Genomic DNA, 144179 nt, shown 5'->3' on the forward strand with positions numbered 1-144179 from the left:
TCCCAAGCACCTCTATGAAAGCCATGATGATTAGAACCAGAGGCCCAGAGAAAATCACAGAGCAATCACTCTAATTTCTTATAGGAGGCTTTGGAAGGAGCCCAACAAGAAGAATAATAGACATGCATTGCCGTAAGAACTTTCAAGCAAATCTAGAATTTGCCCGCAAGAGAAAGCGATTTCGTAAGTCAATAATCCAGCTTCTTAGTAATCTTGGCAAGCAATGCATTCCATAGATCCACTAGCAACACTTGAAAAGCAAAAGGAATTCCTAGAAAGTGGAAGATCTCCCCATGAGTGACCCATTTCCATTCAAACTGGTTAAGCTAAGGTGGCACTGGCAAAAAAGTTTGGCAATAACAGAGTGTTTTATGCCATTGAATAACAGAGCTAGTGTCAAGGCAATTTAAGGCATTATTGATTTTTTCTTCATCCTCCAAAAGGATGAGAAAAAAATCATTAGCAAAATGACCATTTACCAATTGGGAAGAGGATTCTTGCAAAGAAATGCCATGAACCAAACCTGAAGACATGGATTGGGCTAGAAAATCGCCAAACCCTTCAGCAACAAGAACATAAAGCGCCAAAGCTAGAGGGCAACCTTGCCTCATGGAACAAAAAAGCCCAAAGGCATCAAATTGGGAGTTATTGATGGTAATGTAAGAATTAGCATCTCCAAAGAGCATCTCCACAAACTGCAGAAAATTGGGACCAAAACTAAGAGCCCGAAGCATAGCCAAAATGAAAGGTCATTCAATTCAGTCATAGACTTTTGCAAAATCTATTTTTTTTTTAAAAGCCGACTACTTGGACTTGCGAGCCCACTCCATTCCTTCCCAAACAACAATAATGTTGTCAAGAATATATTTGGACTTGATAAAGCCAATTTGCTCGGGCCACACAATCAAAGGTAGGAGGTGGTGAATTTTGAGAGAAATTGCCTTAGCAATAATCTTATATGACACATTCAGAATAGTAATGGGCCGCCAATTGCAAATATCCTCAAGATCTCCAACTTTAGGTATGAATATGATGTTTCCTTTGTTGATAATAGCTCCTAGACTTTTAGAATGATAGGCTTCAAGATAAAATTTGTGCAGATCAGGACCAATATGCTTCCAAAGGTGTTTGTAAAATTCACAAAGAAACTCGTCACATCCGGGGAACTTATCATATGCCATGGAGAAAATTGCCTCTTTAAGGCCTTTGAGGGTAAGAAGTTGCTAATAGAAAGCATGTTGCAACTGCTAGGCGGTTTGGAGTAACAGAAATACACTTTTTGAGAGCTTCCTCCTAAGCAACCAAATTTCTTTGCGAAGCAAAAATGTTCTCATAGTGATGAACAAATGCTTGCAAGATCTCAAGGAGACTGGAGAGAACAAAAGTGCCTTGTTTGATTTTTTTAATCCCAAAATTGGTATGATGGGCTCGAAGAGCCTGAAAGAAATCCTTTGAAGCTTTATCACCAAACTCCAACCAATGGAGGCGAGCTTTGATTTGGGCTCCTCAAGTAGCATAATTATCTACAACGTGTTTGTCATGGCAAAGTTTGGCAAGTTGAATTTGCAAATCAACATCAAAAGTATTAAGGGTGAGAGCCTCAGAAGCTTTTTTGAGCGTAGAAGTAGTGGATTTATAAGACCACCTTCTAAAAACTGCCAACTGTCGTCCATAGATGTGCAAAAAGTGAGTGGTTCTGGTAATGGCATCATTCCACCACTAAATCCACCCGGTCTAGGAATACGGACATGGCTCCAGATTTTAGACACGTAGGATATGAGCAATAGTGGAAGCATGCATCAACATAGACATGTTGAGGAAGAATTGTGACTTGACAACTTTCTAGATAGCTATTTGCCATGAAATGGCAAAATAAATGGGATAATGGTCAGATAACGTCACATCTGGCAAGGGGATGACAAGTAAATCTCGATCCTTAGAAAAGGAGAAAAAAGATTGTGTAGTAATCATGGCACAATTGAGACGCTTTAAAATGCGGTCAGAGCTAGCTTGAAGTTAGACCAAGTGTGCCAAACCCCACTATGTTGGCGACAACTAGAATTGGGATAAAAAAGGCCCAATTTATTGTGCATGTAGTACCAAGCTTCCCTTTCCCCAACTATCCAGCGAAAATGCAAAATGCCATCTTTGTCAGAGGCCAACTCAACCATATTGAAGTCATCGCACATAACCCAAATAGCTAGAGGGAAGTTGTTAGCTAGCCAACTCCATAGTTGAGATCTTTCCACAACATCATTGGGAGCATAAACATTAACAACTCCAAAAGAATGATTGTTAATGGAAAGCAAAAGCCAAATTATTCTGTACATGGGGTCAGAACCGTGTGAAATAATAGCAGAATGAAGACGAGGTGACAAGAGAGTAACTACACCACCTCTGCCAACATCATGTTGAGAGGAAAACATAATGCCATCCGACCAAATGATGCAATATGCAGATGAAAGCATGAAACCAGAGATCTTAACTTCTTGCATACAGAGAAAATTTGAATTTCCAAGTCTATGATGGGTATCCTTGACATAGTACTTTTTGGAGAGGTCTGTGAGACCTCGCACATTCCATGATAAAAAAAATCATGAAAACTCTTCCATATCTTCCTCGTCCTCGAGAGAGGAGTAACTATTCTACAAAAAAGAAGAATCTGAGTTAAAGCCAAAAGGAAAATCTTCTGGATTGATGGCCCGTGGTTTCTACTCTAGTTTCTCTGCACATTCGAGAGGACTGCAAGAATGTCGCGCATTTTGAGTTGCTATGGAAGAAGTAGCAAGAGGGGTACAAATCACAATTGAGGTGTTAGCCCTGGTGGCCACCTTAATCCCTTGTAAAACACCAGGGTTTGAAACCTGTGAAACACTAGGGTTTGCTTCCAGAAAAATTGCTTGCACCCCTAAACTAGCTGGGTTTTGCGCTCTTGTTGAAATAGGAGGAACCAAAATGATTGCCACATATGACTATTTAGGAGCCAAGGGAGCCTTGCCCTTGTGCCCAACAGTAGTCCATTCTTCTTTTTTCCCTTCTGCTAGCTTGGTAGGAACCTCTTTAGACAGGGGTTTAACCCTAGGCACAGCCAAAGGGCAATCCCTAATCTTGTGTTCTGCTGCCTAGCACGTATAACAAGTGTTAGGTAGGTTCAAATAAAGCACCTTCTGAGAGAAGGTTTCAGCCCTAATATGTATTTCCATAGAATCCTTAAGATCATTGGAAAGATCAACCTCAATGCAAACACGTTTCTGAGGGCGAGCATTGAAAAATTTCTCATGTTCCTTTGTGATAACTTTGTCGAGAGTATTGGAAATGGACTCATAAAAGGCCAACATGGCAAGGGTAAACCTGGGAGCTCTACCCACACAGGAACCCTAAGCTTTTTTTCATCAGAGATAGTGAAGTCTCTTGACCATCTTTGAAAAACAAGCAGGGAGGAACGTACAGACCAAGGACCATTGCTAAAAATCGTGCTTGCTTGCGACGGGTTGCTGAAGTGAAATAAGGAAAATCCCTTGGTAAGGTTTTGCACAGTGTCAAGGTAGACTCCATGAGGAGTCCAACTCTTGTTAACCCATTCTCGGAGCATAGCTTCAAGAGGAGTCCTGCCTGCAAAATACCCTATTAAGGTATGCTTTTCTAACCAATCACAAGCAACATCAGATTCTTGCAAAGGAAGGATAATATTAGGATTACCTTGTGAAAAACCTTTGGGACGAATTTGCGAGGACGTTTGCTCAATAGAGGCACCATGGCTTTCCGAACTAGTAGCGTGAACACCAGTATCAACAAATGGGTCACCACTGGCCGGGGCCATTATAAGCTAGCCTAAAAACTCTCACAGTAAATGCGGTTTGACAAGTGGAAACAATAGAAGAAAAACTCTTACAAAGAGTCATACACAAGAAAACTGAAAGATCACATGAAACCCTAATAGAGTGATTTTTTTCACTCATACTACTTTTCATAAGATAATAGGCTTATGATCATCCAAACCCTCTTTTCAAAATCCTCTGCTACAATATTAGGTCATTGGAGTAACTATAGACCAGTAATTAAAAGCCCCAGAGTGCACTGTTCTAAGTTAGATTTCAACGATTCTAAGGGTTTCGCTGAAGAAGGAAATGCATTTGAGGGATTTGTTAATGTCATGTCTGTTGCTACATCATTGCCTGAAGATTACCCTTCAGAATTTATTTATTAGTCAGTCCCGTATCTTTGCATTTTTGGAATTCTATATTGGTTATTTTTTATAGTGGCCAAGGAGATTTGTTTTCAAATGTGTTGTTGGTTCGTTACATTGGGCCACTGATTTGTAAATTTATTGGGTTTGTGTATTATTTGCTATCTAATATTATAAAGCTTTAACTTGAAGTACAACTGGTAAGTGACGGTGAGCTTCTCCATAGTGGCCATGTAAAATACAGATTTCATGGTTTTTGTCCGTTCAATAAAATCATAGTTAAATTAGATAGAAGCTGAGTAAGGAAGATTCTAGAATGAAGAGGGCTGTAATTTCTGTAAATGAACTCCTGAACAACCCATTTGGATAAAAATTAAAGAGTTGTTAGTATATAATGTTCAACCCTTGCAATTTAAATTCTCCATGAAATTTTTGGATAAAATAACAAAATCTCAGTGAAGAGAAAGTGCAAAAGGATGGGCATGTTGTACAGATGGGCTAGAGGGTTATGGTTTTGCTGCAACTTAGTACTGTCAGGAAGTCATCCTATAAAGATTGGTGCCACAAATTGTGCTGCTCAAATGCTAAAGGGTTACAATGTTCTTAAGGGCATAATTGATTTGTTTTTGCACAATTTTTTTGTGGTTTAAGGGGTGTGCATACTATTTTCGCATAGTTTTCCTTTCAAGCCTGAATACATGGGGTGATTGTGGGAGAGATGGGGTGATTGTGGGAATCATGATTCTTGGGTTTCAAGATGCTTCCAGACAACCACTAGAAGGTTGAGGAAGGTTGTAGATGTGAGAAATATTCTGATATTTTATATTTTTATTTTGACAATTATAGAACATTCTGGAGATTGCTTTTTCCTAATTTTTGTTTAAAAAATAATTTTAACTCAAAAATTAGAAATTTTTGTTTAAAAAATAATTAAAAAATAAATTCATTTTTAAACTTTAGAAGCTGAGCAAGAACTAGTGAAATTTTTAGTACTTGCCGGTAGGCTAAGTACTATTGTGCCATTTTTTGGATTACTCACGTTAACTTGTTATTAAATGACCTCTAAAAATTCATTTCATTCCATTTTTTTCTATAAATATTATGTTTATGAAGAAATACATGTCAATTTTTTAACTTTACAGTTTATATATATTAATTTTCTAGCTTTTAATTGGATGAATGGATTAGAGTCTTATATGCGGATTTGTGAGTTTGCAAGTTTGCGAGAAGTGTTTTTGTATAGAATATTTGTTTCTCTTATCCCTAATGTTTAGCACATTTGTTATCTATTTTGTTTAAAGTGTTTTTTTAACACTTCAATTATTGCATATGGATTTTACAATAGAAAACAATATATTATAATAATATAATTAATAATTTGATATTTCTAATTTTATAGAACTATTATAAATAAATTTTTTAATTATAAATAAATTCATTGAAATATTTAAAAAAATAATATTTTAAATATTTACTTTAATTATTTATTACAACTCTTAAGTGAGTGTTATTCCCTTCAATTCTTGAACTTTGTTTGAATGATTTATTATATTAAATTTTTTAATACTATTATTAAATGTTTTATATTATATTTATTTCATTCATCCACTATTAATACTTATTAAATAGTTTTTTCAATTTTTATTATTTAAATTTTAGTATTATATTATACACTTTTTAAAAATAAAATATTATAAAACAAAATTGAATACATATTTTTTCAAATTATGTAGCATAGTACACAAAAAGTATTTTTTCAATTATTATATTTAATTATATATTGTTAAAGTATAAAATTATTATTCAACTTATTTTATATGTATTGTAATGTGTAAATCTTATGTGAATTAATGTGTTGGTTACAAAATTGATGTTTCTTTAATTTGAACAATTTGTCCACAACTATATATTGTACAAAATGAATTATATATAAAATATATTTGAAAAACATTGAATATGATTATTAAAAATTATGAAAGTACACATTAATATATTTCATACATATAATAAAATTACAACTAAATTTATATCAAATTTAAGACCAATACAAGGCAAGTAAGCCACTATGTGGCACTTGTTTTTATTATGACACCACCACTCGGAACATTAGATTGGCAGGGACTAATAATTAAGATTAGGCTGGGGTCCCATGGAAGCCAACTTCCTTAAAAATAGAGTTGCACCTGTTGAAATTATTTAAGAAATTTGTACGCTGAGCGGTCTTATGAATTTTGTAATTTGAGTTTCAACTCTCAAATTTGAAGAAATTTTTTTTAAAATTTATTTTATGATAAAAAACTTTTTAGTTTTAAAGTCTCAATTTTGGACAAATGGCTAGATTTTTTCCTAAGTTGGTAGGGCTATTTCCAACCCCACTCCATTTTCATCCGCTTTCTACTATTATGAAGGAAAAGATTCTAATTAAACCTCCCTCTAAAAAAATTCTTATGGACTACCTATACCTGTAGCCCCCTCATGGACCCAGCCTTATTCTCACTAGAGAAAAAGGCGAAAAAAGAAACGGGAATGTTCCCGAAGTTGACTTTTCGGATCATCATGCAACGGAATTTATGCGGGAGAAGAGAATCCTTGGTCACTAATGGCCTTACGAGGTCTCGCTGTTCCGATTATTTCCTCACCCCATTACTCGTGTCCGATTAGTAAGACGAGAAGTTTGCCGCCTCTGCGCCTGTTCGCCCTGCGGCTTCTAACCAGGTGGGCTTCTAATGGTCCTACTCTTTATATTTGTTTGCTTTTTTGACATTTCAATTTGTTCTAAATTTGGATTATACAGATTAGACCAGTTCGCATTTGTGATGTATTGTGGCAGCTTCTATGTATCACCAAAATAATCTTGCCAATCGAGGCTGTTTTCAGCATTGGCCCCTAAATTTTTTGCTCTTCTTCCTGAATTTTTTTCAATCGATGTTTTTACCGTGCATGAATGCGTTAATATTGCTCAGGAGGTATGTAGCAATATTAGTGAGAACATGAACAGAATGCGTCTTCGTACAATTCGGGCTGCACGGGATGGGTTGGTGTTAATAATCACGGTACTCTGCACGAAATGAATTTCTGTTGCAGGGAGGGAGAGTTTTTATCTCACAATTGAAATGTACTTTCTTTTAGGGGGCGAGTCCCACTGCATTCACAGCTTCCATGTTTCACAGGGTAGAAATATTGTGTCATTGGCGAGTGTTTAACCTGTTTGTGTGCTCTTTGAACTGGCTAATATGTTGTGGCGATCGTATGATTTTGGCACGCAAGTCTTCTTTGAGTTTAACTTATATTTCTAGGGGTTCATGCTAAGTTAAAGTCTTGTATTTCAATGGGTTGTCTTGTCGCTCAGATATTGCAGCCATCTGTTGTTATCTCAGATGTCTCCTAAACCTGCGCCATTACAGAGAGTGCAACAATTGAGAGTTCCATGAATTTGGACTTAATTAACAAAACAATTTCATGGGTTTTAAAGGCTGACTCATTGTATGATTTTTCAATGGGCTTGTGAATCTATCTAAAAGGATTAAATACTTGACACTTCTTCTAATCTCATATGGGTGATGTATGGGCTAATAATTGATGGAGATGGAGAATACATTTGCAGCGGTGTTTTAAAGGAAAGCAACGATATTTGCATGATCATCAGCATACGAAAGGTTAGCAGTTGCTCACAAGATATCAGCAAATCTCGGAGTCATAAACTAAGGTGCTTGGATGCAAATGTAAAAGTAGAGAAGATAATTTCTAGCAAAACCACGCATAAAGACAAAACAGAGTTTTTTATATATTAGAAATGACACACTGTGGAGCAAATAAAACAGTATAGAGAAGAACCACACAAGGGGGTTTGGAAATAACTTAATATCTGTCTTTAAGTTCAACTCTAAACAGATCTCCTACAGACCATGAAATTTGGCTTTTTGTGTTCTTTTGGAGGAAACAAAAGGCAAAATGGACTTTCTTGAACATTTTGAGGCTAATGGTGAACAAGTTTTGAACTAACAAGCTTCAATTTGACCTGCAATACAAAGCCACAAAATCAAAAGCACCAAAATGTACCAAGATTTGCAATCTAGATCTTTCAAATAAGAGTAACAAGAAACAATCCCAGAAGCTTTGATACCATGTTAGAGTTGGGTATAGAATACTCTACACCACACAAGATTGATTGAAGATTATAGCCATCCAAGATCTAGGCACTCCATGAAAGCACAAGGGAGATCAACAATGAAAGAATAATGCTTTTCTATCGAGTATGTGTTGATGTGAGTTTTGTTCCATTGCAACATGCATAATCAAATACACAATGTTTCAAGATGAAACACCAAACATTTAATCCTCTCTTGATATAAGGTTATCTCTCATGCTAAGCTTACAGAGTAAGATCATGAAATGACTTTAAGGTTCCTTCTTAATCAACTTGACTCAATTTTATGATGTGATATGGTAGTTATCACAAAGGGACTTACACTAGTCATTCAAGGGATATCAACTCTTGCACTTCTAAAGATTTGGCTTTACAACGTGCAATGAAAATATGGTTAAACTTTTCCACTTCAACTCCAAATTAAACTTCTAACCTCTATTTCAACTTCTACTTCTATTATGAATGCAAGGCATCATGGATGGACTCATACTCTACTAGATGTAATCTTGCATGTGATTCCGCCCACCTAGTGCAAGCTTCTAAGGAACATTTGGATGGTTTTCAAATTAATATTTTTTCTCTAATTCTATCAAATGGATGCAAATTAAAAATTCAACACCAATACAAGTTAAGTACATTCAATCATCAGCTTACCACACAAGGAACTCATACCATCAACAAGAGGCTAGTGGCTCAGATTTGTTCTAGTCAAGAAAATAAACTTTGACAACATCTTCCATTCAACTAAACTACTTCAACATGGAAAGAAATCCTAAACTAAGGAAATATGGATCACTAGGCAATAATGTAAACTTGATCAAAACAGCTCATCATGCAAGACACCAGGATGAAAAGTAGAGTGAATTTGGCATTTTATTAGCAACAATTCTCCAACCTCTCCTCTTAGAAATGAGGGGTGGGGTTTATATAGGAGCCCCAATTACAATGAACAACCAAGATTGATTTGAAATCAAGGGCCAAGATTAATCCACGTAAGCCCTAATTAGGGTTTTTATGGTTTCCATAACCATAGTTACAAATTTTAAACACCCACCCAATTATAATTAAGCACCACCATGTGGATCAAGTAGAAAATTACATTGCCTCCATTGGCCAATAAGAAAAGAGATTAGGCATAACCACTTGATAAGATGAACCAACAAATAGGCCAATGAGAAGGGAGCACTTGTAGAAGAAGCCACCGCTTAGCAAACCAATGAGAAAATCCAAGTGCAGCCAAGAACCAATAAGAAAAAAGGCCATTATGTCATCTCGTCATCTTTACCTGTAAGGCAAACCACCACTTGTAAATAATTATAAATTTTAAATGATAATTGCAATAAGACTAGGAAATTTATCACAAACTTTCCATTTTAATTTTTAATAAAAATAACTTAATTGGGTAATGCAGATTTGATTGGAAAATATTTAATTTATTACCATTTATGATTTATGTTCTATTAGTTTTAATTTTCCATTTGTTAAAATCAATGCTATTTGGATAATTTCAATGCAACAACGGATGAATTAATTAAACTGTTTAAAATCAATCCATATTTTAAAAAATTGAGGTAAATTTAAATCTCATCTCAATTTAAAACCCATTTTCATTTATTTATTTTCATTTATTTCTGATTTTCATCATTTTCTCTCTCTTTTTTTTAGTGTTTTTAAATTTTTTGTTTTGATATATTGATGCAAAATAAGTCTTACCTTAATTTGAAATTTATTTCTATTCCGATTAATGCCATTATAAATATTTAAACCTAAATTTGAATTTTAATACCCCATGCTCATACATTATTTTCCACAGTTGTTCTACCCCAAATTTTGGGCCCAATGTCATTTAAGAAAAAGGCCACACGAATTTGTAACAAACTTCTAGGCTCAACCTCCCATTTCAAGGTGTAAAGATCATTGCTCTAAGATTGGGTTGCAACTCCAAGACTTGAGATGGGATGATGCTTTTTACACTTGCCAGGTGATGAGGCACAAAATTCATAGGTAGCAGAAGGAGGCTCAACTCAAGATCAGACACAAAATTTGAGGCAAGGAAAAATGATTAGCTCTAAGATGAGAAGAATTAACATAGGTAGAAAATCAAGTCTCAACTCAAGATGAAGTAAAATTTACATGGGTAGTGAAATATGTTTGAGCTCAAGATGGGACAACATTTACACAGGTTGCGAAATATGTCTCAAACCAAGATGCCTTTCATACATAGCTGAATTTAGCTTTTCTTTTAGCACTAGTCCTAATTTTGTCTCATCACCCAAACTTAGCCAAATCCTTGTTCCAATCTAAATGCAAAATCATCCCTTCACACTATTAGCCCCTATTTTTGAACTAGGCAAAATTTAAACTCTCATATTAAATTTATTGTTGTGCTAGCAAAGAAGGCACATTTTCTAAAACTTCTTTCCAGATTGGTCATCGTATGCTTATAAATAAATGCCTCCATTGTGAATCCTACTATGAGTTGGTCAAAATATCTCCCACCTTCACAAACATTTGCATTTATCTTCAAACACCCAAGCATAGTTTGTCAAATGTAGCCTCATAACATATGAATTTCTATCTCAAGGCTCACTTTTACAAATCACCCATCTCGTAGTTTGGTTGTATCCCAAAGAATCAATTTATTGGCAAGTTCTTGAAGGTATCAAAGTTAATTAGATGCTCATCATAAAATTTGATAAGTTGGGAAAAGTTTATGTGAAGACCAAATATATTGAGTCATGAAACCTTGGCAAAGCCTCTTTGAAGAGATGACATTCCATTAATTTCAATGATTATAGGAATATGCACCAAATGTACAAAGTTAATTTGTTGGAGTGGTTGCATAAGTTCGGGAACAAGTGATTGACATTCCCTATAGCATGATGATGATCAATTTTGTTAGAATGGTGGAAGCATATGAAAAGTGCTAAGTTTTTGAAGAAGCCGATACAAATATTATATGTCAGGGATATTTCGAAGACAATTTAAATAAACTCAAACTCATATAAAAGTGAAGTTTAAGAATTTTCTTTGAAACTCAACAATATTGAAATCAATCCAAAGTCTCATTACTTATCGGCATCCATAAAGGTTACATTGATTTGTTTCTGGATTCGATTGTGTTAAGATTTTTACCATCAACGTTTCGAATCACAATCGAATCTAGAAACAAATTAATGTAATACAATGGATTGTTGAAATTTGATCTCTTTAATCCATAAAGGTTGTTGAAATTATTTTTTTAATTTTGATGACTTTGAAAGAAAATTTTCAAGTGATGGGAAGCTCATGGGTAATCATGCAAATCTTTAGAAAGGGCTTTGGGAACATTGGCACAGATTATTTCCATAGGTTATTTGTTGAACTTTTTAAAATTCATGCGAAGGTCAACACACTTGATTGCAAAGGAAGAAAATGTTGCAATCTTTCCATTGGTGATTTTGCAAAGGGATGCAAGATTATTGAAATAAAGATGAAGAGGTCTAAAGATGATAAAATCTCTCCAAAATGAGAAAAGCATATTAGAGAAGTTTAGTTGATTGGAAACTTAGCCAAGTTGGAAAGCAAGCTGATTATCATTTTCATCGGTGATTGAAAGTTGTGCAAAATCCGTAGAGAAGAGTTCGTCAATTTAACTTATTTGTGGGCAAGTCAACCTCATTTTCTATGCTTATCAAAATGCCTACAGTGAAGATACAAAGATAGAATCGACCAGTTCACCAAGTTATTATAGACAATGAAATGCGTAGAGGCTATCAACAAGTCTTTAAGAAAAATTGGTTTCTTTTCTAAAGGGACCAATGCAATCTCATCATCAGTGATATGCGGAAGTTGTTATAAATTGTGATGAATGTATTGTGGGCGATATCAATAAATTTAAAAGTTGGCCAACTTTCATAAATTGCCGATAAATGGAGCAACTTGTTCATTTACAAAAAAACCAATAATGGGTAGGTACCATACCTACCTCATTATCAATAAGTTTGTACGAAATGGACAAGAGGCCATGAGCATATCATTTCATCAAATGCAGCAGATAATATCTGAAAATAGGTAATAAACTTCCATCAAAGCATGTTAAAGAACATGGTATCAGAGCATCACCATTGTTGTTGGGAATACATGACAGGGGTTTGACAAGAAGACATTCAAAGATTTAAAAACAAATGCAATTTGTGGATTCCTTGTCTCTCTAAAGTGAGATATTTTAATAAAATGATGCCACCCTTTTTGCCTATGTCAAATGTAGAGTATAGCCAACGTGAACTATTTGTCAAAATGCTCCAGAGAAATGCCATTTTGTGGAATGGAATAATTATACAGTTTGCAGAAAAAAATACGTGTTGAAAAGAATTTAGAAGCTTCCAAGAAAATGCAATGAGTGGTGTAGAACTGAACCCACATTGCACTTTATTAGAGATGATCTGCGCACAATATGCAGAGGCATAGACAAGGTCAACATGCGTACAAAATGTCAAGCATTGACAACTAACATAAAATCTGCAAGTAGACGCCTCAAAGAGAAATGTTTTTCCATAAAAGGCTGGTTGTGAATCTATTGAAATGAATATTCTTGCTGAAAGAGGCTTCAAAAGAAAATTATTCAATTAAATGTAGATCATCAATCAGGCACCACAAAGAGCCCGTGCTGGGTATCTTTGGAATCCCACAAGCATCCATTAAAGGTCAAAGTGTAAATAAATTATGTGGGAGGTTTCGGTTTTTATCGGTCCAATAATCATGCACATGAACCACTTTGCAAGATGCTTATGTGAAATGGGTCTCCTGTGCCACGTGACTTCATTTATAAAAATTTAGAAGCATTTAAGCAAATCCATATGCCTTAAGCATATCCACATGCAAAGCTGGGAGTATTGTTTGACATGCATGCAAAATTGGGAATGGAAGAAAAGATATGCAGCCAACTTGATGAAGTACGTTAAAAGATGCCATCTTAAGAAAATGAATAGAACAATTACAGGTTTCACTGAAAATGAGTTTGTTGAAAAGACTTTTGAAAACTTCTTTCAAGCAAAGGTGATGTTATAATAAATGCCAAAGCCACTACCTATATCAGCATTCCCTATGTTTGTAGAATGGATAGACCATTTGACAGTGTGCCTGATTGTTAGATGGGGGGTTTCGAAAGGATGATATCTCATTGATTTTAATAATCAAAAGCTATAAAGTGTCTTCAGTAATTTGATACTAAGTATATCGGTGTTGAACTTATGGATGTAGAAGTACATTTCATTATTTGTGAACATAACTTTCAAAGATAGCAATTGCATTGGAAGTCTATTAGTGACATTAAACAAGCCAATGTGAAACAGAGGCTTGCATACACCACAACAATGAGATGACTTTCATTAGCAGCAGTATTATATGCTAGATATTGAGTTGGTGCCACCCTCATCTCAATGATTTGATTAAAATCTAGATTTGTGGAAAAGGATTCAAAATCTTCCTTGAAATGTAATGAGACACCAAATCATTTTCTAGTATTCACAGTTCTTTTCAAAGAGGAGCATTGTCTCTAATGTATTGTTTGAAAGTAAAGAATGGATTTTTTACAAAGTGTTTCACAAGCTGTAGATCACATGTAAATGATATGATTGGGTAATTTGTGTCATTACAGTAAAGAAGATGGAATGTAGAAGAATTGATTGTCAGTAATGCATGGATTAAAAGAAATGGAAGCCTTTGTCTTCAATAGATGCAAAGAAAATGATGTTGAACAAATTTAATTGGAAAATGTTTTCTTTTAGGTTAAGGTTGCTTGCGAACAAATGGTTTATGGATCGAGAGGACATATAGAGGGCACATTGACGATATCGATATCTTGGTGTCGTTTGATGTAATGAGCTTCAAATAGCTTCTTTGTAAAAGTGACTTATGTCACCTATTTGTATTGAAAGTTAGACTTTGGGTCTTATTTTTTGTAAAAGTTGGGTAAATCCTAACTTGCTTGTAAACGGGTGGTTCCTATAAGTAATCACTTGGATAGTTATCCTAAGTGGTTACTTTAGGTAGTTATTCTAAGTAGTTGTCTCAAGTAATCACCTTAGGTAGTTGTCATAAGTAGTTATGTGGTTATTCTAAGTGGTTACTAGGTACATATCCAAGGGGAGTCTATAAATACGTTCTCATTTGCAATGTGAAGGATGAGGAACTATTTGACAAAGGGCTATGGAGAATTTTTTTTGGATCTACACCATGTATAGAAATGCTTTTGAACTTGTATATTTTCAAAAGAATATAGATGAATGCATTTAGTCGTATGTCTCAAATGTGTCATCAATTATTATTGCTTACTTCTTGTATGTGAAGCTTGTATTCTCCTCTGTAATGGTGAAATTCCATAGTCTTTCTATTATATGTAATTGATTTGATAAAATACATTCATCTCTTGGTAGCTTGATGTGGATGTATCAGAATAACCTATCTTTCCGTATGTCAAGGTTTGATATTCTTATTTTGTCATCATTATATTGTATGCAAAATCCCCCTTTTAAATCATTCTACATCATGACTCTCAACTAGAATTTGCATGTTTTCTTTTGGCCTTCATGTTAACCATTTTCTTTAGTTATGTTCTGTCTTGTTTATGTAGTTTCAGGTGAAAAGTACCCAGGAATACAAATTCCCCTCTCATATGAGAGAGCTGCTCCTCTCAAACGTAGAAGAAGGTTAAAGTTTTATAGTGATCTGTTGCCCAAGTTTCAGTTCATATCTTTTTTCTTTAGGGTTTTCTGTTAAAGTCAAGTGTCAATATCTTGAGTCTGAGTCTAGATTGCCCATAGAGTGGCTTTTCTTCTCATCATTCCTTTGACCTAACTTGATGCAAGAAATCATATGAGCTATGAACTAGTCCAATGGCTACGGGATTAGGTTTTGGAGGGTTTGTTATGCATTTCCCAGATGAGAAGAAAGTTGTTTTGAAACCCTAATGCTTTGATCAAGTGGTCATGGTGAAGACAGGATGCATCCAAGAAGAAGATCGTAGACATATTCAAAACAAATGGCAACAAAGAATATGAGGATCAAGGCTAAAGACAATATGCAGATCGTGAGAATAAGCTACAAGAAGAATCAATTGAATTCGAATGCAAGAGAAGCAAATAAATTATTAGAAATGATGCAAGCACCAAGTCAAAGGTGGTATGACTCTTGTTACAATCCAATTGACGACTTATATTTAATTTGCATACTTACATAGCTAAATTGACCAGTCAAATGGCTCAGGGATTAAATTTGGATTGTCAAATGAAGATTAGATTGACGGATGATATTATAAGATGAAATTATAAGTACTCAACGACACATCTCCTCAACTGTCATATCTCACAAAGATCTACGGTTGTTGTTATGTCGCTATAAAATGTTGTTCGATCGTTATTCAAAGCGACATAACGATGATGTGACATGTGGAATAGATGGACCCACACTGTAAAGGAAAATCAGTGAGTTAATATTTTTAAATTATAGCCGTTAGATCAAAAGAACATTTGTGGTCGTTGCTATATCATTATAAAAAGTTGTTTTTTCGATAATCATGGTGACAATGACGAGTAGACATCTGTCTGCGGGACCCAACTGAGGGTAAGATTGCTAGAAGAATCATCACTGTAGATTAGGCTTGAAATCAATGCTTGTAATGTCGCCATGAAAAGTTGCTCGATTATTAATCATAGCGACATAACGACAGAACAACACGTCCTGTGGGCCATCAAATTTCACGAGATATAGTCAGAGCCTAGTCACGAAGTGCCATGAAGCAAAGAAGGTCAACGTCAGGTTCTCCAAGAAATGGAATAGTGCCACCTGTCTACCACAACATGCATAGCTGGAAAATGGACTTGCATCGCAAAGTAAAAGGGTTAACATCTTTTATTGCCACTGTCAGATCTTAAAAGATCAACGCTTGTCATTATGTCGCTATGGAAAGTTGCGCGAAAGATAATTATAGCAACGTAACGACTGTTTGACACATGTACCTAAGTGGACCCGTGGAGAAAGTTATAAAGGGGAATGACGAAGTTTAATTGTGATCGTTGGTTTAAGATTGACGGCCAAAATTCAAAATCGTTGTGACCATTGAGATGCAAATTATATAGATTTGGTGCCAACAACAGAATACGAAGGAAACAAAGAGTTTAATAGGGTTTTTTGAAGCCCCATGAAGATGAATAGTTTCTAGGTGTTCTTAGAGGTGCCATGAGATCAGGACATTGTCGGAAATGATGTCACGCATATATACCATGTTGAAGATTAGATATTTTTCAAGGATTATTCATATTTTCTTTCTATTTTGTGATTGTTGCTCTACCAGAACTGAGGGATGACGGAAAAACTATAAATGTAATCTCATTTAACAATACAAAGGTTGGCAAACTTGATGGTGAATTGGTTTGTAATTCCATTTACCCTATTTGCTTGTCATGTGTTGTGACCCATGCATAGAGTAGTTTTGCATTAAGAGTTGAAAGACAATCATGTACGATTCTGTGAATAATCAGATGAATTCCATTTCATTTTGATGTTTGCAGTATAGTGATTTCATTTACTTTCTTCATATATGGTTCTATTTCTTCTCTTGTTAGTTTCATAACATGTTAGATAGTTTTGTTGGGAAATGAAAGATGAATGTGTATGAATCTATTAGTTATTCGTTAAATTCCATTTTATGCAAGGTTGATAGTGAAAGCAATTCCATTTGTCCTCATATGCATATCTTCTTCATTCCTTTTCTGCATTTAGATGGTTAATCTGCATTTAAAATAGAAGTAAGGGTCAGAAATATCAAGATAATCTACTACAGTCATTCCATTGGGTGTGATAGGTTATTCAAATTCATCTTGCATGAATTGTTTGTGCCTACAAAAAATTTGGTTATCCTTTACTGTTCTCAAGTTAAGAGCTTATAATGTCAAAAGTTATGATCTTATAAAAACATATTCATTGCATATCATTGCAAATCATAGGGAGCTATACCTAGTAATTTAGAGGGCAGTGATAGAATACATACACTAACCCATTTGTTGGTAAACATCCTTTTGTCTCTCCAAAACATTAAGAATCAAAGAGTCAGGTTATAAAATCTAATAGGAGGACAAATTGTTAACCAACATGATCGAGCTCCAATCTATCGAATTGTTGGTGAGATTGTCATTGCTCTTAGGGTGAACAGGATCATTTTTGAAGAAGTATTTGCAGTGACAAATTTGCTTACCAACAAATTTTTGGCTACTTTGCTGAGGAAATTAGAAACAAAGATCAGTGTTTGTTTGGTTCCTTAGTTTTATCTTTGTGTGTAGGAGATTGACGACTCTATTGCATAATCATGCCGGACATAAAGGTCATAAGAAAGATAAGGTCAAATTGCACCATCTTGGAGGTTCTCCAAATCGATGACAAAGTGCTGCATGCTTTTTGGGAATGCTACAGAGAAAGTTTCTCTTATGCCGTAAAAACCAACTAGAACATTGAGGATGATCATACATCTGCCTTGTTGTGGAGAAGCCTTTGTGATAGATTCCATAAGCTAAAGGATCTGCAAGGATATAAAGAAAGGGTGTGGCAGTTCGTGAAAGAATTGGATGTTGATGATGAAGAAGCTTTAGTTATCTCATCTAACTTCATCTCTTGCAATTACTCAGTTTTGGACGAGAAAGAAGTTCAACAATAAATGACACAGGCTCATGAAGACTTTGTTAGCATGAATTTTGATGATATTCCTATGGGGGAGTATCCTAGCATTGCTGGAGCACTTGAGAGATTATTACAGTCGTTACATATTGCCTAATGACTGTTTTTGTCATTGATATCAACATATTGCTTATTTTGTGAAGAGTAACAAAGCAGAAGACAAAGATAGAGACCATATGATTCGAGGATTGAAGTAGAGGTCAAGCGAAGTTGAGGAAATGTTCTACACAGTGTCTTGATGACATGGCTAAGTGCGCATGCATAAAGTCGAAGACTGGTAACAATTATTTGAGATTTACAAAAGACAGTTTACAGACAGAGTTCTTGAGAAGTGGTTTCTGGTAGTCGGATTATATCTTCTAATAGGGATAGAATTTGATTGAGCGTAGTTAGATAGAAGTAGAAGACATCTTGATGATGATGTCAGTGAGTGCACAAAGTCCGAGGTTGCACATGTGAAAGATTTGTAAAGACTGTGAGCCGACAATGTTATATAATTATGAAAAGATGAATTGTAGTGTGTATTGTTTTATCTTAATGAGGTCCTATTGTAATTGTAAATTGGGAAAAGCCTTAAGCAATTATATTTGGCAGACAATGCTAGTAGATAGTTGATCTTGAAAGGAATAATACAGAGGCCAGTTGAACAGTGAGTTCGGTGGTCTTGCCCTTGAAGCTGTTTGGACAGTGGGTCCTTTTGCCTTCTACAACTCCTAACAGGGTTGGAATCTCCTCACAGGGATTCAAAGTCTCCTAACAGGGACTGATATGTACCAAATGCATTTCATTGGCTCCTAATAGAGTCCATCGTCTTACAAGGAACTTATATATTAGTACATCATTTTGTGGGTACCATCCCCATTGAGGTTTTCCCTCTAATCAAGGGTTTCCCTAGTTAACATATCTGATGTTATTGTGTATGATTATCTTCTTATGGTTGTTTATATTGATCACATGTTTTATATTTAATAAGGTTAATAAAAGTTGTATTGATCAGATAACTGATTCACCACCCCACTCTCAGTTATCTTGGTGGACTTTACTTTCTAACAAACTTAGCATTGGTAAGAAAACATAACGTGAGGAAAGTTCTCCTATCTCATTACCTTTTCTGAGTTTGGAGGTGCTGAAAGTTATTCTCTTCCTAGAACATTAAAAAATGAAGACTTGCAGCTTGACATACAACCAAAATATGAAGCTTTTGATTTCACGTGGGGTGGGGATGAATGTGGTTTATCAAGTCAGAATATTGTAGAATCTTTTTACTTTGAAAGTAAGCCTCTACCATCTCAATTTTCTTCACATGAAAGCCCTTACACTGAAAATGAGACTAATTTGTGCCTGGCTGAAAGCTTTTTGGATTTTGCAAATCTAGTGGGGAAAGGACAATCTGAGATAGATCTAGAGCTGCTGCTGATGAGATTGTTAAAACTATAACTTCGATCCTCATATTGGTCTGACTGTGCAGATCGCACATACCTCATCTTTGATATAATATTGTGTTAAAGGCTATTTATACATTACTCCTCAGTTAGGCATGATCGGCGATTCTTGATGGTGACTATATGATTACCATTAATATCAACTAGGTTAGTTATGTTTATTGTTAAACTACATCTCCTTGAGGTGCTGATTATGAGAAGGTATTGTGGGCCAACCTAGGTAGGGTCATGTCCTTTTAAGGGACATGCTCTTTGATTATGGTATATAAGGATGGTGTGATTGTAGTTAAAGGACACACAACAATATATCAAGTCTGCTCCTTTAAGCAACTCTGCCACAAATCGAATACTTGCTGAGATAATAATTATTTTAGAATAACAATTAATGTTGTCATCTCATTTCAAAGGTTAGGAATTAAGGAAGATCAAAACAACAAGTTATAAAGGTATTATCTCAGATCTGATTAGTATAGAATTTGCAGAAACTTTACATGGTATCAGAGTTTTGGTTATCGAGCCTAGGCTCTACAAATTAAATAATTAGACTTGATATATATCTAGCATCATTCTCCTATCTTCAATGGCATACACAATCAGACCCAAAGACATGTTTGATAGGAAAGAACACTTTGATGCTTGGAAATTCAGAATCATGATGATTCTTGAAGAAAATGATGTAAAACAATTTGTTGATTCAGCATCTAGATAACCTGCTGTTGAACTTCATAAAACTATCTGGAGTAAAGGAAACAGGAAAGCCATACAGATCATATTAGATGGAGTGAAAAATGAAATAGTACCCATGCTAACGAAACATCAAGCAACATTTGATATGATGAATGCATTATTAAATGCATGTGAGGTTAACAATGCAACTAGAGTTCTCGCACTAAAAAAGCAACTAAATCATATACAAATAAAGAAGGAACAATCGATTAATTCTTACTTCCTAAGGGTTGCCAGTCTAAGAGATGAACTTGCAAGTATAGGAACCATCATTAATGACACAGAACTAACACTGATGGCTATAGATGGATTATCAGATTCATGAGAAACATTCGCACAAGGAGTAAGTGCCAGAGACAATCTTCCCAACTTCAATAGACTTAAGGGAGATTGTCTTTAGGAAGAATCCAAAAAACTTAAAAAAGGGGGAAAGTTGAAAACTGAAGATGAAGAGCTTCATGTTCTAATTAAAACAAATTCCTATAAAAGCAAGAAGAAGCACTTCAAGAAGAAAAAGGGTAATCAAAAGAATGACAAACCTAAGAAAGATCTATCCAAAATAAAATGCTTTAGATACGAAAAGATTGGACATTACAGATCTAATTGCCTTGAGAATTCTAAACAGCAAGTAAACTGTACAAACATTATGTAACAAACGGATTTTCATAACAAAATAAAGGACTAGAAAGAATTTTCCTCAACTAATTATTGAATAATTATAATAATGAATTCCTTTTCATGAGACATTAACTACTCTTAACTACCAATGATTAATTGAAATAACAAGGCTCAACTGAAATAACTATAACAATGATCAACTGTAATAACTATAATAACGATTAACTAAAATAATCATGATAATGTTCAACTGAAATAATTGTAACATTGATCAACTGTAATAACTAAAATAACGATTAACTGAAATAATCATGATAATGTTCAACTGAAATAACGATTTACATACGTATATGTTAAGTAAATGCATAACATGGAAAAGATAGAAGAACATACAAGAAATATTTGGTTGTGCAAGCCTTGACTTTCGGTATGAGGAGAAGCATTGACTTAGGCTTAACCTCCCAACCTCAGACCATATTTATCCCCACTCAATCTATTGAATATAAAGGCCCTCCCTACCCCGGGATCAGGCTTGGGTACTTTTATTCCAGCCACCTGAGCATTCCGGTGTTTAGAATGTCCGCATAGTTATGGACGGACATGTCCGAATAACTGGCTCTACTGACATCAAGTGATTATAGATGGCAAACATGCCTTAAATCGACCTTGGCCAAGGTTTTCTGATGGGTTCAATGACCTGATCACCACCACTCGACTTGAAACAGGGGAACAATAATATGAACGATCACAAGCTATTAAATGAAATTAATTTAGATTTATTTTGTTATTTCTGAATTTTATTTCCATGTCATTGCAGATTCCATCTCATCTCTTCACCTTTTCCATGGCTATACAGTCGGTGAGTCCTAGGTGTTCGAATTTCAGAGCAATTGGCTTTGTCCTGTTGATCCTTATAAGAATATTATATGTTTCCAGCTTATCACATTCTGTGATCTGAGAAAAGTAGCTATAAGCATTGCAGAATAATATCATTTAATTCTGACCTTCAATGACATAAATAAAATATGAAATCATGTCATGGATACTTGGCTTTCATTCATTTTAACCGATGATATTATAAACAAGGATGATTTGCTTCATAATCTAGATTTGTATCTAATTGCTATAATAATCAGATTGCAGTAATAATTGTTATAAAACATATTGCAATACTTGGGATTTGGACATCCACATAACCTGGTAGAAATCTGGAATAAGATGGAGTCTTGTTGGGCGCTAATAATCAGCTTCTCCATGGAATGAATCTTCAGCCGTGATTTTCAATGTAAATCACAACCACGTCTTCAGCGAAAATCAATGAAAAAGGCATTTGTTGCAAGGAAAATGCATTAGAAATCGGGCGTTATATAGCAAGGATATCGTTCAAAAAAATGTAGAAATATTCGGTTGATATGTGAAGAAGGAATCAGGTGATATATTGTGTGTTCATGGTCTCTCTCGACTTCATAATATAAGAAGTATTCAAAGTCTCTTTGGCTTCCAAGAAGCTGTAACATAAAAAGAACAGACTTGGCTCTTGGACGCCAAATAAATATGCCAAGTGTTAATTCGATTTTTAGCAAGAAAAAAGAATAAATATGGAAAAAGATTTGAAGGTGATAAATCGAGAATAATTATAGTTTATATCTATCTACTTGCACGTAGATATACTTATGAGGTGGCATCATATTATTTATAAAAATAATATTATGGTGTCACTTTATTCTTATATGTATGTGTACGTACATAGGTATACATTATAATGATGTGGTGGAAAGAGCAATCAAAAACCTTTTGAGGTACGTATTATTTTTAATTAAGTTAATTTATGTTTTAAAATGTTTATTTAATAGCTCATGCGAGTCCATCAATTGTATCCTGAAGTTCAAGTTGCTAGGTCCTTACCAAAACAATTTAAGGTCATAACCGTCAACCTGATAATTGGACTAAGCTAGTATCCCATTCCGTTGATCTCGTTTAGCAATGCTTCCCCCCTTCATCTTCTCCTGCAATCACCCGTGCAATATTTCCACGATAATAACAAGTTCTATAATAATTTCATAATAACATTTAATATAGGTAAAGAATTTAATTATTAGCCATAATTCCAAAATCAAGCAATTGCTAAACATCACATGACAAATAATGGATCATGACCATCTTCATCAAACAGTTAACGTAATGAATACAACAGATATATTTAACTACCTTCTTCACATGATTATGAAAGAAAATTCGTTTAATCTAATAGTTATAAATAAATTTAAAATTAGGTCAAAATTTGGGATGTAGCACATTACTAGGGAAGAAGATAACTATGATCTTGAGAATTGTGTATTACATTCGGCACTATCAAATGAAGTCTCAAGTAAGGCATGGGTGATTGATAGCGGATGATCTTGATATATTACAGGATACAAAGAAGCACTAGATTCTATATCAGAAAAAAAATAATGACGAAGTCACTATCGGTGATAATTCAACACATTCTATCAAAGGGATTGGAAATTGCACATTGAAACTAAAGTCAGGTAGTTCTCTTCTTCTTAAAGGAGTACTCTATGTACCAGGAATAAAAAGGAATTTGATCTCGGTTACAACACTTGAAGATGGACATAATGTGCATTCATGGACGGTAAAGTAATAACTTGGGCTAAGAACTCCTCTTTTAAGAAAGCAAAATTGATTGGTCAAAGAGAGGGGTACTTGTATGAATTAAATTTTGGAATCGAGTCGATCCATTTAAGCCTTAATTCGTGAAGTTACTGATATAAACGAAATATGGCACAAAAGATTAGGACATCTAAATTTCAAAACCTTATCTACTATGGAGAAGATGGTTACTGGTTTACCTAAAATAAAGATCATTCAAGCTTATGCAAAGGATGCACTCTGGGTAAGAACACCAAAAGTCCATTTCATGATAGCACTAGAAAAACTAACAATGTTTTGGAATTAATCCACTCAGATTTATGTGGACCTACGTCTGTTCCTTCTCTTGGAGTATTCTGGTATTATATACTTTTTATAGATGACTTCTCTAGGAAAACTTGGATTTACTTCTTAAAATGTAAAGAATCTAAAGAAATCCTTAAGAGATTTAAAGAATTTAAAACCTTAATTGAAAACTTATCAGGACATAAAATTAAAACTCTTAGGACTGATAATGGAGGGGACTATACCTTCGATTTGTTTAAAGAGTTTTGTAAAGAAACAAGAATTAAGAGGGAGTATACCGTTCCTCATAACCCCCAAAAAAACGGGGTAGCAGAAAGGAAGAATAGGACAATTATAGATGCTGCAAGAGCTATGATATTTGATCAAAATCTAGAATATTATCTTTGGGCAGAAGCCTCTTGTACTACTGTCTATATACAAAATAGAAGTCCTCACTCCTATTTTAGAGATAAAACTCCTGAAGAAGTCTTTACAAAGGTTAAACCTAATATAAGTCATTTTAGGATTTTTGGGTGTCCAGTATATATACATGTTCCAAAAGAAAAGAGAACTAAGTTAGAACCCTCTGGGAGGAAAGGTATTTTTGTTGGGTATGGTGAAACATCTAAAGCATATAGGATTTTCATACCTGGTCAGAAAAATATTGAACTTAGTAGGGATGTAATTTTTGAAGAAGATTTAGCATTCAAAAGAGCTCTAAGTTCTGAAGAACCCTCTCCCTTACCTAGTTCTGAAGGAAATACTGAATCTGAGTCTCAGAGGGAGAACATTGAAGAAATTGAAGATGAAATTCAAAACCTCAATCTTGAAGAAACCAAAAATTCTAAGAAAAGACCACTTTGGGCTATTAAGATAGTAGAGGAAGCACAAGACTTCGCTGCACCATTTGGAACATTCAGAGAAAGCAAAAGACCCAAAAGATTTTCTAGTTATGCAACAAACATGAATGATTTATCTAAATCAAAACCAATCAATGTTTCAGATGCTATTAAACATACAGCTTGGAAGGATGCCATGACAAAAGAATACCAATCCATTATGAAGAATGATGTTTGAGAAATTGTTCCAAGACTTGATGGAAAATCTGTTGTTTCTTCCAAGTGGATATTTAAAATCAAGCATGTGCTGACGGTAGCATTAAAAAATATAAAGCCGGATTTGTAGCCAGGGGATTCTCTTAGAAAGAGGGGATTGATCATGAAGAAACCTTTGCTCTCGTTGCCAGATACACCTTTGTAAGAGCAGTCCTAGCTATTGTAGCATCAAAAGGATGGAAAGTACGTTAGATAGATGTAAAAACAACATATCTGAATGGAAAGATTACAAAAGATACATATGGAGCAATCTGAAGGATTTGAAACTCATAACTCTAAAATTTTTGTTTGTAAGCTCAAGAAAGCTCTCTATGGGCTTAAACAGGCTCCAAGGGCATGGTATGAATAAATTGATAAGTATCTCACCGGCTTAGGATTCTCTATGAATGAAGCTGATCCAAATCTATATTATAAAAGGGATAAAGAGGATATGGTAATTTTGATACTGTATATTGATGATTTACTAATAACTGGTGATGATCATCTCATAGATCAATGCAAGAAAGATCTAATCAAAGAATTTGAGATGAATGATTTAGGACTCCTTCATTACATCCTAGGACTGGAAGTATGGCAGAATTCTGACAGCATCATACTCAATCAAGGAAAGTATACATTAGACATCTTGAAGAGATCTGGAATGTGGAACTGCAAGCCTATGTCTTCTCTCATAGAGACTAAATTACATAAACTTAAGGAAGCAGCAACAGAATCACCTTCCGTAGGTTTTACTCTCTATAGATAGATGATTGGGTCCCTTATGTACTTGGTAAATACAAGTCTTGACATTTGCTATGTTGTTAATGCATTAAGTCAGTTTATGTGTGAGCCAAAGGAGATTCACCTAGTTGCAATCAAACACATAATGAGATACTTACGAGGCACTCTTAACCTTGGGCTAAAATATGAGAAAGTTGAATTAGACCTACATGGATACATAGACTCAGATTGGGCTGGAAGTGTTACTGATAGGAAAAACACTTCAGGATGTTGTTTCAGTTTAGGCTTAGCGATGATATCATGGATATGCAGAAAACAATCTTTAGTAGCACAAAGTTCCACAGAAGCCAAATACATTGCAGCAGTGATGGCCTTTCGGGAAGCAGTTTGGCTTAGAAATTTACTTGTGGGATTATTTGGTTAGCCCATGAATCCTACGATTATTCATTGTGATAATCAGAGTTCAATCAAGCTTTTTGTGAATCTAGTTGTCCATGACAGGTCCAAACATATCAAAATTCCTTACCATTATGTAAGAGATATGGTAGACATGAGTACTGTAAAATTAGAATACATTTGCACTGCAGATCAGATAGTAGATATTGTCACCAAACCTCTCTCTTGAGTGAAGATGGATCACTCAGAAAAAGACCCGGTATGGTTGAATTGTAATTCATTTTGTACTCTTTAAATTATTAATAAAATAATTTTATTGTTAGGCTATTGATTGTTATGGGCTCCACCATTTGTATTCATTATTTTAGAGGTGATGATCTCTGAGATAATGAACACTTGTATGAAAGACATTATGAGAGATGACGATCTCTTAGATAATGTGCGAAACAGTAGAGATCTATTGTTAGATCTAGATGAATTCAAGATCAGATTGTGATGTCTATGAGTCAAAATTTGGATAAAGGAAGAATTTTGTTATTCTTCGGAGTTTATCCCACGTTTTGGTAGATCTTAACTAAGGATCATGTTGTGATATAGGAATGCCAGTACCTATGAGTCACAACTTAGATAAATGAAGAATTTAATTGTTCTCCGGATGTCATTTTATATATTGTATTCATTGCAATACTGTTATCACTAGTATAAGTGATATGTCATATCACAAATATAGTAATATGACATAGTATCATGTGTTCAATAATACCACATGCTAAGAGGAAGATTCAGATAGATATAGAGTATCATTCTATGCTTATTCATCGTAATTGATGATGCTAGATATGTTATCTCTCATTATGATTATCAAGTTAAGAGGGAGTGTTAAAACTATAACTTCGATCCTCATACTGGTCTGACTGTGCAGATCTCACAGACCTCATCTTTGATATAATACCGTGTTAAAGGCTATTTATACATTACTCCTCAATTAGGCATGATTGGCGATCCTTGATGGTGACTATATGATTAGCATTAATATCAACTAAGTTAGTTATGTTTATTGTTAAACTACATCTGCTTGAGGCGCCGATTATGAGAAGGTATTGTGGGCCGACCTAGGTAGGGTCATGTCCCTTTAAGGGATATGCCCTTTGGTTATGGTATATAAGGATGGTGTGATTGTAGTTAAAGGACACAACAATATATCAAGTCTGCTCCTTTAAGCGACTGCCACAAATCGAATACTTGCTGAGATAAATAATTATTTCAGAATAACAATTAATATTGTCATCTCATTTCAAAGGTCAGGAATTAAGGAAGATCAGAACAGCAAGTTATAAAGGTATTATCTCAGATCTGATTAGTACAGAATTTGCAGAAACTTTACAGAGATTGTCAAAGTATTGCAGCCCTAGGAATCATTGGCCTTCTCGGACGGTACTTCTTTGTGCAAGGTGGAGATCAATGAAAGATTCTTGCTAGCCATCAATCAAGAGGATTCCAAGAAGAAAAACTCAGGTATTAATCTGCCTAATACGTTAATCTCAGATAAGGAATTCACAGATTTAGTCGCAGCAAAGCAAGATGAGGTTGTTCCAGTTAATATGGACACTATACTAGATGAAGTTTATTTATGTTTCAAGGGTGTGTTAAATGCTGAAAATTCGTTTAAAGATAGGGGTCTCCTGAATGTTGATCATGGGAATGATGTTACCTCTTTTGTGCAAATGTCTGAGCATTACTCTTTCCAGCTAGAGGCTGGAAATTATTTCTGAAAGTTTTTACTAATAACTCAGGGAAAATCAGAAATCTATGATGAGATGTGGCTCTTTGGGCATGATGGTTGGTTCACAAGGTTCTTGCACATAATCAGTTTGGTTTGCAGCAATGAAGAGTTTTTTACTTGGAGGTTGTATCAGGTTATCTCATCCTCATGCAATCCATTGTCTAGAAAGGGTTCCTACTTTTCCGAGCCAGTAAATGGATTTGTATGATCATTGCAATGTATGTAATAATTTTTGTTGTGTGGCTCATTTTTGGTTCGTGTCATTGTTTCTCTAGTTAGTCTCTTTTGTTGTCTCTCATTTGTGTGACTCTACTGCCCGTGTTGGATAATACACTGGTCCTTGATTGAAAATTTGGGTTCATTCTACGTCCATTATGGTCCTTGTCCCTAGATAGAGCCAGCTGTTAGCCCCTATTTTTGAACTAGCCAACTATTGGCCCCTATTTTTGAACTAGTCAAAATTTAAACTTTCACATTAAATTTATTATTGGGGTAGCAAAGAAGACACATTTTCTAAAAATTCTTTCAAGACTGGTCATCGTGTGCTTACAACCAAATGCCTTCACTGTGATTCCTACTACAAGTTGGTCAACATATCTACCATGTTCACAAACCATTGCATTTATCATGAGCACCCAAACATAGTTTGTCAAATGTAGCCTCATGACATTGAATTTCTATCTCAAGGCACACTTTTTCAAATCACCCATGTCCTAGTTTGATTGTATCCCAAAGCATCAACTTATTGGCAAGTTCTCGAAGGCATCAAAGTTAATGATATGCTCATCATAAAATTTAATAAGTTGGAAAAGTTTATGTGAAGACCAAATATACTCAGTCATGAAAACTTGGTTTGGCTAGCCTCTTTGAGGAGATGCCATCCCATGAATTGCAATGATTACAGGAATACACACCAAATGTACAAAGTTAATTTGTTAAAGTGGTTGCATAAGTTTTGGAACAGCTAATTAATATTCCCTATAGCATGATGATGGTCAATTTTTGTCAGAGTGGTGGAAGCATATGAAAAGTGCTAAGTTTTTGAAATTAGTACAAACATTATAGGTCAGAGATTTTTGAAAAGTTAATGAAGTTGTTTGAAACTTCGAAGAAAATTTAAATAAACTCAAACTCATATGAAAGTGAAGTTTAAGAATTTTCGTTGAAACCAAACAATGATGAAATCAATCCAAAGTCACATTACTAATCGACCTTCCTAAAAGTTGTTGAAGTTATTTTTAATTTCGATGACTCTAAAGTAGAGTTACCGGAAACTCCTCTATGCTTCCTTTGGCATACATATCCCGTATCGAATTTGGAAACGTATTCGATACTGCCCGGATACACGCTGAATATTGTACCCATGTTTGCCTAATAAAAATTGATTTTCCAAGTGTGCCAAATACTATGCAATTTGATTTTTTAAGATGCATAAATCTTCCCAAATTGAATTTAAAAAACTTTATTAATACAATTGTTTTAAAAATATGGTATAAACAAAACCCTCACCAAATGAGAAAGACAAATAAAATTATTTCCTATTTAGTAACCCATTTTGTTTGGTTATCTTCTAATGCAACTCTACAATTTTTGCATATTGTAAAGTGTTAAATTAAATTAAGTTATAAATATTTATGTAGCATTTATGTGTCAATATTGTTTTTGAAGTATTGAAAAACTCCTCTAATAACTTAATAAATTGTGTTAAATACATGTGTATGTGATATTTATTAATGTCGTATCCAACCATATCCATATTGAGGATCTTAAAAAATGGTTGTATCCGTACCCAATACTGTATTTGTATTTCTATCTGTATCCGTATCCATGCAACTTTTCTCTAAGGGCAAATTTTTAAGTGATGGGAAGCTTACGAGTAATCATGCAAGTCTTTAGAAAGTGCTTTGGAAATGTTGGCAAAGATTATCTCCATAGGTAATGTGGTGAACTTTTCCAAATTCATGTGAAGGCCGACATAGTTGATTGCAAAGGACTAAAAAGTTGCAATCAATCCATCGATGATATTACAAAGTTATACAAGATTATTGAAACATCGATGAAGAAGTGTAAAGATGATAAAATCTCTTCAAAATGAGAAACGAATATCAGAGAAGTTTAGTTGATCGGAAACTTAGCCAAGTTGGAAAACAAGCTGATTGTCATTTCATCGGTAATTGAAAGAAGTTGTGCAAATTTATCAAAACACTGACACCATTTGCAGAGAAGAGCTGGTTATTATAACTTATTTGTGGGCAAGTCAACCTCGTTTTATATGCTTATCAAAATGTTGACGATGAAGATACAAAGACATTATCAACTAGTTCGCCAAGTTGTTATGGACTCCAATGAAATGTGCGGAGGCTATCAACAAGTCTTTAAAAGAAGTTGGCTTCTTTTCTAAAGGGACGAATGCAATCTCATCATCGGTGATATGTGGAAGTTGTTATAAATTGTGATGAATGTATTGTGGGCAATATCAATAAATTTAAAAGTTGGCCGACTTTCATAAATTGCCGATAAAGGGAGCAACTTGTTTGTTTCTAAAAGCCAATAATGGGTAGTTATCATAGCTACCTCAATATCAGTAAGTTTGTATGTAATGGACAAGAGTCCATGAGCATATCAGTTCATCAAATGCAGCAAAGAATATCTGAAAGTAGGTAATAAACTTCCATCAAAGCATGTTAAACAACATGGTATCAGAGCATCACCATTGCTTTTGGGAATGCATGACAGGGATTTACCAAGAAGACATTTGAAGCTTTAAAAGAAAATGCAATTTGTGGATTCCTCGTCTCTCTAAAGTGAGATATTTTAATTATATGATGCCACCATCTTTGCCTATGTCAAATGTATAGCTGACACATGAACTATTTGTTAGCATGAATGCTGATGGTATTCCTTTGGGGGAGTATCCTAAGCATTGCTAGAGCATGTGGAGATTGTTAGCATGTTTGACATGTTGCATTCATAACTGTGTTTGTCATTGATGACAGTATAGTATGGTTTTTGTAAAGACTGACAGAGTAGTAGACAAAGATTGAGGTCATATGGATAGAGGATTGATGATCAGGTCAAGCACGGTTAAGGACGTGTTCTACACTGTGTCTTGATGGCGAGGTTAAGTGCACATCAAGAGAGTCAAAGAAATGTAGAAGATATGCTTGATTTACAGAGATCAGTATACAGATAGAGTATCTGAGAAATAGTTTCCGATGAATGGATTGTATCTCCTAACAGAGATGGAATCATGATATGTGAGGTCAAACAGTGATAGAACACAGTCTAATGGTGATGTCAGCGAGTGCGCAAGGTCTAGAGTCGCACATGTGAGAAATTGTAAAGATTGTGAGCCAATAGTGTTGTGTAATTGTAATATAATTAGTTATCTTAATGTGGTCCTATTATAATTAATTGGGAAGCCTCAAGGTCGACTCAAGGAATTATTTTGAGGTCATGGTATAAAGGAAGTACATTTTCCTTGTTTGAAAGTAAGGATCAAGTGCGAAGTGTGTGAACAAGAGCAGAGTATTTGGTAAATGCAAGTAAGCGATCCAAGGGATTATTGGATGCAAAGTTTGTGATCTGGTATTGAGATTAGAAGAAGCAGAGAAGTCTAGTTGACATGACAGAGGAAGAGGAAGTACAAGTACAGTTCATCTCTATTATTCTGCAAGGAATAATATAAAGATTATTTGGATAGTGGGTTCATTGGTCTTGCCCTTGAAGATGTTTGGACAATGGGTTCATCTGCCTTCTACAACTCCTAATAGGGTTTACACAACTCCTAACAGGGATTCAAAGTCTCCTAACAGGGACTGATATGCACTGAATGTTTTTATTGACTCCTAATAGGGTCCATCCTCTAACAAGGAACATTTATATTAGTACATCATTTTGAGGGTACCATCCCCACCGGAGTTTTCCCTCTGATCAAGGTTTTCCCTAGTTAACATATCTGGTGTTATTGTGTATGAGTATCTTGTTATGGCTGTTGATTATATTGCTCATATGGTTAAGGATTAACAAGGTTGATAATTATTATAATAGTTGGATAACTGATTCACCCCTCCTCTTAGTTATATTGGTGGACATTACTTTCTAACAATTGGTATTAGAGCTTCAGGTCTTTGAAGAGAAAGATTAACAACTTAGGGAGATCAATGGCGAGTCACTTCAAAAAAGAAAGTCCTAAGTCAGATGGATGTAATTTTGATATTCAGAAGATGGAGCTTCTTGGTGAGATATCAAAATTGTGTATAGAACAGAGCATTGAGTTTCCAGATCCAAAATCTTTTTGTTGCATACAAAAAAATAGAAGCACAAGTGAAGAAAAATCTTGATCTGAGGAAGACAATAAGATGAAAGAAGGTGTTGATCTGCTTATGAAAAGAGAGCCAGGAGGTATGAAAATTTTCGTTTGTTGGACATGTAAAGAATTTTGTGATTTTTTGTCCAAATGTTCTAAGAGTGTAAGAAAAACTAGAAATAATATGGGTTTGATGATGATGAAGAATTTAAAGCAAGTATGGAAAGATTCTTGAATGACAATGATGATAAAGATAATGAGGTTGAAGTGGTTAAGAATGAGGAAGTAAAAGAAGAGATAGCTTTAGTGACTATTGTTGATCTAAAGGCTAACCATGAAGATGCTGAAGTTTTTTTTGAGACTAACAATGACTTGCAAAATGATGTACAAATTGTTGAGCCAAGAGGAGAATAGAGAACAAAACCAAGAGAAGAGGTAAGAGTGGAGATAGCAACTCCTACACCTAATAGGAACTTGACAAATAATCACCCCGCAAAGTAGATAATTGGAAGTAAAGACAAAGGAGTAATGACAAGAAACAAAGTACGTGAGGAACTATGTTTGATTTCTCAAGTTGAACCTAAAAGTGCAGATAAGGCATGCAAGGATGATCATTGGATTCAAGCAATGAAGGAACAACTAGATCAGATTGTGAAGAATGAAACATGGGAATTGGTTCCTAGGCCTAAAGACGAGAATGTTATATGAACTAAATGGGTATTCCGAAACAAGATGAATGAACAAGGTGAAGTTGTGAGAAATTAAGCTAGATTGGTATGCAAAGGTTATTCACAGCAAGAAGAATAGATTTTGAAGAAACATATGCCATTGTAGGCAGAATGGAAGCAGTGAGAATGTTTTTGGCTTATGCAAAAAGTGAGAAGTTCAAGGTGTATCAGATGGATGCCAAGTCACCCTTTCTGAATGGAGAACTTGAAGAAGTGTACATTGAGAAGCCTGAAGGATTACCTTTGACAAAAGAAAAAGACATGGTATACAGACTGAAGAAAGCACTATATGGTCTGAAGCAAGCACCTAGAACTTGGTATGCAAGGTTGGATAAATATTTGGCAAAATTAGGATTTGTTAAAGGTACAACAGATGCTAACTTATATTTGAAAAAAATTGAGAATGGTTTGCTGGTAATTGTGATATTTGTTGATGACATAATCTTTGGAGGTAATGATGAAGCAAGTGATAAGTTTGCTGAAGAGATGAAGAATGAGTTTGAGATGAGTATGATTGGTGAGATGAAGTTTTTCTTAGGTCTATAGATTGTACAAAGCAGTGATGGTATTTTCATTTCACAAGCTAAGTATTTGAAAGACTTGTTGAAAAGATTTGGCTTGGAAAGTTGTAAGCTTGTTGGTACACCAATGGTAACTGGTCACAAGTTATCTAGCAAAGATGAGACACCTATAGTTGAGCAGAAGAAGTATAGATCAATGATTGGAGGTTTGCAATATCTCACACCAGACCAGATATATCAAATGTAGTTGGGATTGTTGCTAGATTTCAAGTTGACCTTAAAGAGTATCATAATGCAGCAGTAAAAAGGATATTCAGATATTTGAATGGTACACTTGATTATGGTTTATGGTATGATAGATCAAGTGATCTCACTTTGTGTGCTTATACTGATGTGGATTGGGCAAGCAGTATGGATGATAGAAAAAACACTAGTGGTGGAGCATATTTCCTTGGAGGAAGATTGATTTCTTGGCTAAGCAAGAAACAAGATTGCATTTCACAAAGTATAGTAGAAGCAGAGTATGTAGCAACAACAAATAATTATAATTAGATCATGTAGATGAAGCAGATGCTGAATGACATTGGTATAGAATTTTCAGTTTATTTTATCATATATTGTGATACACGAGTACAGTGAGTATGTCTAAGAATCCTATATTGCATTCTAAGAGTAAGCATATATCTATTAAGTATCATGTTTTGAGAGAGAAAGTTGCAGAGAAAGAAATCAGATTGGAGTATGTAAGTACGAAAGATCAGATTGCAGATATCTTTACAAAGCCTTTTCCTAAAGATACATTTGAGTACTTGAGAGGTATGCTTGGGGTTATGCCCCTGCCTACTTCTGAGTAGATGATGCAGAGATTGCATCAGTCTAGTGGTATGGAGCACTATTGTTTGACTGGACTGAACGCTGATGTTTCCTGCATGGGGAAGTATTTGTGATGAGTAGAGTCATCTAGGACTCTTGGTAGTTGGTTTAGAACAATGTCTTTGGACACTTGAGCTGATTGAAGACTTGGAGCAGATGATTGACATAATGAAACCTTTTTCATTGATGTCATTGGGGGAGAGAATGCATGAAAAAAACCTCCTATGTATGAATGGGGGAGAGTACAGAGAGATTAATTAATGGGAGAGATTGATTGATGTCTATAGAGAGTTACATTGTATGGGGGAGAAGTTGAGAGTTGTTTAGTGTGTGAACAACTGATGCGAGTTGGTTAGTGTGTGAACAACTAATGCTGATCCTAAAGAAAGAAATGCAGAAAAGAGTAGTGTTCCAAATAATTTCAGATTTGATTGATGAAGAGGATTTGAAAAGATGACAACAACACTAGATGTAGCAGAGTGATGGTTTGGTATTCTTGGAACTTAGATGTTTTTTATTTATGTTGCCATCAATGCCAAAGGGGGAGATTGTTAGCATGAATATTGATGGTATTCCTTAAGAGGAGTATTGTAAGCATTGCCAGAGCATGTGGAGATTGTTAGCATGTTTGACATGTTGCATTCATGACTGCGTTTGTCATTGATGACAACATAGTATGGTTCTCGTGAAGACTGATAGAGTAGCAGACAGAGGTTGAGTTCATACGGACAAAGGATTGATGATCAGGTCAAGCGCGGTTAAGGACGTGTTCTACACTGTGTCCTGATGGCGAGGTTATGTTACATCCCAATTTTTGACCTAGTTTGAAATATAGGCGTTGAAGTTCGCATGAAGTCAGTTGGCAGTTTAATTTGATATAATCTGGCGAAATGGTAAGTTGGTTGTTATGATTTTAAGTGCAAATGACATGTTAGTTGATTGTTAATCGCAAATTCATCAAATTAGGATGAAAAGCTAACTGTTATGGTTATTTATGATCATATAATTTATAATTTAATTACAGAGAAAATTCTTGCAGGGAGCATACCGAAGGGGGTGGAAGCATTGTTAGAAAAGAATTGGGCGGAGCATCACCATCACTGGGCAGACGGGTAAACGACCTAGTGATTTGAAATAGATTACATCTGTGGAACGGCATGAGTTATTTAAATAAATAATTTAATTAAAATATTTGAGTTAAAATATAAAACGTATTTCAAGGATTTTAATTTATCTTTCATTCACATCATTTTAATAAATATTTATAAACATACATATAAATATAAAATGATTTGGCACTATTATCATTTAATAATTTGTATGAGTGATGTTAAATTGTATATTATAATAATGTTCGAATTATAATTGAATTATTATTATAATCTTCCAATTCTTTCCAACTTTTTATTTATTTATTTTTTTTCTATTCTTTTCTTTCTTTATAGTCGATTTAATAGTTGGTATCCCAATGGTCATCTTGGGTAGTCGAATGCTTTTCTTTATTACTGTAGGTAGCCATAGAGACAAGCTTACTCTATATTATGGATTTCTTGGGTTGTCGGCATCCATTCTTCTTCTTCCTCTTTCAAAAAAAATTCAATTCTCTTGGCAATCAAACCCTTGTATTTTCATAAATTTTTGAGTGAACCCGAATTCATATTATGCCATCGATTAGAATCTACCAAGCCGCAGATCTCTGAGCTGATAGGCGGATTCATACCAAACGTCAAGGTTATCTTCTAATTAGAATTTGGGCCGAGTCACCAGGGTTGGCGGATTTAAACTAGCGCATGTCGTTCTCAGTTTAGGTCACATTTTGCATTCGATCTGGCAACCTGTAAGAACATTGTAGCTCAGTCATGGCTGCCTTGAATCTTTATTCTCTTTCTCTGCCTTTACATTTATTTAATACAAACGTCAATAAGTTTTGCAAGGCATTTTCACAGTTCTCTTATCGTGTAGAAAAGTCATCATGCTTCGTCAATAGAAATAACTCGATTAGGTGTATTGCTGTCGAACCTATGGAGAAGACTGGTATATTTTTTGATGTCTTATAAACCCAGTGATTCACTAGCAGTCATTCTATCTTCATTTGATAAGCTTGTTACTTAATGAATATCTACAAATTACAGAGGCACATCCTTATCTTTTAGACAGTAATTCCTATCTTTTATGATATAAATTATAGTGTCCGTGTGAAGTGAGTAGACAGGTAGCAATATAAATTCAACACTTAATGCTTTTATTAATCAAGGCCATACCTGCCAATCAACAAAGTTTGTGCTAATTGTCTTCTAACTTCTTGGATCTGTTTAGGCTTTTCCGTGGGGAACTAGGTTATGTAAATAGTATTATATGAGTGCTTGTTTTCATTATTTCCAATATGGAAACATAAATTTAAATGCCTTGGAATTTTTTATCAAAACCATCTGATGGTATTGGCATATCCTAGAAATTGCTCGATTTCGTATATGTTATTTCATTTTGTATGAACATAGTTTGTGAGATGTTTGGATAAACGTATAATTGACAGAACTGGTTAATCTGAGAATTCCTAATACCTGGAACTCACCTAGCTGTGTAGCCAACAAAAAGGGTGGTGAGGTGGAAAAGAGGAATCTATGATAATTGAATCCGTAATAGCTGTGACATTTCAAAATTTATCAGTTAATATGAATCAATTAATAGCTCATGCATATTCTTGTTATTGTGATCTTCTACTGTCAAGTTGTAGGGTGAGTTATTTACCAAAAAGCCCGGTGGATGGTAAGATGTTTCCTGTCAATTCCGGGTAGGGAGGGCCTTTCTCATTGGAGATCGTGTGGGGATTTGTTGTGGTCCGAGGTTGGGTGGTTAAAGCCCTTGACAATGTTTCACCTCTATCAAGATGTCAGATATGCGTCAGAGAGAGATAAACCGTGCATTCAATTGTTTATCAGAAACAGTTATTATCATTTTTGTTTATGAGAAGATAAGCAATCGAAGGAAAAGAAATTCGAGGCTCTAATTGATTGTGTGACAGTTGGAATCTTAATTGACACAGTGGTATTGGATGCCCCAATTGAATCCGTGGTATTGAAAGCCCTAGTTGAATCCATGGTCGTGGAAGCCCTCAATTGAATCCGTCGTCACAGAAACCCTAGATAGAAATCCGTCGTTGCGGATGCCCTAATTGAATTCTGTGGTCGCGGAAGCCCTAAGTGGTAAAGTGGTATCAAAAGCCCTAAATAAACCGATGGTAATTGATGCCCTAATTGGTAAGATGATATGTGATGCTGTAATTTAAATTATAGTTGTAATCATCAAATGAATTTTGAGATAGTAGTCGATTTGAGAAATTTTTATAGTTTATTTGTGGACTAACCCGAATGGTTGCAGAAGCATACTTAGATGATTTTTTCAGTCTCAGTTTTCCGATGTATGTGATTTCAATTTCTAAAGTAATTTCATTAAAAGGTTTTTCAAGTATTTAGTTAAGAAATTTTGTTTAACTGATTTTTAATGGTAATCTTCTTCACATGAACATGAATGATGTAACTGCCTTCTAATGAAATCGAAGTTATAACTGTATTCTATGCTTATGTTAGATGTTAATTTAGACCCGGAAGAGCTGGATGTTACAGGTTAAGTGTACATCAAGAGAGTCGAAGAAATGCAGACAATCTGCTTGATTTATAGAGAGCAGTATACAGAAAGAGTATCTGAGAAACAATTTCTGATGAATGGATTGTATCTCCTAATGGAGATGGAATCGTGATATGCGAGGTCAGGCAGTGACAAAAGACAACCTAATGGTGACGTTAGCGAGTGTGGAAGGTCTAGAGTTGCATGTGTGAGAAATTGTGAAGAGTGTGAGCCGACAGTGTTGTGTATTTGTAATATAATTAATTATCTTAATGTGGTCCTATTATAATTAATTGGGAAAGCCTCAAGGCTGATTTAAGGAATTTTTTTGAGGACATGGTATAAAGGAAGGATATCTTCCTTGTTTGAAAATAAGGATCAAGTGCGAAGTGTGCGAACAAGAGCAGAGTATTTGGTAAATGCGAGTAAGCGATCCGAGGGATTATTGGATGCGGAGTTTGTAATCTGGTATCGAGACTAGAAGAAGCAGAGAAGTCCGATTGACAGGACAGAGGAAGAGGAAGTACAAGTATAGTTCATCTCTATTATTCTACAAGGAATAATACAAAGATCATTTGGACAGTGGGTTCTTTGGTCTTGCCCCTGAAGCTGTTTGGACAGTGGGTCCATTTGCCTTCTACAACTCTTAACAGGGTTGGCACAACTACTAACAGGGATTTAAAGTGTTGTAACAGGGACTCATATGCATTGAATGTTTTTATTGACTCCTAACAGGGTCCATCTTCTAACAAGGAACATTTATATTAGTACATCATTTTGTGGGTACCATCTCCACCGGGGTTTCCCCTTGATCAAGGGTTTCCCTAGTTAACATATCTAGTGTTATTGTGTATGACTATCTTATTATTGTTGCTGATTATATTGCTGATATGGTTAACGATTAACAAGGTTGATAATTGTTATAATAGTTGGATAACTGATTCAATCCCCCCTCTCAGTTATATTGGTGGACTTTACTTTCTAACACTATTTGTCAAAATGCTCTAGAGAAATGCCATTTTGTGGAATGGAATGATTGTATAGTTTGTAGAAAAATACATGTGTTGAAAAGAATTTAGAAACTTTCAAGAAAATGCAATGAGCTAGTGTAGAACGCAATCCACATCGCACTTAATGAGAGGCAACTTGTGAGCAATATGCAAAGCCTAGACAATGTCAACATGTGTACAAAATGTCAAAGCATTGACAAAGAACATAAAATTTGTAAGTGGATGCCTCAAAGAGAAATGTTTTTGTTAGAGTAATTAAATATTTCTTAATTAACTCTAGTTTGCTTAAGCTAAACTTTAGGCATCTAATAATTAATTCTTTTATTAATTATTACGATGCAACCTAGGTTAGACCTTTTAGGGTTTCAATCTCCTTTATAAGAACGATCTCTCATTGTAACATTAATTCACTTTTGATAATAAAAATTTCTCTTTTTGCTCATCAAGAATGTCTCATCTATGGATCTGGGAATTTTAGTCTCCATAGCTTTTGCTTCTTGCTTTCTCTGATAGGTGTTTGCATGCAAGTGATTCTTGGGAGCTGTGAGGTTGATCTTTCATCAACTTCAACATGGTATTAAAGCTCCAAATCTTCATGCCCCTGTTCTGTTTTTGAGAGATTTGGCATTGATTTTTTAGATATGTGGCTTGTAGAGGATTTTGTATTGGATATGGGGGGACCTATTTTTCGGAGCACTTTGAGCCAAACGAACATCACTGTTGAGCTCAAAGCGCTCAAAAACCTCCATTTCCATATAAAATACGTCCAATTTGGATGTTGTTGAAATTTGAAGGATTTTTTTTTTGCACCCAACCCATATTGACTTGGAAAGTAAAATCAAGGCAGTGATTTTTTTGATCTTTTGATAAATTTTATTGCAAATTTATTTTTGCAAAAATGCATGCCGAGTATTGGAATGCGATTTCTTTTTGGTGAGGTGTTTAGTTTCTTTGGCGGGCTTGTATGCACGCATGTGTTTGGGCGCTTTGTGTAGATGTGTTCGGAGAGCGCTGCGCGTACTTTGGAGCCCACACGTTTATTTGGTCTCCACTCACTTTTTTGTTCCTAGCGTTGGTGCATGTCAGTTCTAATACTAAGGAGCCTCTTTATTGGTGCCTACACATTTACATGCGTAGCGACTCCCATGGCTTCTTAGCCTCACGTGGATTCCCATGTTTATGGCGATTGGTGGTTTCTACCAACTCCTCCTTCACTTGTGGCTTTTTGTGGGTACAAGTGACATTGTGCACAAGACTAGGCCCCATACCATCTGCGCTGTCTAATTGTGACCTCTGCCTTGTTTGTGGTGTGAGATTTTCATATTGCGCATGCCATTTGGGGTTCAAGCTTTACTAAATGTTGGAAAGTGCTGACATGGACAAAAAGGACGTGAATGTGTCCTGCATGGGAGATGGAGTTTTATGAGCCATGGTAAATGCAATTACCCAGCCTATGTGGACTAGTCCTTGGCCAGTGCATGGACTTGCAATCAACTCTAGTTAGCCACATTTTTTATTGGCCTCTCCATGATTTTTGCATGCACCAAAGTTGTGAAGGGAAATTTATAGGGCAATATTGTTTTTAGTCTATGCTTCTTGTGTGAGAGTTTTGATGCACTATGTTGCCTTGGGATCATGCAATTTTTTGGTGAGTTCAGACTTTGCATGGTATGTGTTTTTCTTTTCTTCGTTTGGAGCTCTTTTTCCATTCGATGGCGATGAGTGAATTCACTACGAAGAAGAGATGTGATCCGCGTGTGAAATGACAACGGAGGAATGAGCTTGTGCTTGGGCTTAGGGAAGATGGTGAGTACTATCAATGCAATGCTATTGTGATCATTGTGAAAGTTGTGAGTGGTCTTCCCTATGAGCACTGACGTTCGTGCCTAAAACCTAGGTCTTTCATAAGCCCGTGGACCAGTCAGCATCTTGTAACTGCGCCCACGGGAGTTTGGGAATGTGGGCCATTGTAGTGGCGCGCTTGTTAATTGATGTTTCCACGCGATCTCCAAAGTTTGGAGTTTGGCGGATTTTATGCTGACTTCATGTTTTAGAATGAAAGTTTAAATTAGAGTATGTGTTTGTTCTTGGTCACGTTTGCCTTCAGTGCTATTGATTCTTGCACCTCCTAGTCAACAGCTCACACCATTTTTTTTTTGTTGTGGCATGTACTCTTCGTCAGTGACCCTCGATCTTGAGTCTCACCTCCAAATGAGGGTCGTGCCATGTGGAAATTTAGTCACCTTTTCAGTTGTTTCCAATCCTACCATGATTATTTACAATGTCTTCTAATGGTTTTGTCATTGATGAAAGTTTGAAAGGTGCTCTGTGGTGCCTTAGTGAGTGGTTTTTCATCCATGTTCTCATGGCGTTTTTGGTGTGGATTTTGATTTGGCAGTTTCCATCTTCGTATGGTGGTCTCATTTTTTAAGGCTATTTTGACTGTGATTTTGACCAAGGTTTGCCATGCACACTTGGCCACCAGATTTTTCTTCTGGTGCTGACCCTTCACCTGGCACGTATTTCTAGCAATCGATTTTTCTTTTTTGGTAGGGGTAATTTTTCAGGCATTCTTTTTCCTCGACGGTTGTTTGATCGTCAAATTTATGCTCGTCACATGCCGACGTTAGCATTCTTGTCACTCCTTTATGCTCTGTTTGGACCTACCTTCGCGTTTTTGTTCATATCTCTAGCATATGGACTCTGTTTTCCGCAAACTAGATATCACTAAAAAGTTGGTTTTGAGCTCATTACAGTGGTACATGTATTTTTCAATTTTGATGCTTTTTTGATTGCTTTTTCTGCTATCAAAGTCAGGGTTATTGTTTTGTACTTCGGGAGACATATTTGGAGCATCCGTTCTTTGATTTGGGAATTCTTTATATCGTTGGAAAGGTCTTTCCGAGCTCTTTCCAATGATGTAGGTTGTTTTTCTAGATTTTGCTCCAGGCACATTTTATTTAGTCTTTTGCATTTTTGCACTCTGGTGGATATCTTGGTTGTTTTAGCTTCGGGATTGATTTTGTTGCTTTAGATGATTCATCATGGGTTGTACTATCTATTATAATAGCCTTATGTCTCTTCTAGTCTATTTAGACATTATTTGTATGCATTCTTGCAAATGCACTGAGATAAAGTGCCATATTGCATCTGTATTTTCGTTTAGTAGTTTTGCCTTGTTTTGCCTTCTGATTCGAGCAGTGTCATCTGAGTATTTGAGGACTCTCGTACAGATTATTGTATTCTTGGGATTCACCATATCTTGTGCCTTATTGTACATGCACTATGTTGATTAAAGTGCCATCGGGGGTTGATGTTTTGCCTTGGTTTGCCATCTTCCTTTGTCTAGTGAGTTTCCCTTCTGTGACATTAGCCACATGACGTGTCTGAGATTGATCACCTCAGTACACACATATGTACTATTTTGTGCATCTTGATCGTGGTTTCTTGACATGCACTTCTATTGGCCCACTTTTCTAGTTGCTTATCACCTCATCCTTATCTCCATTAGGGGGCTTCTTCTGTTGTTTCTCATGCTTACTTGGTTTGATGGAGTGAGCTATGTATTTAGTATTTGTTCCTATGTACTAGGCGAATGCAGTGGCTGGGTATCTATGCATTTTGGTGAGATGGATCATTTACCATATAGACACTCTTCTTTTCATTCCTACTTTGGTTGCATCCTTCCATGTTCAATTGATCAACTCTTCAAGCTTTGGTGTTTCATGCCATCTGTATCTTCGAGTTTAGTTGTTTGCCTTTGTGTGCCTCTTGGTTTGATGCAAATTATAGTCTTCTCTACCCGGTCAGGTTCTATTTCAGTGGAGGTTCTTCAGATCAATAGTTACTTTTGACACGACTTTGCAGCGTCTACATGCTTCAATGGTGTTCTTCATGATCATCTTTCGTTCCTATTTTCTGGGACATTCCCCTGTTTGGAGGCTCTTCAGTCTTTCACTAGTTTTTTTCAGCATTATTTCCATCTCTTTTTGGAGTAGGGTTTTTCCCATGTGGTTTTCTCTATTTCTCCTCTTTTTAGAGATTTGGTTGTGCTTGGGTACCTCATCAGGCCTTTGTTGCTTGGACCCAAATTTACTTTTAATAGTTGTTTCTAGGTTTTTAGCTACTCCCTAAGTTTATCTTAAGGGAGGGTGTTAGAGTAATTAGATATTTCCTAATTAACTCTAGTTTGCTTAAGCTAAACTTTAGGCATCTAATAATTAATTCTTTTATTAATTATTATTATGCAACCTAGGTTAGACCTTTTTAGGGTTTTGATCTCTTTTATAAGGACGATCTCTCATTGTAACATTAATTCACTTTTGATAATAGCAATTTCTTTTTTTGTTCATTAAGAATGTCTCATCTATGGATCTGGGAATTCCAGCCTCCATAGCTTTTGCTTCTCTCTCTGTGACAAGTGTTTGCATGCAGGTGATTTTTGGGAGTTGTGGGGTTGATCTTTCATCAACTTCAATAGCTTTTCCATAAAAAACTAGTTGTGAATCTATTGAAATGAATTTTCTCGCTGAAAGAGGCTTAAAAAGAAAAGTATTCAATCAAATGTAGATTATTAATTAGGCAACACAAAGACCCCATGTTGGGTGTCTTTGGAATCCCACAAGCATCCATTGAATGTCTCATCTATGGATCTGAGAATTCTAGCCTCCATAGCTTTTGCTTCTCTCTTTTAGTGATAGGTGTTTCCATGTAGGTGATTCTTGGGAGCTGTGGGGTTGATCTTTCATCAACTTCAACAGTTTTTCTATAAAAAATTGGTTGTGAATCTATTGAAATGATTTTTTTTGCTGAAAGAGGTTTAAAAAGAAAAATATTCAATCAAATGTAGATTATTAATCAAGCAACACAAAGAACCTGTGTTGGGGGTAACATCCCGATTTCCCGGGTCGTAATTAATAAGTAACATACTCAAAGAAATACAGTTATTAATTCATCTTCAAAGGAAGTCGGTTAAATCAGTTTTCGTTCATATGAAAAGGGATTGACAATTAAATCAGTTAAACACAATTTCTTAACTAATATCTGAAAAACACCATCAATGAAAGTTACTGTAGAAGTTAAAAACCACATACCATGAAATTTGAGATTGAAATCAAAACTAGGGATGCTTTTGCAACCACTCTGGCTAGTCCACAAATACCACTATAACAATATCACATGACGATTACCATCTAAAAACCGCTATCTCAAAATCAGATGATGATTACGATTAAATACCACTGTATTTAAAATTAGGGCATCACATACCATTGTATCAATTAGGGCATCGATTACCATTGGGCCATTTAGGGCTTTCAGTTACCACGGTATCACTCAGGGCTTCTGATACCATTGATTCAATAGGGCTTCCGATACCACTGATTCAATTAGGGCTTCTAATACGAGTGTATCATTTAGGGTTCCATATTACCACTGAATCAATTAGGGCTTCAGATTCCTTTCCTTCCGATTACTTAACTGTGGCAGTAACTCAAAATTAGTAAATATGCTCATTTTCGATATTCATATAAATGAAAAACAATCCATAAATCTATCTCTTGCCTCTTACATCTAGGTGTAACGAAGAAATAACTCTATTATTCTTACCTTCTTGCATATTAATCATTAAAGTGATAATACCTATTTCTGGCAACCAATTGAATGTATGACTTATCTTTGTTCGATTCACCTTCGACAACTTATGGAGAGTGAAACATTGTTAGGGGCTTAACCACCCGACCTCGGACCAAATCTTATCCCCACACGTCTCTAACAAGAAAGGCCCTCCCTACCCAAAATAGACAGGGGTCATCTTGCCATCCACTGGGCATCCTGGTATTTTAACATACAACTTGGCAGCAGGAGATCATAATTCATGCATGAGCTATTGATTAATTCATATTAAAAATGATAAACGTTGTTATGTCATAACTGATACTGATTCATATTATTGAAGATTCCTTTTTCTGACCCCATCACCCATCTCCTTGGCTACACAGCTGGGTGAGTCCCAGGTGTTCGGAATTCTCAGACCAATCGGTTCTGTCAATTATTCAAGAAGATTACATGCATCCAGCATTTCACACACTCTGTGATTACATAATTATGTTCTTTAAAGATTTCAAAATTGAATGTTTAATTAATTAATTTAATCATAACTGATTCCTCTTCCGCGTTCTTGCAGAGAAACTCCACCTCTTCACCATTTCATGGCTTCTCTGTCGGTGAATTCCTCGGTGTTGCAAATACTTTGAATATGTTTGGAAAATCTATAAAAGCATGTTCATTGATGTGGATTTATATACTCAATCAAGTTTGATGCAACTGCCAAATGAATTCATAAATGATATATACTCAGGGATACTTGGTGAATGTTCTTATATACATTTCAGAATACAAATAGCTAGTATTATAAATGGAAGTTATGCATCCAAAAAACACTTCCTATCCAGTTCACTATTTATATTATACAGCAGCAACAAAATATTTAATGGTAAACGCATCAAACAAAGCACTGATTTCTTGGTATAATATTTAGAAAAAGAAAGTAATGGAAGTCGACTACAATCAGTTTGGACTTAGTAAGGAAGACACATGACCTGCAAACAGATTCAGATTCTTCCTTCCGCGGACAGAATTCTTGATCACCCGCTGTATATCTCTTTTCTCTAAATTCCTATAGTTGATGGAATTAAAGGGAGAAAGGAATGAATCATATTTTAGAACTTTTGAATGGTTATATTTCTGAGAACGTTCTCACTTGGCTTGATAAGAAGACGTAGCAGATGGAAAGAGAGAGAGAAAAATGCAGAAGGAAAAGAAAGAAGTTTATCCCCAAATCGATTCATGATACTCTTTTTTTTAATGGTTAGCCGTGACCCTTTGGCTACCATTGGTTTTCAAGAAGACTCTTCGAATTTGAATTGAAAAAGGAGAGAAATAAAGAGGGGAAAGAAAATAAAAGGTTGGAAAAGAAGTTGGAAAGATTAAGACAATTCGAATTGCCAAATATAAAATCAATTAATCAAGCCAAGTGTTAATCGATTAAAAGAAAAGAATATTAAATAAAAAGAATAGAGTAGGAAGATTGTAATTCAAAAATTATAATAATTCAAATGTTTTTATAATTTTCGAATAATCTTATAAGTACATATAAACATCACCTTATTAAATTATTAAATTATAATAGTGCCAAAATCATTTTTATTTTTTTATATGCACATGTATAAATATTTATTAAAAATAATATGATGAAAGATAAATTAAAATCTTTTGAGATATGTTTTATATTTTAACTCAATTATTTTAATTAAATTAATTATTTAAATAACTCATGCGGTTCTACAGATGTATCCCGTTTCAAGTCACTAGATCCTCTACCCATCTACCTAGTGATGGTGATGCTCTTGCCTAATTCTTTTTTGACAATGCTTTCATCCCCTTCGACATGTGCAAGGAAATTCCCCGCAATTATATTTTATTATCATAATGAATTATTTAATCATAATTAATCATAACGGTTAACCTTCATCTCAATTCCATGAATTCGTGATTAACGATCAACTAGCATGTTATCTTCACTTGAAATTATAACGACTAACTATCTTACCATTTTGCCAGATTATAACAAATTAAACTGCTGATTGACTTAATGTGAACCTCAACGGCTATATTTCAAATTAGGTCAAAATTTGGGATGCAACATTGGGTATTTTTGGAATCCCACAAGCATCCATTGAATGCCAAAGTGTGAATAAATTATGTGGGAGGTTCTGGTTTTTATCACTCCAATAATAATGCACATGAACCACTTTGCAAGATGCTTATGTGAAATGGGTCTTCCGTGGCTTGCAACTTCATTTATAAAAATTTAGAAGCATTTAAACAAATTCATATGCCTTAAGCATATCCCCACGCAATGTTGGGAGTATTGTTCAATATGCATGCAAAACTTGGAGTGGAAGAAAAGGTATGCAACCAACTTGACGAAGTACCTCAAAAGATGTCATCTTAAGCAAATGAATAGAACAATTATAGGTTTCGCTGAAAATGAGTGTTGAAAAAACTTTTGAAAACTTCTTTCAAGCAAAGGTGATGTTAGAAAAATGCCAAAGTCACTACCTATGTCAGCATTCCCTAGGTTTGTAGAATGTATAGACCATTTGATAGTGTGCCTGATTGTTAGATGGGAGATTTCGAAAGGATGATATCTCACTGATTTTAATAATTAAAAGCTATAAAGTGTCTTCAGTGATTTGGCCAGGTTGATACTAAGTATATCAATGTTGAACTTATGGATGTAGAAGTACATATCATTATTTGTGATCATACCTTTCAAAGATAGTAATTGTATTGGAAGCCTATTAGTGACATTAAACAAATCAATGTGAAACAAAGGCTTGGATACACTGCACCAATGAGGTGACTTTCATTAGTAGAGGAATTATATGCTAGATTTTGGGTTGGTGCCACTCTTGTCTCAATAGTTTGCATAAAATCTAGATTTGCAGAAAAGGATTCAAAATCTTCCTTGAAAATGCAATGAGATCCCAAATCATTTTCCAATATTCACAATTGTTTTCAAAGAGGAGCATTATCTCTAATGTATTGTGCAAAAATAAAGAATGGATTTTTTGCAAAATGCTTTGCAAACTCTAGATCACAAGTAAATGGTATGATTAGGGAATCTGTGTCATTACAGTGAAGAAGATGGAATGTAGAAGAAAGGATTGTTAATAATGCATAAAGCTAAAGAAATGGACAAGAGACCCTTTTACAAACACTTGGGAAGCCTTTGCCTTCAATGGATGAAAAGAAAACAATGTTGAACAAATTCAATTGGAATGTGTTTTCTTTGAGGTTAAGATTGCTCACGAACAAATGGTTTTTGGATTGAGAAAAGGACATATAGAGGGCACATTGACGATACCAATTTCATGGTATCGTTTTTATGTTATGAGCTTCAAATTACTTCTTTGTAAAAGTGACTTATGTCACTTATTTGTATTGAGCATTAGACTTTGGATCTTAATTTTTGTAAAAGTTGGGTAAATCCTAATTTGCTTGTAAACGGGTAGTTACTCTAAGTAATTGCTCGGGCTGTTATCCTAAGTGGTTGCTTTAGGTAGTTATTCTAAGTAGTTATCTCAAGTAATCACCTTAGGTAGTTGTCTGTTGCCCTGGTATTTATCATACCCAAATTTCAAAATTTTCAATCAAATTATTCAAGAGGACATAAAAATTCAATCTTTAAAGTGTTCGAAGACTTATCCAATTCTTGGTAGTCTCATGATTTCAAATCCTCTGGCTAATCACCAGCTCCGCCTTGCACTTCAAATTTCCCAATTCCATCATCTGAGTCTCAAATTATGGTAGGTTAATGAAGAGCACCAAAATAAGTGTTTTTCACTCAATCATTAACCATTAACCTCTTAAAAGGTTAAGGTTCGGGGTCTAAAACATGTATTCTGAACCATTAACCTTAACTTCTCATCCATTAACCTTAACTTCTCATCCAAAAAGGTTAAGGTCCGGGGTCCGAAACACGTATTCCGAACCATTAACCTTAACCTCTCATCCAAAAAGGTTAAGGTTCGGGGTCCAAAACACGTATTCCAAACCATTAACCTTAACCTCATCCAAAAAGGTTAGGTTTGGGGTCCAAAACACGTATTCCGAACCATTAACCTTAACCTCTCATCCAAAAAGGTTAAGGTTCGGGGTTCAAAACATGTATTCCGAACCATTAACCTTAGCTATTAACCTCTAAAAAGGTTAAGGTTCGGGGTCCAAAATACGTGTTTCTGAGACAATTATTAACCTCTTTGTTTGGCTGATAAAGGTCAAGAACTGGAAGGAAGATCATCTTAGAGGCGGGTGTAAGATAGAAAATTACAAGACAAACATGAAAACATCAACTGCATACTGTTTGTCATAATACCCCATGAGTAAATCACTTCTTAGAAGCGCAATGATTTGGTCGCAGAATCATTCAAATCCTTCATGCCAAAGCCATGAACATGCAAAGTGAAATACAAATAAGAGCAGCTGATGTCTGGTTAGAGGTGTTTGAGATGTTGGGAAGACTACCAAATCAAATCACAACGAGGATAATTGTGAAGACCATAGTCATTAACATCTCCAACCTATTCGTATAAGAGCAGGATTGGAAATCGAAGGCAGATATGACCTCTTTGCGCAATAGTAACCTTGTGAAATAGGATTGAATATATCCACATGTGGTAGAAGTGAGCCTCAAACAAGTGCCCATGACTTCTTTTCTGCTTGCGCATTGATGTAGTAAATGAAGTGAGTCATTAATTTTGTGATGATGATTATCTCCAAACCGGGTACGTGATCTGTTTCGACATGAAAGGCATGGGAACATGTTTGATGCGAGTTTTCATCCTCAATTGGACCATGGCCAAGCATGTGAACTGTTTGGTGGGATAACTATGTTCTCAGCCCGCGGCTTTCCGTCATCTATCAACCCATAACACTTGATGGGTCTGGCCATAATTGGTGGGTGCAATCTTGTAAGGTTAATAAATCAAATCCATGCCGATCTGCTCCAACGGAAATGGCAATTGATTCAGACTTAGATGTGAGAATAATAAATGTGAGGTTTCAGAACAACCAACAAATGTACATTGTTATCGCTCATTCTACTGGAGCTGAAGCGTCTAATTTGCAGGTTGTTGCTCCACAAAATAGTCCAAATATTGATGGAATTCATATCACAAGATCCTAGAATGTGTTACTTGAAGGCTGTTCTATTGCTACAGGAGATGACTGCATTTCAATCGTCTCAGGAAGTGGCAAAATCAAAATCAAAGAAGTTTTGTGTGGACCATGGCATTAGCATAGGAAGCATTGGAAAGGATAACAGTACAGGATATGTATCAGGAGTATTGGTGGAGGATACAACACTTACAGGCACCACCAATGGCCTCTGAATTAAGACATAGCAGGGTGGTTTAGGATTCGTACATGGAATTCGTTTCTGAAATATTCTGGTGAACAATGTTGCCAATCCCATTATCATCAATCAATTTTACTGCGACTCATCAACCCCATGTAAAAATCAGACATCTGCTGTACGAATGAGTGAAGTGATCTACGAGAACATGCAAGGCATAACTCTCTGACCTCATTTCCAGTCTGTGGCATTCACGTAGCAGAAATGATGAGGCACACCAACTCATAAAATGTTGCAAATCTTAGTTTGATGGAAGACAACCAAAGAATAAATGTGTTTGGTCTGAAGTAGTGATAATACCCAAACAATCAAACAAGCTTCTTCTATATTGCAGAGTCCTTGAAGAAAATGGATGCTCCGCCAAACATCATCCAATATTGGTTATCGACATACTGAGGCTTTTTAAGGATTCTTTGAAACTGTTTAACAAAATGCCTTGGCGAGATATCTTCTCCCGAGCAACCTTGATTGGAGAGTATGTAGGAATAAGCTTGTGTTTGATGCTTTGAAAATCTTCAAGAAGATGCCTCATAGAAATATTGTGCTTTTCATAATGTGAATGCTAGAAGCATATGGAGGATGTCCTCATATGTCAAGTAATCCATTGTCATAGGGGACGTAATGATTGTTGGATATGCACATAATAGAATGTTTAAATAAGGCGTTCAGATCAACACATGTTTGACAGAATTCTTCAAAAACCCATCACGACATTAGGCTTCTTGGTATTCCTAAGAAACCATAATGAGCCTTGATCTCATCAGCTGGAAGCGCCGGAAAATACAATGTCTCCGAATGTGCAAGAACCGCAGATGGTAGATATTGTAAATCATGACTTTTGTCATTTTGTGGTTAATATTGTAGAGGTTAATTAACCTCTCCAAAATTACGTATTTCGGAGGTAGATATTAACCACGGAAAAGTAGTTCTTAACCTCCATGTCTATATAAGGAGTCATCTTTGGCTTTGTAGGGGACTTTTTGGACTTTAGAAAAAGGGAGCACTATGCTAAAATTTTGATTAGAAGATAATATTTGGAAAGTGTATACAAATTTTGTCTTTGTAATAAAAAATTCCTCTCAGGTTCTCAGTACAAGAAAGTAAAGGAACGTGCAATTTGAGTTCTCTTCTTTCGAATCCAAATTGTTAGAAATATTGATTCTCTTTGCAATGAGCATTCGAATGGTATCGTGGAGATGTTAATGAATCTTTGGATCAACATTGTGCTAGTGATAATTCTCAAGCGTAGATCTTGATTGTTGTTCTTAGCGGTTTAAGTTAGTCTAGGAAAGCTTTGAAGTCGTGTGGGTCATTTCTCATCAATGGCTTTTTATTGATCTTTTAAAGTTTGATTTCATCTTTATTTGGAAAACTTCAAAATTATATCATATGAGGGAGCTGCCCCTCTAAATGCAGAGGAAGGCCGCATATCAAGGGCCTATCCAACTGTTGTGAATAGTTTGCCACATACACTCCATTGGGCCATTTTCAAGTGACAAATCTGTTTACCAACATTGTCATAAGTAGTTAGGTGGTTACTTTAAGTGGTTACTAGGTACTTATCCAAGGGGAGTCTACAAATACAATCTCCTTTGCAATGTAAAGGAGGAACTTTTTGACAAAGGGGAAACTATGGAGAATTTTTTTTGGATCTACACCATGTATAGAAATGCCTTTCAACTTGTATATTTTCAAAAGAATATGTTAAATTGTAGCTTTTGTCGGATTGAACTGTCTTAGAGTTAGTCCTTTCTATGGTTATTTTTAATCATTAATTATACATACTCTAATATATATATTGTATGCTATATATATTATATATAATATATTGTATGCTATATATTATATATTATATATTTCTATATAATATAGATATGTTATAATTAATAATGTTTTAATTAATGATTAATTAATATATATAACCATAGAGACATGTCTCTTCACAAGACATGCCTCTTGAAGATATATTTATATATCTTGGAAATCTGCAATTGAAACACATAGAATTACAACAATGTTACTACATTTGCAGAGATCCTAAATCTTACATGATATCAGAGCAGAGACTGCAAATGTTAGCAAGTGTTTGAGGGAAGTGGTGGAGTGAAGGAATTACAGAAAGTCAGAAGTCAGTATTTAATATTTTATTTCTAAGGCTTCATAACTTCACCATAGCGTTGGAGCTGCATATATTTTTGCCATGATAGGATATTTCATCGTGTGTCAGAAAATATATTCTAAATGACATTTAGTCAAACCCTGCCTATTTTCAATGGGCTTGATAACTTTATTATATTGCAGTAGATAGAATTGAGCCACATAAAATTAAAGATTTATTCATCTATGGTTTATGTGGAAGTACTTTGGGAATATATTAAGCATAAAATTTCTCTGCATATAATATCATTTTTGGGAGCAATATTAAGTTGATCATCAGGACATTCATCTCCAGTAGCAATTAAATTTCTGTTAACAGCTTCAAACATCGCTTGAAGATTGACCAATGTCTTTAAGATTTAGTTTTGTCTAAATCTGCCTTCTAGCAGTGTTTTTTTGTGCTTGGAAGTTGGATTCAAGACATGTACTCCTGCTGACCATTTTGGAACATAACTATGGAGAACTGGCGGAAATATTCAAATGGGTACCAAGGCATGAATGTTACCATTAAACTTAAACTGCTTAAGACAGAATAGATAAGAAGCAATAAAGTACTAACATTTGCCACTTCCAAGCTCATGAGAATTTGGTTGACTCGAATCAGCAAATGAGAATAATACAGAGGAAAAGAGACAGTGTTATCACCAATCACTGTCAAGGTAGAGATATGGGGGCATTGGAGTTGACTAATAATAAGAGGACACTTACTCAGAAAACCAGTACTGGTGACTAATAATAGTTGTAAAACATCCACGATATTTATGTAGGAAGATTATTAATTAGGGTTTAGAAGAAAACAAAAGAATCAATGTATAGTACTAGAATCAATAACATAACCTGTGTACAATCAATGTGCAGCGATCAAACCTCAGTGACTACTGGAGCCATGATATGAAAGACATGTTTATTATGCCATCAGATTTTAGAAATTCATGATTGGTGACCATTCTTGGGAGAGGTTCAAACGGCAATGGGGAAAACTATAGATATTGAGAGCTTTCAGAATAAGACACAAAATCAGACAGCAATGGGAAGATGCAATAATGAAGAAATATATTACCATGGAAAGATAAAGAGAAGTGAGAAGCGATGACTATGGAGAGATTGAACTAGCAAAGGCTTGTACGGTATCACCTGTCACGTCTTAACTGTGCAATCAAATACATCGATCTTGACAAAACTATAATATATAGTTAAGGCTGTTGATAATATTTTAATAGTCTAAAAATAGTTGATAGGAGGGACGAGAAGGGTCCCATATATGTGAGGATACAATGAGATTGTGGGGTCGTGGTGAGGAGACAGATGACTCATAAGAAGAGTGTGCCCTCGTTGATATTAAAGCATCACATCCCGCATATCTAAGGTATGACTATGCATCCATTTTTTGTTTAAAAGGTAAGCATATTATTATTATTAGTGATGTTCCCTCAAATTATGTCAATATGTTAAACACATGCATGAATAAGTATTACTCTAAATTGATATGGTAGACAACTATTGAATGAAGAAAATATATCTATAAAAGGATGGTATTACAATCATGTTAAATGAAATGATTAGATATTGAGTTGTAATTAAATTGGGTGGTGATAAGATAAGCATGCCTCTATTGCCTTAAATTAAGAATTGAGCTTAATAGATGAAGTCATCTAAAGAGCGTTATCCTTGCTTACATGAGATAAGTATTTTCTAGTCCAATTTTCTAATATTGTATTTCTAATATAGTAAATCCTCCTTATTTTCCTATACTATAAGTTAGTTGCCTTGATCTTCCTTCAAGAATTTCATTGCAGGAAGAGGAAGATTGAGACTCATATGGACCCTGAAATTTCATTAGAGGCAACCTTGAAAGAGAGGACCATACAGAGGATATAATTTCATCAACTGCCAGTGATATTGATCATATTGATTCAAAGGGGGGAATAATAGTCATTGTTCTATTCTCACTTGAACCGTATTCCATTCTCAAATAATCTAAGAAGAAGTACAAGAACAATAGATTCACACTATGGTGCATAGGTATTGTTGTGCGACTAGGAATGTATCAGTTTTTGGCACTGCTCTATGTAACATTGGGAGTCAAAATTCAAACCTATCATTTTGATTGATGAATATAGAGAAAGACATAAATATTAGGAAGTTGGTACTAACAACAGTTATAATGTGAAATAAATTGGAAATAAGAAAGGAAAAGTTATTAATACTAATTGAAATGTTGCTATAAACATTGTCAAATCTGAAGTATCCATGACAATGGGTGACATCACAAATTAATAAAATTGATAATCAAGGCACTTTGAGGAGCTTCATTTATGTGGAGTTTTAACTAGTACAGAGTTGTCACAACAAATATATTTAAAAGTATTGACATGGAAATGATTCTAGTGCCTTTCCAAAGTTTTGAGGAGAGAGATGTAAAATTGTCTATCAAAATGACACATATTGACCCTACTACTATGGAAAGCTAGGGCAATTTCATGTGGATGACATAAATTTTAAGGAGTAAACTCTCTCTTTGGTGTTGCTAAAATTGTGTGTCAAATTCAGAAGTATATATAAGAGTGGGAATTTTACATTGTGGGGGTGAATGATTACCTCGACCAATGTTTCATTCCCATTGACGGCATTTTCTGGTGAATGGTTACCTTAACCAATGTTTCATTTCTCATTGGTGGCATTTTCTTTTTTAATGTATATGGACCTTAAATTGGAGCAACTTGTATCAAGAACGAGATAAGTATTTGTTGTCCTTGAGTATTAAATTTAATCACTTATTGTAATCTCTCTCTTATTTGAAATTATACACATACTATAAGAGTTAATCGCTTTGATTTTTTTCCTTTGTGTGTAAAGTTGATCTTGCAGGAAAAGATAGGTAGCTTATGACAGTAGCTCAAAAGAAGTTGTGATCAAGCTAGATAAAGTGAGGCTCTTGAAGCAAATGTCCTTGATGATTGAGATTATGACTATCTTTCTACATTAAGAGGGAGCATGACACTTCTTTGAAGGCAACACATGAGCTTAGAAGATCAAATACCCAGAGGGAGTCTAGAAATACATGTGTATGACTTCATGATTTTGATGAGCCTATTTTTATGTACATCATGAGGAAGTATTGACTTATCACCTGAAGGTTGAAAAGATTAAGATATTCAAAGGAAGTTTAAAAGTTTTATGAGTAACAAAATGATTTTAATGGGCCACACCTTGTGAACATCACAAGAAAATGAAAAGATCCTTAAATAACTTGCATGATCATACACTAGGTACCGAGCAGGGAAAATTGTTCGATGATATAAAAGTTGGAATTTCACATTGTGGGGGGTAGATTTAATAAACAATGTTCAAATTCCCACTTGAAACCATCTTTAGAGAGGAGATTTAATCATTTGACAATTATGGATTGTCGTAGAAAGATAAGTATTTCATACTCTTGAGTATTATAGTTATCTACTTACTATAGTCTCTCTCTTTCTAGGTTATAAACTTATATGTACTATACGAGTTAAATTGCATTGATCTTTTCCTTTATATCTACAGATGTTCTTGTAGAAAAGGAAAGTTGGTACGTTTACTACTAGGATTATTGTGCAGGCTCTGGAAGAGAACATCTTTTATGATTAAGATTATGAAGAGGAAATTTCACATTGCTTCAGATTAAGAGGGAGCAAATAAGAACATGATTCTGTCAAATTTTTTATTTAGAGGGAGTAGATCATATCACTTCAGAGGTAAACTTGACATTATTAATGATTATTGTTTCTTATGCACTTATTGACTAACATCATATGGTTGATGATTATATGCTACAGTGATAAATCTACTCTTGTAGAAAATGCTCCATGGCTTAATGTCATGTGACCTTGTGATACTGGTGCATTTATCACAAGGATGAGTTATATTAGTACAGATGAGCAAAGTGCTGATATTTTTACCAAGCCTCTTGCAAAGTTGAAATTGTGTACTTCAGAGGTAAAATTGATATGACCTTGTTGCAAATGCATTTATTAAACTAGATATTCATGAATATAAAATTACTTTTTGCTTGCAAGCTTGTATTGTGAAAAGTGACGACTTTTCTTGTGAAAGGTGATGACCTTTCGTGTGTTCTGATCTTATTATAAAGTGACGACTTTATTTTAGTTGATCTGTCTTCAAAAAATGGTTGAATTTGGTGTTATCTTTGTTCTTTGGGCCGGATTTTGCTGAACACATTGATAACCTTCCTGGGTCTTGAGGGTGATAGCCGGACACCATGAAAACCCATTGTTTTGAAAATTTGGGTTGTCTTTGTTCTTTGGGCCAGATTTTTTTCGGACACATTGATAACCTTCATGGGTCTTTTGGGCGATAGCCGGACACCATGAAAATCCATTATGGTTTCTTTCTCTCTCTTAGTTTAAAACATAATGATGATTACACCTTATTGTGTAAGTTAAGCTTATTTCAATTTCCCTTTGCTTAAGAGGGAGTATTGAGGTTTCTAGCCTCTTAGTGTGTTGAAGTAAATTCCATATGTTAATTTACATATGTGTGTTGATGAATTCATATTGATATGCCATTTTATGGATATCATAGTGAGATGATATCTCCTTATACTCAAGAACATAGTATGTTATATATCAATCTTTCCAAATGAAGAGGGAGTGTTGAGATAGCTTTGATTGTATCTAAGTCATAGCTATGGTAGAAAACAATTGATATACATATCATTGTTAGAATTAGATATTGTTGGCATGTTTGTTCTGACACATTTCGTGAAGCGATGCCTACTATAAAAAGATCTCACCTATGATATAGACTTCTTGTTGAGACTTATATTATCAAAGGATAATGTATCTATGTGATATATATATTAAGGTCTTTAATATGACATTCTAAGATTATTGTGATAATGTATTCTATTACAATCCTCTTGAGCTAAGAGGGAGTGTTAAATTGTAGCTTCTGTCGGATTGAACTGTCTTAGAGTTAATCCTTTCTATGGTTATTTTTAATTGTTAATTATACATACTCTAATATATATATTGTATGCTATATATATTATATATAATATATTGTATGCTATATATTATATATTATATATTTCTATATAATATAGATATGTTATAATTAATAATGTTTTAATTAATGATTAATTAATATATATAACCATAGAGACATGTCTCTTCACAAGACATGCCTCTTGAAGATATATTTATATATCTTGGATATCTGCAATTGAAACACATAGAATTACAACAATGTTACTACATTTGTAGAGATCCTAAATCTAACAGAATAAAGATGAATGCATTTAGTCGTATGTCTTGAAGGCATCATCGATTATTATTGTTTACTTCTCGTATGTGAAGTTTGTATTCTCCTCTATAATGGTGAAATTCCATAGTCTTTCCATTCTATGTAATTGATTTGATAAAACACATTCATCTCTTTGTAGCTTGATGCTAATTTATTAGAATATCCTGTCTTTTTGTATGTCAAGGTTTGATATTCTTATCTTGTCATCTTTATATTGTATGCAAAATCCCCCTTTGTAATCATTCTAGATCATGAATACCAACTAGAATTCGTATGTCTGCTTTTGGCATTCATGTTAATATGTACTTTCAGGTGAAAAGTACATAGAAATACAAATACCCTTATCATATGAGGCAGTTGCCCCTCTCAAATGCGAAGGTTGAAGTTTGATAGTAATCGAGCTCCAATCTATCTAATTGTTGTTGCGATTGTCATTGCTGTTAGGGTGAACAGGGTCATTTTTGAAGAAATATTTGCATTGACAAATCTGTTTACCAACATATTTTTGGTGGCTCTGCTGTGGAAATCAGAAACAAAGATCAATGTCTGTTTGGTTCCTCAGTTTTATACCTGTGTACAGTACAGTGGAATCTCTATTGCATTATCATGCAGAACAGAAAGGTCACAAGGAAGATGAGGTCAAATCCCACCATCTTGGAGAGTCTCCAAATGGATGACAAAGTGCTGTATGATTGCTGGGAATGCTACAAGGAAAGCATCTCTCATGGTGTAAAAACCAACCTGAGCATTGAGGATGATCATACATTTACCTTGTGGAGAAGCCTGTGTGTTAGATTTCATAAGTTAAAGAGTCTGCAACGGATATAAAGAAAGGGTGTGGCAGCTCGAGAAAAAAGTAGAGGTTGATGATGAAGAAGCTCCAGTAATCTCATCTAACTTCATCTCTTGCAATTACTCAGTCTGGATAAGGTTCAACAAGAAATGACACAGCCTCATGAAGACCATTAATCGGTAAGAAAACATAATGTAAGTGAGAAAAGATCTAATCTCATTCCCTTTCCTGAGTTTGGAAGTGTTGAAAGTTATTTTCTTCCTGGCACATTTAAAAATGATGACTTTCAGCTTCACATACAACTAGAATATGAAGCTTTTGATTTCACATGTGGTGGAAGTGTTGAAAGTTATTTTCTTCCTGGCACATTTAAAAATGATGACTTTCAGCTTCACATACAACTAGAATATGAAGCTTTTGATTTCACATGTGGTGGGGTTGAATGTGTTTTTTCAAGACAGACTATTGTAGAATCTTTTACTTCAAAAATAAGCCTCGACCTTCTCAAATTTCTTCACAGGAAAGCCCTTGCGCTGAAAATGAGACAATAGAAATTGATATCTATTCAAGGGTTGTACATTTTTTTGGTCTATTATATGTATTAAACTCAAGTTTTGATTATTTTGATGGAAATTTGTGGTACATTCTACAAATTTAGTAATTTATGTGTCTCTAAGGAATTTTTAAAAAATTATGCATTTTTCAAATGTTTGATAAAATTGCCAAGTAATTGCTGCATTTTCCCTGATTTTTCATCAGGTCCTAAGTTTTAAATGTTTTTGGTGTACAGTTATTTGAGTCCAAGTTTTTCAACTATTACTTGACCATCATTCACAGATTAATGTAAACCACACTGTTATATTTCTGCATCATTTTCCTTTATGCTCTGATCACACTTGCCAATGATGATTGGAACAATATACTGATTTTCTCCTCCACTCCAAATTTAGTGAAATTAAAAATTCAAATCCTTCCCTAGTTGGAGCTTGGAAAATTCACCAAAATATCTGATAATCCTCAATCATGCTTTGACAACAAAGATGACATTACTTGCAGAAGACATTGTAGCACCACTTTGGCAAGTTGAAAATATCTCGAATACCTTCACGATGGCATAATTGTGTTTCTTAGATGGAACCACCTAAGATTGGAAGAAAGTGTTTTGTTCTTAACCCCAGACGTGAATCCAAGAGGGATTTCAACCTATTGAAAGCTTAACAAACTTTCCATCCTTGGATGCCCTAAATTAAGCAACTCATTCAAATTTGAGAATTGGATGCAGAAAGGATAAGTTATCTCCAAATAAAGAACCAACTACTCCTATAGTCACCTTTTCTATTCCCCCCATTTATTTTCTTTTACTGTTCAATTTTATGTTCCCCCTTTAAGTATTTTAAAATTGTTGTTACATTTAAATGTTTAAAGAACACTTTTAATTTATTAAAATAATAGCTAAGTTAACAGATTCGCTCTTAGATGGTGGAATTCAAAATTTGGTTCACTGCAAAGTCAGATTCGGTTCGAATTCGCTCAAAAATTCTGCCATGGTCAGGTAAGTTTGCTGAAAATTCTCTTAGGACCCTGTAAGATTTTTGGATGAATTTGGAAAACTTTTGATTTGGACAGAGGAACCCAAAATGAATTTGGGGCGAATTTGACTGGAAACATCATTTTTATTGACTTTTTCATAAAGATATTTTGCCAACTTATGTCTATTCGACTCTCCAACCCTAGAAGTGACCACTAAAAAGGCTAGAAGGGTTGTTTTATATGTCATTTGTGCATTTGTGAATGAGAAGAAACAGTTCTTGCCTCCTTCTGTGTATGAACTTATTTGCTGCTGCTGCATATATATATATAAACATCTTGTATGAACGAACCCAAAATGAGTCCGAACGATTTCAAACCCGAACCTCAAACCTGCATCTGTACCGGCAACTTAGAATAATAGTATTAAGTTTCCCCAAAATAAAGTGAGTGATTGGACTCGACTTGAATAATTTTAATTCATCTCACTTGCACAATCCTTTAGTTAATGGGAAATGGGGATAAGGTAGAGGGCTTCTCCATGATGCTAATCTGAAAATGGGGACGTGACAGAATGCTAAGATTGCACACCTTTGGAAGTGGTTTCATACGGCCTTTTTTACTTTTAGGCACTAGACCTTTCTGGTGTTCTTCAGATTGCTTTTGATATATTTATTACCGTTTGGGGATAATAATTATTTTTCTCAGCTATGTGCAGACATGTGGAATGGGATGACCATAACAGGTTTACTGTTTATGGTCCAATCCCTTAGTTGCATGACCTACACTATATATAAGTATAGCTTTTAATTTCCATAGAAAAGATTGTTGATTTTGAGTTAAATGTTGTTGAACTCTTGTTTGTTTTAATTCTCAACTGGCATCAAATGGATATGACTGACAGTTGCTGTATGAAACATGTCCAAATTGAAGTTTCACTCTATATTTTTGTGTGTTCTCTATGCATGAAAATAAAGAAAAAGCTTCATCACTTCTCCATGTTCCTGAAAATGTGGGATTTATATTCTAATTATTAAATGTTGATGTAGAGTTTACATCAATATTCATTTTGTATGTTTTGAAATTGACCAGCTAAATTGAACGGGCATTGGACAGGTCAAACTCCACCTGCTCATCAAACATAAAAGACATTCGCTCTCAAGCGATGGCTGACACTTCTAGTACCGTGCCTAGTGTTGCCGTTTTTGTAACTGTACCAGACAAAGAACAAGGTACGTATGAGCCAACAAAATATGTAATACATTTACTTCTACATTATTATTTTGAATGTTCAACGATCTTGCTGTTGTGTTAAGGGACATCATTGTAGCCTGAATGCCACCCATGTTTGGAATGTGCAATTGCCATACCTCAATCAAGTTCATAAAGAGGGTCTGTGATGTAGTGAGAAGATAATCTATTGCAATTGCCATACCTCAATCAAGTTCATAAAGAGGCTCTGTGATGTAGTGAGAAGATAATCTATAGCCTGTTGATTTCTTTTCAGATTGTACGTGATAGGATATTGTATATATTTTTGTTGTATAATCAGAGAGGAAGAATTATTCTTCCTTTATATTTATCGGTGGTGCCCCTTTACCAAGGGTCAGCATGCTTCCCTTAATATAATATAATAAATACTATACTATTATATAATATAATAATTTAATTAGAATAATTGTATCACAATAAATTATACTATCAATGTAGTTGTATTATTGTGATAATATAACTATATTATCACAACCTTTTTTTTATTATGTCAGCCTGAAGGAATCCAATCATGACTACAATAACATTAACATTCCCTCTTAGGGAGGGATCCAATGTCCACCATGGCTACTCCCCAAGGGTGGGTCCATTACGATTAGTCCCATCACAGAATCACTCAATGTGATGTCGTCATCTCATTATGACATTCACCATGGCTACTCCTAGAGGGTGGGTCCATAACGGCTACTCCCATGAATGGAAATGCAAATGAGCACAAGTGCCCATCACATACTCAACGTAATGTTGTCATTTCATCATGACATTCATGATAGCTACTCCTAGAGGGTGAATAGGCACAAGTGCTAAGTTATGGAGTCTCTCACATGACATCCCCCATAGCTACTCCCAGAGGGTGGAAACAAGAAGCCCATCACATGATCACTCAATGTGATGTTGCCATCTCATCATGATGTTCACCATAGCTACTGCCAAATAGTCATGGAATCTCTCTCATGACATCCAGCATGGCTACCCCCAAAGGGTGGATCCACCATGGCTACTCCTAGAAGGTGGAACAATGGCTTTCACCTCAAACATCTCCCTCACAGAGAAGAAGGCATTAACAAGGGTTAACACCTCAAATTTCTCTGTCTTTGAGAAAAATTCATTATAGTACATCTGAAGAAATCATTGATGTTAATACTCCCTCTCAAAAAGAACTTCATTTTCCACAATTCCAAGCTTATCTCGAATATGCACAAACTTCTCTCTAGCAAGGGGCTTAGTGAGAATATCGGCTAAACTTGTCTTGTCAACTAAACTTGTTAACTTCAACTACTTCTACTTCTAATTATGAATGCAAGGAATCGTGGATGACTTGGACTCTACTAGATGCAACTTGATTGGCAACTAGGCCCACCTAGTGCAAACTTCTAAGAACACTTAAATGGTTTTCAAATCAATATCTCCTCTCCAATCCCATTAAATTTATAACTAAAAATTGAATATCAATTGAAGTTAAGTGCTTTCAATCATCGGCTTAACACAAAAGGCACACTTACAATCATCAAGAGGCTAGTGGCTCGGATTTGTTCAAGTCAAGCATGTAAACATCAACAATTGCTTCCATTCAACTGAACTACTCAACATGAAATAAAATCTACTCCAAGTGAAAGATTGAGGAAACCATGCAACACTTTAGAGAAATATTAAGTAATTCAGCATGAAGAATCAATAATTAACTATCAATTACTTCAAAAGCTTCATAACAATGATTTGATCAAGTCTCTCCCTTAGCTAGCCTAATCTAATTTAGTCTTCTACTAGTGCCAACCTTCTAAGTCTTCTACTATTAACTTTTCTAACTCTCTAATCCCTTACAAATGAGAAGGCCTTGGCCTTTTATACATATCCAATTATAACGAAGGGCCAAGATTGATTGAAGACCAAGGGCGGAGATTAATCCCCACAAGTAGCCAATTATATGAGGGAACCAAATCATGGGCCAATAAGAAAATTACCATGCATTTGATAGCGAATAAGAAAATAGGACACTTGCCATGATGTGATTGAATGTACTTGAAATAGGAATTTGTTGTCGGTAGAAACTGTGTAGCCAACGGGTTCATGTTGTCGGTATAGATTTTGTAGCCGACGGGTAGATGGTATTGTTATGTAGCCGACGGACCCCTTTGGGAAGGTTCGGCCGGAAGTATTTATACCCCGTCTGGGATCATTGTAAATGATCTGATCATCTGTATGTAATCTCTTGGCATATGCGAATAATAAAAGGAGATTTGCTGTTCTTGTTCATTGTCTGTGTGCATTAATCCATTAATCTATTTATCCCATGCGGTAAACAGAATTTCCTGATTGGATTAGATAGTCAATTGCCACCTCATCAACCCTATCCTGTGTATTTATTTAAGAACATGTGCCTTGAATCCTGGCTTGTGGAATATCTGTTAAAACTGCAAATATTTCTTGCTGGATTGTGAGAAAGTAACTCTGATTAATTCTTCAATTCCTTAAGGAAGATTGTGGTAGCTCGAATTCCATTTTTTTCCATCTTTAAAGTCTTCCCCATCTTCCTGAATCTTCTCACGGCCTGACTTGATTTGGCATCCGTATCTCAAATTGGATTGCACTTGTGAACTTGGTAACGTTGTCTTAACGTGGTTGATCCCAATTGGAAATTTCTTGGATGATTCCTGATGTTGAATTCATCTTCTCATTTGGTGCCTCATCCTTGAGTTTGTCCCTTGATGACTTGTTCCGAATCTATCATCCCATTTCGATGTCTTGAGCTTGAGTACGAAGACAGCCCTCTTGCAGCATGCTTGGAGTTTTGAGCTCCTGAGCTCAGAGTATCATCCTGCAATATTGGAGTCTTGAGCACCATTCAACTTTTCCCTCCAGCGGCTTGCCTTGCAAAACAAGAGAGGAGAGGGCATCGAGTTGTGAAATTAATAAGCAAGAGAAAGGAAATCTGAGAGCTATCTTGCATTAACATTGAAGAGGCAGCCCTTGAGCTAGGAGTATCATCCCGCAATATTGGAGTCTTGAGCATCATTTAACTTTTTCCCTCCAGCGGCTTGCCTTGCAAAACAAGAGAGGAGCAGGCATCAAGTTGTGAAATTAATAAGCAAGAGAAAGGAAATCTGAGAGCTATCTTGCATTAACATTGAAGAGGCAAGATGAACTTTCATAACCGCAAGATGACCTATTAAATTTGTTTTGAAGTGCATCTCATTAAATGCCTTCACGAAGATCCAAATCCTTGAAGTTAGTTTCCCCCCTTATAATACTCTATTGCTTTGAGGAGAGCCGAAGATTTAAAATGAGGCCGATCACTTTGAATTAAAACTGAATCACTTGACCTCCTCTGTTAGACCAGCATTCAAAATAGATCTGCTGTACCCTCATGAATTTCCATTGTAATTCCAATTTACTCTCTTGATATAGTGAGTATTTTCCAGTGACGAGGATCTGCAGTTAATTATTATTGAAAGTCATTTAATGGAACATCTCTAAAACATGAAATTATAAGGGATTTCGCTCTATGACAATTCACTGCCTTTTGATTTGCAGAGGTATTTTGCTTTGTTTTTTTTGCTAAAATGAATTGTCTTACCTCTTTATATAGACATTGGGGTTTGAGGAGGCTCACTCCCCACTGCAGGCTGACTTGGCCTTAAAATATTTGAATGAATTTAATGACAGCTCACTGAGCTGACCTGCCCAAGGGAGGTGAATTGAAATATTTTACAAATAAAGGATCTACTTGGTCTTCTTGGCGAGATTTTCATGTATTTGAAACATTGCAATGTCCTTTCAACCCCAAACCCTCTCAATGATCCATTAATTAACAAAAATTGTGATATGAGCAGGGAGGGGACAGTTTTGAGAGTCAGGATTATATGGGGTGGAAATCATCTGATAGAGGAATTCCGCCACCCTTTGACTTCTCCTTAGTGCTGTTATTACCCAACAACTTGTTCCTACACAATTTAATAACTTTCCTCCTAATTTGCGCTCTACAGCCCCTTGTCACCCATTTTTGGTCCAGTTTTGATCCTGATATAGAGGTCGGAAATTTTAGACTTTGAGGAATTTTTGGGCGGAAATACTGAGATTTCAGAAATTCTGCTATCATCTCTTGTGCCCTTTCTTGACTTAATTTATTCCATTCTCAACTTTCAGCCCTCAAACTGCCTTCCAAACCCTCCAAGTTCATTTGGTTTGGCAAAGATATACATTTAGAAGGGGGTGGGATTTTGAAAAGTAGAGGAATTAGGGAGCAGAATTACTCTAATCAGAGGATTTCTGCCACCTATAACTTTACCATAATGACATTTCTTTAACTCCAAGGTCTCTTCTTTTAACACCACTTGACTATTTGCTTGCTCAATTTCCGTCCTATAGACCTTGCTCATCCCCTCTGGCACAATGCTGATCTTGCAATTTAATGGCCGAATTTTGAAGATTGGAGGATTCCAAGGTCAGAAGTCCCGCAATCTCAGGAAATACGCCTGCCTCATGTGGCTGGAGCCCTAGACTTGCCTCAGAAATTGCTACACATCTGATCTTTAAAGTCCCTCCTCTTTCTGCCAAGGATTTCTTGCCCTCAAAACCCAAATAATCAAGTCACTCAAACTTGGGCTTCCAGTTTGATTCCCTAACATCATCAAATCTTTGCTAAGGCTACAAGACTTGAAAAAAGAGTTAATATCTAAGACCTAAAAGACCACTATAACTTATAGCTGAGGCAAAAAGAGGGTCCCCATTCGCAATGGAGCAATGGTGTACAAACATCACAACACTACCCAGAAATTCTGGCATCTGTTATTTTCCCTGTGATTTTTGTAACAGCTGGTGGTGTTTTGCTCTAATGTGTCATGGCTCGACTCACATCTGTGCTTCTTATCTTGTTAATTATAAGATCGTTTCTTGAATGAGTGGACTGGCATTTCACATATCATGGAATGCATTTTAGTGGAATTCACAATCCTAAGGTTTTCCATCTTGTACTTATTACACTGGACTTTCGTCTTTTCATTCTTGCAATTTAAGCAAATCAAAAGTTAGATTTCAGTTTGATTTCCAGACCATTGCACTTGCTCGAAAATTAAAATCTAGATATGCACAGCTGGAGATAAAATTTGCATCTCTTCTTGAATTGAAGGGATCTTATGATGGGATTGTGATCTCTGTCAATTCCCTTTGTGCAAGGGGCAGTTTTTATCTTTATATAAGATGCTCTGTCAGGTTCCAGAAATATCCAAGCTATTATACAGAACTGAGACACTTATTATATTCATGTTCTAATTTTTTTTTACGGATAATCAATATCATAAGTATAATGATTGTTCTAGGAAGCTGCGTGAAATGTATCTGCTTGCATATATGCAGGTAGGAAGCTGGCTCGAAGCATAATTGAGGCAAAGCTTGCTGGTTGCGTCAATCAAGTCCCTGGTATAAATACAAAAACTTATTTTTTCAAAAATATGTTGTTAAGAGTAGTATTGTGGTTTTGGTTAGTATCTTCTTTGCTGAAATGTCTCTTTTTATTTTCATTTATAGTCATGATAAACTCTGATTTTGAGTGCTGTTGTTTCTGGATTAGACTGTGTGATAGTTTTTCTTAATTTTACATTCAACATCTCAGATCAGATGTCATGATCTATCATCAGGATGATAAACTCAGATAGAGTACAGGAGACAAAAGTTTGAATTCATCTTGCATAATATTCTATTAAGGGAGTCTACTAAAGGATCAGGGAATTTTTATGTTGGGAAGGAATTGCATCTTTGGCTTATCTTATGCTATTGAATATCATAAACATCATCTTAGATTTGCCTATCAAGATTGCACTCCCAAGTTTGATTAATTCAGGACTGTCTTTGATATAATGTTCACATATTGACATATTGTAAGTTTACTTCAAGTTGGAACTTAAGGGCGCTCTAATATTTCTGGCTTAACAGGATAAATTTGAGATTGTGAAACCATCTTACATTTCATATATTTTGCTGAGTAGATACATATTAATGCCAGTTTGCCTTTAATATTTTTCTGTTTTTGTCTATCTGTAAGGCTGCTGGTGGATATGATATATTGAGACTACTTTTCCATGTTGCTTGCAACAAACACCATCAGACATAATTTCTTTTTTGGGGAATTCACATCACAGTATTTTTATTGTGAGTAATGAAATTGAATGATAATATGAAGCTATAACATTTACAAAAATTTCCTTTATTCTTGTGTGCAGGTATTGAGTCAACTTACTGGTGGCAAGATAAGGTACTGAGGCACATTTGATGCAAGAATTGGCTAACATTACTAAGCAACATGTCACAACAAGAATTGGGAGTCAATGCAAGGGGATTTCCTTTTTAGAGTTTATTCTTATGCCCACAGTCATATGATACTTCCAACTTTAAAATATGAAAAGAAAAAGTTCTAGACTGTCTCTGTCATCCTAGATTGTTAGTAATTTCAATTCCCTACCTTTTGTATTTCCTTGGATAACTTCAAACCCCCATGGTAAGTACCCTCCATTTTTCCGTTAATGTGGTTGCTAGGTTGTCTTAAGCAGCCTTTACTTCTATCTTTGTTGAGACTCATGAATTGTTTCAATGGTGCAGTTTGAACCCTCTTGTATAGTCTTTGATTTACTAGTTCAAACTGAATTAATATATTAAATGAGAGCTAGAGTTGGATGTAAGGGTTATCCTATACAATATGTTATGATCTATGCTCCACGACATTTTGGGGACAGGGATGGGACCAGGTGACACGTTTCTGGGACATTTTTTAAACATCCAAAAATAGGGGGTGAGAGAATACAATTTTTTTAATAAGTTGCATGTGTGTGTGGGTGAATTTTTCAAAATATATTAAGTTACTATAAATAGAGAGAAGGAAAGAAAGGGACATGTCAATAATTGATAACAAGACAATATGCAAATAAATCACCGATTCACAACAGTAGTATAACAACAGAAATGATAAAATAAGAAATGATAAAATAAGCAGTGTAAATCAGTATAATAGTATTATAAAATTAGTGTCAAACATGAAAATCATGGTTTATAAATATAAATATCGAAACCAAAATGTCTCAAATAAAACAGGCCACAGGCACAACATATGAAACTAAGCTCATTCTAGCTATCGATATCCAAAGGCTCAGAATCATCTGAGCCACTATCTCCCTCTAGCAGAAGTGGATCATCCGATGGTAGCCTGACCAATCCTGGTTGCACCTTCATTTAAATTTTATTGTTTGTGGACACAAATTTGAACCTTGTGGTCCCCCCACATTTCCACTTTGACAAAAAAAAAATTAACTGTTTTTGTTTTGTTTTGTTTTTATATGCCAAAAATCATTCAAATGTGTAGGGTACACTTTTTTGTTTTGGGACCAATTGAGGATGTTTCAGGTATCCCCTAGGCACTTTGAGGACGACTAGCTGTCCCCAAATGTCAGGGGACATTTCTTGCCATTTCCTGCAGTTTTTTGAAATCAGGGATGGCTGAGGGATGTCCTCCATTTGTACCACTGTCCCCAAAACATTTCAGGGGCGAAAATGAGCCCCCTAGGGACAAATAACGAGCACCTATGTAAAATAGGTTATCATAATTTTGATTCGATATTTTTTGTAAATTTAATGCATGGCTTGTCTTCTATTATGTCATTGTTTTTTACATGGTTGAAAATCTCTGTTATATACCGCTAGTATCATGATATATCACACCAAAATATGCTGGGTGATTTTATTGCTATTAAACTCAGTGCTGGTTTAATGAAAATTATGCAGCATGATTAGAGTCCAATACTCTCCAAAACACTTGAGATTTATGCATTAACATCAGCTTATAAAAAGTAAAGTGAATAAATTATAAAAAGCACTGCCTTAAACATTAAAGTTTCCTTTGTCCATTTTATTTCCTTTGTTTGATGATGCCCTAAGGTTTCATGAGGCAACAGTGAGAGCGTGAAGAAGAGCTCGACGACATTACATCTTGTTCATCGACATCACTTCCTAGTTGATGCCTGATGACATTACTTACTGGGATCATATTCAACTATATTACTTCCTGTTCATTAGTGATAGTGGACTGAGTTTAGAGGTATTATAAAACTCTTATATTATATTACTTGCTTTCATAGACTTGTATGGTATAATACACTACAAGCAAACTTGTAATATATGTATATAGTTTGAATATATAAAGTTTAGACATATATATTGTTATATATTGAAACTATAGACATATATTGAAATAATAGTATAAAATAAAATTGCCGATTACATATTCATAATGTAGAAAATATATTATTAATACACTTATATACTTTAGCATAATATTTAATATTTTATTATTTAATGTTTTTAATATATATATATATGAATTACTGATCTCTCTCTCTCTCTCTCTCTCTCTCTCTCTCTCTCCCTCTCTCTCTCTCTCTATATATATATATATATATGAATAACCGATCAATATATATATTTATATGAATTACTGATCTCTCTCTCTCTATCTACACACACACACGCGCGCGCGCACACACACACACACACGCACACGCACGCACACGCACACACACACGCACGCGCACACACATGCACACACACGCGCACACACACGCGCACACACACACACACGCACGCACACGCACACACACGCACACACACGCACACACAATATATGAATAACCGATCAATATATATATATTTATATGAATTACTGGTCTCTCTCTCTCTCTAGCCACACACACACACACACACACACACTCTATCTACACACACGCGCGCGCGCGCACACACGCACATGCACACGCACGCACACACACACACAATATGAATAACCGATCAATATATATTTATATGAATTACTGATCTCTCTCTCTATCTACACACACACGCGCACACACACACACACACGCACGCACACACACGCACACATATATGAATAACCGATCAATATATATTATATATATACACATGTTTATAAAGAATGTTTTAAGATATTACATATTTTCAAATGTTTGGGAAAATGTCAATTTATTGTTGATTTTTTTGTCAAGTTTTTCAATATTTTCCAGTTGACCGTTTCTAAGTCCAAGTTTTCAAACCATGGTTTTTATGCACATTATAATTGAGGCATAAGACCATTGTATGGACAATGGAAAACTAGAAGGATTGAGCATCAAACTTGTGCCTAATTTGGCATGGCTATGCTTGATTTGGTGTATACATTATCTTTAATCTTTATCCCCATGGCAATCTATGACTTGGCATAAAGGGGTGTTGATAGCAAATGATACGAGTTACATCCCAATAGAATCATGCAAAAGGGATGATGCCATGTCCACCTAATGAGATTAAGCTGGAAGCAAAACTATTGGATGTGATTGTTGGATTTTAGCCCAGAAATCAGATAAACAACAATAATGAATAACCAGAAAAGATGCAAGGGAGACACAGAAGTATCCTGATAAAATCCTAGGCACACAACAAAAGATTACTCTATTGATCATAAAGGGTCAAGTGTACAATACATATTGCTTGATGCGATATATATCAAGGTTGCATGGGTACTCATACCCACACCTGTGGTACACATATCCACATACCCATATACCGGGTAACCCAAGTACCAGGTACTTAGTGGAGATCATCATGTCTAAGGACCTTGATTAAGATTTCTGATTTTTTTTTTTGTTCGGTTTTTCGTTTGTGTATCAGCTTGTTATTTGTCATGCTTAATTCAATACCTAATCAGTTTGAAACTTTGATACAATATTGATTAACAATAAACTTAATCACTGTTCAAGTCCGAATTTTATCATTTGCAATATGTCATTGTTATATGATTTATGATCTTCTTGTTCATGTTTAAAGTCTACCTTCTCTGTTATGCATCTAAACATTTATCATATATTATTATAAGAAACATATAGCAAATCTGAAACTGAAAACAATACATTACATTTGCAAACTTTATCACTGTTCTTGTTATAAAAAACCATTGTCATGATTCATAATTTCAGATTTTCTATAAATATAAAAGTATAATTAGAAATAAAGTTTGACATAACCAAGTACCCCTATCCCTATTTTGAAAAATAGCCATACCCATACATATACCCTAAGTACCCCAAGTATCCCCATCCCCGTGCAACCTTGATATATATACCACTTTAGGAGAGACTTCACATTCCAACCAAAGCTCTCACCAATTCCCCAAAATGTGACTCTTTATTACAACTCTTCATATTTCCACGCCTTAACGCATGTTGTATGACACACCATTATACTTAATATTACAATTTAATCATCAACATCTTTTTCAGCTGAAGGTGGACTATAACGGAATTAACGTCCAAAGATAAAGATTTCTATCGCAGCTACAAACTCCAACACTCCCTCTTAGCAAGAAATCATTAGCTGAGCAGTCACACAAGGCAGCAACCAAAATGTCAAAGATAAAATCTAATTACATAGATCCTATAAAGTTTCATGGAACCACACAAACATGAAAATCCTGCAAGAAGCACAATGAGGCACTAAGAGAAGAATTTAGACATGGAATCACTTAACTTGATAGCCCTGAAACAATTACTCATAGTCACGGAATCACTCAACATGATAGATTTGTAAGAATCCCAGCTAAGCCTTTAATCATAGATTCTCTCCACATGAACTGTCATGGAGTTACTCAACATGACATCCAACTCCCATCACGGATTCTCTCCACATGATGATCATTTGTAATGTCCCTTCTCTTGGTTTGAATATTTGATACTTAAAACCACTGGGTGTTATCTCCTTTCCTTTGTAAATATGCAATTTTTATATCTCAAAAATCCCAAACTTATACCCTTGAGGTTTCACAAGTTACTTCCTTTCTATATCGCTATCTTTCTAACCTTGGATCGACTTGCTAATCACCATTCTCTTATTGCTTTAATCAAATAATATCATACCTCTTTCATGATGTTATAACTAGCATACAACTGGTATGTCAATGATGTTGTTATCAATCGTGATTAGTAAATTATTCTCAACTTCTCTCTATTTCAATGTGTTCAAGGTAAGTATAATTTTGTATGTGGTCTATTGGTATTCACGATCGATGATTCCTTATTTTGGTGTATTTCTGTGTGATGATGCTTTATGACTTTGTCGAATCCACAGTTGATAATTCGTAACTATTCTTTAGAAATGGCCTCTGCTTTTTATTACAAACTCCAATACTGATTTTTCATTGGATATTCTTCATCCAGATATTGTTGCCGTTTCTAAACAGATACCAATTCTTGTTCAAACTCTGACATGGTGCAAACTCTTGACTGCTGCAGTGTGGTATAACATTTTTGATGTTGGCTACCCTATTGGTGATGATTATTCTCCCTTCACACTCTATTTGATTATTTTATTCCACTTGTATTAAATGTATGGTGTTTCCAAATATGCTAGGTCTGATTCTTCTTCTTAACATCTGTATGTTCCCGTGTTGACTTAACTGTATCATTTCTTATTCCAAGTATATGGTGATTGCATTCCTTATAATTTTTAACCTCTCGTTTAACAATGAAATTCATATATTATTTTTGACATCTCTTCCACGATATATAAAACCTCTCTTAGGATTACGGTTGGTAAACTGCACTCCCCATATTAAGCACTGCATCTTCTCCGATGACTATGATTGTTGGTTGTGTGTGGCTTGTGTCAAACTCTTCTTGTCAGATATCTCTCGTCTATGCCGTGTATCTAGTTGCATATATTCCCCTCCTGTAGTGGTCTTGGTCTGCAATAATTCCCCTTCATTGTAGAGTATTACTGTAAGGACTTTGTCTGATTATTAGATCATCAATGAAGGCGATCGGGTTTCTTTTTGTGTTCACGCTGACTTTTGATAAGTGTTGCTTCTCTGTTTCCCTTTTCTCATTTGATGTTCAATAGTTTTATCTGCATCCTCAATCAAGTTATAATCCTCTCTCATGGACTCCATCTCAAGTAATCGCTCTTGTTGAATATCTGCCTGAACTCCTTATCTCTGTAATGCTGGTCTAATAATAAGAATTCGTAATGGATAAAATAGCCATAAAAATAATATCCAATGATTATTTTATAACTCTGCTTGGTCGATAATCCTTATATAAAAATATCCACATGTTCTCTATATCCCTTTTTAAACTGCAATCTTTTATTATAACCTTTATATCATATGAGATGTGACTTTTCAGTTACAACCTTGTCTTAGCTAATTAGTTGATTATATCAATATGACTTCTTATCAAATTTAAGACTTAGTTTAATCTCTTAGTTATTAAATCATATCTTATAAATATATTTTAAATAATTTAATAAATATCAAATGGTTATTATTTATTATTTAGTACATATCTATATTATAATCATTAAATGAATAATAAATTATATTATAATTTATTTATTTATTATTTTATTATCTTTTATTACTAAACTCTGTTGGAGAAATATAGGGGACATGACATCACTCCTAGAGTGAAAGAGTTATCATAGCCAATTCTTACAATCTTATTTATTCACACAAGAATAGAAATAGGCATAACAAAAGCAAGACCGAGATCCATTCAAGTCTCAAATTTTACAAATACCATAAGCACTGCAAGCATATACGAGAACAAAGAGGATTCCATAAGCGTTCCCTCTTTATTATGAAGCTTCCCTCTGAAGCTAAAACATCTTCATATTAATCATTGCTTTCCTTGTTGCATCCTGCAACAAAAAGAGATTAGTAAACCAATTTATCATATAAGGAAATGAATACTGAAAAGAAAACATTCTTACCAATTATATAAAAACTTATAAAAAACTTATGTAGTCTAGTCTTCTTGTATTTGCATATTCACAGCATGCAAGGCAATACCCATCTCGCAAGAATCCTCACAATTAGAGTTGAGAGACCCGTAAGCATGCAAATAATGGGACATGTCTACCCTTGCTTTTTGATATATAGCTTCTGGAAGAAACCCAATGTATCTTTCACCAATAAAATTCTTTATACAAAGCTTCACGAGCTTATTTTGATACCCAACAAATCACAGATATAGCTAAAATCTTCTGATGGATCACACAAAATAGAGTTGGATACGATAATAATGTGACTCTATACGAAAATTTATCCACCTCTCAATAACTGTTACATAAATATCATCCCTCACGACACACATATGTGCAGCCCGTTACATATGCGTTGTCCATGGCAGTAAAATCTTTGCACTCTATGCAGGTGTTACAGAGCTTGAGTCATTTGCTAGGTTGCCCGTAGCTTGATTCTCTTCCTCAAATGAGCTCCTAAACATTCTCAATGACACACGATATCAAAGAGAGACCTCGTGGATATAAATGGGCGGGAGAAAATACACCATAGTGACAGTAGAGACAAAGAACCGATACTCATAAATGTGAAATTGCCATCGAGCCATTGAAATACTTGAACACAAGAAATCGACTGAAGATATCAAACCCACGGCACTTTACAATACCATGACATGCAAGAATGAACGACTCCAAGAAAAGACAAAACGCCAAAGAGAAGAAGATTAAATCTCCCAAAGCCAGAACTAATTTAGCACAATACTTCGCCACACATCGGAAGACTCTAACAACGTTGACGCAATTTAGTGAAAACATATTTCCAAGCAATACCTCCATAGCCAACTTGCCATTTCCATTTGCTGGAGAACTAGTGGAAGCATCATCCACTGAATTCTCCTCGTGATTAGAAATGCCGAATTGCGGTCACCATTCTCTTGTCTTTGTTAAATGAAGTAATTGATGTAGCGAGTCTCTCTGACAATAAACAAGGTCACATCTTGATCCAAGGCAACAACGAAAGATTCCTAGATGCACATTTGCAACTCTCCAATAAAAATAATAATTTCAAAACCTTTATCGAATTCCAATTAGAGATGCAATGTTATTCCCTCCTGTCCACAAATGTGATCTTGCCTATGGATTAGCAATGATCACATTCCATCGCATGTTAATGATCGTCTTGGCATCCTTCTTCAACAATCACTTTGCCTTTAAATCTCTACCAGAAATCGTAGTAGTCTTTGTTTAAAGAGCCCTAATGCAAACATCAAAATTGCATAGGACTTCATGGCCGCTAGAAGATGGAGTCCAAATAATGACTCGGCTAAAGGAAGATGCAAACATAATAAGTTGTGCTAAAGGAAGATAGCTAAAGATAGCTAAAGGAAGATGCAAGCATAATGACTCGGCTAAAGGAAGATAGCTAAAGAAAAATTGTGCCTAGAGCACCCATAATTATCACATTCTGAAGATATAATTTTTTGCTGTTATCAACTTGGCTTTGATACCATGTTGGCTTTTAGCCCAGAAATCAGATAAACAACAATAATGAATAACTATAAAAGATGCAAGAGACACAAAAGTATCCTAGGAAAACCCTTCTAGAATGAAGGGAAAAACTCAGCCACGCAACAAAAGATTACTTTATTGATCATAAAAGTTCAAGTGTACAATGCCTATCGCTTGATACGATATATATAACTTAAGGAGAGACTCTTCACATTCCAACCGAAGGTCTTACCAATTTCCCAAAATGTGACTCGTTATTACAACTCTTCGTATTTCCATGCCTTAACGCATGTTGTATGACACGTCATTATACTTAATATTACAATTTCATTATCAACGTCTTTTTCAGCTGAAGGTGACTATGATGGAACTAATGTCCAGAGATAAAGATTTTTATGGCAGCTACAAACTCCAACAGTGATTATGATGGCTTCTGATACATGGCTATCAATGTGCAAGTCAAAGAAAATTTTAATGTGAAAGTGTGTGTTGGGAATGCACGTTTGGCTATTTGACTCTACTAGCTAGGAATAAAAACTTGATACAACTGAAAATAAATGAGATATTCACGAATGTAGGACACAGCTGCAAGATCTACTTGATGCAAATGTAGTGGCAATAGAGAAGGTTGTAACCTGACATATAGCCTTACCCAGGCTATAAAGAGCGATCCATAAATCCTCTGTGAACTGGGAGGTTGGGTTGCCTAAGGAAGACCTATAGGAGGGATGTATGTGTCCAAACTAATATAAGGAAAGATACAATTCAAAATAGTAAAGCGTATTGGCATGTTACTATGTTTTTTGTGTGTGATTGTGAGCAATAAAATTCAGAAGAACGTGCACATAATAGTCTTTTTTGGTTTGTAATGGCTATACAAATAAGATGTGATGTGAAAGAAGAATCAAAATATCAGAGCAATAATCAGGCATTTGTAATTCATTTTAGAGGATCAACAAGTTTGCTTCCTTGGACTCACAATAATCAGAGACCTAAAATAGAGATGGATCCTTGGATCTTTAAGACTAGTTATATCATTCAAAACGTTTCAGAATAAAATGTGTTTTTGCATTGTGAATCATGATTGAAGAAATAAGTCTTAACAAAACTGGGATGTTGTTAAAGTAGCATTTAAGTTGGTGCTTAAATATAGATCAGAACAATGGAATATCAAAATTTGATTCTGCCAAAGAACTCTTAAACATACATCAGATTGAAACAGTAATCAAATGTTCAAGGACCTCTGCATCAGATTATACATAATGATCTATTATAGAATCACCAAAGATAAAATGCAAATGAAAGAAAGTAAAAAACCATTAAGATTGTAATCGATCACTAATAATCTACTGTCACATGTGATAGATGACAGAGATGAAGCTATTACAGTTGTTAAACTTGTTTTTGCAATTGTGGATAGAGCTGAAGATAGCCAGACTTAAATCTTTTTTGTGTTCGTAACATGTATGCTAAAACATAGTGTAAAATGCCCAAAGCTGTGAATTAGAGATGCGAATATAGTCTGATCTACCTAATTACAACAATAAATCAGATGTTTAAACTGATAGAGCCAAGCAAGAAAGTGGTTTATGTCCCAAATGAAGTTTTCTAAATTTCATACCACTTGTGATGTACCTGATTTTCTTGCAAATGTGGCCAAATCTTTTTCAAATCTATATGCATGGTTTCTGTTGACACCCAATTCCTTTGACTCTAATGAAAATTTAATGGCTAGAAGGTAGCCCATAGCCCTAACAAGACCAGGTTCTTTCTTGATTTCTACAAACAATAGGGCATGACTAGTTTCCTGTTGACAGTCTCAGTTACCATCTGTTTGTGTACCAAAATCACATCTACCTCTGCAGTTTGCTATGATGTCACATTAACATCTTCAGAGCTTATTGCAAAACTTTATCAACTTACGTTTGATTCCTTCACTTTCTTGGTTCAATTTGCAGTTGACTTGTTCTTTGATAGTTATATATGCTACTGCATTTTATTTTACAACAGGGAGGCATTTCTGTTGGCTGAGGTTTTGAACTCCAATCTTGACTGATGATCCAACTAAATTTTCCTCTTAGATCGATAGCTGTGGATGATCCCCATGTCCTAAAGATTGATTACTCTTTGATCAGCCAATCGACCACAATCAACTAGAATAGATTGCATGTATGCTTGCCATTCCTGCGAGCATATCCTTAGCTCTTACTCTAACTTCTGAACACCCATAGGAATCAATGGTTGAAATCTAGTATCCTTGGTAGATTAGGGATTTCCAAAATGAATGACAGTCAACTAGATTGAGCTACACAACATTAAATATATTGCCCAAAGTAATGCTTCAAGTCTTGCCAAGGAACTTTGCTGAGTAGATAGAATGGACCCACCATCACTTGCCAATAGAATTAATGCAGAAGCACTTCAATCGCTGCCACAGAGATGAACCGTTGCAGAGATTTCACAAATTAGTGCTTGACCAATAGAAATTGAACCCACATGTTCTTATATCCTCTTTCATTACCACTCTAACTTGTTAAACAATGTTCAAGATCAATAGTCGATACGTATCTGCCCCAAAGAATGATGGCTTCAATTGATTAGCAAACAGCCAAAGTGCCTAGTGGGGCAATTCGCTGAAGACCATACTTCGATTGGGATTTCCTAGATCATACCACATGATTTAGTTGGAGCCACCCAATTCAGTTATTGAAGATATGAAACTTTACTCAACATGCCTTGATCCCTAATAATGTAAGCTCCTAGTCTAAGACTTGGCAAGGTTGACCTGACCAAGGTTTCAAGACTCGGTAAAAAAACTCAGCAAAACTCAGACCCAAGAAACATAGAGATTTCTAAGAATCTAAGACTTGTTCCATGCGCCCTATACTGAATAAAGTTTAAAGACACAATAATGTGACCACATACACAAGTATACACCAATCACATAAGAAGTATAAATGCGAATTGTAGTTGATGGGAATAACAAACATAGATATATAAAATTTTAATAATGTCAAATGTATATAGAACTCATTGAATATGAAAACCATGACATCAATGTTCAAACATATATCAATAAAACAAGTCTACGGCTCAACCTCAGCATCAGAGGAGCTTGTATCCCTCCTACAAAGATGCCTAAGGTATGTCTTAGATGAATAAACAGCCATAGTCTGTGCCTGTGAGATGCAGCTGTAATCAACATCAGTTGTGCCTGTGTCTGATTGTGTTCTATCCTCCTCTGCCATGGCCATAGCCTCAGTCTCTTTATTCACCTAGTCAATCCACTCAAGGTCTTTGTCAATAAAGATAGGATTGATAGACTTAATGATCCACTCGAGATCTGGATCGACCTTCTCTAGTGTGTTCAAGTTGGATTCACTATCCATAATCTGTCTCGTTCTAAGTCGAAGGCTTTAATGAACAAATACTAGATCATTCAACCTTTCCACGGACAATTTGTTACGTCTTTTTGAGTGAATGTGCTCGAACATGCTGTACTTGTAGTCACAACTCAGAGCATTGCTGGGTTGACCCAATATGCAGATTGAAATTTTCTAAAGGTTTGGTATTTTAGGCTCAAACATCTATCTCTATCTCTTTGAGATAAAGAAAAAAAGAGCGTCACATTTCCATCTTTTAGACTAAATTATAAAATCAAATTATGCACTTAAACACATATTTTGGCCTTGCTGTAGTTCTATCCAAGCAAATATACACATTTGACCTAAGTTGCCAATTCGGATTCACGGATGGATTCGGGTTCGAGGTTTGTGTTCGTGGGTTCGAGCAATTATTGTTTCCCCATTTGGGTTTGTGGGTGGGTTTGTGAGTATATATATGTATGTATGTATGTACGTATATGTGTATACACACACACACACACAAGAGAAACATGTATAATTGCAAAACAAAGTCATTTCATAGTATGAAGAATTGTTGCTTGATCATTGATCAATGCCAAATGTCAACGATAAACATTAAATACTCGCTCATTAACCTATCTTCACGATTGTAAAGAAAACCATACTTGAGCTACTAAATTGCAAAACATAGACTACATCAAATAATAAAGTTTGAAACATATTGATAGATGAAGTGTTTAATAGTTTATCAGTGATCATAGTATCAAATGCCCTTCAGGGGTCAAATGGATCATCATAAAATGAGGGATCAATGACTTCATCCCCAATTGCAACTATATCCAGATCCTCGTCATTGGAACCCAAACTAGTCCATTTGCTGCTATATCATCTTCCTCCTCAACATAAGAGATTAGATGAGTGAAATGTTTTTTATTGGGTTCCTTTTAGAGTTGCATAAAATAAAATAAAAATAAAAACTCTTTAGAGTTGTTTTATTTCACATTTTGAACCATACAACCCTGGGTCCTCCCGGGTTCGCCATGGGTTCATTCGGGTTCGCTCCAACAAGGACCCGAGCGAACCCACAGTCCAAACTAAAGACCTTGCCCGGACCCGCAACGAATTCGAACGCAAATCCGGACTCGGACCCGGACACGAATTCGGGCAACAGGGGACGATTCCAACTTCTTAGCATTTCACTACTGAACAACTCCCCTTGTGCATTATCCAATGCCTCTATCTCCCAAAGTGTAGTTTTCATATCATTATCACTAGTAGATGTCCGCTTTCCCAGCTAATAGAGCCCAATAAGAATCTCCTCTTCTGCCTTCAGATTGGGGTAGAAATGGTATGTTGGATTTAGGTAATAAGCAACTACATGGATGGGCTTGAGAAGTTGGAGATGCCATCTTCTATCGACTATCACCCAAATGGAGCGATATTCTCATCTTCATATACAAAACTAATCCCTTCCTTGGCACTATCTATGCCCTCATATATATGGCCCATAGTGGGCTTCTCCCCATAAACAACTGGTAGGAGAACCACAAAGGGCTCAATGACCTATGAATATTGTGAAACAATAACAATTAAGTGTGAATGAAAATAAGCAAAATTGCAAAGTTGCAAATAAATGAAAAATATGCATATAAATTGAAAGTAAATACCAAAAACATAATGAAGACTCAATAAAAAATTTACTTGCACAACCTTTCCACAAGGAGTCCAAAAGTCTGCCTTGTAAAAAATGCAATCCTCTACATCAATCCCTGCAGTGGTCCAAGCATTTGTTGAGAAAATCCACTCCTCACCGAAAAACATGCACCTCAAAGTTGTCTTTGGCTACATCAAGGATTCAAATGTTATAAAATTTGAGGCAAATCATGTAAGACCAAGACGAGCCAACTCCTTTTGCCCCCTACATTGCCTCTGTAATGTCTCCTCTTCTAGCTTAAGGAATAAATGCTGAAACCTGCAACAAAATGTTACTACACAATAGAAGTTATATATCAAAATCCTAAAACATATTAGAAAATGACGAGTTCATAATATCAATCTAAATACTACCCTTTTCTAACCCCTCCTAATACTTCGGAAAGAACTCTTCTCAAATCACCTAACCCTCTAAGATAATTACTTCTCGATTAGGCAACCGTCATATGAAGAGCACCCCTCCTTAGGCCTCTTGGGATCTCTAATTATGTTTTTGCAACACTACTTGGTAGAGATCCCACCTCTGACCAAGTCTCTTATCTCTAACACACGCATATGTTTGACCACTACAATATATATATTGTCTCTAAGAGATTCTTTAAAAATCTCTCTCTGGGTTCCACTTTGGAATCCCAACATTCAATCAAGAATCCCCTCTAGTCTCTGAGTTATCTTAAGAGAAACTTGACATTTTTAATGAATGCCCTCTATCAAGAACTTATTTGGTCTCTATAAGAACTGTATGGTTCTCATCTCAAATAGGGTTATCAAACTTGGTTGATAATCTTCCATATTGCATAATTCACATTTGTCGCTGAAGTATAAATAAATTAAACATGACTCTAGCTCTTTGATCTGGTATTCCCCCTCAATCGTATCACTCTATTTGTGGCCTCAACTTATTAAGAATTTGTAAGTCTGCACTATATCTCTGTGATAATCTTCATTGATTTAGTATTCCGTTTTTTAATCTTTGTTATAATATATTTTCCGCTGCATATGTTATTTGAGACAGCTATTTCTTTTAGAGATCACTGACTTATAACTCAGATCTCTTATGCTGTTAGGTAACTTGTTATTGCCTCAGACCAATCATCTGCTATCGTACTATTGTCTCAGCACTGAATTTTTATGGATGTCCTACAAATGTCTTCTTTTTCTCTGCTCCCTCATTATTGCTATCTATGTTCTCTATCGCTGCTGGCGTGGCTATTGTGTTCTTATTCTTATCACTGTGCTATGGTGTTCTTAATTCTTATTGCTGTGCTCTTACTTCTTATCACTGTCGATGTCATTAATCTTTCTGGGCACTACTTCCCTCCAGTTTGGTTATTATCCTCTTCTTATTCATTCATTTATTCGCTCCCAACTTATCATCTAACAAGAGTGTGGGGGTGTCTTCTTAACAATTGGCATTTCGCTCTTTATTCTCTTACATTACATGTATAACTGGCACCTACCTATATGATCTGCAAAGTATGTGTATCGTTATTCACGTGATTGTCAGATGGAATAACCGATAGCCTCAACTCCCTTTGGTGCATGTGATATTTATTATGTCCATCCCTCTTCGTTGACTTCTTGGTGCAGTTGTGTGTGTAAAACAATTTATCTTATTCATGCCATGCATGTCACAAAATCCACAGTTTACTTTTTGGGTGCTGATAATATGTGTTGTTAGGATAATGCTCTTTGATGATGTGGGATCTCCCGCTGTATTATAACATATTGATCTTTGTTTGACCTCCGCTGACTTCATTCTCCCTTTGATGCCTATCGTCTTGGTGGTTTTGTTCACTATTGATATCTTGGTGTATTTTATCTGAATCCTTTTCTTTTCTTTTGACATATATTACTGTTTGAAAATGAATTTAACTCTCCTTATCAAATGCTACAACTCCCAAACAGTGGGTCTATCCTCTACTTCAAAGCCATATTTGATCGTGTCCACTTTCTTGCATTAACAGGTCTTCACCGTGGCAGAGCCAGAATCTTGTCCATGACCTTATTACTCTTTCCAATGTCCTTTGTGGGCTACGCTTTACTCGTTCTTCCCTCCTCACAAGGTCAGATGACCCTTATTCTCCTGTCACGTCTATGTTCAAGGGAGTGTCCATGCTGGCTGTCTTGGCTGTGTATGCAATGCTCGGTAGAGTTCTCATACTTCTGTTGTTCGGGCTCCCAAAGCTCTTTTTTAGAATTTTTTGTTGTCTTTATCTGATATTAAATTCTTTGTTCTGTTCCTATTATCCACGCTGCTATTTCCCTAGCATGTTGCACTTTCCCTGCTGCCCCTCTTCCCCAATATCAGTAATTCTTCTCTTATATGATGAATCAAGAACGGTGAGTTTCTCTGAAGAGACACGTTCCATGCTCCTTAACTCGTCTGATTATCATAATAATTATTGGTTCCTTACTAAATAATAGCTATCACAATTCACTCGTGTCTATATATGCCCGATGGTTATACTTGCAGTTAGTATACTTACTGATTGTTTCCCAATTGTCATCATATAGTTATTGCCATATCCTTTACTTAATATTATGTATGTTGATCAAGGACTCTGATACGCCTTGATATCTAATTTGTCTTGATAATGATGATGACAGATATTAGTCCCAACTTCACTGTCTTATCTCTCTATGAGATGATATAAATCAATGATCACAACTTCACCATATTGTATGATTCTAAAATGGATTGATTGTCCATCAATCATATCTACAATTTCTATTTTATAATTAAGAATTGATTTTATTTTATTTTTACTGATCATTAAAATGTATCATCTTATTATTATTAAATACTATAGTTAGGGTTTCATATAGAGGATATGACAGCCTCATCATGCTAAGGACCAATGCATGATAGTAGATAAACTTGGAAATGTTTTGGCGTGGTCAATGCATGTTTGACCTATTCTAGGTTGCTAGTATCCTCCAATATGAGGTCAAAGCAATGGGCTGCACATGGAGATCAAAAAATGCTCGGGTGTTTGTCTGCCTGCAAACACATAAATTGTTGCATTGTCTGTCACCACTTGAACTATATTTTTTTCTCCCACATTTTGTATGACTTCCTCAATAGCCTTACATAAGTATGTGTCATTTTTGACACGTGAGGAAGCATCAATAGACTTGAGAAACATGGTGGATCCTGAGAATAAAACAAAATCAGTAATGAATCATAAATTACAAAGTTCAAATATTAATCACTAAATCAAATATAAATTATCAATGCATTTAGGGAAGTAGAATGATCAATCACCTCCGCAAGAATCAAGAAAATTTAAGATTGATCTATTCCTCCTTGTTGTCGGTAAAGTTATTAAGACAGTCGACAGGTAGATTAGCATGTTGTCGGTAATTGTTATGTAGCCGACGGGCCCCTTCGGGAAGGTATATGTACACCATCCGAGATGGTTGTAATCATCATTGGAAGCACTATGTAATCTCTTTGGCATATATGCGAATAATGAAAGGAGTACTGCTGTGTTACATGTTCTTGTCTATTGTCTATATGCATTAAACTATTCACCCCATACGGTAAACACTCCTATCCATCCAACCATCTATCATGATGGTGCAACCCTTTTTGTTCCAAAGCACTTGCTGGTCGTCTAGTTCAACTTTTATATTATCAACTATTTCTAACAAAAGTAGGCCACATAACTCAATATCAGTAGGGGTATTGAACTCCGCACCGCGAATGGTTTTGACATCTATTATGCCTTTCTAGTAAGGAGACCAGTCACAAGTAGATTAAACAAGTCCATGTAATAAAATTATAAAAATTCATTAGACAAAGCAAAGTTCAAACTATAATTTTTAAATTTAAAGTAATCAAATAAAATATAATTACTTGTCTACAATAGATGTAATGTTGCAAAAGTACCAAAATTGACAAATTGCTATTTTTGTAGGATCAAGGACCTCCTTTTTCCAAGGCATGCTCTCAAGTGAGGGTTGTGAATCGAGAGTAGTGTGTGGGACAAATTTTTTGTCGAACCTAGATTTTCAAACTTTAGGACCAAAGCTAATAGTGCCACTCTAAGCAGAAGTAAAAGCACTAGCAGTAGCAGAAGAACTAGGATGAAACATAGGTATTGAAGATCCCTCTCCAACACAACCTACGATGCGGCTGAACAAGAACCAATACTCGCCAACTCCTCCCTTTTCCTCTTCTTCGTTTCCTTTGATTGTTCGTATGTTTCTAGTGCCACAATATGCACAAACAACCTTAGGAGGCACTTCTTTACATGGCTTAATATCATTTTCACGTTTTTGGCAATATGGTATTTAAATCTATTGATGCCACCACAATTCTTTTTTATAATATGTACATTTAACTTGTCCCTTTTTGTACCTGGAAATTCTTTGGTGCATTTCCAAGCCTTATCCTTTTGACCTTATTTCTCAGCCTTGGGTTGAGGTGGAGCTATGGATGTGAAAAATATGGTTTTCAAAACTTCAAGACTGCTGCAATAAGATAATTTTACAACAAAAATAACATTTGCTTATTGTGTTTTATTAACTAAAGTCTAATACAAAAAATAGGGTCTGTCCAAAAAAATTGTAGGGTCTTAAAACTTTTTAACTCTTCAATCTTGATTATTTTCATTTCAAATTCAAACTTCAAAGGATTTTTTTTATTGAACCTTACTTTTTTCTAGAGAAGTTTGTAAATACATATTTACAATGTTTTCTATTTTTTTTTTTAAATGAAGGGTTTTCTATTGTTTTTTCATTGAAGTTTGAAATTCAAATTAAAAAAGAAAAGATTCAACTTCAAGAATAGGAATTTTAAAAAAGAAAAGAAGATTGTTCAAAAAATACAAACGAAAAAGAAAAGGACAAAAAAATCCATAAAATTTCTGTCTTGCCTCTTTCAACAAACTTGAAATAAGATGAGCGCTCTTTGCAGTTTCTGGTATGGACTCTTTGATACTCCAAATTCAAGTAGTACGCTGTCCCAATGTGATTTGTTGAAGATTTTTAGCTCTTCCTCCTTGCTGTTTGCACTTCTATGGACTCTTGTTTTTCTTCGCTACTCACTCTTCTCTTTTATTGCCAATAGAATGAAACGGAGTCCTTTTTACAGTTACAAGGAACAAATAGCAGATAAAACAACTTAAGACTTTATGTTCTTATGTTTTCTTTGAAAACGAGAGCTGCATCAGTGGCTGAGTCTCGTCATTGAGACTTGCCAGGTCATTTGCAAACTCGCGTGACTTGCAAGTTAGGTGAGTCCTGACCTAGATTTGGTGAGTCGGAATTCAGACCCTTGGGACTCGTCCAGGATCACCCGGCCAAGTCTGAGAACTCTTCTATTTTACTTTGACCAATGGCACAGCTCCTCAGTGCTTTCTTCCTAAAAGCTATTTGAAGCTCACGTCTACGTGCTGAGCTGTCTTATCATGCGTCTGAAATTCATGCTGACAAATCTCACAAGAAAGTAACACTTCTTTCCAGCTTACCTTTTTATGGACACATGCTTTATTGACTAGACCTTGATAAAAAGCCCTTACAGCTTATATTTTGTGTGTGAAACTGTCAGCAAATGGAACAAGGTATAAACATAGATTTACAGTCGATTGTTTGCCAGAATGCTGATTATAGGCACTTCTTGATATGTCAAGAGATGATCATCACACCTGCCAAACTGGTCCACCAATTCACAAATAGCCAGTACCTGTACACCAAACATGTAGGATCAGATCACTTAAATGTGACTACCAATAACTAGTCATAATATGATATAAGGGTGTGGACTGAGGGAATTTTATTTGTCCTCATTGAACAGATATCTGAACTAATCCACCATTAATGAAAACCATAAACTCAGACAATACAACAATGGATAAAGTTTTAATAGGCAAGATTGGTTTGTCGCTAGATTGTCCTGTCATGAGCAAATTAGATCTTATCGATTCATTATTGGCAAAGCCATCTTGAAATGCAATAAGCATAGAGATTTTTGTAGCACAGGGAGCAAATTGGAAGGACATATGACATGGATGTTAATATTGGCACAACACAAAGCCATAATAAGAGGAGTGCAAATCGGGTGTCAACATTAGCCACAGAGATAGACGGAGAATTTAGATCTGAAGGAATCAAACTTCCCTTATCTGGTAAGGACTTTTTGTCTGTGTTTAGAGATGCTCTGTTTAAACTAAATAGGGTGTATGGGTCTCCAACATTAAACATATCAATAAGGAGTGGTTGTTATGGGATATTTTGTTGAATGGTCATATAATTTTGAAATCTCTGATGGGTGAAATAATTGCATTTAATTTGGTAAATAATTCAATGCTGCTTAAAGGGGTGAAATTTTTAATGTGTTCCTACGTCATCGATGCTCTTTGCAGTCCCTACTTCATTGACGCTCTTTGCAGTCCACTGACCTTTGAAACTAAATTCTTAAACCACTAGAATGCTGTTATTAAGGCTGTCCATGTAATTTATAATTTATCGTGCTCTAAGGCACATGATATGTCAAATTTCATGGATGAATTTGAATATCAGCGAATTTTTCTCCTTTCCGAATGTGATGCAGGAGCATCCCGGGTGTAAGGGCAATCTTCCATCACCCAAAAATATTTATGTTTCCAATTTTCCAGTTTTTGTGTTTTTAATAAGGGCTATTCCTGTAGAGAGTTGCTATTTGAGGGAGCTCGCTAATTTTATAAGTTGGTATTATGTGCTCAGATTGCTCTAATATCATATATGGAAGTTCATCTTTGACATATCAGCCCGCTGGATAAGTTTTATTGTCATATCATATGTATTGGTGCAGTCATTGCAGATTTTTGGTATGAATTTTGGCTATTTAAACTTCAGGTCCAGCGATGAAGGCCTAAATGGCTCCGAAACCTTGACTGATGGACACTTTTGCAAACAACTACTGTAGAATGCTAGCTGAGGATTCTGGAATGGGGTTATAATAGCCCATTGGGTCAACGGTTTGCTAGTTATGGTTTCCAGAAGTGGATCCATCCAAAAATGTAATTTGTAAATTGTCTTGAGTCGATCATTTGTAATAAAGTGTAATGGAATAATATAATATGATGTCGGTTGGCCTCAAGGGTTAGGGCTTAGTGTCTAAAACCTTCCCGGGCGGTTAAAAGTGCCTATATAAGGAAGGCCCATAGGTTGTCTAGGGCAGTTCTGGGTGATAGTCGCATCCCTATCTTGTAGATTGTTGTGAGGAAGGCACCCATGTGGGTTTGCATATAGTAATTCTGTAATTCCACATTTGCGGCGATAATAAGCCCATATTTTGTTCTCTCTATTTGTGTTGTTCTCTGTTTCAGTTGTTTGTTGTGGTATTAAGGGCAGCACGCTTCATCAGAATGTCATCTAATATTATTTAATATGATATTTAATATAATACTGTTATTTAATATAATATTATTTAATTTGAAAATGATCTTGAGTTATTTAGTTAAATTATTTGGCAATGTTAAAATATTTTGTCAAGTTTGTGGATGTATTACTAATATTAAAAATTACATAAATATATAAAACTTAAATTTAATGTCAGTATTTTTTCCAAATTTTTATCCTTGCCAAATTTCATTCAAATGTTATGATCAACCAATTCGAATTTAAATTTGAACATTGTGACTTAGATTGCGCTTCACTATCTGGTCAAAAGTATTCTCCTTATGTAACTCTCATCATTCATGTGTAATTCATTTTTTTCCCTTTGTTACACAGCCATCTTCTGGCTTCAGTGGAGAGCTTTTACTGACCGTGCCTTGTCACCTTTATCAGTCATGGAATTAATTTATCAGTATGCTCATGGAATAAATGGAGTTCGTTGGGCCAAGTCTTTAAGAGTGTATCCAACACTTCCCATCATCTTAGTGCTGTGTGAATTCCACAGATGGGCAGCTGTAGAGGCCACGGTTTAGGAAATTTTCGCTTCCGATCCAGAGAATCAGGCCATAGATCTTGAGACCTGCATGGCAATATTCAGAGGCACCTGTATTCTTGAACTGCTCAGAGTAGTATGATGCTTGCAAAGGTGGTGCATGTAATGTAAATATTACCATCAAAGTTGTTTGGCAGTGATAACTTTGGTTATTGTCTAGTGGGTTCATAATTCATTTATTCACATGTAGAACTAGTTTACAAGAATCAGAAAAGAGTGATTTTGGGAAGCTTCAAATTATTTTATTTATTAGCTGAGTTTTTCATCACATGATGAAACCCGAGGAGGGTGGCTGAGTAACTTGTTTTATTCTTAGCTACAATGTCAGATAAAATGAAGGGCTGATGCAAGTTATTTTTCGATCTTTTGATCTTTGTTTAGGTGGAGTATTTTGACAGGTTAAATTCTTAAGCTGTGTGAATTTCCCTGTAAAAATATTGTATGGGGCACTCTTAGCTCCTTGAATTGATCTGCATCTTATATGTTTGGAAATTTGCTCTAATTATTAATTTAATACTATATGATGGGACTTTGGAGCTTGAGCAGTTTCCATATAAAAGTAATATATATATAATTAAAATTTATTTATTTACGAAGGAATGAAGTTTAAATATATAAATATTAAATATAGATATGCTATTTATTTATCTAGGAAAGGTTACTGGTTAAAAAATTTAAATATTGACATTTTGAGAATTGGGATTGAGTGAAGGTGGAGTTTGTGGTGGTGGGGACAAACCCAAAATGAACACAGTCCAGTTTTCCTCTTTATTGAATCCATGACCTGAATTTGAATCTGAACTACTATTAATAAATAAACTTATAAGCAATTAAATTAAGAATAGATTCATTATAACCTGGTCTGACATATTCACCTATTAGGCTACCTGCAGATTATATCCTGTTATTTATGATTCCAGATATTTATGTTGGATTGTTTTTTTTCTGTTCTTTCAGAAACTCCCATTGCCAGCCAATTGAATATCGTTTTAGGATTTCCACAAATTCTGTTTTGAATCATCTACTTGATGTTTTTACTGATGCATTGAGTCCAGTCCTATTTTCAATTTCATTCTTTTATTTGATCAAAGTTCAAACTTCTAGATGCAATTTTTGTATATGGCATTTGAGAGTGAGTTATTAGGTTGTCAGTTCTGAAATTTTGGTGACTTAATTGTCGAACTGGTCCATGCATACAACTATTGTCACAAGAGTTTTATGTTCTACTATTGTTATTTTCTGTATTGGCTTCTAGACACAGTTTTTGGATATGGTATTTGAAAATGAGTTATACGGATGCCAATTTGAAAACCTTGTTATTTGAATGTTGGAATTATCCAATGATTCACTGTTAGCATTTTCCTTCTCTGTATTGTGAGGCAAGGTTTATGCAATGATATTACTAAGACATGCTGTTTTTGTTATTTATCAGATAGAGACAGATTCAGAAGAGATGCTTATAATTAAGACACGCCAGTCTCTTGTAGAAGCTTTGACAGCACATGTGAAAGCTAATCATCCATATGAGTGAGTAATAATTCATTTTATGGTATTTTGAATTTTCCACTTGGGTAGAAAAGTATGAAAGTTAAAGTTAAAGCTGCAGTTGACATCATTTGTTTAATTTATTTTTTCTGAATTGAAAGAAAAAAAGATATAATATCCAAAGTGAGCTTGTGGCCAAGGGTGTAAGTATAATTACTTTACAATGTACTAGTTTTGTACCCATGATAGTATTGATTAAAACTCCCTGGGTATTTCAAGATATATGACTAACAAACTCTCAGAGTACTCTTTGGTTCGATTTGAAGATATTAGTCCTTATTGTCTCAAGTGACAAGCATATCATTCATGGAGAACTTACCTTTTCTTTTCGTCCACTTAAACTGTGTGATCGCTTTGAAGTTGAGAAACATAGATTTCATGTCAAAAAAATTGTCTGATAGCAATCTTGGTTTATGATTGCCAGGGTGTGTGAAGTCATTGCTTTACCTATTGTGGGAGGAAACAATGATTATCTGAAGTGGGTGAAGGAAAGCACTAGAGAATGACGGATATATTTTGTGCATACAAACTATATGGTTTTATGATTTGTCCTGGACATCAATGGATCACTTGTTTTATATATAATGTCTCCGGAACAAGTATCACACGTGATTAGTTTTCATTTTCATTTTCAGATATGAATCTTTGTTAGTATACCTAGCTAAGTAGTTCAAGATATTGGCTTGAGATGTTGCCGATAAAGTTAATAAATAAAATGGTTTATTAATGCGCTGTTTCTGGATTCAACTGCAGGAGATTATTTTTGCATCGTATAAATGTTGATAAGGACATCAATATAAATATAGGGTTATGTTTGTATTTTGTTTAATGCTTTCCTCAGATAACATTGGAAACAACTAAGATTCTTATCAAATGAACTTTTTGAATCAAATTTGAATTTCTTTGAAATATATCATGGTGCTGATGTGAGATATTTTTTCATATATTTTCCTTGGACATTTTCTTTCATAACTTCCATATTGGTCATTGTTTCTTCTCCTCATCAGATATTTTCTGCGTTTCATTTTATCTCCCTCCTTTTTGCTCGTACCTTTTGTAATTTAATGTGTTGTTTGTTTTATGTTTCTTCTCCTCATCAGACATTTTCTTGCTTTCATTTTATCTCCCTCCCTTTTACTCATACTTTTTTGCACTTTAATGTGTTGTTATATGTTCAAGCAGTTATCTTAAATGCACCTACCCAAGAGATACTAAGATATATCAACTTTAAATTATTTTATTTACTGGAGCTATTTTATTTTACTTAAATTTAGAAATATTTAAATTTATTTTATCTTATTTATATTGCTTAGTTTAGCTGTATTGGAAGGTTTAATTTATTTTACCTAATTTACTTTCTTTGAAAAATAGTATTAGTTATATTATTTAATTTACTAGAGTCATTTTATAGTTTTTGTTTGTCATTTACTAGAGAATTATTTTCTTTTCTTTGGAATCAAGACATACGCCTTCCTTTTTATCTCTTCCATCTGTTCTATATCCATACATTCCTCTATCCACTATTTCACAATTCACTTATCCTTTCCTAAATCAAGATCAACAAAGATAAACATCTTGGATAACCATACACCTAAAAGAATTTTCATATCATTCCTATCCATCATCCCACTTCTTTTTCAAGCAATTTGGGTGCCAAACATAAATTCACAAGTCCAAAATTCGACATGCATACATGGGTCAACATTTATAGTCTAATCAACATGTAAAAACAAATCAAAATATAATTAAAAATGAAAAAGAAATATTCAAAAGGCCACAAAGGCCATTGAAGCAAAAAGAAAACCTATATGGGTTCCCAAATCTATCTACAAGCAATGCATTCCAAGGGATTGCAAGAAAATGAAAAATGAAAAAACAAGGTGGATTTCTAAGTAGCTCCTTGAAGCATAGTATTGTAATGAAAAATAAATGCAGAGTTTGTATCCAAAATTGCTCTCTCCATCTAAATGCCCTTAATCTTAGAAATCCATTTTGGGTCTTGATGTCTTAAAATCCACATCCACTTCATTATAATTTTAAAATTCAAAATTTGTTTGTACTCTATTGCTCTAACACCCATTAAGGTGTGTGCCAAGCTTGATTCACACACATTCTGTCCACTCAAAATAGAGTCTTCTTGCACTACTGTATTATACATCATCTATTTTCTAACCTTTCATCCATCCTATCCAATCTTTGGCATAATTCCTTATCACATTTTATGCAATCATCCTCGTTTCCCAATACTTTACCCTACCAATGTCTTTGACCACACCATCAATAACTATGGTCCATTATTACATGTTTTCAAGTGCACCATCGACAAAAAATGAAAAGACGTGTGAGTCCCTTGTCCATTTCTTATCATGCATTCATGATCTTTCTAAAATGTTAAAAAAAAAAATGAAAATTATTGCCTTAATGAAAACCTAACAAACAAGCATCTTGTTGACATTTAAAAAATAAAAATAAAATGAAGTAAATAATGTGTCCACTAGTGAAAACTTTTACAACTAGGTGCTTTGAGCAAGTACCATGACTAAAACTTGACCAATGTCGTGTAATCCATGAATTTCTTGCATTTTATACATTAGACAAGTTTCGTCGATGTTATCCTATCATATCACCCTTGTTATACTCTCCAATGTTCCTTTGTCTCTCATATCCATTATCCTATAGGAATTCATATTCCCTTTTTCCATCTTTTGATCTTGACGAGGTCAAAGGTCTCCATGAACATTTGAATCCAATATGCTTTACATTGTCCATATCTCTTTACTTTATATACCTTACCTTATTCACATCCTTTTATTCCATATCACCTATCTTATTGTACCTTTAGTCCATATTCCTTATCTCGTCCATTCTTGAACTTGCTTGTCCTACATGTATTCTATTGTTGTCCTATACAAATATATCCCTTGATCTTGGTATAAAATTACATAATTTGCAAAACACGTTTTAAAAAACCTCTTGATATGTCCATTCTCGTACATCACCTGCTAATAAGTGCATCATGTCATTACCATATCTTGTCATGTCTAATCCCTTAGCTTGACAAAAACATGTTATCTCATTGCTTGGACAATCCTTGGCAACTCAAAAAACTAGTGAAAGCTTGACATATAAGAGCTTTGAGCAAGTACTGCGATTAAAACTTCACAAACATTAGGTGTAATCCATGAACTTCTTGCATTTCATATTTTAGGGGCAAGTTTCATTGATGTTATCCTATCATACCATACCATTGCTATATTCTCCAGTATTTATTTGTCTCTCATATCCATTATCCTATTGAAATCTATATTCCCCTTTCCATCTTTTGATCTTGATAAGGCCAAAAGTCTCCATAAACATTTGCATCCAATCTGCTTCACATTGTCCATATCTCTTTTGTCTATATTCCTTATCTTATTCATATCCATTGTTTTGGCTATCCAACATGAGGTAGAGACTCTTATGGTAGACATCCCTTTTATGTGGATCTTTTGGATCATTGGAACAAAACCAACAAGCCAAAAAGAAGAAGAAAAGATCATGCCCCTAGTTCTTTCTTCTCTAGTTGAGATAGACATCTTGGAGTTGTTCGAAGGGGGATGACAAAGTAAAAGAAAAAGAAAAAAACAAAATCTCAACATAACTCAATAGTTTCAGTTTTTAATTTCAATTTTAGTGTTGAAGGATTGATGTCAAGTGTTGAAGTTTAGAATGTTTGTGAGAAATCTCTTCAGTAGATAGATGATAGTAGGAAGACTCAGTTAAGATTATTGGTGACTCATGCATGATAGACTCTTTAAGACCATAGGACATTTCCCCTTAGACTAGGTAAGTTTCCCTTAGACTATGACCCATTTCAATCCATGTAGGTACGAGAAGGGTTTCAAAGATAACCAAGAGCTATGTACAAGTGAGAGCAGCAAACTAAACTTGGAAAATTTAGAAAGCAAAGAACTCAAAGAAGGAAAGTGACTATACAAAATCCAAAAGATGTGCCACTAGATGGAGCATTGTGGGCAAGAGACACATTTTTACCAGGTTTTCACCTTCTTGGTAGAGATTCTTTTTTTGGCTAACATGATGTATGTTGTTGATGAGTATTTTATGACCCACCAAACAATAGAACAAAAATTCGAAATATCTTATCCTCTCTTGAATAAAGTCTCATGTATTCTAAGATTGCTAGAAGATAATATGATGACTTCAAGGTTCCTTTAATGTCAGGTCTTGACTATAGATAAGTTAGTGGTTGATGTGATCTGCTAATGATCACAAGGGGCCTTATGTGCTTGCTTAGATTCATTTCAAGCCATACTGGATGTGAGAGCTATCTTAAGTATTTGCAATGAAGTACTTTTTGGGGTTTTCACAAAATATGTAGAAATGAAATAGGATAGGGTTAAGGAATTCTATTCTAATCCTAAGGGTAGTGATGACAATAAATGGTACTCTGGTGGACAAAGTCCTCTATTTACCGAGCTCTGCTTCGCCAAGTTATACTACAACTACGTATGAACTGTCAACGAGGCAATGTTCATGATGCTTTTGAAGTCAAGAGAGACCAATAATTTTTTATGACCAATCTTAGGGTTTTTGAGTGGTCTTGTTGAGCTGGAATTAATATATTTACAAACACTTAGGTTGTCGCAGAGTAAATGTGTTTTGATCCAATATATGATTCTTCTCCCCTTTTGATCTTGTTTTCTCTCTTTCTAATGGCATAGGATTAAGTAACCACAGTTTTTGAGTTTGGATTGAGTTTTATCCTTGAAATGTTTGTAGCATTTCACTCGTGGAGTCGCCAAATGTTGTGATTTCTTTTACACCTCACCCATTCAATGGGACCCTTGTTTGTTTTTGCGGGCATGGCTGTTATATGTAGAAATCAAACCGTTCAGTTACCTTCCATGTGATTTGAATTTTGATTGCAACAGAGCTATCCACCATAGATTCCCCCTTGTGCATTGTGGAGAGTGGTTCAACCCATCCTAGGGATTGGTCAAAGAAAACAAATCCCTAACGTAGTGAAAACCTTGCTCTCCAATCTTTCAGGAGTGCACTTTCACTCCCAACAAGGATTTCTTTTGGCATGTAAAAATTTCTTTGAAACCGCACTCTCCCACACCTTCAGAGCACAATTTTGACCATCTTGAGGAAAGTGTGTTGTGGATGAAAAATCCATGAGTATTGAAACCCCGCTCTCCACATCTCCAACGATGCAATTCAACACATGCAAAGGATTGGTAAAAACAAAAAACAATCTCCCTCAAAATCCCACTCACCGCAAATAATGGAGCACATTTTTTTTAATGTACCAAGTATCCAAAGGATTTAATTCCTCTCCCTGGCTAGATGAAGTGCACATTCCTCTATATTGTGGATTCCACCCATGATAAACAAATTCTTCACGTCCTCAAAATTATGCTTTACCTGATTCATTTGGTGCACTTCCAATATGCCTCAATTTTGTTTTACTTCTATTTTTCTTGTGGAAAAAATCCTTGATCCTCACCAAATTTCATTCTCTTCACATATTGGGAGCAAATTTGTGGAATTTTTATGAATTTTACTTGCGATTGTGTAATTGATGAAGACAGAAAATTCCCACCTGATAAGATAAGATAAATTTATTAATGTCTAACAAGAGACTAATGAGGGTCTAAGGGACTGGAAACAATACAAAGGGTAAACGCAAACAGAGGGAGTACCAAATGGTGTCTGCAGAAAGAACGTGAAAGCAAAACAACAAAATAACCAAGAAAAGGGAATAACAATAGCTAAGAACTCTTTAGAGGCAAGAAGTAGTCAAGAATAGTGCAGAGAGGCCGCTTCGATCCTCGGGCAGGAATTGTAAGACTGAAGAAGGAGGTGATGAGTTGCATAGGGGTCGATGTCGAGAAAATTTGGAGCTGTATAGTGTGCTCGTGAAGCTGCATGGTCTCCTGAAGATAGAGTGCAAGACAATGCTGGTCAATATATCTGAAGAATGAGGGAAGAGACTGACACTCTTTGAACAAATAGTAGAATCTCCCTTGGATCTCATAGTAAATAAGACAACGAAAAATAAAGCAAGACGCAGTCTCGACCTCCTCGAGGTGACAAAGCTGATAGATCCTGTCCTCCCTACCAATCTGGTGATTAGTCTGAATACATATCTAGTGAGAACCCACCCTAAAAGATCCCAAGGAGATGGGAAGAGCGTGAGTCCAGTGATGAGTGAGGTACCAGGGATGTAAGATGATACCGTCTTGAATCTTAAGAAAGTGCTCAGCATAGAAAGCCGTGTGTGGACAGAGGCCACCTGGGGGATTCCTCTAGGTCGTGATAACATATTGTTTGTAGATGTCAAGTCTAACATGCTCATTCAACTCCTGCTGAGGTGGAAGAAGATGGGCTAGAGTGTCTAGAGAAAATTGGAAGAGGCGAAGACGATCCAAACTAATACCAATCGAGCCCAAGAGAGTAGATACTTGGGTGTACCAACAACAAGACCTGTGACCAGAGTCTTAACTCACAACCTCCATAGAGGAACAATAAGCCAAGTAGGAATATCTGTGACGATCGTCGGAGGAATCAATGAAGCTTCAGAGCCAGTGAAGAAGCCAAACTAAATCAAAGATGGTACCCAATCTAAAAGGGTGAGCACCAAACTCAGCCAGAACAATGTTGTGTGGTGTGAACTAGTGACATCTGATAATGCACCGAAGGAAAAGAGTTTGGACTCTCTCAACAGAGGCCCAATCAAACTCTAAGAGGAAGGGGCCCCAAACAGTAGAGCTATAGAGGACAGTCGGCTTGACCAAGAAGTCAAGAAGAGACATCTTAGTTGTGTCGAAAGTATTATCGCTCAAGAATAGCAAGGGAGCTGAGCCCCTTGTTGACTCTGGGCTGCATGGCTAGTCTCAAGCTGAATCGAGGTCCAAAAAACTTAACCCCCAAGTAAGTATATGAAGATGCAATCTCGATGTTGGTACCCTAGAAGTAAAAATGGAGATAAGATGTCCTCAAACAATTGAAGACCATAACACGAGGCTTGCCCAGATTTACAACTAGCTCATGTGAGTCTTAGAAAGAGGCCAAGCCATCAAGGAGTCGCTGAAGACCATCGAGAGAAGATGCTCGAAGAATCACATCATTAGCAAATAAGAGAATAGAGATCAATACCTGATGTAAATAACAACCATCGCCAAGGAGCGAGCAATCACGGAGAAAAGCCTCAAGCTCGTTGATGTAGATGCCAAAGAGAGTGGGGGAGAGAGGACAACCTTGTTTCACCCTGATAGTGTTTCGGATAGGATTAGAGAAACCCTATGGAGTCCTAAATTCACCCTCAATGCGCTTATATAACCTCATAATAGTTGTAAGAAGAATCTCTGAGATCCCGATGTCCCTAAGATGCTAAAAGAGAGCTGCTTGAGGAATAAATTTGAAAGCTTTGCTGAAGTCTACAAAACAACTATAAACTTTCGCCGAGCAGTGGTGAGCCTCCTCAATGATGGCTCGTAAAGTCAAAATGTGATCAGTGGTTTGAAAATATGAATGAAACCTAGCCTGACCTCTAGCCTGACAATGTCGCTAATCAACCTCATTGGACAGGATACCGTTCAACACAATTGCATAGAGTTTGGTGAAGGTATGCCCAACCATGATGGTCTTATACTTTTTAGGGTCAGAGGTTGGCCCACATTTATGGATCAGATAGATAATATCTTGTGACTAAGAGTCGGGTAAGCCGACACAAACCACTTGCTTAAAAAGCACTATAAGAAAGGGATCCAGGAAAGAGATACCCAACTTGAAGAATTCAGCTTGAAATCCTTCCTCATCTAGAGTTATGCTATTGTTCATAACTCTAACTGCCTCACTAATATGGGAGAAGGAGAAGAGGTGACAACGGGTGGGGAGGAGGATGAGATGGAGAGGGGGCTGACTAGGAATATCATAGAGTGTGGAGGTGTGCGGGGCAAGGGAGTGAAGGTCTAGAGTAGAGGGAGGCTTTTTTGAGACCTCTCCTTTTTTGGTGTCATTGAGGTTCTTCAAGAATCTCTACCCAGATCCCGCGGTTAGGAGGCATTATTTTGAGTTGCAAAATTTTTCAAAAAAATTTGGGAAAATTCAAAAGGTTGGAAAAAAATAATATTTTTTAATGAATAGTCATTTTCTATTAATAAATAATATGCTAGTTATAATTCACAAAAAAGGGCCAGGGGATACATGATCACCCTTCGAGAGTTCACACGACCTAAGTCAGAATCAACAACTATTCTAAAAAAAAAACATTAAGCAACCACTTATGTTGCCAAAGCAGTGCCAGCTAAGGGGGGTGGTTCATCATGATCATGGAAACCCCAATCATCCCTAGGATTGGTAGGTGGGCAAGGAATAGCCAACTCTAGGCAAAAAGGCCATTTGCCAGAAACAACAGGAGGAGCACTAGGAGGGGAAGCCACCAGACCTAGGGACCAATCTAAGCCATGACGAGGTGGAGAAGCTGAGCACCGTCTCCAACCACTACCACCACCACTATGAGAGTGGTGGTGGGAAGCCTGCGAGTGTGACACGTGAGAGCGACGGGCAGAAGAGTTGCGGCCTCGGCGACAGCCCTTGGGCGGAGTATGATCAGCTGAGGCATCAAGAGGCACTTTGGAAACTATATAGGGAGCATTACCCTAATGATTGAGTAGCTCCTGAAGGTGGGCCACGTCTAGAGCCACCTTATTGGCTTGGACTTGAATCTGCATCATTACATTGTTACAAATGCATGCTTTAGTGTACATAACAACATTTATGTCAAGACAACCATGAGTGAATATAACAACATTCCTATCTTTCCATAAAGTAAACAAAATCCCCATCCTAAAGGTATTCTAGATCTAGGTAAATTGGCTAGGGAACTTGGGGGAGTCACCCAATAGAACCATATGCCAGGAAAAAGGTTCTAGCCAAAAAGGCCTAAAGAAATCATGAATCCAGTGCCAATAGTTTTGGGCACATCTACAAAACCAAAAAAATGCAAAAAAGACTCTGGCTATCCACAGAATGGACACTGAGGATCTGAAACCCCAATATTCTTGAGTTGAGGCCCAAGGGGAAGACCTTGAAACACCAGGCACCAAGTAAAATGGACAATCTTAGGGTTAGTAATGGCACTCCAAGTAGTGTCAAAACACTTTCTCCATTGAGAAAGGGAAGACTGCAGATGCTGGTGCTGGTTGAGGGTATCCACCATCGACAGATGGGGAGAAAGCCATCGATACCCCAAACTTGGTTTGTAGCTAGTGAAGGGAGTGGCAGGTACCACTTCTAGTCTGTCCACCAAGGTCGAACATATTGAATACCCACCTTGTGAATTAAGTGATCTAGAATTGTAGAAAGCAACAAATCAAAAGTTTGCCAATTTGAATGGGCAAGACAAAACTGGGCTTGCATATCTTTCCAAGATTTGAGACTCATAGAGACCTTGGAAAAGAGGTCCTTAGGTGTCTTGGTGCCATGTTTGAAAAAAAGTAGAGCACAAGCACCTTGAGTCTTGGCCAGAGGAACACCTTGGATGACAAACAATGGAGATCACCAAATGTTCTGCTAATTCAAAGAGAGCCCATCACAGAACCCATCACTAGACCAACAACGCTAAGGTTTGATAGCTTCCCAAGCTTTCCATATGCTCTTGATAACAAAAGAGCCTTGAATGTGCACAGGTTCCCGCATGATGAGAAGGGTTTGAAATCTAATCCCTTTCCATGCAGGCCTATTAACAAGAAACCCAGAAGCAATGTAGTGCCAAACCAAAACTTTCCAAGCTTCAGCTCTAGTAATGGCGTGTATAATCTACTTAGCACAAAGTGTGAGGCCTTACTTCCATGACAAAAGAAGGCCAAGGCCTCCAAACTCTTTGGGGAGAGAATAGAAATCCCAAGCCACTCTATGAAAGCCATGATGGTCAAAACCAGAAGCCCAAAGCAAGTCACAGAGAAATCACTCTAATTTCAGATATAAAGCTTTGGAAGGAGCCCAATAGGAAGAATAATAAACATGCGTAGCTGCCAGGTCCTTTGAACAAATCTAGAATTTTCCTGCAAGAGAAAGGGGTTTAGTAAGCCAATAGTCAAGCTTCTTTTTAATTTTTATAAGTACAACATTCCTCAAATCCACTGGCGAAGCTTGAAAGGCAAAGGGAATGCCTAGAAAGAAAAAAATCTCCTTGTGTGTGACACATTTTCATTCGAACTGGTCAAGCCATGGCATAGCTTGAAGAAAAGATTGCCTGTAACAGAGTGTTTTTGTGCCATTGAATAGCAGAACTAGAGGCTTGACAAAAGGTGTCCAAGCATTGCAAGGTATTAGTGATGTTCTCATTCTCCAAAAGAGGGAGGAAGAAATCATTAGCAAAGTGCCCATTGACCAACTAAGATGAGGAATCTGGCAAGGAGATGCCATGAACCAAACCAAAAGAAACAAAGTGGGCTAGCAAGTAACCAAACCCTTCAGCAACAAGAACATACAAAATCAAAGCTAGAGGGTAACCCTGCCAGATAGAGCGAAAGAGCCCAAAGGCTTTAGATTGAGTGCTATTGATAGTAATACAAGAATTAGTATCTCCATAGACTGAAGAAAATTGGGATTGAAACCTAATGCTTGAAGCATAGCCAAGATGAAAGGCCATCCAATTCGATCATAAGCTTTAGCAAAATTGACTTTCAAAAACATAGATGGCTAATTGGATTTGCGAGCCCATTCCATGCCTTCCCAAACAACAATGGTGTCATCAAGAATATACCTGGACTTAATAAAGCCAGTTTTCTCTGGCTGCACGATGAAAGGCAGGAGATGGCGAATTTAAGAGATATTTCCTTAGTAATAATCTTATAAGACACATTAAGCAAGGTGATGGGCCACTAGTTACAAATATCCTCAGGATCGCTAGCTTTAGGTATGAATTTGATGTTTTCTTTGTTGATAATAGCTCTTAGACTCTTAGAATAATAGGCTTCAAGATAGACTTTGTGCAGGTTTGGACCAATAGACTCCTAGAGGTGTTTGTAAAATTCACAGGGAAATCCATCACACCCGAGGGATTTGTCATCAGCCATGGAAAAGGCCACCTCCTTGAAGTCTCGAATGGTGAGAAGCTACTCACAGAAAGTATGTTTCTCAACCGCTACCGAGTTTAAAGTAACAAAAATACACTTTTTGAGGGCTTCCTCCCGAGCAACCAAATTTTCCTGCGAAGTAAAAATATTTTCATAGTGGTGAACAAAAGCTTGTAGGATGTTAGGGAGACTAGAGAGAATAGAATTGCCCTATTTGATCTTCTTAATCCCAAAATTGGTATGACAGGCTCTAAGAGCATGGAAGAACTCTTTATGAGCATTATCGCCAACCTCCAACCCATGGAGCCAAGTTTTAATTTGGGTCCCTCGAGCAGCATAATTATCCAAATCTATTTGTCATGACGAAGCTTGGCAAGATGGATTTTCAAATCAACATCGAAAGCGTGAGAGCTTTAGAAGATTTCTTGAGAATTGTGGTAGTGGATTCATAAGATTGTCGCCTAAAAACTGCCAACTGCCGCCCATAGATGCGCAAAATCTAGCAGTTCTAGTAACAACATCATTCCACCATTGAATCCAACCTGTTTAAGAAAGTGGACATGGCTCCAAATTATAGACATGTAGGATATGAACAATAGTGGAAGCATGCAACAAAAATGATGTATTAAGGAAAAATTGCATCCTGATAGCTCGCTGGACAGTTGTGTGCCAAGAAATGGTAAAATAAATGGGCTAGTGATTGGATAACATCACATCTAACAGATGAATGACATGTATGTTGACAATTGGCTATATGTAGTGATGTAATTGTTGTCATTAATGGAAACACATGATGTACATACTTGTAGAAAACCTTGGAAATAAAGATACTTAGCTTTTGTTACCCAAAAAATTGTCTAAGTATGAAATTAGTTTACAACAATATATTGTTTTATATGTAAAATATTTCTAACGTCATATTATGACTAGAAAAGATAGATGGAGATAGTATACATGTTGAAGATGATGTGTATATCCTCAAACATCAATATAGATAGTACAAAAAAGAGATATTCATGATTTACCAGTGAAATAGAACAACAAAATTATAGGTAAAAGAATTATTTTGTTTACAAAATAATTACTTGACCAATTAGGACCAACATCCTAGATGTTTACTTTAAGTTGGAAAAGTATATTGTGGTCTAAGCCGATGTAGCATCAATTTGTGAAAAGGCATGGTATTTATGCAAAGACATCATGCAAAGTCATTTGAGAATTGATGTGCATTGTGATATGAGAAGTGACATGTGAACTTTTTGTGAAGTGATATATGCAAAGTTTTTGAGAACTTGATTTTGTGGTCTGAGATTGAGTTGAGGTTAGAGATCAGCCTAGAAGAAGTTATAGCATCTATACATCTGTATTTGAGGAACTTAAAGTTTAGTTACTTGTTTGGGTAGTGAGCTCTTCTTATAATTGGAAGTGCATGTTTGGGCAGTAAGATCTTGTATCCATTGTACTACAATTCCTAATAGGGTTGGAATCTCCTAATAGGGATTCAAAGTCTCCTAACAGGGACTCTATTTACTAAATTTTCTCATTGACTCCTAACAGGGTCCATCCTCTAACAAGGAACATACAAATCAATATATCATCTAGTGGGTATCATCCCCACCGGGATTTTTCTTGGCTAGGGTTTCCCTAGTCAACAAAATATGGTGTTATGAGTTTTCTTTATGCATGGTTATTATTACTGTTCAGCATTACTTGTTTACTTTCTTAAGCATGGTTGAAAGTAATTTATAATATCCAGTTGGTGACACAAGGTTATAGAATACTGATTTTCCCACCCCCAACCACCCCCTCCCTTAGTATTCCCTATTTCTAACAATTGGTATCAGAGCACAATTACTTAGAAGAGGCTTAATAGCCTGAGTAAGATCCCTATGGATATGGAACAATTGATGAAGAACCTTGAAGAGGCACTTGAACAAATTGATCTCCTTACTAAAGAAAGAGATAAGCTGAAAGAGATACAAAGACTCCAAAGTATACATTGGACAATTGAAGGACAAGATTGCACATCTCAAATCCAAGCTTGAATCTACTGAATCTAAAACTAGTGATGATGGATATTCAAAACTAAAAATAGAGTACAAGATCTTGAGGCTTGAATTGAAGATTACCAATCTGAAGTTGAGTTTGAGGAATGATTCTAGCAAAGTTGAATCGCAAGTCTAGCAAAGTTGAATCGCGAGTCTAGCAAAGAAGACATATGAATTTGAAACATTAAAAGAAGACCATAAAGAACTTCATAAGTACAACACTATTGTGAAAGGTGAACTAACTCAGTGCAAGAAGCAACTTGAAAAGCTTTATACTAGTAGAGAAAAACTTGATGAATCAATGTCAATACAAAGACCGACCTATAATAAGATTGGTTTGAGTTATCTATTTAACATGTCGACAAAGAAACTTAAAAGTAAATCAGATCCAAAAAAGAACGATAAATTTGATGATAAGATTGAATCTAGTCAATCTTCTAATAAATCCAATGAAGTTGGACAAGAGAAGGAAATTGAGAAATTGGATGAACCTAAGCAAGTGGAATCTACTAAGGAAACTAGGCATGAATTTAGAGGTAAATGTTTTTCAGGTAATGAAATAGGTTATATGAAAAGAGATTGTACAAATAAATCATTTAATCATGTTACAAAATTTTACTGTCATAATTGACATGGTATTGGTCAAAATACAATTGATTGTAGGAAACCTAAATATAAAAATGATATAAGAAATTGTAGAATGTCTGGAAACACTAACCTTGCAGATAAAAGAAGATCTAATGAAAGGACATCAAGAGAGAGTAGACCTTATGAAGAAAGAAAGCAGATCATGTGTTATAAGTGTAACAACTTTGGACAGATAGCACAGAATTGTCAAGCACCTATTGATCAACAAAATCCTAGAAGCAGAACCCCAGTATGTTAGTTATGCAACAAATTTGGATATACAACAAAGTACTGCAGAATGGACAAAAGCAATTTTGGAAGGAATCATGGAAGAAACTTCGAAAACAAAAGAAACAATGGAAGAAACTTCAGAAATGACAGAAGGAATCATGAAAGTAACTTCAAAACTAAGAAAGACAATGAAGAAAAAACAAATGTAGTCAGTGAACTTTGAGAAGAACTTAATGTGAAATTTTTAAAGGGATTAGATATTTTAGAGGAAAAGTTAGATGATGCTGAGAGAAGAAAATCAAAGTTAGCAATCGAGTTTGATTCAACCAAGTTGAATTAAGCTTGTTCACTACACTAGAATCTGTAACTTCATTTGGAGATTGAGCTATGAGTAGTGAGGTTGGGAGAAGATGTATTATAATTAGTTTGGGTTTTAGCTAAGCTTGCTTGCATTTTGGAGCTTATTGAAACAAGTTACAAAGGAAATAAGAGCTATTGTTATAAAAAAGAAAGTTTACTTTGTTGCAAAAGATGAATCTATGTTTCTACAACAAAATTTTTGAAGCAAATTTTTGAGGAGTATTGTCAGGATGAAAGGAAGCTATGGTGAACCTTAGATAGCATCAGACATAAGATCTTGAGTAGATATTTGATTTCAGAACGAAATTAACAACTTTTTTGATTTAGCAAAGTACATAATTAATGCAAGTTCTAGCTGAATAAATATAGTATGAACTTGATTATTTCTACATTACGATCATCTCAAAAGCTTAGAGCACCCAGAAGCAATTTGGCAAAAGTGCTTTCGAGAAAAACCCTACTATAAAAAAGGCATTTTATCATTTTCAGCACAAAAATTCTTCAATAAATTGTTATTCGGTGTAATCATGGATATGTCAGTTATTTAGAATGTTGAAAATGTTGAGAGACCCAAATTAAAGGTTGTTCCATTGAAAGCCCTAGAGGAAAACCCTAATTTGGCTTTATCAAATACTCTAGACAACATAGTTTTCTTGGAAGATGTAGGAAGCTACCTGTGTAGTAAGTTTGAAACCATTGGAAGTGAGTTTATGAATAAAGATATGAAAATTGTTCTCAATCATGATATGACTATTAAGCCTGGATATGAGCATTTGAAAGACTTAGACTTAGTCAGGTATCATTTTTACCATGAACTTGATACTAAAGAATGGACTCAAATCATATTGAGAAAAATTCATAATGGAAATATTTGGATGGGAGACAATCTAGTTGACATCTCTATCGACCTTATTCATGAGGTCACTAGTCTTAGCAACCAAGGTAGTGTACCTATTGGTGAGAAACTAGTTAAGAAAAAGTTTTAAAGTTATACTAAGGTAGTTTACAATGGTAAAACAATGGTGATCAACACCATCAGACAACATGATGTAAGATTCTTAAGCAGAATTATTACATATTCTATTTGTGCAAGTTCTAAGAGTGATGAGTTGTCAGCAGGTTTCATTTATGCAACTTATATGATGTGTGTTGAGAAAGAACAAGTGAATTTAAGAGAGATTCTGAGAGTAGAACTTCTTGAGAATTTGAAGAAAATTAAGAGAACTAAGAATGGTTGATTCAGATTCCAGTCTCTAATTAATCAAATTTTCTTTCATGTACTTAAGAGATTTCCATTTTTATTAGTTACTGATATTATGAGCAGTGAAAGATGCACTATGGACAAGATAATAGATGTGTGAAGAAGGCATCTTGCAAAGAAAATCTTGGACAATAGAAATTTGATTATGATGACATTTCAGAATGAGATGAAACAAAGATATAGAATTGCCCCTGCAATTGTTGATAGATTTAAGAATGATATATGTTTTATGGTGGATATTGACCTAACCTATATTGAAACAATAGAACCTCGAGAAACATTTCTTGAGCCCCTAGGTTATGAATTGAGTGATGATGTAGCTATTAGTTATATTGATTTAATGTTGAAATCTGAAATAGATCAAGCATCATACAGATTTGGAACATATGAGGAGATAATGTAGACAACCAACCAGGCATCATTAGAAAAGGGCATCTCATAAGAAGATTGCAAATGTAATGAAGAAAGCACTATTTGAGGCCGGTATGTTAGAAGAAGAATCTCAAGTAGTTAGACAATCAATCTTCGAACTAAAACAAATTGGTGAACAAGGTGTAATGTATGTGACACCTTTGTCAGTTGGCCAAGCATTCAGTGTATCTATTGCAAAAACTCTTACAAAATAGAGCATTCCATATGCTGTTGTATCAGCCAAGCAACCAAGTGAACCTAAGAGGAAGTCTAAAAGGTTAGTAGAGACTCACAAGTCTAAAAGAGTTAGGTAGAAAGCTACTAAACTAGAGAAAAGAAAGAAGACATTGTTGAAAATTAAAGACTCTGGTGATGAAGAAGACGAGGAGGAACAAGAAGACAAACAACTAGAGAAAGTCATTGTTTCCAAGTAGCCAACAGGTAAAACAAGCCAACCCTAGAAACCAAAGATAGAGAAGATTAACAAAACCATTGTCAATGAAGGAAACTTTGTGTAGATGAACAAGTTCTATGATTTATACAATGACATTGAGAAGGAACACATATATATCTACTATGAGATATATGATTCTTAATAACTTGAAACTTGAGAGTATTAAAGGCATGATGAATCAAAATGCCTATGATAGACTTGTAGCTAAGAAGGTACCAGTTCATGAAGAAGACATGGAACTTTGGAAGTCAATGCTAAGAACTATGTGCATGATAGATGATGAAGATGAAACCAATAAATTGATGAAGAAACTAGCACCTTACTTGCGAAGTAAGATGAGGCCATTTTTGTTCACAAGAGGAGAAAATAATGTTATTAAAAGTGAAACTACAATAACCATCAATCGAATGATAAGTGAGTTAAAGGAAAAACCTACAATTGCAGAGAAAACTTTGGAAGTATCAGTAAGTGGTGATACTATGCAGATTGATCAGATGAATTTTATTGTTAACATTGATGAATATTTGTTCAATTAGCCTGAGCCCCTTTCTGGAGATATGCAGGATTAGTTGAGACTGATTGAAGAAGAGAAAAGACAGCTAGAAGAAGAAAAGAAGAAGATTGAAGAAGCTAAGCTAAAATTTCTTGAAGAGGAAAAGAAGAAGGAAGAAGATGAAAAGAGGAGAGAAGAAGAAAAAAGAGAAAAAGTTGGAAGGAGAAAAGAAAGAAAAAGAAAAGGAAGAGAGAGAAAAGAAAGAAAAAGAAGAGAAGGAAGAAGAAGAGAGAAAACCAAAGAAGGCAGCAGAGAAGAAACAAAAGGAAGATGAAGGTGAAAGCATCTAGCTCATCCTCTCCTATATCTCTTGCTAACCTTACAGGTGATGATGATGATCAATCTAACTTGATCTCATCGTTGAAAAAATTATTTGAGAAGAACAAAAAAGTCAAAAGTATACAGAGAACATTAATGGAGGTGACTGACAGATTGCACAACACCCTTACAACCAAACACACTGAAGTAGACCCCAAACAGAGACCTCAAGTAGTTATAAAATCATTTGATGATGAATTTATGAATTTTTTGAATGTTGTTGAGTCTAAGGCTCAAATTTCACATGATGCTAATCTTTTAGAACCACTTGTCAAAATATTCAGAGTGATTTGCTGAGTCTTGATACTTGTATTAAGGAACTCCAAAGATGTCAACAAGTTGGCAAGGTACTGTACATTGAATCTACTTTATCTCATAAGTTGACTAAAGATTTGGATAGAAAGATTCAAGGGAAGTTGAGTGAGCTGGAAGCTCTAACTAGTCAAATACAACAACCCTCTTGCATAGTTGATGAATTGGAAGGACAAGTTGTGGTATTCACATAGAAATTAGGAAACTAAAACTTGAAAAAGAACTAATTTTGAGAAGACTATCAGAATTTAGAGAATCTATTTCTCTAAAGATATCAACCGTTGAGAGATAGTTGAAAGAATGTGTCAAAGAAAAAGATACTTATGTAAATTTCACCTACTTCGACCTTAATGTAGTTGAGATTGCATCATATGCCTTATGTACAATGCTCACCACTACCAAAGTAGTCAAGGACACTTGGGAGAAAGGTATGAATAGTTTGAAGGAAAATTTTGATGATTGTATGAAGATATTAGCAGCTTGAGACAACAAGACAATGGTTGACAACAGACAGACAACTTTTTGACATTTTTTTGGACTTTACAATCTTTGTCATTGATGTCAAAGGGGGAGAAGTTGTAGAAGAAAAATGTGTAGTAAGTTATGTATGTAGCAATCATATCCAAAGGGGGAACAATTGAGAAATTGAGCATTTTTAATATGAAGTATATGTAATGTAATAGATGATAAGTATTGTAAGTTTTTGTTAAAGTTTTGTTAATTAGCCAATTTTCCTTACTTTGTTGCCATCAATGACAAAGGGGGAGATTGTTGACAATTGGCTATATGTAGTGATGTAATTGTTGTCATTAATGGCAACACATGATGTACATACTTACAGAAAACTTCAGAAATAAAGATACTTAGCTTTTGGTACCCAGGTTGTCTAAGATGAAGTTTGTTTATAGTAGTATACTATTTTATATGTAAAATGTTTCTGACTTCATATTATGACTAGCGAAGATAGATAAAGATAGTATACGGGTTGATGATGATGTGTATAACCTCAGACATCAGTACAGATAGTATGGAAAAGAGATATTCACAATTTACCAGTGAAACAAAACAACATAATTATAGGTAAAGGAATTATTTTGTTTAGAAAATAGTTACTTGACCAATTAGGGCTGACATCCTAGATGTTTACTCTAAGTTGGAAAATTATATTGTGGTCTTAGCTGACCTAGCAAAAATTTGTGAAAAGACATGGTATTTATGCAAAGATATTTTGCGAAGTCATTTGAAAATTGATGTGCACTGTGATATGAGAAGTGATATGCAAACTTTTTGTCAAGTAATATATGTAAAGTTTTTGAGAACTTGATTTTTTGAGCCGAGATGGAGTTGAGGTCAGAGATCAGCCTAGAAGAAGTTATAGCATCTATAAATCTATATTTGAGGAACTTAAAGTTCAGTTACTTTTTTTGGCAGTGAGCTCTTCTTGTAATTGGAAGTACATGTTAGGTAGTGAGCTCTTCTTGCATCCATTGTACTACAACTCCTAACAGGGTTGAAATTTCCTAACATGGATTCAAAATCTCCTAACAAGGACTCTATATACTAAATTTTCTCATTGACTCCTAACAGGATCCATCCTCTAAAAAGGAACATATATATTAGTATATCATCTAGTGGGTATCATCCCCACAGGGGTTTTCCCTTGGCTTGGGTTTCCCTAGTTAACAAAATATGGTGTTATGAGTTCTCTTTATGTATGGTTATTATTACTATTCAACATTACTTGTTTACTTTCTTATGCATGGTTCAAAGTAATTAATAATATCCAATTGGGGACAAAATTTTATAGAATATTGATTCACCCCCTTGATCTCAGTATTCCTTATTTCTAACAAGGTAAATCTTGATCCTCAAAAAAGGAGTAAAAAGATTGTGCAGTAATCATGGCATGATCAAGATGTTTTAAAATGTGGTCAGAGCCAACTCAAATATTTGACCAAATGTGCCAGACCCCACTATCCTAGTGGCTTTTAGTATTGGGATCATAAAGACCCAATTTATTACGCATGTGGTATTAGGCTTCCCTTTCCTCAGCTATCCAGCAAAAAGGAAAAAATTCATCTTTGTCAGAGGCCAACTCAACCATATTAAAATCACCACACATAACCCAAGTAGCTGGAGGCAAGTTGTCAACCATACAACACCACAATTGAGATCTTTACACAACATCATTGCAAGCATAAACATTAACTACTCCAAAGGAATGATTGTTGATAGAAAGAAAAAGTCAAATTATTTTATGCATGGGGTCAAAACCATGCACAATAATAGTAGAATGAAGATGAGGTGAGAAGAGTAACTACACCACATCTACTAGTTTTGCTAAGAGGAAAATATAATGCCATTTGACCAAATGACGTGATATGCAGAAGAAAGCATGAAACCTAAAATTTTAACCTCCTACATGCAAAGGAAATCTAAATTACCAAGTCTATGACAGGTGTCCCTAACGCAATACTTTTTGGAGAGGTCTGTAAGACCTCACACATTCCATGATAAAAATTTCATGTAAACTCTTCCATATCTTATTTGTCCTCGAGAGAGGAGTAACTATTTTGCAAAAAAGTTAAAACTTGGTTAAAGACAAAAGGATACTCTTCTGGACTAATAGCCCATCGTTCCTCTTCTAATTTCTCAACATGTTTGGTAGGACTGTGAGAACGTCACATATTTTGAGTTGCAATGGATGATGCATAAAGAAAAGTGTGAAACACAACAATAGTGGTAGCCCTTGTGGCTACCTTGATCCCTTGTGAACTACTAGGGTTTGAAACTTGAGAAATAATAGGATTCAACTTCATAAAAACTTCTATCGACCCTACAATGGGTGGGTTTGCACTCCTGTTGGAATAGGAGGAACTAAAATGACAAAAACATATGATTGTTTAGGATTTGAGGAAGCCTTTCCCTTGCACCCAATAGTAGTCCATTCATCCTTTTGTTTTTCTTCTACTGGTTTGGCAAGGGCCTCCTTAGGTAGGGATTTAACCCTGGGCACTACCAAAGGGCAATCCCTAATCTTGTGTTTCGTTGACTAGCACCTATAACAGGTGTTGGGTAGGTTAATAGAGCACCTTCTAAGAGAAGGTTTGAGAACCAATCTATATCTCCATAGAATCCTTGAGATCCGTGGAGAGATCAACCTCAACGCAAATGCATTTCTGAGGATGAGCATTAAATTTTTTTTTTTTGTGTTCCTTAGTAACATTTTTGCCAAGAATATTGGCAGCGGACTCAATAAAAGGCCAACAAAGCAAGGGTAAACCAGGGAACTTAACCCACATAGGAACCCTAAGCTTTTTGTCATCAAAGATAGTGAAGTCTCGCGACCATCTTTGAGAAAAAAGTAGGGAGGAATGCACTGACCAAGGGCCATTGTTAAAAACCATATCTTCCCGAGACAGGTTGGCAAAATGAAATAAAAAACCTTTGGTAAGGTTTTGCACAGCATCAAGGCAGACTCCATGAGAAGTCCAACTCTTGTTAACCCATTCTCGGAGTATAGCTTTGGGAGGAGTCCTACCCACAAAATACCCTATCAAGGTATGTTGTTCTAACCAATCACAAGTAGCATAAAATTCTTGCAAAGGAAGGATAATATCGAGATTACCTTGTGAAAGATCTTCAGGATGAATTTGCAAGGACATTTGTTCAATGGAGGCACCATAGCTTTTCGAAGCAGCAGTGTGAACACCAGTATCATCAATTGGGTCACCGTTGGCCAGGGTCATTATAAAATAGCCTTAAAACTCTTGCACTAAATGTAGTTTGAACTAAATTTGAAAAATATGATTTAATTTTTTTTCTTTTTTGGAAATTTGGGGGCAATCTTAGATGATAAATGGGTAAAACATTAAAAAATCCAAACTGTAGTGAAAATTGAAAATCTGTGGGAATTTGGAAGATTTGAAAATCTAGAAGAATTTGGAAATTTTGAAAAACCTATGAAAATTGGAATTTTTTTGTAAAGTTTGAAAAAATTAAAAATTTCCAAAAGTTGTGAAAATCGCAGAGTCCAAATGACAAATTTTCTAGAAAAGTTCAAAAACTCGGAAAGATCGAAAAAATTTGAAAAATTTGAAAATCCATGATAGCAAGGATTGTGAAATCCAAAATAGGCAAAAAAAATCTCAAGTTTGGAGATTGTGCAAAAGAAATCCATTAAAATCAGAAAAAGCAAAAAAGTTGGAAAATTCCTCAAGGATGAAAAATTGGAATTTAAAAATGTATTTTTTCTAAAGGGGATTTTTGTGCAAATATTTTTGGATTTACATAAGATAAATTATATATTAATTTTATTGATATTTAATTTAATTATTTTTGAAAAAATAATCTAGAAAATAAACTATTGAAAGGAATTTTTTTTGTATTAAAATGTGGAAATTAATTAAATATTGATTTTAATTGATAATTAATTAATTAATTCTCAAAAAATCAAAGATACTAGATAAATAAGGACTTAGCTTCATCTTGAAGTTAAAAACATGAAAATGGTAACTTTTTGAAAAACATAGAAAAAATGACAAGTGGCACAAAAATTGGGAATCTTGGCAAGAAACTGCGTAATTTTAGCCTACAACTTTAATAGCATTTTTTCAGAAGGATGACTTATATAATCAACCCATTCATTCATTCCTTCTTACCTAGAAATTTGAAGAGAGAATTGAGAAAATGAGCAAAATCTTGAGAGTTCAGAAAGGAAGAATTTTGGAGAAATTTTTGATATTGTTGAGGGGTTTTCTAGGAATCTGTGACATAGGATCTTAAATTTTATCAAAAAGGAATCTTTTCAGTGAGTTGTGGAAAATTGCATGTTTCTTGAGAAAATCTTGAAAAGTGAATCCTAAGGACAGGAATATGGAAATTTTGACAAAGATCCAAAATATTTTTCTTTTGGACAAATTGTATCTTCTTTTTATGCTTTCTACATATTCTTACATATGGACATTTTCTATTCTGTAGGATGGAAGAATGGTAGAACCTAAAGGAATGGGAGAAACATGACGACAATTGATAAAGAATGAAAGGAGAGAATTTTATCTTGAATCCAAAATCATGTCAAAGTAGGCAAAAATCAGAGATACAAGCTTCAATGGCCTTGATTTGAAAGATTTCAATCGAAGAATTCTTGGATACAATGACCATCATCCAACCCACCTAGCTACAAGAATTTTGAGAAGCTAAATTGTTGTTGTTGCTGGTTTACCTCCTTTTCAACATCTAGAGTTGATCGTAGCATACACCAAACACTATAGTCCTAGGGACATAACCATTAGGGATTCTAAACAAAATATGTAAGGAAACTTGCAAGAAAGAATATATCTATTTCCACATAACCCATAATAGATTTGAAATAAATATGGAATTGAAATCCACATATAAGAGAATAAACAATATACCCACAAAAATGTAACACAAGATATACCCTAGGAAACCCTCATTTAGGGAAAAACCCATCCTTCAAAAGCATCCATCACTGTGTATTATTCAACAAAAATATCATTGCAATACAACCATGGAAGCATTCAAAGCCATAGTCACAACTAAGCAATCCATGTAAACAAGCATGAATCCACACATCCCATGCCATGCTTCCAATCTTCACAAATACTCCCTTGGCTAATTTGTTAAATCTTGTCCCGCTTGACTCTTGCCTTTTTGCTTTCTTCTTTTGCATTACCAACAACTACCCGTGTGGCTTCTTATATAATAGAAAGTCTCACAAAATCACCAAGTGGTATTACATAAACCGTGTGTTACCTAACCCATTTACCCCAAATTTAATATTGGAAATTTAATCTTTTTTCCCTAATATTAAATAATTACATGAAATATTATCACAATGTTACAATACAACTCATCAAGTATATCCCATGGGAATATTTACATGTTTCACATCCATCTAGGTGCAACATTACATAATAAAATAAAATAATACAATATAACAATATTATGAAATGTGTGCAACACTAATTATCTCAACAATCTCCCACTTGTTGTATATATTGCATAGGGTCAATCTGTAGCCACATAAATGAACAAGGGAACAATCCCTCCTAGCACATCCACCATCATGAATCAAAGTACACTAAGTGCTCAATCCTAGTACCCGCAACAAAATCAAAGTATCTAAAATCTCAAACATGAATGACCTCACCTCCTATTATGCCACTGCTACCAAACATATATAGAAGCCATCCAAAGAGAAAACCACCCAACCTGTCGCATTAGAAGATCATAAAATCTTATACCAATTGAAATTCCAAGCAAAAAAAATTGATCCAAAGGTAATCACATGTATCTATAGTTGTCAAAATATCCATAGCTAAAATAGCACCCAAAACAAGTGCCAAACCCATCCAACTATCCATACCTCCAAAGGTATACCAAGTGAATCTCACATCATCAACATATCCAATCTGTAACCTGTAATCACAAGCTTCAAGAGCAATACCTACCACATATGTACCAAGAAGCTCCAATTTCAAAAGATAATATCAAATCTATAACCAATCCACTCTCAACATCTCAAAAAAATGAATCCATGTAGTCTCAAGGAAATCCACAACACATAAACCAATAACCTACAAGAATAAATCTCATAACAAGTCTTCAATGTTCTCTCAAGTTCACCACAACCAACAGAGGAAAGAGATAGAGAAATAACCATGTCATCTCTCACATGACATACATGAGCAGAAACCAATGATCAAAATCTCTAACCAATCTCAAATAAAATGTAAGAAAAATCAAACATCCAAAAAGATAACCAAGACCAAATAAAAACCATGCAAATCACAAACTATATCATGTCCTTTTATACACACCTCTAGATGTAATTTGTGCAAGTATGATCTCCTCCATAAAACCCCAACAAGAAGCCATAAAAACACCCAAACTATACTATATAACTAATCATGGATGTAAGCCTTTCACAAGAAGATCAAACTAATAAACCATTCCTAATCCAAGGAATATGCCCAATATAAAATCATCTCCTAAATGAAACCAACATAATAACATATGCAAATTGAGATAATCAATACTAAACCATCTCTCAATTGAACCCTCCAGAACTAGCTCATGTACCATAGCTCAAGATCCATATCCATGAAAGAAAAGTATAAACACAATGCACTTGAGAGAAACAATGGGCTATACCTCTCAAGTAGAAAATTATCGAGTTGACCAAGAGTAGAGAATGAGAATTCTTATCAAGATATCCAAGTCTTCAACCAAGACTCATCTAAGAAAAATATCCTCTCAAGTACATATTAGGTGAATGCCCCTTAGATTCTCCTACTGAAACTGTGAACTGTCCTAACAAATAATTATCTAATCCAAGAGAAATCAACATCACCACCATCTCTAAGTATCCATGAGCACCTATAACCAATCAATCGATGCCAACTCCAAATTCAACATAGCAATATCATGAAGTATCTAGCTTATGATCAATGTACTCAATAAAAAGGAACTAAACCAAAATCAATGTCAAAATTCTAACCATGGCCTCGGGAACATAAACATGACAATATGATCTTACTATCTCAGCCAAAGAGATAACATGCTCCATATGAACATACTATAACATGTCAAAACTCTAAACACGTATCAAGAGTATACCATGACATAATAATGAAACCATCCTAACACCAAAGATAACATGTCAAATGAAAGTTTAAACCACACCTTTACCAAGAACCCCATTAGTCCTCAAGATCCAACTATCTCCACACACCATAAATAAAACCATCTCCACATACCATGAAGAACTATCTCCACACACCATGAAGATAAAAAGTGCACCATGCAAATGTCAAAGATGCTTCTGCAGCAATAGGATCTAACACAAACCTCCAACATCTACAACAGTCAATAAATATATCAATGCCAAAAAATCCCACTTAACAGTGGTACCAAGTCACCTATGGCATCATAAAATCCATCTCCTACATGAAGATCCTCTAGATCTACACTCACAACTGAAGTGTCAATACCAAGTGAAACTAAGATCTCCAAACCAAGAAGATACAAACCAAACTAGGAACTAATCTTGCACTACCACCTCATTACTATCACAAGCTCCCACTAAACTATATATCCAAGCTATCCATGACATCATGATGAAAAACTATCTTCAAACCATGAGAATCAACCAAGGCATCAAACCATCAAAGAACTCAAAGGGAACATCATGAGCTCCTTAAAAGAAACCAAATAACCATGATCCTCAACCAAAAAGATATACCACAATAACAAAATCAAGAATCCAAGCCTATGAACATCAAGGATGTACCTATATATTCAATCATGTCATGCCAAAATCCATGGCACCATAATCACATCCATGAACCAGGCATTTGACTCTCAAAGTGTTCAACTTGTTAGCATAAAATAGTCAACCACAATCCTCCACCATGACTATACCTAGTCACAAAATCTCATCCCTTCTATAAGAAGAAAAATTAGCAAATCATGTGTCTTATAAACAACCCAAATATAAGCCACCAATCTAAATATGCTCCAATAATGAAAGATCCATGCCCAAAGATAACCTATAACCAAGCTATAAATGCAATAACACTACACAAATTGTAGACCCAAAAAGTCATCATACATATCCAAACCAAACACTGATAACCATATCATCATGAGATAATATGAAATATGAACTGAGTATACAATGACATCAAATTTAAATCTCAAAAATATACAATGTCATAAACTCACAATGTTACCATAGTCAATCTATACCATAAACTGTTCAGATAAATATATCACCAAATAAATCATACCAAACCTACACCAAGTCTAAACCAATGTGTATAGCTCTCCAAGATCTTTCCATTGATTACTTGAAGTTCAAAATTTGACTCCATATGCCCAAGTTATGCCTTAATTTGTGCTTAAAATAAATAATATCTAACTTTTGGGCTTTTAAAACTTGGAAAAATATCAAAATCATAGAACCAAACTTATAGGAAGTTGTAGTGCTCTGAATTAGCTTTCGAGTGCCTATCGAAAGTTTAAAATCCAATATCCTGAGAGAAAGTTATGGTCATTTTACTAAGATAGTCTTTTAACCATTTTCACTGCAATTTTTTTTTGTGATGAAAATTCTAATAGGATTATATTTGACTGCCATCATGGGCTGAAACTAAAAAACTCTTTCATTTCCTCTAAACATGGCCAAACTAGGGCATATTATATATCAAAATTTATGGAAACATAGATCCAGATCCAATGGTGAGGTATGTTTTTACCTAGTAGGTCATTTTTGCAAGCTCCCCCTAGAACCCTCATTTAAATGAAACATCCAAAAAATCCTTTTGTCCAACAATTTCACATGCCCAAAATCTACCAATATCCCATTATAACAACAAATCCAAAACCCTCAGATCTACAATAAACAACTCATATATCTTTCCCTTTCTTTTAACCTCTCATGCATTCCCATGGATTCAATCTAGCGTTACGACAATAAAACAATAGCCCTGATACCACTTGTAAGAAAACTTGCAAGAAAGAATATAACTATTTCCACATATCCCATAATAGATCTAAAATAAAAATGGAATTAAAATCTACATGCAAAAGAATGTTAGGATTTATCCACAGACATAAATAAAAATTACTTGCAAATATAATGAATAATAAAAAATAATAGATCACATTGAAAATAATAGAAGACACCAATATTTAATGTAGTTCACCCAATCCCTTGGCTATTTCCACCAAACAACAAGTCCAATATTATTATGATCTAGTAATTACAATCTGATTATAATTCGTAATCCCTTACAACTCAATACCGCCGCAAGAACCAATTTTTGCATCACTTTTTTTGGAACAATCCTTAACCCTAAGCCCATTTATACAAGTATTTTTTCCACTTTAGGGTTAAAATTAGTTACAACATGTTAGCCATACATTAGAAAATATAAAAAATAGCCAATTGGTGAATTGTAGCCCAAAATTTTGTGCCATTGGCGAATAGCAACCCAAAAAGTTTTTTTGAGGTGATGCCTTGACCCCAAAGAATTTATGAAGTATGTACAATACTTTCATAATCAATCACCACAAACTAATAAAAAATAGACAACATACGCACAAAAATGTGACACAAGATATACCCTGGGAAACCTTCATTGAAGGAAAAACTCAACTTCCAAAAGCATCTATCACCATGTATTATTCAACAAAAATACCATTGCAATACAACCATAGAAGCCTTCAAAGCCATATCCACAACTAAGAAATCCATGTGAAGAAGCATAAATCTACACATCCCATGCCATGCTTCCAACCTTCACAAATGCTCACTTGGCTAACCTATCAAGACTTGTCCTACTTGACTCTTGCCTTTCTTCCTTCTTCTTTCTCATCACCAATAACTACCCTTGTGGCTACTTACATAGTAGAAAGTCCCACAAAACCACCAAGTGGTATTACATAAACCATGTGCTACCTAACCCATTGACCCCACATTTAATATTGAAAATTTAATTCTTTTTCCCTAATATTAAATAATTACATAAAATATTATCACAATGTTATAATACAACTCATCAAGTATATCCCATGGAAATCTTTACATGTTGCACGTCCATCTTGGTGCAAAATTACATAATAAAATAAAATAATACAATATAACAATATTATGCAATGTGTGCAAAACCCATTATCTCAACAAAATATTCTTGCCATAGTCTAGAATCTTATAGATTGCAAGTCCTATGGTCGACAAGTGTAAAAATTAGATTGCTCTAGATAAATACCATGTTACAAAAATAAATCTTTGGCATGCCTCCTGGGAGCAAATATTTGAAGAATTTGATGAATCTACATAGGCTTTGAAGGATAGAATAAAGAAGCTAGAAGATGGATACCAAAAATAGAAAAGAGAAATCAAAGTCTTGTACTAGTACATCAACAACTTGCCTCATCTAGTAAGAGAGGAAGGTCCATCCTTTGTCCCTCTCACAAATGTTTTGGCCGAAGTAGCAGATGATAATGACAAGATCAAGCAAACTGCTCAAAGTGCAAAGTTTTGGGTCAAAGGAATTTAGGAGGAAGCCTTAAAACATGCAGAAGAATTAGTGCAAGTACATGATAGGGCATTAGCTTCACTCTCTAGGATCCAATGCATGGGGAATCGTGGGAGGATGAGCATATTTACCAAAATGAAATGATTTCTGACATACAAAATTTGATTGAGACTCCAAAACAAGAATTGATTGATGTTCTAGTTATCAACAAGGGGGATGTCTCTGATTTTCTTTGATGGTACACTATAGTGATCACAACTAAGAAAATGTTTGAGAGCTTCACCAAGGAGTCTTCTCAATGGAAAAAGATGATTGAAAACATCAAACAAGGGGTATCCAGTACAATCGCATCCTTGTTGTCAAAAAGATTGGTGGAAGATGAGATGATAACTGGTAATTTGAAAGTCAAGTTAGAGGAATTCTTTTGACTTAATGCCTATGAAAGAGATGATTTTGAGAAATTTTCCATATTTTAAAATACAATGCACACCACTTAGGACTTACTACTCGATTGGGAGGAAAGCTTGGGAAAAGAAAAAAGAGAAATTAAAGTTCTAGAATTCAAGCAAGAATCTGCACCAAGCATCAGTATAGAGGAGTTGGTAATAATGTTGGATTGATTCCATGCCTTCAAGTAGGGGAATCAAGGATAGATGCATTTAATGCATAGTGGGTGTTCTTAAGTGATCATTTATTATACCCTAGTCCCTTCCCAAATGAACATGTATAGTGGGAATTTATTACTATAGTAATGGATTCCTTATTACATTATTGTAGATTCCTTTTCTTTTCCCTAACTCTAATGAGGGCTGATGTGGCTCAATCTTGGCCATCAATTATAGTGATCATTTGGGCCACCCATTATCTTTGAGGACTTATATAAAGGCCTCACTTCTCATTTTTAAAGGAGGATTTTGTGAGATTGTTTCTATGAGCTAATGACATAATAAAATTTTCATTGAAGCTTTATGTGTCTTAGTGCTTGCTTGTTCTCTTAAATTCCCTCATATAGATTAAGTTTAGTTTAGTTTAAGTGTTCTAAATGCAATGTAGAATGCGATGGCATTTTGATGAATTCCTTTGGTTCATACTTTTGACATTTTAGTGATTCAAAATCGTTGTGTAAAGTTAGCATTAACCTCTTTCATGTATATATTTCACTTCTATCATTCATATACATTGTTCTTTATGATGGTGTATGTGGTGGTGTGAATTTTTTTTGCATAATCCTTGAAGATTGCACCAAGTCATGTGTAGTTGTAATATAACTTGGTGAAGTGGAGCTTGGTAAATTAAGGAATTCATCCACTAGAGTACCATTTATTGTCATCATTTCTCTTAAGAATAAATTAGATTCTCTAAAGCCTATCCCATTTCATTTTTTCATATTTCATGAAAATCCAAAAGAGTACTTCATTGTAAAACCTTTAGATAAATCCCACATCCAATATGGCTTGAAATGAATTAGAGTAAAAACATGTAAGCCCCCTTGTTGATAATCAACAAATCACATCAAACACTAAGCTTATCCATATTCAAGACCTAACATTGAAGGAAACGTGGAGTCATTGTATGATCTTCTAGCAATCTTAGCATACATGAGACTTTGTTCAAGAGAGGATAAGATATTTTGGTATTTTGTTCTACTATTTAGTGGGTCATAAAACACACATCAACACTTGTTTGTCGAGTTTTACTTGATGATAATTTTTCTTATTTTTCATTTTTTTCGTATTGTCAAAGTGCCTATTACTAAGTTTTCACCATGGTAATAGATTTTTCTAATACTTATTCCAATTTTTAGGATTTTTTTTAATGATATTTAGAAATGTAAAAAGAGATTTTAGAGAATATTAGTTGTAGAACCTTTTCAGGTGAAGGTTTTTGATTGGCTCCTTGAGAATTTATCCTTCAGTAGTTGAGAGTTGATAAGCACCTGATCCAAACATAACAATGATGATATATGGACCTGGCCAATTCAGTTCAAACTTTCCCCTTTATACTTGATGTTTCCAATTCTTGGGATTCTCTCTCAAGATGAGATCACCCACTTGGAAGTCCTATGGTTAGCTCTTATATGATCAAATGCCACTTGCTGACATTCACCTTGTAGTTCTAGCTCTTGTAGCCGAGATATTCAATTGTCATCATCAGTGATGAGGCCTCTTAGAGAGACTTGTAGAGTAGGATTCTCAACCTCAATTGGAAGCACAAAATCTACTCCATCTACCAAAGTAAAGGGCATTCCCCCTGTAGGCATACTGATACTTGGTTCTGTAAGCCCATAGAGCTAGATTGATTTGAAGGTGTCAGTCCCTTCTAGACTTGTTGATTGTATGATGTAGGATCTTAAGGATCACCTTGTTGGATGCTTCTACTTGTTTGTTTCCCTAGGGGTAGTAGATGTAAGCATAACATTGCATGATTTTGAACCTTGAACACTACTCTTTTAGATCCTTGCTTTTGAATTACCCCTATTGGTAGTGATAATTGAGGAGGGTACACCATACCTACAGATGGTGTAATTTAGAATGAAAATAGCTACAAATTTTCTAGTGGTTTTAGTAATAGTACTACCTCTACCCACATTGTAAATTATTTCATAGTGGTGATCATGGACTTGTGTCCATTCAAGGAAGAAGGATGAATCAGACCCACCAGATCAAAGGCCCATTGTTGGAATGGCCGAAGTGTGATAGGTGGAATTAGCTCTCTAGCTAGAGCATGGATCCAATTCCCATAGAGTTGGCACTACTTGCAAGAGTTAGCTTACTAGATTTCCCTTTTCTCTATTTCTGTTCAATAGTAACTAGCTCTAATGAGTCTATGAGCCAGTGTTAGGCAATTTGAATGGAATCCACAAATGTCTTCATGTACCTTAGCTAATGCTCATTTTGAATTTTTAAGTTCTAGGCACCTATAGAGTGTACCATCCACACCTCTTCTAAATACATCATTAACTATCATGAAATATTGTGAAGCATTTTGGATAAGGTGACATTTGTCATTTCGGGTTAGAGTGTCAAGAACAATCTAGTCTTGCAAGTAGGAGTATATGTGATGGTAGTAGGATGAGTCATGTCCTATGACATAATTGATCATCTAGGATTCAAGAGAGTCTTAAAAAGGATAGGGTAATGTTTCCACTAGGAACTCATGTTTGAAGTCATTTTCTACCATTTGGAGCATGGAAGCCAGAGTGGTCATGGCATCAGTTGCCTTGTTATCTGCTCAAGGAATCTATTGTAAAGTGGCATGTGCAAAATACTTCTTCAGATCTTAAACCATTCTTTGTAGGGCATAAGTTTTTCATTCCTTGTCTCATAAATGTCATTAAATTGGTTGATTACTAATTATGAATCTCCAAAGATATTCATTTCATCTACCCTCCATTCAATGGCGATCTTCATTCCATTGATTAAGGATTTGTATTTGATGTGTTATCTGTATAAGGGAAAATAATCTTGTGGTGGGATGAAAAATATTCTAACACCTAATCCTTGTTGATTGAATAATCCATCAAAGAACATAGTCCATTTTTGGCGAGTCAAAAGCATGATCTATTCGTTAGGGAGTTCAATGTTCATTGGTTGGCGACTTTGCAATGTTGCTTCTACCAAATGATCAATGATTTCTTTCCCTTTGATGGAATTCTTTTCCACATACTTGATGTCAAACTCACTTAGTATCATAACCCATTTTTCTAGTATCCTTGTCAAAGTAGCTTCACTTAGTAGATGTTTTAATGAATCGGTCTTTACAATTAGTCTTGTAGTGTGAGAAAGCATGTGATGTCTAATTTTTTGGGAAGCAAAAATAACAGCTAGATATGCCTTCTCAATGATATTGTAATTCATTTAATATGAGACTAGTTTACAACTGATATAGTAGATATCTTGTTTCTTATTGTTGTGATCTAATCAAGCCAACATGATGCCCAAGGATGCATCATATGTAGAGGTATACAAAATAAGAAACTTCCTATGAATGAGAGGCATCAATATAGTTAGGTTTGCAAGATATCACTTGATTTGTGTTAATCTCATCACATTCTTCATTCCAATTGTATTTCAAACCCTTATGAAAAGTCTTAGTGAAGGGTTGTGATTTATTTGCTAATTATGAGATGAACCGGCGAATGGGTTGAAGTCTTCCCTATAGTCCTCTCATTTGAATGATATTCCAAGGTGGATGCATTTCTATTATAGCTTGGATCTTTTTAAAATATACCTCTACATTTTGCAGAAACAATATAGCCTAGCAGTTTTCCTAATGTAACCCTGAATGCACATTTCTTAAGATTTAGTTTGAGACTAAACTTTTCCATGTGGTCCTATATAGGTCCCAAGTCTTTGAGATGAGTAGTTCTCTGCATGCTATTAGCCAAAGTATCATCAACATAATCTTCCATTATTCTGTGCATCATATCGTGGAAGATTGTTGTGACAACTCATTGGTATGTAGCTCCAACATTATTCAAGCCAAATGGCATCACATTTCAATAGAATTCCCTCCATGCATAGGTGAAGACAATCTTTTCTTGATCTTTTGGTGCAATCTTGATTTGGTTATAGCCAGAGAAACTGCCCATTACAGAATACAATTCATACCTAGTTGTCATATCCACTATCACATCAATGTTAGGTAGTGGAAAGTCATCCTTCGGGAATTCTTTGTTGAGATCCTAGAAATTAGTATAGACTTTGATAATTTATCATGTTTAGAAACTGGGACCATGCTAGATATCCATTCAGCATAGTTGATGGCTCAAACGAATCCAACTTTCAATAGTTTTTCTAGTTCATCTTTGATCAAAATTGCCACATTAGGGTTTGATGGGATTCAAAATTGTATTCCTGATTTGAGTACCATTCGGAGCTTTTGAGTCAATTTGAGCCCCTATGAGTGCCTTTAATGCATGTGTACCTGACTATCCTTTTGAGGCCTAAGAGGTGTTTTATGTTTCTAACACCTTGCATTCAATATATGCATGTGTCTTGTATTGATAAATTTTGATTTCGAGTCATTCCGTGAAGCCTCATTTTGAGCAATGTTCAGATCTGTATTTTTACCTAAGTGTCAAACAATGATAGGAAGCCTAGTTTGTAGTTAAATATATTGCACTTGGTTATGTTTCATGAATCACCACTTTGGGAGTGTTTAGTACGCATATCATAGAGCCTATATTTCTATTTTCAAGTCATTTTGATATGTTTTGATTAGGTATTAAATCTCTCAAAGTTGGTTGTTTACTATTGTCATGCTGATGCTAATTGTTCAGAATTCTAGGAGGCCTTGTTTGACCACTTATAACTTTGACCTAGTTGACCAAAATGAGAAATTTCCTTTTGTATTGCTAACTAGAGGTCAGAGACTTGTTATGTTTCAAATTTGAGCTTATGAAAAATCTATTTGATTAGCTTTAAAACATGATTCCAAATGAAATTTGTAAAGTTTAATTGGTGTTAAGAAGTGCAAATTGATTAGTACCCTTGTTAGTGATGTCATAACTCCAAATCCATGATTGTCTAAACTAAATGAATTGTACCACCATGTTCTACTTTAAAAATTATTCAAGTGTGCCAATTTGTAAGTCTTAACGAATCCATCTACACACTTTCCCAAGTCCATTTTGTTTGCAAAAATCACAATTTTGCTAGTGTTCCCAGTTCTGCAAATTTGAACACCCCACTTTGAACGCTTTCCAAATGAGCCCAGTTATTCATCATGAACCCAAATCATAGATTCATAATCTCTTCATGATAGTGAACTAATGCCCCAGGTTTCAAGCCCTCAAGTGTTAGTTTGACCTACTTTCAAAGCCAAAATCGAATGTGACATTATTTTTTGACATGTTTACTTGCAAGTAGTTTCACGAAGGCAACTTCAATCATCAATATTTTTTGACTGAGTGATTGTTATGACACAAGATTTGACAAGGCAAGAAAATGTAGAACAGAGAAGTAATGTGTCAGATCTTAGAGCTTAGTCATGTGTTTTTGTCAATTTTTAAGGCCAGTTAGAAGACCCCTTGGCATGAAAATAATAGTTTGCAGAAAGTGGTAAAATGAGTTTTAAAGTTTTAGAGGATAAACAGTACTAGATGATTGATGGATCAAAATATTCGTTTAGGTGTTTTGGTTTGATTTTTTTTAGTTAAACCCACTTTGGGGTCCAACTGATTGCTGTAGACTGATAAGATGTTAGGGATCAAAATTGTTTAAAAGATGTTATAATGATTATAATAATTGGAAGAAAATATTGTAAATGTTGATTTTGCCAAAAATGGTTCCCTGAGATTGGTAACTAGGTCTTTGCATCTCTCCCATGAGGGAAATGATGGTACAACTAATGACTAAAACTAGGGACACTACTTTTGGGGCATTGAGAAGGTTTCAAATGTAAGTGGATGGAAATCTTTGGTTTTTAGAGCCTGCTATCAAAAGTCCATTTTTGCAAATGAGATGGAAGTTGAACCTAATGAAACTGTAATGTTGAGTCATAATGGTTGAAGCATGGTGGAAAAAAAATTCTAATACATCAGTAGATCATATTTGGTATCAGGGTATAGATCTTGTACTGGAAAAAGTTAAAGCAAACTACTTGTCAAGCATTGCAAATAGTCATCATGGACAAGAGTGAAGGTGACTTGGATTGTAGTGTAAGGGAACTTGATTGGTTGGCTACTTTGGTCAATACAAATGCTCATGGAATGGGTGCTTAAGGACTTCAAAACACTGATGTTGCTCTTGGTATTTTCCCATTTATGTCCATGCTAAACCATTCATGCAACTTTGTGTCTCCTATATTAATTTGTACAATCCCAAGAGCACTAGAAAGCATGAACTTTAAATGACAATTTTTTTTTATTGCAATTGTCAATGCTACCTAGAACCATTGGAATCATCTCTTGATCACTTCTTAGAGGGTCACATGTGCAATTTCAAAGGTTGTGATGGTGTTTTAATGAAAAAAACTTCCCTCAATGGTCATCTGTCAGGGGATGGAAAGTTAACACCATGGATATGTGATACATGTTCACAAGTTTTGGATCCAATGTCATTTGATGCTAAAGGAAAAAAAATTCTTGAAACACCTTGGATTCTGGTAAGTAAAGCTAAAGAGCAGATGGTGATTGTTATGTTTGCATATAGGGAGAGATGCTTAAAGGATGCATTTACAATACTTGAGAGTTTTGATATGAATTTCCTTGTGAAATGAAGATGTCTTGTGTTGAGTTGGAACCTATAGATGACATGAAAAACATGGTAGAAGTTTCAAAGAGGAACACATGGATACAAGAGGGGGATGCTATAATCAATTGTATGTGCATCTAGTGTTGGAGCTAGTTACAATACCATACCGCATAAATATTTTGTAGATGATGGATCTTCCTGCTAGGCATCATTATACACTTGACATGTATATAAGTAGGCTATTGATTCACCTTTTTTTCAATTGACATCCACCCGATGAAGGCCACCAATTATGGAGGATCAACTCAAATGATTGGGAGAAGTCAATCATTAATCCTTGCCCCTATGCAAGCTATGATGGAGTCATGCACTACATTGACCTCCTTCAATGAGATGGAAAGGCTGCTAGATGAAAAGGGCATTGTGTTTACCATGATGCATAGAAGAAAATGCATCTTCTACTGAGCATTGGAAAAGTTTAGAGACACTTTGTTTCTGCACAACAAATTCTTCTCTAGCAAAAATAGCTTGTTGTAGGTTTCATCTGCAATGCATGCCTCCTCATAGGAATGTAATGATTTGTGCATGGATCAATAGGGAAAGGGTAGTAGAGAATATTCCTTACGTATTCCTCATCCTTCATTCTAATTTAGCCATGGTATTTAAGTACCTTGTGAAAGAAAGTAGGAAAATAGTAAAAATCTTTAGTCCCATATTTACCGTACTGGAGAGGTTCTACGTATTTATATACTAAGCCACTCCCTAAATAAGTTGTCTTTAAGATAAGCACCTTTTGAAGGTAGAGCTCATGTATGTGTAGGGCCCATTGTCAGTGGATGATAGCTGGTGATGACATCACCCAAATTTTGACTAGCCATGCAGTTGAGAGAATGCAGGAGTGATGCCATCATCAAGTGAACATGTGGCACAAAATCATGATATTTTAGTGGAAACTATGTAGTTAGGTAGTAACCGTGTGATGATGCAAAAAGGTTAGAGATCACCACCATGTGACTTCACAAGCATAATATGTTAGATCGAAGAAGTGTGCCAACATTGTGAAAAGCTCTATTTCATGGTTTCACATGGCTTAACTATGATCAAGGCTAGAGGGTTATGAAACCATGAAACATAGTTGATTTCCTGATCACACGAGTTAAAGTGGAGTTAAAGTGGAGACCTGCAAGCTTGTGAAATTGCAACATGTGGCAGTGGCCTAGGTGGTAGCCTTGATAGGGCAGTGGTGATGTGACAACTTTGGTGAATCACACAATGACATGTGGCACCCAGTTAGCAATCAAAAAGAAGTTGATCCATAATTAGAGAAAGGGAAAAGGATAAAATCATAAAATAATTGATTTTATTGATGTTCATTCAAAATTTGGGTGTGCAAGCTCTAAATTGAAAAATTTAAATGCTTTTAAGATATTCTATAGTTTCAACTATAGGATTTTCTAAATTTTTAAATTAAATGTTTTGAACATAAATTAGGGCCAAATTTTTAAGCAAGCACCAGAGGGGAAATTTTATCAAAAATGTGCAGTGTAGTATATTGTTAGAACTAGGAGAAGACAAGCTATCCAAATATGGGATCAAAAATTGTATAGGTATTCACTAGTACATGCTATAAGTAGTTTTATGTTTTCCAAGGAATTCTTAGTCAAATGGGAAAAACTCATCATTGAGCATCAAAATAAGTTGGAAGACATATATGAAGGTTTTTTGAATCCAAGATTTGGAGGAAAATGACTCTATGAGTTACATTTTGCCTCTAGAGGTCATTTGATGAGTGTTTTTTTTCCCCTTATCTTAAAACCAGATCTGGCATCTTTTTAGTTAGATGTTTCTATCACTATTGAGATATTTTCAAGACTTCCTTCAAGCAGTAAAGAAAAGATCTAATTTTTAGTTATAGAGGGAGAGTACAGAGATGTTCTTCATCAATAGATGGAGGTTTTCCAAGTGCATAAATGACATCATCTGATTTGATCCAAGATTGCTTCCTTTCTTTATATTCTCTTCTCTTCTCTTTATTTAGGGTTGGTTCCCAATTTCTCGAAGAAAACTCAATTAGGTTTCCACCATTTTCTTCAGAATTGCTCTCATGTAATGAACAACAAGTAATGAGAATACAAATAGTTCTAGTCTATTTAACAGTTTTATATTTCAATCTCATGCATATTATTATATTTGTTTCAAGGAAATGAATAATAGTGTAGCAAAAAGTTAATCTTTAGTTTGAATCTTGTCTCCTATTCATACTATTTGTGATCTTTTGTGTTTTGTGAACAAAGAGCATAAAACTTAGTTGCAATCTGTTCTAGGTTGTATGTGTTGATATTATTTGCTTGTGATTTCTTGGAGTCATGTAAATGATTATTCTATCATTACATGGTTACACATTTCAAGAAGGGATAGGTCAAGTATGAGAGTTAGAAATGATGCAGATGTCTAATTCATAAGGTGAATGGATAGATTAGGAAGTCTTGATACATGAAATTTCTCAATAATTTCTAGATATGTATGTCAATAATTTTTGGGATTTCCCAATAGATAAGGCATTGATTAGCTATAGGATCAAAGTGTTATGTTTTTCATATCATGGTTTTTCTAAAATCAATCTTTATAGTCAAAATCCTTTTCCCTTTCTATTGAAGAGCTAAAAAGTGTTACCCTCACTTAGCTTATCTAGTTCATATATCATGATTCTAGCTATTTCATGTCTAGGTTTTTTACATAAGTGTTAGAAGATTAAGGGTATTATCTACTTTGTTAGATTCAAGTGTATGATTTAACACTGGTACCATATGAATTAATTTGAGGTACAACCACCTAGTTTTTGCAAAGCCTAAAGTAGAAGGAAGTTATAGCCTTATAGTTGGCCCTGGTGTCTAAACATGTATGTTTTAGATGGGAAGTAATTGCCCCTAGATGTATTCTACTCTCATTGGGGATTTTGAAACACCAATAGGGTGCATCTTCCCAAGCTTTTGTTTAATATGTTTTACCCATGGTGTAATGGAAAAGTGATGAATGATGAGATCAAGGTCTAAACCTGACATATGTGATTATTTCCATACAAAGTTGATCTTTTTTTCTCAGAAGAAGGAAATGAACTCTTCTTTCTCTTCGACCAATAGTGACTAAACAAGATGTCTGATGTGTAGATGTTCTTCAGTATGCAGATTTACTATGTATGTTGGTTCTATTAGCATGGATAAACATTCCTAAAAATAACTTGGAAGTGCATCAACTATCCCATCCTTAGGCACCTGAGAGAGGTTTTCACCTTTGGATATGTCTTTTCTTTTTACTATTTAAAGCTTCGATACTACCACAATGTGGTTTTCACCATTAGAGTACCTATTATTCTTCTTCTTTTTGATTTTATGACTGAGATATTCGATGTCATCTTTAGTCATGTTTACATTGTGTTCAATTATGGAAGACATTACCAGTTCAACAATATTTAGGTAATAGGCAAGAACATAGTCATTTTGGAATATAGGGACTTCACTAGATATATTGTTGGACTTTCAGTCTATTAGCTCATGATAGATGAGTGGAAGAGAAGTGACAAGTTCAAGTGCATTCATAACATAGTCATCGAAAGCATGAACAAGTAATTCGAGGCCTAGTGTAATTTCATCCATGGGTATGATCACATTCCTTTTAGTCCTAACAATATTAACCAAATAAATATCAACATTAGTAGAGTTAAACTCATCAGATCAGACCCTACACTACTCTCCTACTTTGAGTTGGTTTTCATATGTGTGTATCCTGTGTACATCTTTATCAAAAGTTGCATTTGAGAGGGAATCAAACTCATACTCATGAGAATCAGTGCTACATGGAGGTAGATTAAAGTATTCCCCAACAATCATGCGTACCCATTCTCCATTTTTAGCATCATCTTGGTTTTTTTCAACTCTCCTAGTAATGAGAGTATGACTAGAATTTCCCTATTTTGGTTGAGTTAGGAAAGTATTAGTAGTGGTTTTAGTAGAGTTTTTATCAGTTTTGGTAGTATTGACACATGATACAAAGTCATCAGGCTTTGTAGAGAGTGTATCAAGATCTAGTGGAATAGGATGAGGAAGGGTGTCCTCATCATTAAATCTCTCCTCTTGATTATCAGATTCAAACTGATATTCTAGTTTAGGGGGACTATCTAACTCTTGTACAAATCTATTGATTCCCAAGGGAACTTTCTTAAAATATAGGCATGTTGTATCACAAGGTTGTCTATATGTATCGTTAATTGGATCTATCAAACCTTTATTATTTCACCTTATAGGACCATTCTCAATAAAATAAGTCATTTTTTTAGTTTGAGGCCTTTACCATACTTCTCAAGGGTTATTTTAAAAGATTGAATTGTGATATCAGTTGGGACTTCTTTCTTATATAGCTAAAAATAAATGGCTTTTTTGTCATCTTTGTCTTTTAAATTTATGGTGGCCTATACCAAAGTGCCATCAAAGATAGCCTTAGGTGGTAAAACAAAGGGTCTCCCATAGTGATAAGGAGATATAGGAATATTCAATAGAGATAGTACTAGTTCCATTTGATACCCTCCCATGCTAGTTTCTTTTAGTTTGAGAGTATTTTCGATGTCTTTCATATTATTAACATGATTGTTAGTAGAGTCTTGATTGGTTAGAACAAAGCTAACAACAAATTTCAGCATGTTACAAATGTAGCTCATATTGGTAAGAATCTCACCTCTACCCTTTGGAATGGGAATTTTATTCATTGGTGATAAGTTGAAGTGACTACCTACATCTACTAAATCCAAGATCTTTTGAACAATATTTTGTATGCCACAAGTATGTCAAGGACCTAACATATGACATCTCACTCTATAGGTCCTACTCAAATAAGTAGTACAAAAAGACCTTTGGATTTTCTTTCTTCCTCATCATAAGATTTGATTGTGATTTTCTTGTGAGGATCGATGGAATCCTTACATTAGCCTAGCTGAGTAAGGAAACTAGCGAAACATATGTTGAGACCAGAACCATTATCTATAAGCACATGAAAAATATTTTTCTAATGGATTGTGACTTTGATATGTAGTGGTTCATTATGAGGATGACTCTGAGAATTATTTTCCTCCTTAGAGAAAGATACACAATGAGGTGAAGTTAGGTGACCCACCATGGATTGAAATTGATTGAGATCAAGATCCTTAGGTGCACTAGCCTCAACAAGAGTTTTTTCAAGAATTTGCCTATGAGAAAGTGATATCTTAAGTAGTTCAAAAATGGTTATCTGAGCATTAACTCATTATAACTATTCAAGAACAATGCAATTTGTAGTGTTGGAAGAAGTTGCAATTTTTATTTTCTTTCTTGTTGGACCAGCATTAATTTTGTCTTTGAGTTTTTTAGTTTCAGGTGTAGAAGGCACAAAGCCTTTGAGTACTATTTTAATGCATGACCATGCGAAAGTGTTAACAAAAACCTATGATTATCCTTGATTTGATTCAAGAGATATAGCTTCTCTAAGGATGAATGAAGTCTCTAGTTTTTCATTGTCATTTTTCTCTTTGATTGTGATAACATCACACTATTTAGAGTCTAGTGGTTCAACCATATTGATCATGTTGTCATCATTGCTATATGGCTAGTTGACCTTGTTGTTTTTCCATTTAGATGTTTCTCCCTTTTCACATGGAGGAAAGGATTCTTTAAATGCTTTATGATTCAAGTTCTAGTTATGTCCTCCCACAACTACATCACCATCATCAATGAGGTCCTGAATCTTATGTCTCAGATTAATGCAGTTATTTATTTTATTACCTTTGTTTTGGTGGTATTCATAATATGCAACTTTGTCCCATCATTTAGGTCTTGGTTGTGGATCATATGGATGCAAATTATCCAGAGGAGTGAGAATCTTATTTTGAAGAAGTTTCTTGTAGAGCACTTGAAGAGATTCACCTATTTATATTTGGGTCAAGAAGCCCAATATATATTTTTAGCATTAGTTCTAGATGGTCTAGTGTTTGCAATGACCTTCTCAATGGCTTTAGCTGATTGCATGTTATTTATGAGATTGAAAGCTATCTTAGAAGGTTTGGGAGTGGTATTGTCCACTACTCCATCATGTACCACATCTCATTTTTTGTTAATGTATTTGGATTTATATTTTCTAGAGTTAGAATTGTGTTTGTTGTCTTTTTGTAGGATTAGTTCACCTTTCTTAACCATGAATTCCTCTATATGGATACCTTGTGTAATCATATCTTTGAAGGTAGTGGGTCCTTGAAGTTGCAGTTTGTACCCAAAATTAGGTAAAAGGGTATCCACAAGAATGCCAAGTTTCTCACTTTTAGGTATCTTGCAGGAATACTTGGTGTACAATTTTCACCATCTATGAAGAAATTTAAAGAAAGGTTTTCCAATTCTTTGTTTGAGGTTGCAAAGATCTTTTATGTTAACTAGATGTTGGATGTTGTGTGAGTATTTTTGTATAAATATGTTGGCAATCTCATTAAAAGTTTTAATCCAAATGGACAGTCGTGAGATCCAATCCATAACTTGGCCACCCAGATTACATGGGAACAAGTGGATGAAGTATGTTTGGTCATGTATGAACTCCATATATAGGGCACCAAACTTTGTCAAGTGATCTTGGGGATTAGAAGTGCCCATGTATTTTTCATATTTAGGTAGTTCAACTCCTTTGGGAAAAGGAGACATGAAAAGATCCTTGTCAAAAGGAAATGGACAGATAGCATTCAATGTGTATTTTTTAGTGTGTTTGTCTTTGTCTTTCATCATTTGTGCTAGTTTCTCCTGCATGGCTTGAAGTTATTTTTGAAATTTAGAGGTTTTAGATTCTTTCTCTTTGGTTAGTTTCCACATTGTAGTCTGGGGGTAGGTTGGCTCCTTCTTGAGCTAGTTTGAGGAAATTTTTTTCTTTTTCCTCATTGAGTAAGATTTCCATCATTTTTTGGAATCTTTTATCTTATTGACAATTTTCTATGTCTTTTGGAAAGATTTATTTGGTGTTCCCATATGTATTTGTGTAGGTGTAGTGACCTTTGAACTTGTTAGTTCTCTATTTTTTTTCCTTTTTTCTCTCCTCTATTATTTTCTCTAGTTTCCTAGTTTTGGTCTACCTTTTTATCTATATGAAATTTTTCAGTATTTAGAGGGTTGAAATGTATAGGTTTCTTGTACATAGGTTTAGTGTTTGAGTTTGTAAATATAGGCATTCTGTTTGTGTTGAGAAAGTCAAGTTTTGCTGAAGACCTTTTAGAGTTGGGATGATCTTGAAACAACATATTACTAAATTGTCTAAAGTCAATGAGAAAGACTCATTTGACTTAAGTGAAAATGACATGTGAGAGAGATTGAGGCAATTTCCCCCGAGATATAGTAGGTGAAGAAGACCATGAGGATCCTCCACTACACTCAAACTATGCATAAAACTTGGAATGGTCTCTACCTCAACTCCTACCTCTACCTCTACATGTTCTAGCTTGATGTGAATGAAACATGTTTCCACTTCTATTTGCAATAATCATAGACAATGATGTGTGATAGGTTTATACAAGGACCACACTAAGAATTTCATCACAAATTAAGCATATGTAACATAAAGGGTGATGTATACTAGGGTACAAGTCATCAGAGAAGTGGCTAGAACAACCAAGAGTTTGCTTATCATGGCAATAATGTATGACAACATAGAAGAACAAGTAGTTTAGTGTTGAACAAGACTAGTTTAGACATGGCTAACAAGCATTGAACTAAGGAGTTTTCTTTTAGTTTCACGCTCTTGAAAATAGTGAAGTGTAAAGGTTTCCTTGAGAAGGGACCATATTGGAATAGAGTTTTGACAAGAAGATGAAAAATAACTTACTATTTTGGACAACTTTTAGATAGGTTTGCATGAGAGAATGCTCCATGATGTGATGTTTTTATAGTTTGATGTGAGTATCTTTTAAGATTAGTGAGTAAATACCTTTTCAAGTGAGTAAATAGACTAGTTTAAATGATTTTGATAAAAATTTAGCAAAGAATGGGAAAAATCTTGCACATGAATACAAGGGTTCCTAGGCAAGAAAGTATAAAGACCAGGTGAGAAAATAGAATGAGAAGTCTTTAAAATTCTAGCTCACATAAGAGTTTGAAGAAAATTAGGCAAGGGATTAGCATAATTGATAGTTTTACCAATTTTTTGGATGATTTTTGATAAAGTTATCAAATTGGTTTTGAAAGATTTTAGAATTTCAAATAGTCTTAACAATGTTTCAGTTTGACAAAGTTTTCAGATTGGTAAGTTGACAAGTACAACAAATTAGTTTTTACATTGATTGAATCAAATAGTAGGGACACAAGTAGTAGTTGAAAATAATCCAACTGAGGACAAAGAAACTTGGAAGGATGGGGGAGTCTTGACATGATTTTTCATTGTTTGGACATTTTTGACTAAAACAGACATGCTTTATACCTAGAAATAGAAAATAGTAGAGAAGGTAAAACCTTTGTCTCACAACTTATGCATATGTGTTAACCTCACATAGTTGTGTCACCCCCTAGAGGGCACCCATATTTTTGGTGTTTCCAAGGAATCAATAACATATATGGGTAAAGGTTACCCTTGAGGAAAGGGCCAATTTCATATACCACCTTCAACCATCCAGGTGCATACCTATGGTGATAATCTATAGGAGAGAATATTCCCCCTCCTTGCACAAAGATTAAGCCCCCTTTTGGAGGTGAATTGGGTAAGAAACTAATTAATTAATTTTTAATAGGCTTCCATTCACATTAACCCTTAGTGGCCCCACAAGTGAGGTCAAGGCCTCTCAACTACACCGATATATAAAAGTGTACACCCCTAGGAAGAAAGACATAAAGAGTAGTGGTTCTCAGTACAATAATAAGAGATTCCCCAAGATATATGATATTTGAAATCAAGAGGAATGAATTAACATGGTTTTGGAGCCTTTTTCTCTACAAAAATTCTTTATTATAATGAGTTCGAATCACCAATGAAAGGTGTGTGCTCACTTGGGTCATTCATAGAGGTTGGGTACTCCGACAGATCCACTAAAGGTGACTCTTGATAGTAAGGGTCTAAGTTTCTAATTCTCCAAAGGAGAAAAGAATACTTCTTTATCGTCTTCACATCTTGTGAACACATAGAACACATTACTCATCGATCTATCTTATTGATCCCAACTTATCTAGAAGCTTCTAGGTTTCTAATTTTCCCAAAGGGAAAAGAGCATGCTCTCCTCACTAAAAGACTAATCAAGAGAACCACTACCTTCCTCTCCTTTAGAGGGTATCATCATCTAAAGGGTATAGGTTTCTAATTACTCTTGGGCATCACTTCCATGTATTAAGGAGCATATCCCCTATCCCTTTGTCTAGAGCCCTAAAGAAGATCATAAGGCCTATTTAAACTATTTTTGAAAAGCATGAAAATAGACACATTATTTGTAGCTTTAAATTTTCTTTGAACAATCATTCTTTGACGAGTGTCCTTCAATCAAATCGTTAGCAATTTTGAGTAGTTTCAATAGTTTTTTAGCATGTATCTTGCAAACAACTATTAAGTTTTTAAGAAAATCTAGTAAATCATAGGAAAATACAAGTCAACATATCAGTTATCAGTTATAAAAAGTAGGAGATTATCAAATTTTCAAAGGCAAATCAAGGATTCCAAGCTTACTGATTCCATATCTCGCGTGAGATTTTGTTTTCACTAGGCAAGAAAATAAATCTCATTTGAGATAAAAGTTAGTATTGTATGAGAGAATGCACATAGCAGGTAAGAATATATTCTATTGTGAAAGATTTTGCAAAATTATGTGTGAGTAAATTGGGCTCCTACCCAAGGAAAAAACTTCCCAAGTGAGATGACAGTGAAATGTATGGAAATAAAATGCAGAATGACAAAAATATGAAGAAATGAGGTCAGAAAACTAATATTTTTGCCCCACGGTGGGTGCCAAAAATGTTTGTGCTAAATATGGGCCTCTAATTTAACTGCACACTTTAATATGATTATTTTTTGTCAATTAAATTTGGGAATGAACATGAGATTGTTCATCTTGAATGTCTACACAAGGCGATGTATTGCCTTCTATCTAGACAGGGTTTTACTTTGTGCTCCTAGAATTGAGAGTTTAGTAATCATACCAACTAGAATGAATGTGAGATTAATCTAAATTATATGCAAGATTATACTAAATTTGTGTGATTTTATATGCAAAATAGATGAATTAATCTATATGATTGTGCAAATTAATCTATGAACAATAAGAAAAGATTACACTAAGATTTATGCATTGTAATTTAAGAAATGAATATGAAAGCTACAAAAGGAATTAAAGTAATGAGATCTTTGAATGCAAGAATTTTTGAGTACTCAAAACAATAGAGTTTTGTTACTTATCAATTGCACCCCCCAAAAAATAGAGGCATAAGGTCTCTTTTATAGAATCCTAGAACCAGTCAACAATTGAGGTTGAAGCAGATGAATGGTTTGGATTAGAGGAGAGTTTAGTTCAACTAGAGAGTTTACATATTGAAGGACTTAATTGATTTCTTTTAGAGTGAATTATGTAGTTAACTATTTTACTTCCTTTTCTAATTTTAGTTGAATCATTGTTTCTAATTCTGAACAAAAGAGAAGATTTATTTTATTTAATTGAATATGACCTCATAAGTACATTTTTAAAATTAATTGAATAATTAAATTCAACAAATAGGATGAGTGTATTTAATAAAATAAAATATATTTAATTCATCATGTCATTTGTATTAGCTAAAGGGGGTGAATTTATTTAATTAAAGCATTAGGATTCATAATTAAATAAATTCAGTTAGAAGGTTTATTTATAAAATTTAAGTCGACGTTTAGGAATTAAATAAGATATGTGATTGTTGCAATTTAAGGATTTCTTTGCAATTCCATACTAAGATCAAGTAGAGAAAATTGGTCAAAAATGCCTAGTAAAAGAGGAATTTGTTGATCAAGAAATTTGATGATGAGACTAATGCACCAAAATTGGTTTAGAATGATAAGGTACCAATTTTGGGGCATTACAATTCTTATGTGCTTAGATTGTTCTAATATCAATGTGGATGTTCATCTTAGACATATCAACCTACCAGATGAGTTTCATTATCATATCATATGTACTAGTGTAGTTATTGTAGATTTTTGGTTATGAATTTTGACTATCTGAGCTTTAGGATCACAACTAAATGCCTAAATAGCTCTAAAAAAAGGTCAAATATTGATTGATAAACACTTGCACCATCTATTTTATAACTATAGTTGAGGATTCTAGAATGAGGTTATAATATCGCATTAGATCAATGGTTTGTTAGTTATGGCATGTAGAAGTGGGTCATCCGAAATGTAATTTGTAAATTGTCTTGAGTTGATCTTATGTAATAAAGTGTAATAAAATAATATAATATGGGGTTGGTTGGCCTCAAGGGTTAGGGCTTAGTGTTGAGAACCTTCTTGGGTGGTGAAAAATTCCTATATAAGGAAGGCACATAGGTTTTCTAGGGTAGTTTAGGGTGATAGTCACAACTTTGGCTTACAAACTATTGTAAGGAAGACACCCATGTGGATATGCATATTGTAATTATAAATTCTATAATTCCACACTTGTGGAGATAATAAGAAGCCCATATTTTGTTCTCTCAAATTGTTGTTGTTTGTTAGTTTATGTGGTGTGTGTTGTGTTTGTGGTATTAAGGGGTGCACCCTTCATCAATCCCAATGGTACCTATTAAAGTGCAATACACGTAATGTAAATTTGCTAACTCTTTGTGCTCAATTTTTAACTATATGCCACCTAAAGTAAGTGTTAGTATATCATATATGGAATGCATGACCCCCATACATACACGGTCCCTCCATGACCAAGACTACTTTAGCCCCCCACGGGGACCTACTTACTTTCCACCCTCCAATTATCTACCCAACTATCTGCCCAAATTTATGAAAAAAGGGCAATAGAATGATAGCCGTAGAGACTTAGACTAGAGATTAGTGCTATAGGGAAGCCAATGCATATGCAAAATGAGCCCTTAAGGAAGATAAGACCCTACCCTTGCATGCACTCTAGAACCTATTTTAATCCTATTGGGAACCTCTAATCTATTTTGTTTGGAACAAGTAACCCTATAATGAAGAAAATGATAACCACCACAAGTCTCTCCTATTGTGTTGCTAACATCTTCCATTTGATCTCATAGTCTCTGATATCCAATGAAGTATCATCACAATGGACTCAATGTTTTCCTTAATATCAACTAATAATACTATGCAAGCTCTTTATTTATGGGAATCCTTTGTATAGGATACCTAGCCTCTAAGGTGATGATATCCTCTTCTATGGGTAAATGGAGTGAGATAGTATATGGAAGCCATCACTCTATCTATTGGGACTCAAATTTGAAGCCATGATTTTGAGTACCATCGAGAGAATTAAGCCCTATAAACACTTTTTGATGCACATGTACCTAGCTGCCCATTTGAGGCCTAAGAGGTGTTTAATGTTTCTAACACCTTCCATTTAGTGTGTCTATGTGTTTCATGAAGTTAAACTACGATTCTGAGTCATTCTGTGAAGTCCCGTTTTGAGCAATTGTCAAATCTGCATTTTTGCCTAAGTGTCAAACAACAACAGGAGGTTGTATTTGCAATTGAATATCTCGCACCTAGTAATGTCTCATGACTCACCACTTTGCAAGTGTTTTTTGTCTATACCAAAGAACTTATGTTTTAGATTTTGAGTCATTTTGAATCTGTTTGACTAGGTTTTGAATCCCTCAAAATTGGTCATTTATTGATGTCATGCTGATGCTATTTGTTCCAAATTATGGGAAGCCCTATTTGACTTGTTATAATTTTGAACCAGTTACAAAAAAATGATGAAATTCATTTTGCATCGCATTCTAGAGGTTAGATACTTTTTATGTTTCAATTTTGAGCCTTTGACGAATCCGTTTGGTCAATTTTCAAATGCGATTCCAAATGCAATTTCTAACTTTTTACTGGTGTCAAGAAGTGCAGATTTTTTGAAACCCCTATTCATGATGTCATATCTTGAGATCAATCATAGGTGAGATTGAATGGATTGTACCACTATGTTTTATTTTGAAAATACTTTAAGCATGCTAATTTTGACATCTTGACAAATTCATCTGCACACTTTCTTAGGTCCATCCCATTTGCAAAAACCACTTTTCTAGTCAAGTGTTTCCAATCTGCAAATTTGAGTAGCTCACTTTGACAATTCACCATTTGTGTCTTGTTATTTGTCATGAGCCCAAATTCTAGATTTATACTCCCCTCATGACAATGAACCTACACCCTAGTTTTCATTTCCCCAAGTGTTAGTTTACCTAGTTTTTGAAGCCAAATCCAAAAGAAATTTAGTGTTTTCTGACATGTTTATGTGCAAGTGATTTTAAAGGGGTAACTTTGATAGTCAATATCTTTTGACTAAGATTTTTTCATGAGATGAGATTCAATAGGGTAAAAGTGTGTGGAACAAAGAATTAGTGTGTTTGATTTCAAAGCTCAGTTAGATGTTTGGGTCAGTTTTTAAAGCCAGCTGACAGGTCTTGTTAGTAGAAAGTCAAGTTTGTAGATTAATGATAAAATGAGTTTTTAATGATAGAGCATTGATCAAATTTGAATCCAGTCAATGTCGGATGTTCAATAGGTCAGTTTGAGAACTTAATTGTTTGGAAATGAATTTTTTTTAGTCGAACCCACTTTAGGGCTTGACTAATTTCATCTGAATGCATGGATATGGACATGGGGTTAGAGGAGTTTTTAAAGGGGTAGTGTTACAATGTTTTAAGTCACCATACAATGTGCAATATACATATAACATTTTAACTCCATTTGAAAGTAAGGGATTGTGCACACATTGGAACACAAAAGAAGAAGAATATAATCAAATACATGTCAAAGTTTTCATAGCTGTGGAAGTAGATTGTAGAGAGGGATGGCTTAGCAAGTCCAATTTCCTAGAAATTTTGATTCTACACTGGACATATTATATGAGATATGGAACCTGATGGTAGAGTTCATAAACCTAAACCTCTTACAAAGCATGGTATCTATATTCCATGACACACCCTGTCATTGCAAATTTTCATAGCACTAATGTGTGATCCTGATTGTAGGAGGAGAATATTGTGGAGAATGTGGCATGGCCCTTTTTGATTGGGCATACAAGATGGCATAAACAAGAAGACCCTTCCATTCAGTTCCTTTATTTCTTTGTTCAGTCCATCCAGTAAGAAAGTCTAGCCAGGGCAATGGGGTATAACATGTTTTAAGATTAAGTAATTATATGATGAAATGGAATTAGGAAAGACAATCTAGACAATAGCATTGATTTCCTACTTGGTAGAGAATAAGGAAAATCTCATGTTCATTGTAGATGACAAAATATGTACTATCATCACATTGGGGAAAGGCAATGACCAATAACATGACCTGAAGTTACATGGAGACCATGAATAGATGAGTGATTCTTGAGTTAGTCTGAATTGAGAGATGGGTGTCTATAAAAAAAAACTAATTGGTATGAAATGTATATACAGTTGAAACTTATACTTGCTTGGATGCCTTCATTCATTACTTACTGACATTCTTTTGCTTTAGTTGTGACACATAAGAGTCCAAAGCCACACGCTAATGGAGGAATTTGTCAAAAGAAAACACACACGTCAGCTTTGCATTGACAAATCCAACAATGACCTATAATTCTCATATATTTATTTTGTGCAGAATTTGAATTGGTATGGGTAAATTGATCAATAGCCTTGGATCTTTTTGGACTTTGATCGCATTGATAGCTAAGGGAAAAAGTATAAAATCATACATTGAAACAAATTTCATCCCCACACTAGAGGAAGAGTAAGAAATTGTAGCTGTTAAAGAGAGGTTTCAAGTATGAAAAGGAAAGCCACTTGAGAAGAGAAGGCAACAGAGTGAAGATAGGAAGAGGAAGGCACAACATAGAAGAAATCCACTAATTAAAAGCATCTCATGCATAAAAAGGAATAAGGGAGTTGTCATTTGCAAAGACAAAAGCATGGAAGGATGTAGGGCAATGCACACATAAAGGAAAAACAACCAAAGAAAAAAGGAAGGTGTCCAGAACCACATAGTGGCTGATATTGTATGTGATCTTTTGTTGTCAAAAATGGCAAGGTGGGGGATTGGCCAGTAGTTTGAGACTGCATATGAAGTTTGGTCCTTGAACCAAAGGATATTTTTGAAGTCTAAATAGAGATGATAGTAGCCTGAGGCAATGAAACTTGTGCCCAATTTGGATACAAGCTGAGTGATTCCTCTGAGTGGTTGATTAGGAGCAAGGGTATCTAATTTGTCCTCCTGAGGTAGATCACCAGTATACTGTGGGGAGTTTTGTTTTTGAAAAGGGAATTGTTTTCAAGTGGTGTTTGAATAGGAATATAAGTGCCTTTAGAGACTAGCAGCTTGTTGCCAATATTATCCATGTTTAGTTTTATTCCTCTAGCATCCCTATATTTGCCCTTAGATTCCTATACAATAGTTGGTGCTATCTTTGTGATAAATAGTGGAGATAAAAGAATAGGATTTTCATACTTCTTAAAGTCGCTAAATAAGGTTGAGAATGAATTTTCAATTGAATATGAAGTTGAACCCATTGATCTGGATACTAAAACATTTGACCTTGACACTGGTAGATCATTTGAAAATGATGCAGTCCAATTTAAAAGAGGCAGGGGCACTATCCTAGTCAATGTACTAGAGAAAGCCACAAGGTGAGTAGCTCATGCCATAGAAAGTGGCATTAGAGCAAGGAAAGATCCCATGCATGGCAGCCCAAGCTGACGTTGGAGGAAGTTATGAAAATGTAGATGAAATGAGTAGAGGGAAGAAATATAAAAAGGCTTAATCCCACTTTCATAGTGTGGGTGTTACTTTAATGTATTAATACAATCACACTCAATAGTAAAGTGTCTCAAAGACACGAGGGCTTTTGGAAGCCTACACTCGCATTTGTGGTGGACCCCATATGATGAAGCTAGCTAGAGATGCCCTACAAATATTTTGAACACATAAAATGAGAAGATGATGTGGAGTTGGAGGCACCAGATGATGCCACATGGATGATCCTCTCGTAGGCGCTATGTTGCCAAGTGAAGATGCACACTTGCTAACTATAGAGATACAAAAACCTTGCTAACATGGTGATGAGTGGGCACATAGGTGGTGATGATGTGGTCAGAAAGGAAGGTTTGGAGGTGCTAGATGATGCCACATGGATGATCCTACAATAGGCACTATGTCACCAAGTGAAGATGCACACTTGCTAACTATAGTGACACAATGACCTTGCTAATGTGGCAATGAGTGGGCATAGAGGTGGTGATGATGTGGTCAGAAAGGAAGGTTCACCAAAAAAGGAAGGTTTGCTAGAAAAGTTAAGAATGTCACAAAGAAAGTGAAGGACTCTGGTGGTCGCCATGTTGCCACCAAAAAATGGGATGATCTTGCTAGTAGTGACATGGCAACCTTTTGGGAAATAAAAAATCTGGCCAAGAAAATCAAAAATCTGGCAGAGTTGGGGATGCCATGGGGCCACTCACCAGTTGACACATGGCACTAATTGGATGACCAAAGAATTTTTTTAAAATAATATATTTTTCCTTTCAGTCCTATTTTTTGAGTATTTAGCATAAAAGTTTGAAAGATTTGGTTTTGAAATTGATTTTCTATAATCTAAACTATAGAATTGTTAATTTTCTTTCAATTTTATTCTTTTAAATGTGAAACACTAGATGGGAGCCTGGATTTTCAAAGGGGCATAACAGAGGAAATTTTTATCTGAAATATGAACTTCAATATACCATTGGAACTAGGAGGAAACAAACTTTCCAACTATGGAGTTAGTTTTGCACATATATTCAACGGTTCGAGCTATAAGCATATTTGTAATTTCCAGGGCATTCTCAGTAGAATGGGCTGATTTCCTCATGGAGCATCAAAATTGGCTAGGAGGCAGATATAAAAGATTGTTGAAGCTTGAATGTGGAAAAAACAAATTTGAAAAGATTATATTGCATTCTAGAGGCCATTTAATTGATTTTTTCCTTTGCCTTGATTTGAGATTTGGCATCAAAAGGAGTTATTTTTTCATTAAGTTATTGAATCACTTTATGCTTTTGGGAGGCAAAATTGAAGATTTGATTTACCAATTGCAGAGAGAGATTAGAGAGATTCTTTTCATTGTTAGAAGAGGTTTTTCAAGTGGATACCATAGAGATAAATTAATCTATGTGGACGATGATGCTCCCATCAGTCAAATTGAACATACAAGTCAAGGTACAAGTTCCCATCAAACAAGAAATGATGGAGTGCAAATGGAAATTGCTAACAATAGAGAGTGGGTGATGAGAAATAGATTGAAGATGTTGAGTCAAAGATAGGCAATGCTGAACATCAGATAGTGAATGTTGAGCATTCAAAACCTAAACAAAAACTTGAACAAAGAAGAGAAAATGAACCTGAGATTATTTTTCTAGATAAGCTTGAAGAAGAACCAAGAAGAAAACTACCTAAAATATGTGAGAAGACATCATAAACCTGATCAAATCATTGGAGATGTTGAATCAAGTGTAATAAAAAGAAGAAGAATCAAAGGTGATACATGCCTATTATATGGGTTTAAGCCTAAGTCAATAAAGGATGCTTTAGACAATGAAGATTGGATACAAGAAATGAATGAAGAAATTGACTAGATTGAGAAGAATAATACTTGGAACTTAGTGCCAAGACCTAAAGACAAAAATTTCATTGGGACAAAGTGGGTTGTTAGGAACAAGCTCAATGAAAATAATGAAGTAACAAGAAATAAGGAAATAATGGTATGCAAAGGTTGTGCACAAGAAGGAGTTGATTATGGAGAATATTTTTCTCCTATGGCCAGACTTGAAGGAGTCAGAATTCTACTTGCATACTCAACTTACAAGAATTTCACGGTATATCAAATGGATGACAAATCTGCATTTTTAAATGGTATACTGCAGGAAGAAGTATACATTGAGCAACCTAAAGGATTTGTAGATCCAAACAAAAGGAACATGTTATGTAAACTAAACAAAGCTCTTTATGGATTGAAGTAAGCCCCAAGAGCATGGTACGAAAGATGACATAACTAATTAGTGAAAATTGGTTTCGAAAGGAAAAATGATAACAACTTATAATTGAAGAATAGTAAGAAGAATGAAGTACTATTATTTGAGATATTTGTTGATGATATTGTATAAGGTAAAATATGGTTGATGAATAGGGTTTATATAATGCACATGATGTAAGGAAACTTGCAACAAAGAATATAACCATTTCCACATAACCCATAATAGATTTGAAATAAAAATAGAATTAAAATCCACATGCAAGAGAATAGACAACATACC

The 144179-nt window shown here is 35.1% G+C and overlaps 1 protein-coding gene and 1 long non-coding RNA gene across 3 annotated transcripts; both read left to right on the top strand.

Moving 5' to 3' along the window:
- Positions 1 to 6680: 6680 nt before the first annotated feature.
- On the top strand, positions 6681 to 90503 carry CUTA (Nitrogen regulatory PII-like, alpha/beta). Of its 2 annotated transcripts, none has more exons than XM_089814958.1 (6): positions 6681 to 6901; positions 60719 to 60834; positions 66227 to 66289; positions 67090 to 67121; positions 89658 to 89752; positions 90195 to 90503. In XM_089814958.1, exons 1-6 carry the CDS (start codon positions 6786 to 6788, stop codon positions 90274 to 90276), a joined length of 504 nt encoding a protein of 167 aa, XP_089671084.1. In that variant the 5' UTR covers positions 6681 to 6785; the 3' UTR covers positions 90277 to 90503. The 2 variants fall into 2 exon arrangements, with proteins under 2 accessions (XP_089671084.1, XP_089671085.1); XM_089814959.1 differs by having other exon boundaries at positions 6766 to 6901; positions 60695 to 60834.
- Positions 71915 to 87580, top strand: LOC149575098 (uncharacterized). The gene is made up of 2 exons (XR_016360123.1): positions 71915 to 72228; positions 87130 to 87580. It is a non-coding gene; the product is annotated as an uncharacterized LOC149575098 (long non-coding RNA).
- Positions 90504 to 144179: the final 53676 nt, after the last annotated feature.

This window comes from Cupressus sempervirens, chromosome 2, assembly GCF_028749045.1.
Source record: "Cupressus sempervirens isolate cs-2001-9-10 chromosome 2, ASM2874904v1, whole genome shotgun sequence".
Lineage (NCBI taxonomy): Eukaryota > Viridiplantae > Streptophyta > Pinopsida > Cupressales > Cupressaceae > Cupressus > Cupressus sempervirens.

Coding starts and splice junctions, on each gene's coding strand:
- CUTA (XM_089814958.1), top strand. CDS start 6,786: ATGGCCTTACGAGGTCTCGCTGTTCCGATTATTTCCTCACCCCATTAC. Junction 6,902..60,718: donor GCCCTGCGGCTTCTAACCAG/GTGGGCTTCTAA, acceptor GGCATTGGACAG/GTCAAACTCCACCTGCTCAT. Junction 89,753..90,194: donor AAAGCTAATCATCCATATGA/GTGAGTAATAAT, acceptor TATGATTGCCAG/GGTGTGTGAAGTCATTGCTT.